We start from the raw sequence: 144179 nt of genomic DNA on the forward strand, positions 1-144179 counted from the left end.
TCTGGTAGGAGGGGCATAGAGGGAGGAGCCAGCCCACACTATTAAACTCTTAAAGTGCCTATGGCTCCTGGTGGACCCGTCTATACCCCATGGTACTAATATGGACCCCAGCATCCTCTAGGACGTAAGAGAAATGTGACTGAAAAACACAGAGAAAAATACAAAATACGTATATCCTGTGAAATACCTATATTATCTAATAAACCTGATGCACGGAGCCCCCTCAGGTTACAGAATATAGGGATAGCAGTAGGAGTGAGATACACGGAGTGGAGATCACACAGCAGCTATATGCACACACACACACACACACACACACACACACACACACACACACACACACACACACACACACACAGTCACATGTACAATGCAGGAATTATGACAAACAATAAAACTGCACTGGACTAGCAATACTATTACTGAGTAAAGCTATGTATATAAACAGATATATCAATGCACAGTAAAAACTGGATGAATATCACAGGGTACTTGTACTAAATAACCCTGAAGTATGCACTTGTTCTTAACTAATACTGTCTAAACAACATGTAGAATACTTAAGTGTCCTGTAAATCAAGCTTGCCTACCCTCCCGCATTCAGCGGGAGGCTCACGATTTTTAGGTGAGCCTCCCGCTGCCCCGGAATCCTTGACAGCCCTCCCGGTTTTTAAAGACTCTGAATAAAGATGTGGATTGCGCATGCGCGAGTACGGAGCAGCCGGGGGGCGGGGCCAGCACAGGAGACTTCATACCTAGCTGGCCACCGCAGGGTTGTGTGTAGCAGCAGCCGTCATAAACACTGCAGCAGGCCTCTGCTTCTCTGTGCCCTGCCCCTCCCACCACTCTCAGGGCTGCAGCGTCTGTGTGAGGATCAGCCCAGCAGCAGCAGCAGCTTCCTCTTCCTGCTCCTCACCTCTCACTGGGGGTCTCTGCACTGTGCTGCCTCCCACACTGTCCCGGGTCAGCCTTAACAGGAAGGATCACGGGTGCTGGGGTTATCCTGGGGGAATGGAGGCTGTGTAATATAATCTGATGTACTCTGTAATCTAGTAATGGGTCCAATTGGGGGGAGGAGAGGAGGGAGACCTGTGTATAATTCACATTAGTGTGGTACTAGCTGTAATATGAGGGGGGGGTCTATGTGCTGTATACTATAAATAATGTGATGTGGGGGAGGGTATCCGTGTCTGCTGTGTTTAATGTAATGTACTGGGTGTAATATGGGGGTGGGGGGCTGCGTACTGTATGCCAGTGGAGGAGGAGGAGGGGGTGGAGGAGGGAGCCGCAGCAGCGCTATGTAATTGGTGGAGATGCTGCTGCTGCGTTCCCTCTCCTTTACCATAGGCTGTCTTCCGCCGTTGTGAATGCTGGGATGCGCTTCCCAACATTCACAGCGGCGGAGGGCAGCCTATGGTAAAGGAGAGGGAACGCAGCAGCAGCACCTCCACCAATTACATAGTGCTGCTGCGGCTCCTGAGTCCCCCTCCCTCCTCCTCCTTCCCCCCTGCCAGAAGCTGCACGAGGAGCCTGAGCCAGCAGAAACAGTAAGTATATCTATTCTATTTATCTATCTATCTATCTATCTATCTATCTATCTATCTATCTATCTATCTATCTATCTATCTATCTATCCTGTCTGCCGTAATGTGTAAAAAAGGGGACGCTGTCTGCCGTAATGTGTAAAAAGGGGGACTGTCTGCTGTAATGTGTAAAAGGGGCTCTACCTGGTGTAGTGGCACTACTGTGCAGCGTAATTTGAATAATGGAGACTACTGTGCACCGTAGTAGGCGCACTGCCCCTATCTTGCATGTGGAAGGGGGGGGCACCAATGCCATTTCTTGCACACAGCGCTAAAATGCCTAGTTACGGCACTACAATCCTGTACCAGTGTATACAGATTTTCTATTTCTCGTCTCTTCTCACAAATGTACACGGTATATAGTGTTCACTCTAGGAGTGAAAAGGGGCAGGGCGCCGGACTCCGGGGGCACATGTGCGCGCGCGCCCGAAACGGGGGGGGCGGCCACGCAAATTAGGGGCGTGACCACGCCTACATCATTTTAGGGGCGGGGTGGCCCACAGACGCTACTATAGAGAGCGTCTGTGGCCAGCGACATCACTGTTGGGGGCGGGCCCAGCACCTCCGTCGGTGCTGGGCTTCCCCCAGCCCTCTCCCAATGCGTGAATCGATGCCGCGCGCATGCGCACGGCATCTATACACGCCGGGAGGGCAGGAAGCGGGCGGCTGTTCTAGCAGGGCGCCGCAAAAGGGGCAGGGCGGGTTTTGCCTGCTAAAAAATGGGCAGGGCGCGGCGCCCTGCTAAAACAGCCTAGAGTGAACACTAGTATATAGTGTACCTATATTAGTGGTCTTTTTTTCTTTTTTCTTTTTTATTGCTGCTTTTAGTACTACTGTATAATTTTCATTTGCTATTGCAGGACACTCCCCTGAGTGGCAATAAATATGCCCATAGGTAGAGCTAGACACGCCTTTTGGGCGGAGCATGACACACCCCTCAACGTCACAATCTGCTCCCACTTGGAATCTCCCTGAAACTAGTTTTCAAAAGTAGGCAAGTGTCCTGTAAATGCGCAGCACTGATGATGCAGGCGGCTTTACAGAGGAGGCATCACCCAGCAGTCCCAGAATCAGTGCAGCTGTGTGTAATGGCGCCCAAACGCTGACAGGGAGTGAGGGAGACAGAGAGATGCAGCTCCAGGGCGGGAACATTTACTCTAAATGGCGCCCAGGTGCTGGGGGAGGGGCTATAGGCCAGAGCCTTATCCCCTTGCTGGACTTCACCACCGGGTGCTGCTGGCCTTAATAAAATGGATTATAGCCTAATCCGACCTGTGCCCTTGCCCTGGTGATTTCTAGCGGGTCCCGCCTAGGGGACCCTCTTACCTCCTCCCTGAGTGCGGCCACGCGATCCCGGAGAACGTCGGTTAGTGTGTGTGCCCTGGGTGAAGAACCGGAGCCTCCGCTGTAAGTACCTGTCAACCAGGGACGCGGGAGTATACAGCGCTGCTGGGGGAGGTGATGGAGCTGCAGCAGAAGATATCTGTTATGATTCCCGTACTCCAGACCAGAAGAGATCTTATGGCAGAGGTCTGAGTACTGGGAAGATATGCTGGTTGTGGGAGCAGGAGAGCCTAGTAACCCCTGGCGCCCTAACTCCGTTGTCTCGCCCGTGTTATCAGAAATCCCTTGCGAGACTATGGTTGCTTGAGCCCATGGCAGCCGCGTTCGAAGGGCGGATTATGTCTGCCCAACCCCGATGCCCCCGCAGGTCTTAATGGGAGACAAAGGGAAATCCGAGACAGGGTGATAACAAGGGGCCCTCTGACTAAGCAACCAGGCCAGGGGTTACAAGCTAACTAACTTTAACTAAAGGTATGTGCGGACTAGCCGCCAGGGAAAAGGACAACCAAAGAACCACTGATCCGTTACTCCTATCCAGCACCGCTGGATACCAGAGTGGATCTGTGGGAGCGGAATCCTCCGCAAAAGCTCCAGAACACAAATTAACTAAATAATAAACAGTAAGCGGACAAGCCGCAACACACGGCTGAGCCGCGACTCACGAACACCACAGGATGTTAAAGGTGCTCGGTCAGACTCCAGGAATAGATGGCAAACTTCCGAGTACAGGATCTCTGAGGACAGGAACAACCGGATTGAGCAGGACTGGAAACTCTCTGTAGCAGACACAGGCAAACAGGAAGCTATCACCGGCGTCTGTAAGAAGTCCTGAGGGTGCCTTTATTCAGGAACCCTCCAATCAAGATCCAGACAGGGTAATCAATGGAAATGCCGTGCAGCTTGCATGCTGCACGGCCAGCACATAATCAGGTAATTTAGGACAGACCCAGCAACGGGGAACGCGGCTGAACGTGGCGTCCCCGTTGCTAAGGTCAGAGCGGCTCTGTGCGCCCGGCGTCTAGCGTTGCCAGGGAGCCGGCGGCTGAACGCGCACGGCGTCCCTGGTTGCTAGGCGCCGGGCCGCACCGACGAGCGGACCCCGGCGCCTAACAGTACCCCCCCCCTTGAGGAGGGGTCAAGGAACCCCTAAAGCCAGGTTTCTGAGGAAATTCTCGAAAAAATGCCCTTTTGAGCCTTGGGGCATGAAGGTCCTCATCCAGGACCCAAGACCTTTCCTCTGGCCCATAACCTCTCCAATGTACCAAAAAATAAAGCCGACCCCGGGACAACTTGGAATCGAGAACCTTCTCCACCAAGAACTCCTGCTGACCCTGTACATTTACTGGAGATCTCCCCTGAGATATTCTACGAGGAAATCTACTGGACGAAACATAAGGTTTAAGCAATGAGCAATGGAAGGTATTTCCGATCCGTAAAGTTTTTGGTAAGCGTAACCGGAAAGCAACTGGATTGACTTTTTTGATAATGAGAAATGGTCCAATAAATCTAGGACCCAATCTGGCTGAGGTTTGTCGGAGTTTAATGTTGCGAGTCGACAACCACACCCTGTCTCCTACTTTAAAAGTGCACGGCCGCCGGAGTCTGTCAGAAAATCTTTTTTCCCGGAATGCTGCTTTTCTGAGAGCCAGGTGCACTTTTTTCCAAATAAGTTTAAGATGAGAGGTCAGGGCCAGAGAGGAGACAGAGGAATGTTGAAAAAATGAATTAGCTCTGGGGTGAAAACCAAAAACTGCAAAAAATGGAGACACATTGGTGGAGGAATGACAGGCATTATTATAAGCAAACTCCGCCAATGGAAGAAACTCAGACCAGTCATTTTGGAGTTTGGCCGAGTACAAACGCAAATATTGTTTAAGAGATTGGTTAACTCGCTCAGTCTGTCCATTGGATTGGGGATGATAGCCGGAGGTTAATGATAATTTCATCTTCAACGAAGCACAAAAGGACTTCCAAAATTGTGCAATGAATTGTGGACCCCTGTCAGAGACAATATCAGTGGGTAAGCCATGGAGTCTGAAAACATGGCGGAGGAACAAGACTGCCAATCCCTGGGCAGATGGCAATCGGGGAAGAGCAATGAAATGGGCCATTTTGCTAAAACGGTCCACTACCACCCATATGACTCGGCATCCGGCTGACAGAGGGAGGTCCACCACAAAATCCATGGAGATATGCGACCATGGCCTAAGGGGAACATTCAAGGGCATAAGTTGACCTATAGGCAAAGAACGGGGAACTTTATGCTGTGCACAGACCTGACAAGAAAAAACAAACTCTTTAATGTCTTTGGAAAGACCAGGCCACCATACTGAGCGGGAGACTAATTCCAAAGTCTTAGCGATTCCCGGATGCCCGGCAACCTTGCTATCATGAAACTCCGCCAAAACAGTAGCTCTCAAAAACTCAGGGACAAAAAGACGACCAGCAGGAGTATTTCCAGGAGCTTGATGTTGAAGCAGCTTTAACTGGGTAAATACATCCTGTGTGAGGCCTGCCCGAATGACTGAAGACGGAAGTATGGGAGTAACAGGACTGTTGTCTTGAACTGGAAGAAAACTGCGTGACAGGGCATCTGCCTTAGTATTCTTGGAACCTGGCCTGAAGGTGATAATGAATTTGAAACGAGTAAAAAATAAAGCCCAACGAGCCTGCCGGGCATTCAGTCGTTTGGCAGATTCAATGTATTGAAGATTTTTGTGATCAGTCAAAACTGAAATGGTATGGGTCGCTCCTTCAAGCCAATGCCTCCACTCCTCGAAAGCCCATTTAATAGCCAGCAATTCCCGGTTACCAACATCGTAGTTGGATTCTGCAGATGAGAATTTCCTGGACATAAAGGCACAAGGATGTAATTCAAGGGAATCTGGATCCTTCTGAGAAAGGATAGCCCCTACTCCAACCTCCGAGGCATCAACCTCAACAATGAAAGGCAATTCTGGGTTGGGATGTCTAAGGACAGGGGCTGAGACAAAGGCTTGTTTCAAGGCCTGAAAAGATAACTCAGCTTCACATGACCAATTGGTAGGATCTGCTCCCTTCTTAGTAAGTGCCACAATGGGAGCAACTAGGTCAGAGAAAGAGTGAATAAATCTTCTATAGTAGTTTGCAAACCCTAAAAAGCGCTGAATTGCTTTTAAATTGGTGGGTTGCGCCCAACTAAGGATGGCTTGGAGCTTCTTCGGTTCCATACGGAATCCCCGAGGGGAAATAATGTACCCTAAAAAGGATACCTCCGTGACATGAAATTCACACTTCTCCAGTTTGGCATATAGGTGATTTTCACGTAATTTCTTTAGCACCTGACGCACCTGGGTAACATGTTGTTCTTGAGAGTCAGAATATATCAAAATATCGTCTAAGTAGACTACAACGAATCTTCCAAGAAATTCACGGAGCACATCATTAATGAGATCCTGGAAAACTGCCGGAGCGTTTGACAGGCCGAATGGCATAACCAGATACTCATAGTGGCCTGATTGAGTACTGAATGCCGTTTTCCACTCATCCCCTGACTTGATTCTGATGAGGTTATATGCTCCTCTAAGGTCAATTTTGGAAAAAATCACAGCCGAACGTAGCTGATCAAAGAGGACAGAGATCAGCGGCAGAGGGTAAGTATTCTTTACTGAGATTTTATTCAAAGCTCTAAAGTCAATGCAGGGTCTGAGTGAACCATCCTTCTTCTCTACGAAGAAGAAACCTGCACTTAATGGGGATTTAGATGGCCTGATAAAACCTTTCCCAAGGCTTTCTTTCACATACTCATTCATGGCCACAGTTTCAGGACCAGACAATGCATATAACCTTCCTTTAGGCAACGTGGCACCAGGAATTAGCTCAATGGCACAATCGTAAGGCCTATGGGGAGGCAGAATATCCGCATTGCCCTTGGAAAACACGTCGACAAAATCCTGATATTCCTCAGGAATGGGTGCAGGAACGGCGGCAGCTACTCGGATAGGAAGCGTAATACATTCTTTCCTACAGATGGTACCCCATTGTAAGATCTCCCCCGACTGCCAATCAATGATGGGATTATGAAAGGCCAGCCAAGGGTGACCCAGAACCACAGGAACTGCTGGACAATGAGTAAGGAAAAACTCAATCTTTTCAGAATGCAGGGCACCCACCGAGAGTAAAACAGGAGGTGTACCTAGAGAAATAACCCCATTGGACAAGGGACTCCCATCTAAACCATGCATGGTGACACACCTACCCAAGGTTAACTGAGGAATACCTAAGGCCTTGGCCCATGTTAAATCCATAAAGTTCCCTGCAGCTCCACTGTCCACAAAAGCAGAGACCGAGGAACAGAGGCTGCCAAAGGAAACTTTAGCAGGAACTAACAGTGAATTATTTGAGGAGATGAGCTGCAGACCAAAGTGAACCCCCTCACAACTCACTTGGTCAGGAAGTTTCCCGATTTGTTCGGACAACTACGGGCAAAATGTCCCTTACCTCCACAGTATAAACAAAGACCAGAATTTTGCCTCCTGGTTCTTTCTTCAGGAGACAATTTGGAGAGACCTATCTGCATAGGCTCCTCCATGTCTACAGGAATGGAAAGCACACAAGGAGAAGACCCGACAGATGCCCCTTTTTCAGCCCTCCGCTCTCTGAGCCGACGATCTATCTTAATAGAGAGCTCCATGAGTTTATCGAGAGTCTCAGGAGCGGGATACTGAAGGAGACTGTCTTTTATAGATTCAGATAAGCCGAGGCGAAACTGACTGCACAGGGCTGGGTCATTCCATCCACAGTCGTTCGACCAACGGCGAAACTCCGTACAATAATTCTCTGCGGGATTCCTACCCTGTCTAAGAGCACGCAACTGACTCTCAGCGGACGCCTCTCTATCAGGGTCGTCATACAATAGCCCTAAAGATTTTAAAAAGGCGTCTACAGACGATAAGGCCGGATCGTCTGTCTTTAAACCAAAAGCCCAGGTCTGAGGATCCCCCTGAAGCAGAGAAATAATAATTCCAACCCGCTGAGCCTCCGTACCTGAGGAGACTGGTCTTAAACGAAAATAAAGTTTACAAGACTCTTTAAAATTAAAAAACTGTTTTCTATCCCCAGAAAAACGGTCAGGCAGATGCATTTTTGGTTCAGGGATGACCCTCGGGGAAGTCCGTAACAGATCTTCCTGTGACCTCACCCGGAGGGACAGATCCTGAACCATCTGAGTAAGTTCTTGAATCTGACTAACTAGAAGCTGGCCAGGATTTGGCCCAATACCGGCGGGATTCATGAGGCCGACAAAATCTCCCAACTGAATAAGTGAAAAAATTAACTCCTGTTAATTTAAATTTTTTCTTTTGTCTGGCCGGTGATAATGTTATGATTCCCGTACTCCAGACCAGAAGAGATCTTATGGCAGAGGTCTGAGTACTGGGAAGATATGCTGGTTGTGGGAGCAGGAGAGCCTAGTAACCCCTGGCGCCCTAACTCCGTTGTCTCGCCCGTGTTATCAGAAATCCCTTGCGAGACTATGGTTGCTTGAGCCCATGGCAGCCGCGTTCGAAGGGCGGATTATGTCTGCCCAACCCCGATGCCCCCGCAGGTCTTAATGGGAGACAAAGGGAAATCCGAGACAGGGTGATAACAAGGGGCCCTCTGACTAAGCAACCAGGCCAGGGGTTACAAGCTAACTAACTTTAACCAAAGGTATGTGCGGACTAGCCGCCAGGGAAAAGGACAACCAAAGAACCACTGATCCGTTACTCCTATCCAGCACCGCTGGATACCAGAGTGGATCTGTGGGAGCGGAATCCTCCGCAAAAGCTCCAGAACACAAATTAACTAAATAATAAACAGTAAGCGGACAAGCCGCAACACACGGCTGAGCCGCGACTCACGAACACCACAGGATGTTAAAGGTGCTCGGTCAGACTCCAGGAATAGATGGCAAACTTCCGAGTACAGGATCTCTGAGGACAGGAACAACCGGATTGAGCAGGACTGGAAACTCTCTGTAGCAGACACAGGCAAACAGGAAGCTATCACCGGCGTCTGTAAGAAGTCCTGAGGGTGCCTTTATTCAGGAACCCTCCAATCAAGATCCAGACAGGGTAATCAATGGAAATGCCGTGCAGCTTGCATGCTGCACGGCCAGCACATAATCAGGTAATTTAGGACAGACCCAGCAACGGGGAACGCGGCTGAACGTGGCGTCCCCGTTGCTAAGGTCAGAGCGGCTCTGTGCGCCCGGCGTCTAGCGTTGCCAGGGAGCCGGCGGCTGAACGCGCATGGCGTCCCTGGTTGCTAGGCGCCGGGCCGCACCGACGAGCGGACCCCGGCGCCTAACAATATCAGAATGACATCTAGCATTAGAGTGCCTCTGCTGCAGCCCTTGAAGTCTTCTATCTTCTTTAAAATAGCTCTTTTTAGGGCTGCTGGAGCAGCCCTGCCTATTAGCTGCCTGCACTGCAGGCACTAACCTACAAACTGAGCTCCTGTGCATGGAGGCGGGGTTATAGAGGAGGCGGCGCTGAGCATCTTGGGAACAGTCAAAGCTTTTAGCCTGTTGGTGCCTCGGATCAAGATCCTACTCTACACCCCCAATGTTATTCCCTGTGGAATACCAGTGTACCCCGCTGCAGAAATATATGTTATATGTTGTGAACAGGTGGTTTTATATATATATATATATATATATATACTGTATATATATATATATATACATATATATGTGTGTGTATATAATTTTATAGTAAGGAATAGATTTGAATGTATTAGGTAAATGTATAGATGATTTAGGAAATAATGATATGAATATGTATATGTATATATATATATATATATATATCATATGTATTTGTGTCTTACCACAAGACTGAGTCATTGTGGTTGTGGCCGGAGAGGCTCCCGCCACGAGGAAAATGGCCGCCGCGGCACTGAAGAGGTTAACCCCTAGTGCCCGGCGCCATTTTAAAAGACAATGGGCGCTTGGCGCCAGGTTTAAACTGAATTGGGCGCTAGGCGCCGTGTTTATAAACATGTATTTGTGTGATTGCCGTGGTCCCGGATCTCTCCGGAGACCACGGCAATGAGGACAGCCCCCCAGCGCGCTGAGCAGTGTGTGCGCGCCGGGGGAGATGGCAGCCGCTGACCACCGGAGTCCGGGAGCTCCGCTCCCGGCAGCGGTCAGTGCAGCCCCGGGCGCACTAACTGTGTGCGCGCCGGGGAGAAGGGAGAGCCGCCGCTGGGGGCCGGGAGCTCTGCTCCCGGCGCCTCAGCCCGTCGGAGGTGGCCAGCCGCTGCAGCCGGGACGAACGTCCCGGGCTGCTGGCCGGCAAGGGGGGTGCACCGCAGCCCGGCTCCCCACCGGACGCTGCGGCGAGACACCGATCTCAGCGCCGCATACAGGGGACCGGGCTAGCCGGCCCCCTGCGCGGCGAGGCCACCACAGTGCGCCGCTCATGGGGGACCGGGCTAGCCGGCTCCCTAGCGGCGGGGGGTGAGCAGGATGGTGATCGCTGGGGTCCGGGAGCTATGCTCCCGGCACCTCAGCGCTGCAAAGGAGCCAGAGCCACAGCGGCCGGGACAAGTGTCCCGGGCCGCTGGGCTTCGGAACAGGGGGGTGTGCCGCTGCGTGCGGCGAGGCCACAACGTGAGTGCCCCACTGGGGGGACAGGGAGCGCCAGCTCCCTGGACCCCAGAGGCAGGCAGGCTGGAGGATGGGGGAAGCCAGCCCCATACCTCCAGCACAGAGAGACAGAGTCCTAGCAGCCAGGCTGCAGGACTAGGGGACAGGGTGAAAAAAGGAAAAAAAACAAAGACATTGTTTTAAATGTATAACATGTACACTGTGATTTAAATGTGATGTATTTAATGGTAAATTGCACTTACTTGGTTGTATGTCCCAGGAGGGGGGAATCCATGGCTGTGCAGGCTGATGGATTCTCCCAGACCTTTTCCCCAAAAACGAAATGCTTTCCCATCCAGCCTCACACTTCAAAGGGGCACTGGGAGAAAGAGAAGCAGCTCAGCTATGAAACAAGCTGAGTGGCTTCTTGGAGCTCCATGGAGATCACCCGTAGTGGCCTAGAAACCTGGACCGGGGAGCCAGGCTGCCCAGCTCTGGAGCCCAAATCCAGGCTGCAGGCAGTGGGCTGGGTCCCGGGCAGGTTTCTGGAAGTCAGTTTTAGGAGGGAAACCTTCCCCCAGCCTAGACTGAACGGCACCGGGGCGTATCCTGATCCTCCAAGATGGGATAGTCAAAGGAGACCGACCACTCCCCACTGTCCATAGGGACCAAGGCATGCACAGCTCATGGGTAAACATTGATTGGTTGTACACCACAGGGCGGGCTTACCCCCTGTGGTAATGGGTCTTGGAGAGGGATAAAAGGAGGGAAGTTGGCCCATAGGAGTGTGTATTGTACAATCTTATTCTGCTGAAACATCTGATTGTATGCTGTTGCCCCTAGCAATAGGGAGGAGCCTTTTTAAAGGTTATTATCATTGAGCAAATAAACATCATTGCCTCAAGAAGACTGCTTCATCTTGTGACCAACAGGGTTAGGCCAAACCTAGCCCCGTCCTCCGGCTGTCCAGGGAAGCACCGAACGTCTCCAAGCTCCGCCTTCCGCCAGCTACCGGTAGAGGCCTAGCAAGTGGCTAGTGGGGATTCGTCAGCAGCACACAGCTGTGGTAAAGCAGTGTGTTGGCACATACAGAGCAGAACCGTGGTTCCAAACGCCATGGCAGGTTAGGAGTTTGGTGGTGGCAGCATAAACCCGCCCACAATGCAGTGGGTGGAGTCAGTAACAGGCAGTTACTGACGGTAAGCGGGAATCCCCTATGTGGTCAGGCCTCGTGTGACTTGACCTTCCATTCTGTGCGCAGCCAACGGGACGCGAAAGCGGCAAGTGCTTTCGTACGAGACCGTCCTGTCACAGTGGTCTCTGAACGGGTTTTAGGCCATAGATGAGAATAGTTTATGTGACTGAGAACTCTTTTGGTCACTTGGACACTGGAAGTCACAGGTGTGCATACAGTTAGATTGGAATCAAGCTTCAGAACACCTTTGGCAATCATAAAACTGCTTTGTCTATTGTCCAGTATAGGCCAAGCTAGGGATCATAAATTACCTATTACAAAAAGAGATCTCATCTATTGATAAAATGAGGTTTGGGGCACCCCAGGCAAAACAGACCCTGATGGGACAGAACAAGCCAAGTTGGGCACGACACGTTTTATGACACCCTGGAATGTAAATGGCAAAGCTATAATTACAGTACCTCCCTCCCACCTTCTCCGCTTTCTCTTTTCTACTGCCTCTTTCCATCTTGCCCATCTACTTAATCTCTCACTCTCATCGGGCACTGTCCCCTCTGCCTTCAAGCATGCACTCGTCTCCCCTATTTTTAAAAACCCTACCCTTGATCCAACCACCATCTCCAACTACCAACCCATCTCTCTCATCCCTTTTGCCTCCAAACTCCTTGAGCGTATTGGCTACAACCGCCTTACTGTCTTTCACTCACTGCTTGACCCTTTCCAGTCTGGTTTCCATCCTCTGCAGTGCAGTGAAACTGCTCTCACAAAAGTCAGCAATGACCTCCATGCTGCCAAATCCAAGGGTCACTACGCTCTGCTTATTCTCCTTCAGCTCTCTGGTGTTTTTGACACTGTGGACCACCCTCTCCTCCTGCAAATACTTTACTTACTTGGTCTGCTTGATACTGCTCTCTCCTGGAAGTTCTCCTATCTTTCTGACCGTTCCTTCTCTGTCTCCTCTCATGACTCCACCTCCCCCCCACTTCGTCTACCAGTATGTGTCCCCCAAGGTTCTGTTCCTGGTCCTCTCCTTTTCTCTCTCTACACATCCTCATTAGGTGATCTCATTAGCTCTTTTGATTTACAATATGATCTCTACGCTGATGATACTCAAATCTACCTGTCCTCCCTGACCTCTCCCCTGCTCTCCTCACTCGTATCTCCAACTGTCTCTCTGCTATCTCTTCCTGGATGTCTCAGCGCTTTCTTAAACTTAACATGTCTAAGACCGAGCTGATCATCTTCCCTCCCTCCCGCACAACCTCACCTCACACAATTTCATTATCCATTGATGGCACTACTATCTCCTCTAGCCCCCAAGTGCAATGTCTTGGTGTAATTCTTGACTCCTCTCCTTCAAACCACACATTCAGCACCTCTCACAAACCTCCCCTATGGGCCTAATTCAGACCTGATTGCTCGCTAGCTATTTTTTGCAGCGCTGCGATCAGATAGTCGCCGCACATAGGGGAGTGTATTTTCGCTTTGCAAGTGTGCAAACGACTGTGCAGCCGAGTGGTACAAAAAAGTTTTGTGCAGTTTCTGAGTTGCCCAGAACTTACTCAGCCGCTGCGATCACTACAGCCTGTCCGGGCCCAGAATTTACGTCAGACACCCGCCCTGCAAATGCTCAGATACCCGCCCTGCAAACGCTTGGACACGCCTGCGTTTTTCCAACCACTCCCAGAAAACGGTCTGTTGCCACCCACAAACGCCTTCTTCCTGTCAATCTCCTTGCGATCGGCTGTGCGAATGGATTCTTCGTTAAATCCATCGCTCAGCAACGATCCGCTTTGTACCCGCGCGACGCGCCTGCGCATTGCGATGCATACGCATGCGCAGTCCTGACCTGATGGGAGCGCAACGAAAAAACTTAGCATGCGATCAGGTCTGAATGATCCCCTATAGGCGGCGACTATCTGATCGCAGCGATGCAAAAAATAGCTAGTGAGTGATCAGGTCTGAATTAGGCCCTATGTGTGTATAAGTCTGGCTCTAATACTAGCCAGTGCCTCCCCAGCCATTTGCCTCATTTACCTCAGGCATCTCCCTGCTAAAAACATTCTGACACCCCTGTCCGTAGCAGCTTGAATGATGAATCTACATGTGTGCTTCTGAATAGGTGCAACTGGCTGGGAATGGGATGTTTGCACATAAGTTAAAGTCACTTCCCAGTCCACCTCCATTGCAGTCATCACTCCCAATTCTTCTCATCGCTGTGGTGGACGAGTTGGACTTGTCCTCAGCAGTCTTAAAGTGTATGCGAAGAATGTGCCCCACTCTTCTTTCACAGCAAAAGGGGTTAATAACTCACTTCCACGCTAAAGCCTTTATCAACCTTTATGCAAACCAATTTGCCCAAAAAGATTGCGTAGGTCATAAATGTGGCCGAGACAACATAAACTCACCGCTGGGCATGCGGCACGCCTCTTAATGCATCACTCTGGCACGGAAGGGGTTACAGTTTTTGTGGGAGGAACGTAAGGGAAACTGCCTGGATTGTGATTGGCTGGATTCTGTATAGGGGCCGGTCTGACATACATATAGTCTTCAGATCTAGGAAATCCTGCCTCTTTCAAGTTTTTCGTGGAACTGTTGAGTACAACTTATATACAGTGTTTTATTGCTGCATATTAATTCTTTTATCCTTTCATCTTTCCCTCTGCTCTCCTTATCTATACTTCTCTCTGTATCTTCTACTAAACTCTACTCCTGTTCTACCTCCTTCTCCCCTACTTTCCCGCTTCTCCTTTCTCATTCCCTGTTCTATTTGTGCTTATGGCGCCAGACCCAGGGCAGCGCTGTCCTGCCTGCTCGGCTGCTGGGCTTCTCCGGGGTCCGGCCGAGCGGAGCGGGCTGGCAGCGCCTAAAGCATGGGATCCCCTTGGCGCCGCGGCTGTACTGCCCGCCCGCGCTGTGGTCCGGCCGGCTCAGGGCAGGCATGCCGTGCCTGCAGTGCAGGAGACCCGTGGCGTGCGCGGCCGTGCTCGGCCGCACGCCCGTGGTCTCTAACTGCCGCTCTCTCCGTCTCCGTCCCCACCGCTGGCTGCGGCCGGGAACGGAGCGCTGGGGGTCCGGGGGTGGCTTAGGCGGCCTGCAGGGGACAGGGTTGTGCCGTCCCTGCACCCGCACTGTGAGGCTATGACGTCGGGCGGCTGGCGGGCGCGCTGGTCTCTCCCTCTCCACTAGCCTGCTCTGATGGATCGGCGCTCCCGCCGGCTGCCCAGCGCCCCCCCCCCCCCTCCGTCCCTCCCTTTCCAATAACCAGCTTTCAACGGGCGGGCGAGGGGTCGCGCTGCTGCCGGACGCGGTAGGTCCGGGCAGCGCGCGCGTGTGGCATAAGATTCACGCTCCCTCTCCACTGGGTGGACGGGGGGTCGTGCGGCTGCCGGACGCAGTGTGTCCGGCCAGCGTGCGCGTGCTGCATTTTAGCTAATCCACCACAGTGGGGGCGGCCTCCATGACCCACGCCCCCTCTCCTCTGGATGGGCGGAGGTCGCGCGGCTGCCGGACGCGGTGGGTCCGTGCAGCGCGCGCGTACTGCAATATCTCGGGCCCGCACCTGGGAACCCCCAGGGAGAAATCCTCTTGCCGGGCCCGGTGGTGATGCAATGTCCCTGCTCAGGGACGGGTTGGGCGCGGCCGGGCGGCGCAACGCGCCCGCTCTGCCGTTGTTTGATGGGGCGGTGCCGCCGGTGGAACTTTCAGGGGCTGTCGCGCAGGAACGCTCCGCGTCCGCCCGCAGTGGGAGAGGTCACCTGCCCCCTCCTGCCCTGGTTGGACCTGTGGCTCCGCCTCCATCTGGGGTTACACGCGCGTCGTACTGTGACGCCACCAGCCGCGGCCGTGCGGTCCCGGCCGGTCCTAGGCTAAGGTGCCCGGCCGCAGCGTTCACTGGCGCGTACAGGGTTGTCTGTCCCTCACCGCGTCCCTACTGAGAACTCGTACGCTGCTGCGGACAGCCCTCTGTCGGACTATGCGCTGCATCTTTCTAGTAGTTACGCGCTCGGGTATTTTTATCGTGAGTCCAATGATCGAGATAGGAAGGGGTCGCAGCGCAGGCGGTCAGGCAGAGCTCATTGCAGCAGGACTGCGAAGACGTTATACCCAACAGCGAGGGTTCGTCCGGGTCCTGGCTCCCTACGGGTGGTTTGAGCTTAAAGCGACGGTGTCCGCACCTTTGGTGGACGTCACCGTCTTGTCCGCCATTCTGGCCGCAGTCGTGTCGGCGGTGCCCCCCTTGCATCCTCCGTACCCGGGGGTCAAGGGCCGGCCATCGCTTCTTTGGCTGATAGCATTGTGCAGACACTTCTGAAGCTCCTGTCCTCTGGCATAACGCTCGCGGCAGCTGCGGGACCGATGGGGGTCCCAGGAACAATGTCTCTTTTGTTTCCCCAGTCTTGGACGTCGGGACTGGAATGGAGTCGGCCGGTGCCTCAGCAAGTCATCCGGTGGGTGCAGGGACGGACGGAGTTGCTTCTCGTGCAGGTGAGTCTTCATCGCACCCTGACTGGTCCCGGGGTAGTGCGGTTACCCCCCGTAGCGGGTTGGGATCTAGTCCTCAGCCCGCTCCTCTAGCATGGGTGACAGTATGCGTAAGGTTTTCTGCCAAGCGCCGTAGATACAGGCGTAGGCATCGGGGGCACAGACTCATCCCTTGACTCCACGTCCTCGGAGGGGGTGTCCTCCTCCGACGGCGGTTTACACAGGGTCAAACGGCGTGTGCGTCGGTGTTCAACCTCTTCCACCTTGCAAGTGTCGGTTGAGTCGAACACCGGTCATTGCGCTAACACGGCGGTGCAACGTGGTTTGAGGCCCCAGGTCTGGGGCAGGATCCGTAGGGCCAATACGTCCATATCTTCGCCCTTCCTGGCGATGCTCCTAAAGCTTTGCTTTCGCCTTAAAAAAAAGGACTGGGCAGCAAAGACGCTTTGCGATCCCCCCTACTTGAGTTAGGTGCATGTTAATCTTCATGGCGTGTTCTTTAGAGACGCGTCCGGACAAGCACAGGACCCTAGTGCGCTACCAATTCCTTATACACGTACTGTACCATGAGTATAAGGGGTCGGCTTAGCGACGTTACGGTAAGGGCTTCCGGCGCAAACAGCATGGCCGGGAGATCTACTAAAGGATATCGAATTAGGCTCGGAGCTCACACACGGTTCCGAGGCACCGAGGACGGCGGGATGGCGAGACGAGGGCCAAATCGGCCTGGCTCTCGTTCTGCTGTTCTTCGAGCGGGTCCATCGCGCACGGGGCATGGTGAATGCTTCTATTTCCGTAATGCCCACTGTGAGTTGGGTGGTCAATGTCGTTTTTGTCACTCCTGCATCGGATGTGGCGGAGCCCATGGAATCAAGGACTGCACCAGTCCTGGGACAATGGGTAATTCGGGCCCGCAGGCCCGGCAGAGTCGCGTTCCCGCGGCCCCAGGTGCTGGCCTTGGCCCCCACCCCAATTCAGATTACTGGCGCTCATACCCTGGCTGCGTGGGTACCCGCGGTGGGTGGCCGCCCAATTTTTGGTCTCGGGTTTTCACCTCCGGTTTCCCATTACCGATTTCTGGGCTAGTAGGTCCCGGGGCTGGTATGAACCTGCGTTCAGCTAGGGAGTTTCCGGACATGCGCCACTGAACCTTCCGGGTGAGCTGTCGTTGGGCTGGATGATAACCCCCCCGCCCCCCTTTTACAGACCCCCCCCTCCCTTACCGGGTTTGATCTTGTTCCCCATCGGGATAGTGCCCCAGAAGTCCGCGGGCACATTTAGGCTCCTACAACATCTTCCTGTCCCCTGGGGTCATCAGTACACCGATGATCGGTGTAGGGTCATTTACCTGTCCTTTGATTCGGCCATAGCCACCATTAGGTCCTTTGGAACGGGGGGTCGTGATGTGTAACTTGGACATCCAGTCAGCATTTCGTCTTCTCCCTCTGCACCCTTCCGCCTTTCGGTTTATGGGTTCGTTATATTTGACGATGGCTATTAATTAGATCGGTGCCTCCCTATGGGTTGTTCTCTCTCTTGCGCATACTTCGAGGGATTCAGTTCTTTCCTCCCTTGGTGGGGGGAGCATAGGACAAGCAACGGCAAATTTCGCATGGCTGGGATGATTTCCTTTTTATCGTGCCACAGGACTCGGACCGATGCACTAGCTTCTTGCGGAGGGCACTCGCCCTCTTCGCACACTTCGGTGTTCCGGTGGCGCCTGAGCGGCTTTATGGCCCTCTGCATCCGTAGTTTATCTCGGAATTCAGATTTATTCGGTCGCCGGGCTCTGTAGGCTCCCAGTGGACACGGTGTTACGTCTTCACGATGGCATCCTTTACGCACTTGCTGCGGCCAAGCTTATTTTCATGCGGGCTCAATCCCTATTGGGCCTGTTTAATTTTGCTTGCAGGATTGGAGCGGGCGACAGTGGGGATTCGACGCCCGCATCACTTTTCTCAGATTGTCCCTCGAAATTCGGCGAATTACGTACAAGGGATGAATTTCTGGTTCGTTTCAGCGGCGTCTGTGTTGGGTGGAGGCGGTCGTGTCTGGCGCCTCCCTGGAGCTTTTCACGGACACCTCTGGTGCTTGCGATTAGCGAGCGCTTCCTGACACACTTGCTATCGCTGTATATTTTTCCCGTACTGGGCGCATCGGAGCTCTGGCGCTATGCCCTGCGTAACACACAGGGGGTCTTCTGGTGCGACCAGTTCGGCCGTGGCTTTTACCATCATTATGCAGGAGTCCACATCCTTGCCGGTACTGCTGGTCTTCGCACAGATAGTCTTGCTATGCTGGGTGAACAACATTACGTTGCGAGCCGCGCATGTCCCGGCCGAGTGCAACGACATTGATGATACTTTTTCTCGCGTCGACTGGCAGCGGTTTAGGCAGTTGGCTCCTGCAGCTTTAATCCAAAGGGACTTCTGCGGATTGGAGGACTTAGCCCACAGGTCTTTGGCTCCTGCAACTTTCGCGGCTTGTCTGGCCGCTGGGGAGCGGTGGAGTCGCTACCTTCTGGAGCGGGGCCTTAGTAAGACCCCTCACGAGGCAGATGGCCCATAGTTGCATTGGATTCGGGATGTCAGGGATGGTGGCAGCAGGCCGATCCCTGAACATCTGGGCAGCCGGCCTTCAGGGATGGTGGCAGAAGGCCAATCCCGGAACATCGGGGCAGCAGGCCCTACAACATTTAGGATATTATTTCACTTCTAATTTTGAGATATTTTATTTTCATGTGCTGTATGCTTTCTGCTATGTGTGATCAATATTTTAACCGTCCCTCCGTTAGTGAGAGTTTTTCATCCAAGTTTGGATTTAAGAGGCCTTCCTTTCCGTCAATAACAGCCGTCGACATACGCCTCGACGGTTTGCGGTGTAGGATTCCGCGCTCACGAAACGGGGATACGATGCGGGGATACGAGGTTCGCCTCTTCATGGCGGCCTTTACGATGGCCTTTCAGGGTGGGTGAGTGGGTGTCCGTAACGCGGACGTCTGCCTCGCCCATGCTGGCGGCCCACGTCGTCGTACGCCCCGACGGTTTGTGGTGTGGGATTGAGCGCTCCAAGACCGACGTAGTGGGCAGGGGGCTGTGGGTTCGAGTGGGGTCGGGCTCGTGTGCGGGGCATTTGTCCAGTTCTTGCGGCCCGGTCTTATTCGTCTGTACGGCCTCCAGCGCCCTCCCGGGTGGCTCGTCCATTGTGGCGGTACCCCGTTGACTAGGTATCAATTCCTGTTGGTTTTGGGACGTTGTATTTTATACCTGGGTCTATCTCTGGCCGGCTATGGGGCTCACTCTTTCCGCATCAGCGCTGCTTCGGCAGCCGCTGCGGCGGGTTGGTCCAAAGTCGATGTCCGGGCACTGGGTAGGTGGAGGTCTGGTGCAGTCAGACGCTATATCAGGCCTTTTCCTCCCAGTGCGCCCCTTTTGAGGATTAGCCGCTCGTCGCAGTTGCACTTTGCGATTGCGGGGGCCTTGAGGAATTTTTGTTTTATCGTTGGTTTAATTACGGCTTTTGCCGGCTGACGAAGTTTTGCGTTTTTGCCTCAAGTCAAATTGGGCGACCCGCCTCCCCCCCCCCCCCCTTCCCTTCCTGTTAGGGATGCAGGTTAGGTTACCCAATTTCTCCTTATATTTCGTTTCTTAACCTCAGTGGTGGGCCTAACACCCTTCTTTTGCAGGCAGGCGGCTGGATCCGAGCTTATATGGCTTGTCGGCCGGGGGTGGCAATTTCTCTGGTGCGCCGGGTCTTGAGGTCTTTTTTAGTTTCGTATTCTGTTTTCTTTAGTTTGAGTTGAGTGAGTTTTCTTCGTATTCTGTTTTGTTTAGTTGAGTTGAGTTCGGTTCAGGTGGCGGTGGCAGGTTGGTAACCTGGCAGTTGGCCGGTTTCTGAACGGTTATTTTAGTTCAACTTAAGGAGTTTATTGTTAGTAAGTTCGGGTGAACTTTTAGGTAATTTTACAGTCCTATTATTAATTTATGGGCACCACCGTACCTGGTGGGCCCATACGATAGATCATAAACATGTTCGGATATCGGGGCCAGTGGCCCTATTTTTTAACCCGTAAGGGCGGAGCGTACCTCCGTCCCTACAACTGTTGGTGGACAGGGGTAGTGGCAGAAGGTCGACCCCTGGCCTTGGATTTACAATGTCTGGGATGGAGGCAGGAGGCCGATCCCGGAACATCTGGGGCAGAAGGCCCCCTCACACTTATGTTTTTTATTGTTCGGGAAGGAGGCAGGAGGCCGATCCCGGAACATCTGGGGCAGAAGGCCCCCTCACACACACATGTTTATTGCTCTATTTCGTCATATAATTTTGGATTACCCTTATTAAGTTGTTTATCATGCTTAACCGTTCTTCTCCCCGCCACCTTAGTTAGAGAGGGAAGTCTGCATTTTTAGTTTTAGTATTAATAGGCCTCCCTCTCAGTCAAAATAAAAAGCTGACCCCTTTCACGCCAATTACGGTTGTTGTGTCTTTATTTACTAAGATAAGTGTGCTTGAGTGGCGTGCGTATGCATCTGACGTGTGAAGTTTAATGATTCCATTCCAGGGGATGGGTAATGATTAGTTTAGTTTGTGCTGTGTTATCACAATAAATATCATTACACAGGAACATAAGGGTCACTGTGCTTCAGGGTCAGGCTGACCCACTATCGCAATCATTCACCACTTATTACCACATCCATATTGTCTGGTTCATCAGTGGGATACATATGTTATATATGTTTTATGTGTATTCTCTGATAGTAAGTTAATATGCATTTTAATACTATATTATTTTTGCAAACCAAGTATACATTTATGTGCGGCAGTATCAGGCCCCTATCTCATACAGTTGCCGTGTCTTGGCAAAGTCTGTCTATAACCTATCATTAGGCCCGGCTGTATGTGAAAGTTTATTGCTGGTGGCTTTATAAGTACAGGATCCCAAGCAGCTACAGCCATGGGTCTGCTGAGGCCACTTCTGCCCTCCCCTTCGCATCCTCTTACCCACTAAGCAAAGGTCTGGTTAGAAAGTACACTAATTATTTGCCGTAGGGAAGGGAGGAGGGGTAACTAACTGCAGGGTGATTCAAAAGTCGCAGTACACCCTTCTGTTTCAAAAACTGTGCAGAAAATGGGAAAACTGAATACTCCAGTAAGGTATGGGTGAGGTGGGCTATCTTTTAGGGTATGTACCGAACATTGGCGCCATCTTAAAATCAGCCATCTTGAATCTAAGTTAGTTTTTTCAAATGGAAAGGGGGTCGTGTAACAAGCAACATCAGAATTTGCGAAATAGCAGCTATGGTTCAAAAGTTACAACACTTTTTTAGTTGCAGGTAACTGAAGACGGCTTTGACAAAAGAGGAGAGAATTGAGGTCTGGAGAACAAAGTTTCCGTGTCATAGCTGCAGATTTTAACAACCGGCACCCAGAAAGATCTCCAATTTCACATAACACTGTCAGGTACCTAATTTCCAAACTTCAAGAAACTGGGACTGTGGCTGACAAGTCACAGAGTGGTCGTCCACAAAGTGCTACTGACGAGACAACCCCAACAATGCAAAATCTGCAGCTATGACACGGAAACTTCATTCTCCAGACATCAAAATGACCTCAATTCTCTCCTCTTTTGTCAAAGCCATCTTCAGTTACCTGCAACTAAAAAAGTGTTGTAACTTTTGAACCATAGCTGCTATTTCAAATCTGTTTGCAGCGATACACTTATCAGCAAATTCTGATGCTGTCTGACATGTTACACGACCCCCTTTCCATTGGAAAAAACTGACTTAGTTTCAAGATGGCCGATTTCAAGATGGCGCCCATGTTCGGTACATACCCGAAAAGATAGCCCGCCTCACCCATACCTTACTGGAGTATTCAGTTTTCCCATTTTCTGCACAGTTTTTGAAACAAAATGGTGTACTGCGACTTTTGAATCACACTGTACATACAGAGGGGTGGGATGGGAATTTTAGTGCATACTTATGTGCTAAGGCCGCAGCCAATAGAATACCTACAGAGGGATTTACTGTCAGTCGGGATCCCAACATTGATATTCTGAAATGGTCAGGAGACCGACACCAAAATCCCAACTATCGGCATCCTGACCATATACCGCCTGGGTTAGGTTCAGGACCGGGGGTGGGGTCACTTTAGCTGCCCCCAGGGGTGGTTAGGGTAAGGCTGTGGTGCGGGGAGGTTAGGGTTAGGCTGCTTTTAGGCACCCACAGTGAGGTTTAGACTGCAGGGGGAGGGAGGGTAAGGTTTAGGCTGTGGGGGAAGAGGGGGTTAGATTTAGGCCCAATCACTAAGAGGTTAGGGTTAGGCTGCGAGAAGGGAGGGTTATGGTTAGGTGGTAGGGTGGAGGGGAGATCAACCCCAACTCACCCATGTTGGTATTTCATCCTTCGGGATCCCGGCGCCAGGATCCAAAGCTCCAGCATATCGATTCCCCAACAGAAACGCCCACCAGCTATGGAGCTAACCCCCAAACTGCCTCAGCCTGTCAATCCTGCTGCGACTCAGGGCGCACTGCCAGCGATCACACAGCGCCAATTCTGCACATGCGCAGTTCCCCCATCATTGGGTTTACGTACATCTCTGAATCGGGCCCAATAGTGTGAAACAGAAGATAATTGTAGCCCTGCCCAAACAAGCTTCCAATGTTAGAGATGCGGGGAACACTTAGCACATAGGGTAGGGGAATGACTGACGTTACTGGTGGTGGACAGTCGCTACTAGTCAGAAGCATTATCAGCCACCAATATTAAATAGATATTTGCCGACCCCAGTGTTTTGGTTTTGGCAAACCACCCTCAAGTGTTTTGGTTCGGTTTTGGCGGTGTTTGTTTTGGATTCCTTTGTAAAACTGATTTTTAAAAATATCCAAGCTACAATTTGGACCTGTGGTTGTTCCTACAGCAGAATCATCATCATCAATAACATTCATTTCCAGTAATCTCCAGTGTGAAATGCCAGCTGCAATCACCAGAGAGGGACTTAGAGACCATCAAAAGCACGTAAGATTGTTTTTTTAGATCCGAGATCCAACCTTGCAGATGACCTGAGCCAAGACTCAGTTCAACTCAGGACCCCAAAAGTGATCCAATATGGGACTTGGTTCGACTCAGGACCCCAAGGTTGCTGAAAACCAAACAGCTGTTCTCTAATCAGGGGTGTATTAAGGGGTCAGAGTGTCCCTGGCAAAGTAAGGGGCTGGTGCCCCCTACACACATTTGAAATAAGGTGTGTATATTGGAAATGGGGCATGGTCTTGTAGGGGAAGGGTGTGGACACAAAAGTACTTCCAGTTCAATTTATACCACACAGTAGTGTCCATCATTCACATTACACCGCACAGTAGTGTCTCGTATTCACGTTATACCATCCCTCCCCCCTAACCCACCTTTCCCACAGCCTGACCTTTACCCGCACTCCCCATCCCAGCGTCTTCAGTGGTGCCTAACCCTAACCCACCCTTCCTAATCTCCCTCCCTGCAGCCTACTTACATCTAACATGCATGAAAATCGTGTAGATTTCCAGGTCCCTTCTATCAAACACTGCCACTTTTTTATTATCTTCAAAAAAATTGATCTATAGCACTGTGCTATGTAACAATTGCTGTGTACCTGGTGAGAGTCTGTTACTGCCGGCGCGGCGCCGGTGTCCGTCAGCACCGTACTGCACTAGTGATCAGACTAGTGTCCGGCAGCACCGCACTTGTAATCAGACTCAAAATAAACTACAGTTCACAGCAGCCCTTGCTGCCGGGAGCTCCCAGCAACAAGTGCTGCTGGGAGCTGTAGTTTATTTTGAGTCTGATTACAAGTGCGGTGCTGCCGGATACCAGCGCCGCTCCAGCAGTAACAGATTCTCACCAGGTACAGTCTGACAGTACTACTTCTCTACCCTTTGGCCGCGGGTAGCACTGCCAGGCGGCGCCCCCTCCTTGCCTGGCGCCCCTGGTGAGTGCCACCCTGGCCAATGGGTAGATATGCCCCTGTCTCTAATACGAAAGCAGCCTTTGGCCATTGACAGAGCCTGCCCTGGGCATAGCCATATAAGTAAATGTATAAAAAAAATAGCCCATTGCTTGGGTACCAATTAGAGTGCAAAATGACTGAAAGATGCCCTATCTGGGGCATTTCATTTGAGGAGTAGACCCATGTTCAGTCTCTGTGTGTGCCCCCTCATGCCAGTGCATGCAGTGAAGACCCTAACCACTATGCATATCTCCCAGAAAACTACGTAGACACCATTTTCCTGCTGCATGCTACTTACCGTTCTGCAGCCGCAAGGTAAGTACAGTCATTGAGTACAGGGTATGCAGTGTGGACCCCCCTGACTGAGGGGCCCTATTATTAAAGATAATCATGTACCTTCTTGGTACATAGTAGTTACTCTGCCGCTGCAGTACCCTCACATGACACCCGGTGCCAGCTGATGTATAGTCCTAGTGGACAAGGAACACCAGTAAGCGCTCAATAATGGTAGGTCAATGACAGCAAGAAGAACCTCAAGACGAATCAGTAAAACCACTTTCCCAGCAGCCAAGTTGGCAGAGAAAGCGTGACCATGTTTATTCTGGGCTGCAGCCCAGACAGATGGTCCATAAATAGCTGCCTTGCCGTTCTCTTCCTGGCGATCTCCATTCCAGGTCACCATGGCGCACATCACTACAGCACTCACTCTCCTATCTCTGTGCTCCATTGTGTTTGGCCAATGGGCTGAATATTATATCACCACTCAGAATGGGGGCATATGGGGATCCTGGGGACCTATTGAGTGGTGTCCACATGGTTCTAAAGCCAAAGGATTCGCTATAAAGGTAAGCCAACGGATGATGACCACATTACTGGGAAGATGATGGTACAGTGTGGTGGGAATGGGGCAGAAAGCAGAAGTAACTCGTATAGCCACTTATAGAGGGGACTTACTTGTGCAGTAATAAGAGCAATTGTCATAAAACACTCTGGTACATATTATAATAAGAACATATAACAGACAGAAGCTTCTAAGGGGGTTACAGAGCTTAAACCTTTCAAAGGACCAAACATTTATGTCTAACTTACTATTTAGTGTTAACGATCACAAATGTATATAATATACAGTTGTATATATATATTTACTAGTGGCCTGATTCAGAGTTTAAACTAAAAAAAACAAGTAACCAGGTGCTTAGCCACAAACAAGAAGGGTGGAATTACTCTCACAAAGGGGTGGCAGCTGATTTACCGATGGACACATTACTGACGGCCATAATCCCCACAGCCATTCATTAGGCCGACATGTTCAAAATGCCGACATAGTCAGAATACCAACATTTCAAATGCTGACAAGTCAAAATGCCGACATGCATTTTTAAGGAATTTCCCCCCCAAAACAGACTTATTCATACTTTACCATCCCGGTGGACCTGGAGGGGGAATATAATAGTGTGCCCGAAGCATGGTGAGCGAATCAAGCCATGCTAGGGGACGTGGAAAACTTATACGGTATCCTTGTCGACCTATGTCCACATTGACACAAAAAACAAAACAACTCATATCAGTATTTTGACATTTCGGCATTTCAAATGTTGGTATTATGTCTATGGGGTGTATTCAATTAGAGTCGGAAACTGGTCTCTTGTCTGAAAGATGGCAGTTTCTGACTGGAATAGGATGGAAGGGGTTCTGACCTATTCAATCCGGGCTCAGTTTTTCCGACTTGTCGGAATGCTGTCGGAATACATGCGGATCGGCGGCTTAAGCCGCCGAGCTGCGTGTATTGTCGGAAGCGGGGCCAAACCCGACAGGTTTTAGCCCCGTTTCCGACAATGTCAATCCGACTTTTTAAAAAGTTGGATTAACACTGGGCCTAATTCAAACCAGGTCGCACGCAGGCTATTGTTTGCACTGCTGCGACCAGGTAATCGCCGCCTACAGGGGAGGGGGGAATCGCTGTGCAGGGCTGCAAACGCTTGAGCAGACAGCTGCACAAACAAAAAGTTCCCTGCACAGCTCAGGACTTACTCATCCGCTGCGAAGATCCAGCCAGGAGCTGACGTCAGGATCCCTGCCTGGAAACTTCCGGGCACGCCTGCGTTTTCCTCAACACTCCCAGAAAACGGTGAGTTGACACCCCCGGACGGCCTCTTCCTGTCAATCTTTTTGCGTTCGCCGCTGTAAACGCTTTCTTCGCTGTTTTCGATGTTGCCCGGCTGGATAGCGATGCACCTGCGCTTTGCACCCAATCGCACGGCTGCAGAAAAACGGCAGCGTGCGATCGAGTCTGAATGACCCCCACTGTCGGCATTTAATAGAATGCTGTCGGGTCCTTTCCATCGTAAAGGACCCGGCAGCTATTGAATACGGCTCTATGTCAGCATTATGAACATGTCGGCATAATACATGTCGGTATTTTGACTGTGTCGGTAATTTTGACTGTAGGTCAATGGCTGTCGGGATTATGACCGTCTGTAAATCACACTGAACCCTCACAGTGCTGTTTCATCTTTGTTAGACTACAGCTCCAAAGAAAAAGGGGCGACTGAAACGCCTCAAATTAGCATCTAACCAATAAAAAACGTCAAGCGCTATTTATCCAAGACTTTCTAAAACATTTATTCACACATAGAAATATCATAAAAAAATTAATTGTTAAAATATTGAGCAGTATACGCAGTGTATATATATATATATATATATATATATATATATTAGTGATGAGCGGATTCGGTTTTACTCGGTTTTACTCGGTTTTACTCGGTTCTCAAAACGGCATCTTATTGGCTCACGGATGTCACGTGTTTTGGATAGCCAATAAGATGCCGTTTTGAGAACCGAGTAAAACCGAGTAAAACCGAGTAAAACCGAATCCGCTCATCACTAATATATATATATATATATTAGCGCCCAGGGCGGCACTGCAATATGCAATCGCATTGCCTGGATGTAGAAATAAGCACAGGTAGGGACAGGCACAGTGGCCACTTGTGGGTAGGGTCCTTCTGACGGCTGAGATTGGGGTGACAGTGGCAAACGCAGGATTTCTAGAGGGGGGTGTCCAAATGAAGTCTACAATCTCCCACTCTGTGGAACATTAGAGCAAGTGCAGGAATCATGGGGAGCAGCAGAAGAACCTAGTAACGACCCTGGACATTAATGTACACATTGGTCTTCTTATACACTGGATACTGTATGGAATACAGTATTAATATTGTACACTATAGATGGTCTCTGGTATAGGCTGAATCAAACATTTAAATAATATAAATAAGTGGTCAGGAAAAGGTTAAATATACCATAATAAATGAATATAAAAACATAATAGAACCAGTACTGCACTTTCTAAGCACACATTCTCCCACCTCATGGTAAGGCTCCTGTCTCTTCTTCCTGCTAGCTACTCTCTGCTCCAGTGCACTGATTGAGGACTCAGATCCACACACATAGCAAACTTGGTAGAAAAAGCTTCTGCCACTGGGCATGTGCAGCAGCTCCGCTCTGTCCCTTCAACTGCAAAATGTGGCTGCAGCTCTTGTAAACATATTATATACCATTGCTCTGAGGCACTTGCCAAGAGAAGGGGGGTTTCCGGGGCAACCGGAAACCCCCCCTGCGTTTGCCTATGGGTGAGTAGTCAGTAGACTACAATGGAATATCACCATTTTCAGATGGCGGTAGCTGCGGAAGCCAATGCCTTGCATCCCATATATTGGTAAATCTGTCAGCTTCGCTTCCCCCGTAGAAACGTATGGAGGATGTAGCTGCCTGCCGGAACAGAGGGATCGCATTGGTTATCAGAGGGATAATTAATATTTGCAGCTGACCCCTAAAAACAGGTGTTTTGGGGGAAAAAGACACAAACAGTGGGCTTAATTCAGACCTGATAACAGCAGCAAATTTGTTATCAGCTGGGCAAAACCATGTGCACTGCGGGGGGGGGGAGATATAACGTGCAGTGCAGGTGGGACAGATACTGTATAACGTGCACTGCAGGTGGGGCAGATGTAACATGTGCAGAGAGAGTTAGGTTTGGGTGGTGTGTGTTCACACTGAAATCTAACTTGCAGTGTAACAATAAAGCAGCCAGTATTTACCCTGCACAGAAACAATATAAGTGTGGCTGGAGACCCTGGCGGCCACATGGTTAATCTTGGCAGCGGCACTTAAGGGGTTAACCCTTAGGTGCCTGCTGCCATTTAAAGGACAATAGGTGCTTGGAGCCACTTTTAAATATGACCTGGCACTAGGCGCCATCTTTAAAAATGTATTGTAGGCGCTAGGCGCCGTGTATTTAAATAAAAAAAATTCCTTGATGTTGCTCTGCCGTGGCCCGAACACTCTCCGGTGGCCGGGGCAGGGAAATGTTAACCCCTGGTGTGCTGGTGAGTGTGTGCGTGCCGGGGGAGAGGGGAGAAGAGGGTGCCGCTGCAGCCGGGAGACCTGCTCCCGCTGCTGCCAGGCTGTGTGTGTGTGCTGCTGCTGGGGGCCGGGAGCTCCGGCACCCGGTGTGCGGCGCCGGAGAAGGGAGCCACGGCCGGCCAGAATGCGCTGCACATGGGGGACCAGGCTAGCTGGCTCCCTGTGCAGTGGGAAGAGACACAGTGCACTGGCCGCTGGGGTCCAGGAGCTATGCTACTGGCGCCTCAGCGCTACAAAGACAGAGAGCCGGGCACAATGCTTTTAAATGTAATAATATAATGTATATTGAGGCACTGCAGTGCCTGGGTATGCACTTACTGGTTGTTGTGACCCAGGAGGGGGGAATCTATGGATGTGCAGGTTGTTGGATTCTTCCAGACCTTTTTGACCCAAAAACAGAATGCCTTCCCCTCTAGCCTCCCACATGGAAGTACCATGAGGAGAGGGGGGAACAGCTCAGCTTCCCAACAAGCTGAGTGGTTTTCTGGAGCTCCATAGGAAACACCCTCGGTGAGCAGGAAACCCTGAGGCTGCCCATCTCTGGAGCCCGAATTCAGGCTGCAGATAGTGAGCTAGGTCCCGGGAAGATTTCTGGAAGTAAGTTTAGGCGGGAAAACTTCCCCCAGCCTGGACTGAACATCACCGGGGCGGATCCCAATCCTCCAGGATGAGATGGTCAAAAGAGAGTGACCACTCCCCACTGTCCATAGAGGACAATGGTAGCTGTGCATGTGGCCAAGGCATGCACAGCACATGAGTAAATAATGATTTGTTGAGAACAACAGGGCAGGCTTATCCTCTGAGATATTGTGTATTGGCTGTGCATTTCTGGCCTGTCAATCAGGTGGAGCGCATAGGCTATAATGGAGGATCACCGTCCTAAATTATAGTCAATGGTGGGAAAATTGCGGTCTGCGGTTAACCGCGAGGTTAATTGAGGTCACCCACAAGAGTGGGTCTTTGCATTTATTTTATTTTTAATAAATTTGCAAAAATCACAAAAAAAAAACTGTCTCCACGTCATTATGGGGTATTGTGTGTAGAATTCTGAGGGAAAACATTTTTTTTATTCCATTTTGGAATAAAGATGTAACATAACAAAATGTGGAAAAAGTGAAGCGCTGTGAATACTTTCCAGATGCACTGTACATGTGATTGCTTAGTTTTTAACTTTTATTACATTTGCAAAAATCTCAAAAAATCTTTTTCACGTTATCATTATGGGGTATTGTGTGTAGAATTTTGAGAGAAAAAAAATAATTTATTCCAGTACGGATGAACTGTAGATAGATAGATAGATAGATAGATAGATAGATAGATAGATAGATAGATAGATAGATAGATAGATAGATAGATAGATAGAACTTGATGCAACATAATTGCACGCGCCTCTTGATAGTTCAACTTTAAAGTAGGGATGAGCGGGTTCGGTTCCTCGGAATCCGAACCCGCCCGAACTTCATGTTTTTTTACACGGGTCCGAGCGACTCGGATCTTCCCGCCTTGCTCGGTTAACCCGAGCGCGCCCGAACGTCATCATCCCGCTGTCGGATTCTCGTGAGGCTCGGATTCTATCGCGAGACTCGGATTCTATATAAGGAGCCGCGCGTCGCCGCCATTTTCACACGTGCATTGAGATTCATAGGGAGAGGACGTGGCTGGCGTCCTCTCCGTTTATAGAGAAGAGAGTGAGACAGTAGAGAGAGACACAGTAGTAATTTTGGGGAGCATTAGGAGGAGTACTAGTTACTTGCTGAAGTGATAGATAGTGTGACTGTATATTATCTGACTTGTGGGGGAGACACTGACAGTGGGGAGCAGTTAGAGTCTGAGAGCAGGACTCAGGAGTACATATAACGTACAGTGCACACTTTTGCTGCCAGAGTGCCACACTGCCATTGTGACCACACTGACCACCAGTATAATATATATTGTGATTGTCTGCTTAGGAGTACTACTTGCAAGTTGCTGATAGTGTGACCAGTGACCTGACCACCAGTCACCACCAGTTTAATATATATATATATATATAATTGTATATAATATATATATATAATATTGTATACCACCTACCCGTGGTTTTTTTTTTCTTTCTTCTTTATACATACTACTATAGTAGCTTACTGTAGCAGTCTGCGGTGCTGCTGAGCTGACTGTGTCCAGCAGGTCCGTCATCAGTCATTACATAATAAATATATATACCTGTCCGGCTGCAGTACTAGTGATATTATATATATATATATTGATTTCATCTCATTATCATCCAGTCTATATTAGCAGCAGACACAGTACGGTAGTCCACGGCTGTAGCTACCTCTGTGTCGGCAGTCGCTCGTCCATCCATAATTGTATACCACCTACCCGTGTTTTTTTTTTTTTCTTTCTTCTTTATACATACTACTATGGTAGCTTACTGTAGCAGTCTGCGGTGCTGCTGAGCTGACAGTGTCCAGCAGGTCCGTCATCAGTCATTACATAATAAATATATATACCTGTCCGGCTGCAGTACTAGTGATATTATATATATATATATTGATTTCATCTCATTATCATCCAGTCTATATTAACAGCAGACACAGTACGGTAGTCCACGGCTGTAGCTACCTCTGTGTCGGCAGTCGCTCGTCCATCCATAATTGTATACCACCTACCCGTGGTTTTTTTTTTTTCTTTCTTCTTTATACATACTACTATAGTAGCTTACTGTAGCAGTCTGCGGTGCTGCTGAGCTGACAGTGTCCAGCAGGTCCGTCATCAGTCATTACATAATAAATATATATACCTGTCCGGCTGCAGTACTAGTGATATTATATATATATATTGATTTCATCTCATTATCATCCAGTCTATATTAGCAGCAGACACAGTACGGTAGTCCACGGCTGTAGCTACCTCTGTGTCGGCAGTCGCTCGTCCATCCATAATTGTATACCACCTACCCGTGGTTTTTTTTTTTCTTTCTTCTTTATACATACTACTATAGTAGCTTACTGTAGCAGTCTGCGGTGCTGCTGAGCTGACAGTGTCCAGCAGGTCCGTCATCAGTCATTACATAATAAATATATCTACCTGTCCGGCTGCAGTACTAGTGTGATATAATATATATTGATTTCATCTCATTATCATCCAGTCTATATTAGCAGCAGACACAGTACGGTAGTCCACGGCTGTAGCTACCTCTGTGTCGGCAGTCGCTCGTCCATCCATAATTGTATACCACCTACCCGTGGTTTTTTTTTTCTTTCTTCTTTATACATACTACTATAGTAGCTTACTGTAGCAGTCTGCGGTGCTGCTGAGCAGACAGTGTCCAGCAGGTCCGTCATCAGTCATTACATAATAAATATATCTACCTGTCCGGCTGCAGTACTAGTGTGATATAATATATATTGATTTCATCTCATTATCATCCAGTCTATATTAGCAGCAGACACAGTACGGTAGTCCACGGCTGTAGCTACCTCTGTGTCGGCAGTCGCTCGTCCATCCATAAGTATACTAGTATCCATCCATCTCCATTGTTTACCTGAGGTGCCTTTTAGTTGTGCCTATTAAAATATGGAGAACAAAAATGTTGAGGTTCCAAAATTAGGGAAAGATCAAGATCCACTTCCACCTCGTGCTGAAGCTGCTGCCACTAGTCATGGCCGAGACGATGAAATGCCAGCAACGTCGTCTGCCAAGGCCGATGCCCAATGTCATAGTACAGAGCATGTAAAATCCAAAACACCAAATATCAGTAAAAAAAGGACTCCAAAATCTAAAATAAAATTGTCGGAGGAGAAGCGTAAACTTGCCAATATGCCATTTACCACACGGAGTGGCAAGGAACGGCTGAGGCCCTGGCCTATGTTCATGGCTAGTGGTTCAGCTTCACATGAGGATGGAAGCACTCAGCCTCTCGCTAGAAAAATGAAAAGACTCAAGCTGGCAAAAGCACCGCAAAGAACTGTGCGTTCTTCGAAATCCCAAATCCACAAGGAGAGTCCAATTGTGTCGGTTGCGATGCCTGACCTTCTCAACACTGGACGTGAAGAGAATGCGCCTTCCACCATTTGCACGCCCCCTGCAAGTGCTGGAAGGAGCACCCGCAGTCCTGTTCCTGATAGTCAGATTGAAGATGTCAGTGTTGTAGTACACCAGGATGAGGAGGATATGGGTGTTGCTGGTGCTGGGGAGGAAATTGACAAGGAGGATTCTGATGGTGAGGTGGTTTGTTTAAGTCAGGCACCCGGGGAGACACCTGTTGTCCGTGGGAGGAATATGTCCGTTGACATGCCTGGTGAAAATACCAAAAAAATCAGCTCTTCGGTGTGGAAGTATTTCAACAGAAATGCGGACAACATTTGTCAAGCCGTGTGTTGCCTTTGTCAAGCTGTAATAAGTAGGGGTAAGGACGTTAACCACCTCGGAACATCCTCCCTTATACGTCACCTGCAGCGCATTCATAATAAGTCAGTGACAAGTTCAAAAACTTTGGGCGACAGCGGAAGCAGTCCACTGACCAGTAAATCCCTTCCTCTTGTAACCAAGCTCACGCAAACCACCCCACCAACTCCCTCAGTGTCAATTTCCTCCTTCCCCAGGAATGCCAATAGTCCTGCAGGCCATGTCACTGGCAATTCTGACGATTCCTCTCCTGCCTGGGATTCCTCTGATGCATCCTTGCGTGTAACGCCTACTGCTGCTGGCGCTGCTGTTGTTGCTGCTGGGAGTCGATGGTCATCCCAGAGGGGAAATCGTAAGACCACTTTTACTACTTCCACCAAGCAATTGACTGTCCAACAGTCCTTTGCGAGGAAGATGAAATATCACAGCAGTCATCCTGCTGCAAAGCGGATAACTGAGGCCTTGGCATCCTGGGTGGTGAGAAACGTGGTTCCGGTATCCATCATTACTGCAGAGCCAACTAGAGACTTGTTGGAGGTACTGTGTCCCCGGTACCAAATACCATCTAGGTTCCATTTCTCTAGGCAGGCGATACCGAAAATGTACACAGACCTCAGAAAAAGAGTCACCAGTGTCCTAAAAAATGCAGCTGTACCCAATGTCCACTTAACCACGGACATGTGGACAAGTGGAGCAGGGCAGGGTCAGGACTATATGACTGTGACAGCCCACTGGGTAGATGTATGGACTCCCGCCGCAAGAACAGCAGCGGCGGCACCAGTAGCAGCATCTCGCAAACGCCAACTCTTTCCTAGGCAGGCTACGCTTTGTATCACCGGTTTCCAGAATACGCACACAGCTGAAAACCTCTTACGGCAACTGAGGAAGATCATCGCGGAATGGCTTACCCCAATTGGACTCTCCTGTGGATTTGTGGCATCGGACAACGCCAGCAATATTGTGTGTGCATTAAATCTGGGCAAATTCCAGCACGTCCTATGTTTTGCACATACCTTGAATTTGGTGGTGCAGAATTTTTTAAAAAACGACAGGGGCGTGCAAGAGATGCTGTCGGTGGCCAGAAGAATTGCGGGACACTTTCGGCGTACAGGCACCACGTACAGAAGACTGGAGCAACACCAAAAACGCCTGAACCTGCCCTGCCATCATCTGAAGCAAGAAGTGGTAACGAGGTGGAATTCAACCCTATATATGCTTCAGAGGTTGGAGGAGCAGCAAAAGGCCATTCAAGCCTATACAATTCAGCACGATATAGGAGGTGGAATGCACCTGTCTCAAGCGCAGTGGAGAATGATTTCAACGTTGTGCAAGGTTCTGCTGCCCTTTGAACTTGCCACACGTGAAGTCAGTTCAGACACTGCCAGCCTGAGTCAGGTCATTCCCCTCATCAGGCTTTTGCAGAAGAAGCTGGAGACATTGAAGGAGGAGCTAACACGGAGCGATTCCGCTAGGCATGTGGGACTTGTGGATGGAGCCCTTAATTCGCTTAACAAGGATTCACGGGTGGTCAATCTGTTGAAATCAGAGCACTACATTTTGGCCACCGTGCTCGATCCTAGATTTAAAGCCTACCTTGGATCTCTCTTTCCGGCAGACACAAGTCTGCTGGGGTTCAAAGACCTGCTGGTGACAAAATTGTCAAGTCAAGCGGAACGCGACCTGTCAACATCTCCTCCTTCACATTCTCCCGCAACTGGGGGTGCGAGGAAAAGGCTCAGAATTCCGAGCCCACCCGCTGGCGGTGATGCAGGGCAGTCTGGAGCGACTGCTGATGCTGACATCTGGTCCGGACTGAAGGACCTGTCAACGATTACGGACATGTCGTCTACTGTCACTGCATATGATTCTCTCCCCATTGAAAGAATGGTGGAGGATTATATGAGTGACCGCATCCAAGTAGGCACGTCACACAGTCCGTACTTATACTGGCAGGAAAAAGAGGCAATTTGGAGGCCCTTGCACAAACTGGCTTTATTCTACCTAAGTTGCCCTCCCACAAGTGTGTACTCCGAAAGAGTGTTTAGTGCCGCCGCTCACCTTGTCAGCAATCGGCGTACGAGGTTACTTCCAGAAAATGTGGAGAAGATGATGTTCATTAAAATGAATTATAATCAATTCCTCCGTGGAGACATTGACCAGCAGCAATTGCCTCCACAAAGTACACAGGGAGCTGAGATGGTGGATTCCAGTGGGGACGAATTGATAATCTGTGAGGAGGGGGATGTACACGGTGATATATCGGAGGATGATGATGAGGTGGACATCTTGCCTCTGTAGAGCCAGTTTGTGCAAGGAGAGATTAATTGCTTCTTTTTCGGTGGGGGTCCAAACCAACCTGTCATTTCAGTCACAGTCGTGTGGCAGACCCTGTCACTGAAATGATGGGTTGGTTAAAGTGTGCATGTCCTGTTTATACAACATAAGGGTGGGTGGGAGGGCCCAAGTACAATTCCATCTTACACCTCTTTTTTCTTTAATTTTTCTTTGCGTCATGTGCAGTTTGGGGAGTGTTTTTTGGAAGGGCCATCCTGCGTGACACTGCAGTGCCACTCCTAGATGGGCCCGGTGTTTGTGTCGGCCACTAGGGTCGCTTATCTTACTCACACAGCTACCTCATTGCGCCTCTTTTTTTCTTTGCGTCATGTGCTGTTTGGGGAGTGTTTTTTGGAAGGGCCATCCTGCGTGACACTGCAGTGACACTCCTAGATGGGCCCGGTGTTTGTGTCGGCCACTAGGGTCGCTTATCTTACTCACACAGCTACCTCATTGTGCCTCTTTTTTTCTTTGCGTCATGTGCTGTTTGGGGAGTGTTTTTTGGAAGGGCCATCCTGCGTGACACTGCAGTGCCACTCCTAGATGGGCCCGGTGTTTGTGTCGGCCACTAGGGTCGCTTATCTTACTCACACAGCTACCTCATTGCGCCTCTTTTTTTCTTTGCGTCATGTGCTGTTTGGGGAGTGTTTTTTGGAAGGGCCATCCTGCGTGACACTGCAGTGCCACTCCTAGATGGGCCCGGTGTTTGTGTCGGCCACTAGGGTCGCTTATCTTACTCACACAGCTACCTCATTGCGCCTCTTTTTTTCTTTGCGTCATGTGCTGTTTGGGGAGTGTTTTTTGGAAGGGCCATCCTGCGTGACACTGCAGTGCCACTCCTAGATGGGCCAGGTGTTTGTGTCGGCCACTAGGGTTGCTTATCTTACTCACACAGCTACCTCATTGCGCCTCTTTTTTTCTTTGCGTCATGTGCTGTTTGGGGAGTGTTTTTTGGAAGGGCCATCCTGCGTGACACTGCAGTGCCACTCCTAGATGGGCCCGGTGTTTGTGTCGGCCACTAGGGTCGCTTATCTTACTCACACAGCTACCTCGGTGCAAATTTTAGGACTAAAAATAATATTGTGAGGTGTGAGGTATTCAGAATAGACTGAAAATGAGTGGAAATTATGGTTTTTGAGGTTAATAATACTTTGGGATCAAAATAACCCCCAAATTCTATAATTTAAGCTGTTTTTTAGGGTTTTTTGAAAAAAACACCCGAATCCAAAACACACCCGAATCCGACAAAAAAAATTCGGTGAGGTTTTGCCAAAACGCGGTCGAACCCAAAACACGGCCGCGGAACCGAACCCAAAACCAAAACACAAAACCCGAAAAATTTCAAGTGCACATCTCTACTTTAAAGGTGCCTCCTTAATTGCCAGAGTAATTCTCTTGTAAAGGCAGAATAATGAATATATATATATATATATATATATATATATATATACCTGTATATAGTCAATTATGTTCGGCAGCTACAGCTTCCTTGCACAAAGTTCAGCCTGCCGGGTGCCCTCCGTTACGGTTTAACATATATTGCAGATGTTCGGTGGCACTCACGGTCAAATAAAAAGTCGAAGATCAAAAGATGCTTTCTACGTTTCGATTTTAGTGCAAAATTGTCATCAGGAGCATCATGTTCCTGATGACGATTTTGCACTAAAATCGAAACATAGAAAACATCTTTTGATCTTTGACTATTTATTTGACCGTGAGTGCCACCGACCATCTGCAATATATATATATATATATATATATATAACAACAATGGTGTTCGGCACTCCATTAACCATAGAAAACTGTTGCGGGTGCCCTCACAAGTGCAATCTGAATCCTCACACTTACATTTGTAGACCAGGGTGCGGCACTCCGTCAAATAATTCAATGCAGTCAGTTTGATAGAAAATCAACGTTTCAATGTTAATACATTTTCGTCAGGATTACAAATAGAATAAGAAAATACATACCTTAAATAGTAACACCCGTGCTCATAACGCGGCTGTCGGCGGGCTCTCCGCCCCGGACCGCCGCTTTGAAGTGACGTCATTACGCGATTAGCGTGTGGCGTCAGTGCGTACCCATCACCATAGCAACCAGTTAAACAGGAACTGCCAAAGAAAGCAACATATTCCAAATGTCGTCTTATAGCAATGTATAACGATTGCCTCAAAAAGTGTGTATCCAACCTTAAAAATAAATCACTTATTTCTAACAGACTAATATCCAGTCTAGTAGTTTGCACCCTTATTACCTCATGGATCAATAAAAGATTATTTCATTTCGCAGTGTGGTCCCAATGATAAATATGGGTAACAACTGTCATACTAGTACAATCAAATCTAAACAGGGTATAGAGGGTGGTATAAGTAACATATCTTAGTCCCCAAGGATATCTTTATGGCTAATTAGCCAAAACATGAAAAAGATAGATGTTCATTAAGACCCTTAGGGCTGATAACATCTAATCGATGTATCCAACGAGTCTCACACCTCAGTAGTTGTAAATTACGATCTCCACCCCTTCTTGACTGTGGGATGTGATCGATCATTCTATATTTAAGATTTGGCAGCCCATGACCCTTCTCAGCAAAATGGCGTGCCACGGGTTGTTCACTAGTGCCACTAGAAATAGCAAGCCTTATGGAGTGGCGGTGAGCTGCCATCCTCTCCTTAAATTTACATTGGGTCTTTCCTATGTAGGAGAGGCCACAGGGGCAGATAATTTGGTAAACCACGTGTGTGCTGTTACAATCTAAATGGTGTCTAATCTGATATATCTTTCCTGAATGTGGGTGATTAAATTTATCCCCCTGTATTAAATAATTACAGGTGGTGCACCCACATTTAAAACATCCCCATCTTCTATTAGACAAAAAATGTTGTTGTCTTACTGGTCCTAAATCAGATATATCAGTGCGGACTAATAGATCCCTGAGGTTTTGTCCCCTGGTATAACAGGGCATAATTCTGCTTTCAGTTAAATTTAAAGTCTCGTCACTTTTAATCATTGGCCATAATTTCTTAACTGTTGTAGTGATCTCATCAGATAAGCAGTTAAATCGATTAACAAATGGTAATGTATGCGTTAGGGACTTACGTGGCTTCTTTCTCAGTAAGTCCGCCCTGTTTAAGGACATCACTTTATGTTTTGAGGACATTAATAATTTATAATCATATCCTCTATTCATAAACTTATTGATGAGTTTATCAATTTGTATATCCGCTACATCAATATTGTCATTAATACGGCGTAATCTGATCATTTGTGAAAAGGGGAGGCCCATTTTCAATTTCCTAGGATGACCACTATTCATGTGTAATAATGTGTTACGATCAGTTTCTTTAGTGTATACTCAGTAGTACCAATACCGTGTGAACTAATTGAAATAGTCACATCCAAAAAATTAAGCTGTTTCTGACTCATATTGACCGCTAGTTTTACTGGATTATCAGATGTATTATGTGTCTGAATTAACTGTAAAAACTCATCTTTGGTGCCTTGCCATATGATGAACACATCATCTATAAATCGGGTATACATCAGGATTTTTGACTTAATGTAATCATCTGTAAAGAAAATATCCTCCTCCACCTCAAACATAAAACAATTAGTATATGCCGGGGCCATAGAAGACCCCATCGCACACCCAGTGCACTGTAAATAATATGAACCGTCAAATAAAAAATAATTTTTTGTCAAAACAAATTCCAATAACTGCAGCAAAAATTGTATATATGAGGCTGAAAGGTGGTTTTCTTTCATTAATAGATTTCTAACTGCTGTGATACCAAGACTATGTGGAATCACCGTATAAAGGCTGGCTACATCAATGCTAATGAGCCAGACTCCTGTCGGTAATGTACCCACGGTTGATAATTTATTGAGAAACATGGTAGTGTCCAAAAGAAAGTTCTTGTGTTTCTGTACTAAAGGTTGCAGTATAGAGTCCAGAAAAACTGCCGATGGTTGTGAAAGTGATCCCCTAGCCGATATTATGGGCCGGCCCGGAGGGGGGTTAATCCCTTTATGCACTTTAGGTACCGTATATAGGACTGGGATCAGTGGATGTTCTGGTATTAACAGATCGTAAATGTCCTCTTGCAGAATATGCATGTCCTTAGCCATAAGTATGCAATCACGTAATTCTCTTTTAAAAGTCTCCGTGGGGTCACCTCTGAGTTTGATGTAGGTGTTGTTATCACTCAATTGGCGCATAATTTCTGCTTTATAGTCAGAAAGGTCCTGGAGGACAATCCCTCCTCCTTTATCCGCCGGTCTTATAATCAGGTTTTTATTAGAAGATAAAGATTTTATGGCTTCCCTTTCCAAAGGGGAAAGATTAGGATGTATCCGATTGTGATTTTTATTAATAATTTTGACTTCATGTTCCAAAGATCTGATGAATGTCTTAATGGAGGCATTATTGGATATGGGGTCAAATGTTGATTTGCTTTTAAATTGCTTCATCTGATTTGGAATGTGTTGTTCCTTAGGTGGTATAGAGTCTTTCCTTCCAAAAAATTCTTTTAATTTAAGTTGTCGCTGGAAGCGGTGTTTATCCACCTGCCATTGCAAATCATCAAAGCCCACTGTTGGTATAAACGTTAAGCCTTTTTGAAGGAGACTATTTTCAGCATTGGTGAGCTCATATGAAGATAAATTAAAAATTATCATCTCCTCGCTGTCGTTGGTACCTTGTTGCCCCGTCCTTTTCCTCCTGTTTTGTCCGCCCCTTCTTGATGGTCTTGGTCTCCTGTAGTATTCTTGCCTCTTCTGGTCGTAACTCCTAAAGGGGGTAAAGGTGCTTTTCTACGTCTGCGTGAACGTCCTTCGGATTCACTCGCTGTGCTACCCTGGTCTTGTGAGAATTCAGTATCAAATCGTGTTTGAGGGTGTTTTCTTCTGAAAAATGGTGTCCTGTTGTCATTTGATCTTCCCCCATGTAACCATTGGTATACTTTATGATGTTCATAATCAGCTTCGACTTTGATCAATTTTTCTCTCTTGAATTTGATCAATTCACGTTTGTGAGTCGCTATCTGATTATTTAATTTATTGATCCAGTCATTATCCTTATCTGTTACCAGAATCGGTAAATGAATTTGTTCAAAGGCTTCAATTTTGGTCTTTATTGCCGCCATTTCTTTATTAGACTGGTCAATTACCAACAGTAATAAATCATATGAGCATTTGTTAAGTATTCCGATCCACTTTTTACAAAAGCTCGGATCGTTTCTGCCAATTGTCGGGCAGTTTTTAATTCTAAACCCTCTCGGGATTTTCTTAGATCTAAAGTAATCGCTCAGTGAGACAGAATGGCAATAATAATCAACCTCCTTTTTCTTTAACCTGAGTAGGTCACGGAACACAAGGTCAGGGGCTGATGCCTCAGGTGCATCACGCAGGCAATCAGAGTTCAATATGGTTTCAGCTTCTAGGTCAGAGAAACCAAATGTATCTCCCACTGGATACAATAAAGGGTTAAACGGTAATTCATCTATCAGTGGTTCCGCCATATCAAAAAATAAGTGAAAAAAAGGTTAGGTTCAGACACTTAAGCAGGCAAATATGCTTTTGACACTGTATATAATAGAATGACCAATTATGGTCAACGTGCAGTTCCTGAATAAATTGGTTTCAACAGTGTGTCATTAGTATTGAAACCAAAACAGAGCCTGATGTATTACGTTTTCAAGATAAATCTTTTAAGACGTTGGAATTGAGGGTGCCAGAACAGGGAATATCGTTCAGATAACCAGTCCTCCGTATTCCTCATACAACAACAATGGTGTTCGGCACTCCATTAACCATAGAAAACTGTTGCGGGTGCCCTCACACGTGCAATCTGAATCCTCACACTTACATTTGTAGACCAGGGTGCGGCACTCCGTCAAATAATTCAATGCAGTCAGTTTGATAGAAAATCAACGTTTCAATGTTAATACATTTTCGTCAGGATTACAAATAGAATAAGAAAATACATACCTTAAATAGTAACACCCGTGCTCATAACGCGGCTGTCGGCGGGCTCTCCGCCCCGGACCGCCGCTTTGAAGTGACGTCATTACGCGATTAGCGTGTGGCGTCAGTGCGTACCCATCACCATAGCATACATTGCTATAAGACGACATTTGGAATATGTTGCTTTCTTTGGCAGTTCCTGTTTAACTGGTTGCTATGGTGATGGGTACGCACTGACGCCACACGCTAATCGCGTAATGACGTCACTTCAAAGCGGCGGTCCGGGGCGGAGAGCCCGCCGACAGCCGCGTTATGAGCACGGGTGTTACTATTTAAGGTATGTATTTTCTTATTCTATTTGTAATCCTGACGAAAATGTATTAACATTGAAACGTTGATTTTCTATCAAACTGACTGCATTGAATTATTTGACGGAGTGCCGCACCCTGGTCTACAAATGTAAGTGTGAGGATTCAGATTGCACTTGTGAGGGCACCCGCAACAGTTTTCTATGGTTAATGGAGTGCCGAACACCATTGTTGTTGTATGAGGAATACGGAGGACTGGTTATCTGAACGATATTCCCTGTTCTGGCACCCTCAATTCCAACGTCTTAAAAGATTTATCTTGAAAACGTAATACATCAGGCTCTGTTTTGGTTTCAATACTAATGACACACTGTTGAAACCAATTTATTCAGGAACTGCACGTTGACCATAATTGGTCATTCTATTATATACAGTGTCAAAAGCATATTTGCCTGCTTAAGTGTCTGAACCTAACCTTTTTTTCACTTATTTTTTGATATGGCGGAACCACTGATAGATGAATTACCGTTTAACCCTTTATTGTATCCAGTGGGAGATACATTTGGTTTCTCTGACCTAGAAGCTGAAACCATATTGAACTCTGATTGCCTGCGTGATGCACCTGAGGCATCAGCCCCTGACCTTGTGTTCCGTGACCTACTCAGGTTAAAGAAAAAGGAGGTTGATTATTATTGCCATTCTGTCTCACTGAGCGATTACTTTAGATCTAAGAAAATCCCGAGAGGGTTTAGAATTAAAAACTGCCCGACAATTGGCAGAAACGATCCGAGCTTTTGTAAAAAGTGGATCGGAATACTTAACAAATGCTCATATGATTTATTACTGTTGGTAATTGACCAGTCTAATAAAGAAATGGCGGCAATAAAGACCAAAATTGAAGCCTTTGAACAAATTCATTTACCGATTCTGGTAACAGATAAGGATAATGACTGGATCAATAAATTAAATAATCAGATAGCGACTCACAAACGTGAATTGATCAAATTCAAGAGAGAAAAATTGATCAAAGTCGAAGCTGATTATGAACATCATAAAGTATACCAATGGTTACATGGGGGAAGATCAAATGACAACAGGACACCATTTTTCAGAAGAAAACACCCTCAAACACGATTTGATACTGAATCCTCACAAGACCAGGGTAGCACAGCGAGTGAATCCGAAGGACGTTCACGCAGACGTAGAAAAGCACCTTTACCCCCTTTAGGAGTTACGACCAGAAGAGGCAAGAATACTACAGGAGACCAAGACCATCAAGAAGGGGCGGACAAAACAGGAGGAAAAGGACGGGGCAACAAGGTACCAACGACAGCGAGGAGATGATAATTTTTAATTTATCTTCATATGAGCTCACCAATGCTGAAAATAGTCTCCTTCAAAAAGGCTTAACGTTTATACCAACAGTGGGCTTTGATGATTTGCAATGGCAGGTGGATAAACACCGCTTCCAGCGACAACTTAAATTAAAAGAATTTTTTGGAAGGAAAGACTCTATACCACCTAAGGAACAACACATTCCAAATCAGATGAAGCAATTTAAAAGCAAATCAACATTTGACCCCATATCCAATAATGCCTCCATTAAGACATTCATCAGATCTTTGGGACATGAAGTCAAAATTATTAATAAAAATCACAATCGGATACATCCTAATCTTTCCCCTTTGGAAAGGGAAGCCATAAAATCTTTATCTTCTAATAAAAACCTGATTATAAGACCGGCGGATAAAGGAGGAGGGATTGTCCTCCAGGACCTTTCTGACTATAAAGCAGAAATTATGCGCCAATTGAGTGATAACAACACCTACATCAAACTCAGAGGTGACCCCACGGAGACTTTTAAAAGAGAATTACGTGATTGCATACTTATGGCTAAGGACATGCATATTCTGCAAGAGGACATTTACGATCTGTTAATACCAGAACATCCACTGATCCCAGTCCTATATACGGTACCTAAAGTGCATAAAGGGATTAACCCCCCTCCGGGCCGGCCCATAATATCGGCTAGGGGATCACTTTCACAACCATCGGCAGTTTTTCTGGACTCTATACTGCAACCTTTAGTACAGAAACACAAGAACTTTCTTTTGGACACTACCATGTTTCTCAATAAATTATCAACCGTGGGTACATTACCGACAGGAGTCTGGCTCATTAGCATTGATGTAGCCAGCCTTTATACGGTGATTCCACATAGTCTTGGTATCACAGCAGTTAGAAATCTATTAATGAAAGAAAACCACCTTTCAGCCTCATATATACAATTTTTGCTGCAGTTATTGGAATTTGTTTTGACAAAAAATTATTTTTTATTTGACGGTTCATATTATTTACAGTGCACTGGGTGTGCGATGGGGTCTTCTATGGCCCCGGCATATGCTAATTGTTTTATGTTTGAGGTGGAGGAGGATATTTTCTTTACAGATGATTACATTAAGTCAAAAATCCTGATGTATACCCGATTTATAGATGATGTGTTCATCATATGGCAAGGCACCAAAGATGAGTTTTTACAGTTAATTCAGACACATAATACATCTGATAATCCAGTAAAACTAGCGGTCAATATGAGTCAGAAACAGCTTAATTTTTTGGATGTGACTATTTCAATTAGTTCACACGGTATTGGTACTACTGAGTATACACTAAAGAAACTGATCGTAACACATTATTACACATGAATAGTGGTCATCCTAGGAAATTGAAAATGGGCCTCCCCTTTTCACAAATGATCAGATTACGCCGTATTAATGACAATATTGATGTAGCGGATATACAAATTGATAAACTCATCAATAAGTTTATGAATAGAGGATATGATTATAAATTATTAATGTCCTCAAAACATAAAGTGATGTCCTTAAACAGGGCGGACTTACTGAGAAAGAAGCCACGTAAGTCCCTAACGCATACATTACCATTTGTTAATCGATTTAACTGCTTATCTGATGAGATCACTACAACAGTTAAGAAATTATGGCCAATGATTAAAAGTGACGAGACTTTAAATTTAACTGAAAGCAGAATTATGCCCTGTTATACCAGGGGACAAAACCTCAGGGATCTATTAGTCCGCACTGATATATCTGATTTAGGACCAGTAAGACAACAACATTTTTTGTCTAATAGAAGATGGGGATGTTTTAAATGTGGGTGCACCACCTGTAATTATTTAATACAGGGGGATAAATTTAATCACCCACATTCAGGAAAGATATATCAGATTAGACACCATTTAGATTGTAACAGCACACACGTGGTTTACCAAATTATCTGCCCCTGTGGCCTCTCCTACATAGGAAAGACCCAATGTAAATTTAAGGAGAGGATGGCAGCTCACCGCCACTCCATAAGGCTTGCTATTTCTAGTGGCACTAGTGAACAACCCGTGGCACGCCATTTTGCTGAGAAGGGTCATGGGCTGCCAAATCTTAAATATAGAATGATCGATCACATCCCACAGTCAAGAAGGGGTGGAGATCGTAATTTACAACTACTGAGGTGTGAGACTCGTTGGATACATCGATTAGATGTTATCAGCCCTAAGGGTCTTAATGAACATCTATCTTTTTCATGTTTTGGCTAATTAGCCATAAAGATATCCTTGGGGACTAAGATATGTTACTTATACCACCCTCTATACCCTGTTTAGATTTGATTGTACTAGTATGACAGTTGTTACCCATATTTATCATTGGGACCACACTGCGAAATGAAATAATCTTTTATTGATCCATGAGGTAATAAGGGTGCAAACTACTAGACTGGATATTAGTCTGTTAGAAATAAGTGATTTATTTTTAAGGTTGGATACACACTTTTTGAGGCAATCGTTATACATTGCTATAAGACGACATTTGGAATATGTTGCTTTCTTTGGCAGTTCCTGTTTAACTGGTTGCTATGGTGATGGGTACGCACTGACGCCACACGCTAATCGCGTAATGACGTCACTTCAAAGCGGCGGTCCGGGGCGGAGAGCCCGCCGACAGCCGCGTTATGAGCACGGGTGTTACTATTTAAGGTATGTATTTTCTTATTCTATTTGTAATCCTGACGAAAATGTATTAACATTGAAACGTTGATTTTCTATCAAACTGACTGCATTGAATTATTTGACGGAGTGCCGCACCCTGGTCTACAAATGTAAGTGTGAGGATTCAGATTGCACTTGTGAGGGCACCCGCAACAGTTTTCTATGGTTAATGGAGTGCCGAACACCATTGTTGTTGTATGAGGAATACGGAGGACTGGTTATCTGAACGATATTCCCTGTTCTGGCACCCTCAATTCCAACGTCTTAAAAGATTTATCTTGAAAACGTAATACATCAGGCTCTGTTTTGGTTTCAATACTAATGACACACTGTTGAAACCAATTTATTCAGGAACTGCACGTTGACCATAATTGGTCATTCTATTATATACAGTGTCAAAAGCATATTTGCCTGCTTAAGTGTCTGAACCTAACCTTTTTTTCACTTATTTTTTGATATGGCGGAACCACTGATAGATGAATTACCGTTTAACCCTTTATTGTATCCAGTGGGAGATACATTTGGTTTCTCTGACCTAGAAGCTGAAACCATATTGAACTCTGATTGCCTGCGTGATGCACCTGAGGCATCAGCCCCTGACCTTGTGTTCCGTGACCTACTCAGGTTAAAGAAAAAGGAGGTTGATTATTATTGCCATTCTGTCTCACTGAGCGATTACTTTAGATCTAAGAAAATCCCGAGAGGGTTTAGAATTAAAAACTGCCCGACAATTGGCAGAAACGATCCGAGCTTTTGTAAAAAGTGGATCGGAATACTTAACAAATGCTCATATGATTTATTACTGTTGGTAATTGACCAGTCTAATAAAGAAATGGCGGCAATAAAGACCAAAATTGAAGCCTTTGAACAAATTCATTTACCGATTCTGGTAACAGATAAGGATAATGACTGGATCAATAAATTAAATAATCAGATAGCGACTCACAAACGTGAATTGATCAAATTCAAGAGAGAAAAATTGATCAAAGTCGAAGCTGATTATGAACATCATAAAGTATACCAATGGTTACATGGGGGAAGATCAAATGACAACAGGACACCATTTTTCAGAAGAAAACACCCTCAAACACGATTTGATACTGAATCCTCACAAGACCAGGGTAGCACAGCGAGTGAATCCGAAGGACGTTCACGCAGACGTAGAAAAGCACCTTTACCCCCTTTAGGAGTTACGACCAGAAGAGGCAAGAATACTACAGGAGACCAAGACCATCAAGAAGGGGCGGACAAAACAGGAGGAAAAGGACGGGGCAACAAGGTACCAACGACAGCGAGGAGATGATAATTTTTAATTTATCTTCATATGAGCTCACCAATGCTGAAAATAGTCTCCTTCAAAAAGGCTTAACGTTTATACCAACAGTGGGCTTTGATGATTTGCAATGGCAGGTGGATAAACACCGCTTCCAGCGACAACTTAAATTAAAAGAATTTTTTGGAAGGAAAGACTCTATACCACCTAAGGAACAACACATTCCAAATCAGATGAAGCAATTTAAAAGCAAATCAACATTTGACCCCATATCCAATAATGCCTCCATTAAGACATTCATCAGATCTTTGGAACATGAAGTCAAAATTATTAATAAAAATCACAATCGGATACATCCTAATCTTTCCCCTTTGGAAAGGGAAGCCATAAAATCTTTATCTTCTAATAAAAACCTGATTATAAGACCGGCGGATAAAGGAGGAGGGATTGTCCTCCAGGACCTTTCTGACTATAAAGCAGAAATTATGCGCCAATTGAGTGATAACAACACCTACATCAAACTCAGAGGTGACCCCACGGAGACTTTTAAAAGAGAATTACGTGATTGCATACTTATGGCTAAGGACATGCATATTCTGCAAGAGGACATTTACGATCTGTTAATACCAGAACATCCACTGATCCCAGTCCTATATACGGTACCTAAAGTGCATAAAGGGATTAACCCCCCTCCGGGCCGGCCCATAATATCGGCTAGGGGATCACTTTCACAACCATCGGCAGTTTTTCTGGACTCTATACTGCAACCTTTAGTACAGAAACACAAGAACTTTCTTTTGGACACTACCATGTTTCTCAATAAATTATCAACCGTGGGTACATTACCGACAGGAGTCTGGCTCATTAGCATTGATGTAGCCAGCCTTTATACGGTGATTCCACATAGTCTTGGTATCACAGCAGTTAGAAATCTATTAATGAAAGAAAACCACCTTTCAGCCTCATATATACAATTTTTGCTGCAGTTATTGGAATTTGTTTTGACAAAAAATTATTTTTTATTTGACGGTTCATATTATTTACAGTGCACTGGGTGTGCGATGGGGTCTTCTATGGCCCCGGCATATGCTAATTGTTTTATGTTTGAGGTGGAGGAGGATATTTTCTTTACAGATGATTACATTAAGTCAAAAATCCTGATGTATACCCGATTTATAGATGATGTGTTCATCATATGGCAAGGCACCAAAGATGAGTTTTTACAGTTAATTCAGACACATAATACATCTGATAATCCAGTAAAACTAGCGGTCAATATGAGTCAGAAACAGCTTAATTTTTTGGATGTGACTATTTCAATTAGTTCACACGGTATTGGTACTACAGTATACACTAAAGAAACTGATCGTAACACATTATTACACATGAATAGTGGTCATCCTAGGAAATTGAAAATGGGCCTCCCCTTTTCACAAATGATCAGATTACGCCGTACTAATGACAATATTGATGTAGCGGATATACAAATTGATAAACTCATCAATAAGTTTATGAATAGAGGATATGATTATAAATTATTAATGTCCTCAAAACATAAAGTGATGTCCTTAAACAGGGCGGACTTACTGAGAAAGAAGCCACGTAAGTCCCTAACGCATACATTACCATTTGTTAATCGATTTAACTGCTTATCTGATGAGATCACTACAACAGTTAAGAAATTATGGCCAATGATTAAAAGTGACGAGACTTTAAATTTAACTGAAAGCAGAATTATGCCCTGTTATACCAGGGGACAAAACCTCAGGGATCTATTAGTCCGCACTGATATATCTGATTTAGGACCAGTAAGACAACAACATTTTTTGTCTAATAGAAGATGGGGATGTTTTAAATGTGGGTGCACCACCTGCAATTATTTAATACAGGGGGATAAATTTAATCACCCACATTCAGGAAAGATATATCAGATTAGACACCATTTAGATTGTAACAGCACACACGTGGTTTACCAAATTATCTGCCCCTGTGGCCTCTCCTACATAGGAAAGACCCAATGTAAATTTAAGGAGAGGATGGCAGCTCACCGCCACTCCATAAGGCTTGCTATTTCTAGTGGCACTAGTGAACAACCCGTGGCACGCCATTTTGCTGAGAAGGGTCATGGGCTGCCAAATCTTAAATATAGAATGATCGATCACATCCCACAGTCAAGAAGGGGTGGAGATCGTAATTTACAACTACTGAGGTGTGAGACTCGTTGGATACATCGATTAGATGTTATCAGCCCTAAGGGTCTTAATGAACATCTATCTTTTTCATGTTTTGGCTAATTAGCCATAAAGATATCCTTGGGGACTAAGATATGTTACTTATACCACCCTCTATACCCTGTTTAGATTTGATTGTACTAGTATGACAGTTGTTACCCATATTTATCATTGGGACCACACTGCGAAATGAAATAATCTTTTATTGATCCATGAGGTAATAAGGGTGCAAACTACTAGACTGGATATTAGTCTGTTAGAAATAAGTGATTTATTTTTAAGGTTGGATACACACTTTTTGAGGCAATCGTTATACATTGCTATAAGACGACATTTGGAATATGTTGCTTTCTTTGGCAGTTCCTGTTTAACTGGTTGCTATGGTGATGGGTACGCACTGACGCCACACGCTAATCGCGTAATGACGTCACTTCAAAGCGGCGGTCCGGGGCGGAGAGCCCGCCGACAGCCGCGTTATGAGCACGGGTGTTACTATTTAAGGTATGTATTTTCTTATTCTATTTGTAATCCTGACGAAAATGTATTAACATTGAAACGTTGATTTTCTATCAAACTGACTGCATTGAATTATTTGACGGAGTGCCGCACCCTGGTCTACATATATATATATATATATATATATATATATATCACAGCCATATAACACTAGCACTTTTGGTTACTCACTCCCTGCTGCCATATCTTCTGAAGCTTCTTCAAACTACTGGTCCTTCCTTTGAATCCTTCTGGGTAGCAGCTCTCCCCTGGTCATGTGACATGTGACAATATGCAGCTGTGGTGCCGAACTTCTTTGAGTTTTGTGCATGTACAAGTTTTTAGACTGTATTTTATATATTTTTTGTTTGTCGCTTACTAATGTATTTCATCGCTATTCTTATTAGGTGGAATCAAAGCAGGGAAATGGTGATGATACCGCGGCAAATGCAATCCGTTTATATTGCTATGACCGAAATGACAATTATAAAGGTTCCGTCCAGTCCACCGAGTCCGGGTGAGTGGAGAGAAGTCTTGAGTTCCAGCTAGGCAGAACTGTCCATTCCAGAGGCTTGTAGAATCCAGGGGCAGGATATATCAAAGTTGAAAAATGTGGTAAAACTGCAGAAAACTTCCATTTTCAAAAGCTTACATCAATACACATGGATCGTCATATATTTCATAAAAAGGGTCCAGACTCCACAGAAGATATCTAAGATGTTCACTGTGGACCGATGTGGACTGTGGTCCTTAAATAATTTTATTTGGCCGTGTGCCTATATGTAGCAAGCTCCAGAAAGTTAAACTTTCCAGAGCATATGGATGATAGACAATGCCATCTACAGATGACACTATAGATGACACCTATATGACACCTATGGAAGCCCATCTCACTGACTATTTAACATGCGCATGTTGAAGGTGGAGTTCGCTATTGTGCAGACTCCATATTGTCCCTCCAGGGAAGCTTCATTCACTGTAGCAAGATGGTTGCTGAGACTCCTACTCACCATGTGTAGGACTATCTTGTATTTTATGTGGAAGCACCACAGAGGGAGACAGTAGTCTTCCATTTAACTCTAGGGTGACCTGTGTTTACTTGTGAACCACAACGTTTTCCACCACTACCTTCTACCTACATACACTCACCGGCTGGTGAGATGTATAACACCCCCACTCCATTCTAGCTCCGTCCCATCAACCAGTGTGTATAACAGTGAGTACGACTGTACCTGCTTTAACGTAAATTAAACAACTCTACTGGTTAAGTACCTGGGCTGATAGTAGTTGTGAGGTATCTGTTAGTGTGTACTGAAACTCTGCCACATCATCAGACCTGCACACATATATTTCCAATAGGTTATGGGGCAAGCACTGAAGTGCAGAAAACACAAGTCCCAAGTTACTAGAATGTACAGAGCAGCACACAGACACCATCTTGAGCACATGTACGGCACAGACTGCCATAGAACACTGGGGGTCATTCCGAGTTGATCGCTCGCTAGCTACTTTTAGCAGCCGTGCAAACGCATAGTCGCCGCCCACGGGGGACTGAATTTCCGCTTTGCAAGTGTGCGAATGCCTTTGCAGCCGAACGCGGCAAAAACATTTTGTGCAGTTTCTGAGTAGCTCTGGACTTATTCAGCCCTTGCGATCACTTCAGTCTTTTTGGTGCCGGAATTGACGTCAGACACCCGCCCTGCAAATGCTTGGACACGCCTGCGTTTTTCCAACCACTCCCTGAAAACAGTCAATTGCCACCCATAAATGCCTTCTTCCTGTCAATCTCCTTGCGATCGGCTGTGCGAATGGATTCTTCGTTAAATCCATCACACAGCAATGATCAACTTCGTACCCATACGACACGTCTGCGCATTGCGGTGCATACGCATGTGCAGTTTTGCCATTTTTTTACCTGATCGCTGCGCTGCGAAAAAATCAGCAGCAAGCGATCAACTCAGAATGAAATTACTGAATGGACCCTGGACCCCCGTGGGCCCATGAGTGGACCCTGGACCCCCGTGGGCCCATGTGCACTGCACACACTGCACCCATTATAAATACTAGAGATGTGCACTTGAAATTTTTCGGGTTTTGTGTTTTGGTTTTGGGTTCGGTTCCGCGGCCGTGTTTTGGGTTCGACCGCGTTTTGGCAAAACCTCACCGAATTTTTTTTGTCGGATTCGGGTGTGTTTTGGATTCGGGTGTTTTTTTTTAAAAAACACTAAAAAACAGCTTAAATCATAGAATTTGGGGGTCATTTTAATCCCAAAGTATTATTAACCTCAAAAACCATAATTTCCACTCATTTCCAGTCTATTCTGAATACCTCACACCTCACAATATTATTTTTAGTCCTAAAATTTGCACCTAGGTCGCTGGATGACTAAGCTAAGCGACCCTAGTGGCCGACACAAACACCGTGCCCATCTAGGAGTGGCACTGCAGTGTCACGCAGGATGGCCCTTCCAAAAAACACTCCCCAAACAGCACATGACGCAAAGAAAAAAAGAGGCGCAATGAGGTAGCTGTGTGAGTAAGATAAGCGACCCTAGTGGCCGACACAAACACCGTGCCCATCTAGGAGTGGCACTGCAGTGTCACGCAGGATGGCCCTTCCAAAAAACACTCCCCAAACAGCACATGACGCAAAGAAAAAAAGAGGCGCAATGAGGTAGCTGTGTGAGTAAGATAAGCGACCCTAGTGGCCGACACAAACACCGGGCCCATCTAGGAGTGGCACTGCAGTGTCACGCAGGATGGCCCTTCCAAAAAACCCTCCCCAAACAGCACATGACGCAAAGAAAAAAAGAGGCGCAATGAGGTAGCTGTGTGAGTAAGATAAGCGACCCTAGTGGCCGACACAAACACCGGGCCCATCTAGGAGTGGCACTGCAGTGTCACGCAGGATGGCCCTTCCAAAAAACCCTCCCCAAACAGCACAGGACGCAAAGAAAAAAAGAGGCGCAATGAGGTAGCTGTGTGAGTAAGATAAGCGACCCTAGTGGCCGACACAAACACCGGGCCCATCTAGGAGTGGCACTGCAGTGTCACGCAGGATGGCCCTTCCAAAAAACCCTCCCCAAACAGCACATGACGCAAAGAAAAAAAGAGGCGCAATGAGGTAGCTGTGTGAGTAAGATAAGCGACCCTAGTGGCCAACACAAACACCGGGCCCATCTAGGAGTGGCACTGCAGTGTCACGCAGGATGGCCCTTCCAAAAAACCCTCCCCAAACAGCACATCACGCAAAGAAAAAAAGAGGCGCAATGAGGTAGCTGTGTGAGTAAGATAAGCGACCCTAGTGGCCGACACAAACACCGGGCCCATCTAGGAGTGGCACTGCAGTGTCACGCAGGATGGCCCTTCCAAAAAACCCTCCCCAAACAGCACATGACGCAAAGAAAAAAAGAGGCGCAATGAGGTAGCTGTGTGAGTAAGATAAGCGACCCTAGTGGCCGACACAAACACCGGGCCCATCTAGGAGTGGCACTGCAGTGTCACGCAGGATGGCCCTTCCAAAAAACCCTCCCCAAGCAGCACATGACGCAAAGAAAAAAAGAGGCGCAATGAGGTAGCTGTGTGAGTAAGATAAGCGACCCTAGTGGCCGACACAAACACCGGGCCCATCTAGGAGTGGCACTGCAGTGTCACGCAGGATGGCCCTTCCAAAAAACGCTCCCCAAACAGCACATGACGCAAAAAAAAAGAGGCGCAATGAGGTAGCTGTGTGAGTAAGATAAGCGACCCTAGTGGCCGACACAAACACCGGGCCCATCTAGGAGTGGCACTGCAGTGTCACGCAGGATGGCCCTTCCAAAAAACCCTCCCCAAACAGCACATGGCGCAAAGAAAAAAAGAGGCGCAATGAGGTAGCTGTGTGAGTAAGATAAGCGACCCTAGTGGCCGACACAAACACCGGGCCCATCTAGGAGTGGCACTGCAGTGTCACGCAGGATGGCCCTTCCAAAAAACCCTCCCCAAACAGCACATGACGCAAAGAAAAAAAGAGGCGCAATGAGGTAGCTGTGTGAGTAAGATAAGCGACCCTAGTGGCCGACACAAACACCGGGCCCATCTAGGAGTGGCACTGCAGTGTCACGCAGGATGGCCCTTCCAAAAAACCCTCCCCAAACAGCACATGACGCTAAGAAAAAAAGAGGCGCAATGAGGTAGCTGTGTGAGTAAGATAAGCGACCCTAGTGGCCGACACAAACACCGGGCCCATCTAGGAGTGGCACTGCAGTGTCACGCAGGATGGCCCTTCCAAAAAACCCTCCCCAAACAGCACATGACGCAAAGAAAAAAAGAGGCGCAATGAGGTAGCTGTGTGAGTAAGATAAGCGACCCTAGTGGCCGACAAAAACACCGGGCCCATCTAGGAGTGGCACTGCAGTGTCACGCAGGATGGCCCTTCCAAAAAACCCTCCCCAAACAGCACATGACGCAAAGAAAAAAAGAGGCGCAATGAGGTAGCTGTGTGAGTAAGATAAGCGACCCTAGTGGCCGACACAAACACCGGGCCCATCTAGGAGTGGCACTGCAGTGTCACGCAGGATGGCCCTTCCAAAAAACCCTCCCCAAACAGCACATGACGCAAAGAAAAAAAGAGGCGCAATGAGGTAGCTGTGTGAGTAAGATAAGCGACCCTAGTGGCCGACACAAACACCGGGCCCATCTAGGAGTGGCACTGCAGTGTCACGCAGGATGGCCCTTCCAAAAAACCCTCCCCAAACAGCACATGACGCAAAGAAAAAAAGAGGCGCAATGAGGTAGCTGTGTGAGTAAGATAAGCGACCCTAGTGGCCGACACAAATACCGGGCCCATCTAGGAGTGGCACTGCAGTGTCACTCAGGATGGCCCTTCCAAAAAACCCTCCCCAAACAGCACATGACGCAAAGAAAAAAAGAGGCGCAATGAGGTAGCTGTGTGAGTAAGATAAGCGACCCTAGTGGCCGACACAAACACCGGGCCCATCTAGGAGTGGCACTGCAGTGTCACTCAGGATGGCCCTTCCAAAAAACCCTCCCCAAACAGCACATGACGCAAAGAAAAAAAGAGGCGCAATGAGGTAGCTGTGTGAGTAAGATAAGCGACCCTAGTGGCCGACACAAACACCGGGCCCATCTAGGAGTGGCACTGCAGTGTCACGCAGGATGGCCCTTCCAAAAAACCCTCCCCAAACAGCACATGACGCAAAGAAAAAAAGAGGCGCAATGAGGTAGCTGTGTGAGTAAGATAAGCGACCCTAGTGGCCGACACAAACACCGGGCCCATCTAGGAGTGGCACTGCAGTGTCACGCAGGATGGCCCTTCCAAAAAACCCTCCCCAAACAGCACATGACGCAAAGAAAAAAAGAGGCGCAATGAGGTAGCTGTGTGAGTAAGATAAGCGACCCTAGTGGCCGACACAAACACCGGGCCCATCTAGGAGTGGCACTGCAGTGTCACGCAGGATGGCCCTTCCAAAAAACCCTCCCCAAACAGCACATGATGCAAAGAAAAAAAGAGGCGCAATGAGGTAGCTGTGTGAGTAAGATAAGCGACCCTAGTGGCCGACACAAACACTGGGCCCATCTAGGAGTGGCACTGCAGTGTCACGCAGGATGGCCCTTCCAAAAAACCATCCCCAAACAGCACATGACGCAAAGAAAAAAAGAGGCGCAATGAGGTAGCTGTGTGAGTAAGATAAGCGACCCTAGTGGCCGACACAAACACCGGGCCCATCTAGGAGTGGCACTGCAGTGTCACGCAGGATGGCCCTTCCAAAAAACCCTCCCCAAACAGCACATGACGCAAAGAAAAAAAGAGGCGCAATGAGGTAGCTGTGTGAGTAAGATAAGCGACCCTAGTGGCCGACACAAACACCGGGCCCATCTAGGAGTGGCACTGCAGTGTCACGCAGGATGGCCCTTCCAAAAAACCTTCCCCAAACAGCACATGACGCAAAGAAAAAAAGAGGCGCAATGAGGTAGCTGTGTGAGTAAGATAAGCGACCCTAGTGGCCGACACAAATACCGGGCCCATCTAGGAGTGGCACTGCAGTGTCACGCAGGATGGCCCTTCCAAAAAACACTCCCCAAACAGCACATGACGCAAAGAAAAAAAGAGGCGCAATGAGGTAGCTGTGTGAGTAAGATAAGCGACCCTAGTGGCCGACACAAACACCGGGCCCATCTAGGAGTGGCACTGCAGTGTCACGCAGGATGGCCCTTCCAAAAAACCCTCCCCAAACAGCACATGATGCAAAGAAAAAAAGAGGCGCAATGAGGTAGCTGTGTGAGTAAGATAAGCGGCCCTAGTGGCCGACACAAACACCGGGCCCATCTAGGAGTGGCACTGCAGTGTCACGCAGGATGGCCCTTCCAAAAAACATTCCACAAACAGCACATGACGCAAAGAAAAATGAAAGAAAAAAGAGGTGCAAGATGGAATTGTCCTTGGGCCCTCCCACCCACCCTTATGTTGTATAAACAGGACATGCACACTTTAACCAACCCATCATTTCAGTGACAGGGTCTGCCACACGACTGTGACTGAAATGACGGGTTGGTTTGGACCCCCACCAAAAAAGAAGCAATTAATCTCTCCTTGCACAAACTGGCTCTACAGAGGCAAGATGTCCACCTCATCATCATCCTCCGATATATCACCATGTACATCCCCCTCCTCACAGATTATCAATTCGTCCCCACTGGAATCCACCATCTCAGCTCCCTGTGTACTTTGTGGAGGCAATTGCTGCTGGTCAATGTCTCCACGGAGTAATTGATTATAATTCATTTTAATGAACATCATCTTCTCCACATTTTCTGGATGTAACCTCGTACGCCGATTGCTGACAAGGTGAGCGGCGGCACTAAACACTCTTTCGGAGTACACACTTGTGGGAGGGCAACTTAGGTAGAATAAAGCCAGTTTGTGCAAGGGCCTCCAAATTGCCTCTTTTTCCTGCCAGTATAAGTACGGACTGTGTGACGTGCCTACTTGGATGCGGTCACTCATATAATCCTCCACCATTCTTTCAATGGTGAGAGAATCATATGCAGTGACAGTAGACGACATGTCCGTAATCATTGTCAGGTCCTTCAGTCCGGACCAGATGTCAGCATCAGCAGTCGCTCCAGACTGCCCTGCATCACCGCCAGCGGGTGGGCTCGGAATTCTGAGCCTTTTCCTCGCACCCCCAGTTGCGGGAGAATGTGAAGGAGGAGATGTTGACAGGTCGCGTTCCGCTTGACTTGACAATTTTGTCACCAGCAGGTCTTTGAACCCCAGCAGACTTGTGTCTGCCGGAAAGAGAGATCCAAGGTAGGCTTTAAATCTAGGATCGAGCACGGTGGCCAAAATGTAGTGCTCTGATTTCAACAGATTGACCACCCGTGAATCCTTGTTAAGCGAATTAAGGGCTCCATCCACAAGTCCCACATGCCTAGCGGAATCGCTCCGTGTTAGCTCCTCCTTCAATGTCTCCAGCTTCTTCTGCAAAAGCCTGATGAGGGGAATGACCTGACTCAGGCTGGCAGTGTCTGAACTGACTTCACGTGTGGCAAGTTCAAAGGGCATCAGAACCTTGCACAACGTTGAAATCATTCTCCACTGCGCTTGAGACAGGTGCATTCCACCTCCTATATCGTACTCAATTGTATAGGCTTGAATGGCCTTTTGCTGCTCCTCCAACCTCTGAAGCATATAGAGGGTTGAATTCCACCTCGTTACCACTTCTTGCTTCAGATGATGGCAGGGCAGGTTCAGTAGTTTTTGGTGGTGCTCCAGTCTTCTGTACGTGGTGCCTGTACGCCGAAAGTGGCCCGCAATTCTTCTGGCCACCGACAGCATCTCTTGCACGCCCCTGTCGTTTTTTTAAAAAATTCTGCACCACCAAATTCAAGGTATGTGCAAAACATGGGACGTGCTGGAATTTGCCCATATTTAATGCACACACAATATTGCTGGCGTTGTCCGATGCCACAAATCCACAGGAGAGTCCAATTGGGGTAAGCCATTCCGCGATGATCTTCCTCAGTTGCCGTAAGAGGTTTTCAGCTGTGTGCGTATTCTGGAAAGCGGTGATACAAAGCGTAGCCTGCCTAGGAAAGAGTTGGCGTTTGCGAGATGCTGCTACTGGTGCCGCCGCTGCTGTTCTTGCGGCGGGAGTCCATACATCTACCCAGTGGGCTGTCACAGTCATATAGTCCTGACCCTGCCCTGCTCCACTTGTCCACATGTCCGTGGTTAAGTGGACATTGGGTACAACTGCATTTTTTAGGACACTGGTGAGTCTTTTTCTGACGTCCGTGTACATTCTCGGTATCGCCAGCCTAGAGAAGTGGAACCTAGATGGTATTTGGTAACGGGGGCACACTGCCTCAATAAATTGTCTAGTTCCCTGTGAACTAACGGCGGATACCGGACGCACGTCTAACACCAACATAGTTGTCAAGGCCTCAGTTATCCGCTTTGCAGCAGGATGACTGCTGTGATATTTCATCTTCCTCGCAAAGGACTGTTGGACAGTCAATTGCTTGGTGGAAGTAGTAAAAGTGGGCTTACGACTTCCCCTCTGGGATGACCATCGACTCCCAGCAGCAACAACAGCAGCGCCAGCAGCAGTAGGCGTTACACGCAAGGATGCATCGGAGGAATCCCAGGCAGGAGAGGACTCGTCAGAATTGCCAGTGACATGGCCTGCAGGACTATTGGCATTCCTGGGGAAGGAGGAAATTGACACTGAGGGAGTTGGTGGGGTGGTTTGCGTGAGCTTGGTTACAAGAGGAAGGGATTTACTGGTCAGTGGACTGCTTCCGCTGTCACCCAAAGTTTTTGAACTTGTCACTGACTTATTATGAATGCGCTGCAGGTGACGTATAAGGGAGGATGTTCCGAGGTGGTTAACGTCCTTACCCCTACTTATTACAGCTTGACAAAGGCAACACACGGCTTGACAAATGTTGTCCGCATTTCTGGTGAAATACTTCCACACCGAAGAGCTGATTTTTTTTGTATTTTGACCAGGCATGTCAATGGCCCTATTCCTCCCACGGACAACAGGTGTCTCCCCGGGTGCCTGACTTAAACAAACCACCTCACCATCAGAATCCTCCTGGTCAATTTCCTCCCCAGCGCCAGCAACACCCATATCCTCCTCATCCTGGTGTACTTCAACACTGACATCTTCAATCTGACTATCAGGAACTGGACTGCGGATGCTCCTTCCAGCACTTGCAGGGGGCGTGCAAATGGTGGAAGGCGCATGCTCTTCACGTCCAGTGTTGGGAAGGTCAGGCATCGCAACCAACACAATTGGACTCTCCTTGTGGATTTGGGATTTCGAAGAACGCACAGTTCTTTGCGATGCTTTTGCCAGCTTAAGTCTTTTCAGTTTTCTAGCGAGAGGCTGAGTGCTTCCATCCTCATGTGAAGCTGAACCACTAGCCATGAACATAGGCCAGGGCCTCAGCCGTTCCTTGCCACTCCGTGTGGTAAATGGCATATTGGCAAGTTTACGCTTCTCCTCCGACAATTTTATTTTAGGTTTTGGAGTCCGTTTTTTACTGATATTTGGTGTTTTGGATTTGACATGCTCTGTACTATGACATTGGGCATCGGCCTTGGCAGACGACGTTGCTGGCATTTCATCGTCTCGGCCATGACTAGTGGCAGCAGCTTCAGCACGAGGTGGAAGTGGATCTTGATCTTTCCCTAATTTTGGAACCTCAACATTTTTGTTCTCCATATTTTAATAGGCACAACTAAAAGGCACCTCAGGTAAACAATGGAGATGGATGGATACTAGTATACTTATGGATGGACTACCGAGTGCCGACACAGAGGTAGCTACAGCCGTGGACTACCGTACTGTGTCTGCTGCTAATATAGACTGGATGATAATGAGATGAAATCAATATATATATATATATATATATATGTATGTATATATAATATCACTAGTACTGCAGCCGGACAGGTAGATAATATATTTATTAGGTAATGATGACTGATGACGGACCTGCTGGACACTGTCAGCTCAGCAGCACCGCAGACTGCTACAGTAAGCTACTATACTATAGTAGTATGTACAAAGAAGAAAGAAAAAAAAAAACCACGGGTAGGTGGTATACAATTATGGATGGACTGCCGAGTGCCGACACAGAGGTAGCTACAGCCGTGGACTACCGTACTGTGTCTGCTGCTAATATAGACTGGATGATTGATAATGAGATGAAATCAATATATATATATGTATGTATATATAATATCACTAGTACTGCAGCCGGACAGGTAGATAATATATTTATTAGGTAATGATGACTGATGACGGACCTGCTGGACACTGTCAGCTCAGCAGCACCGCAGACTGCTACAGTAAGCTACTATACTATAGTAGTATGTACAAAGAAGAAAGAAAAAAAAAAAACCACGGGTAGGTGGTATACAATTATGGATGGACTGCCGAGTGCTGACACAGAGGTAGCTACAGCCGTGGACTAACGTACTGTGTCTGCTGCTAATATAGACTGGATGATTGATAATGAGATGAAATCAATATATATATGTATGTATATATAATATCACTAGTACTGCAGCCAGACAGGTAGATAATATATTTATTAGGTAATGATGACTGATGACGGACCTGCTGGACACTGTCAGCTCAGCAGCACCGCAGACTGCTACAGTAAGCTACTATACTCTATAGTAGTATGTACAAAGAAGAAAGAAAAAAAAAAAACCACGGGTAGGTGGTATACAATTATGGATGGACTGCCGAAAGCCGACACAGAGGTAGCTACAGCCGTGGACTAACGTACTGTGTCTGCTGCTAATATAGAGTCTAGACTGGGTGATAAATTATTGATAATGAGATGAAATCAATATAATATCACTAGTACTGCAGCCGGACAGGTACTATATATATTTATTATGTAATGACTGATGACGGACCTGCTGGACACTGTCAGGTCAGCACAGCACCGCAGACTGCTACAGTAAGCTACTATAGTAGTATGTATAAAGAAGAATGAAAAAAAAAAAAAAACACGGGTAGGTGGTATACAATATTATATATATATATATATATATATATATATATTATATACAATTATATATATATATATATATTAAACTGGTGGTGATTGATTATTAAACTGGTGGTCACTTCAGGTCACGTTGCAACTTGCAACTAGTACTCCGAGGCCTAAGCAGACAATCACAAAATATATTATTATACTGGTGGTCAGTGTGGTCACAACAATGGCAGTGTGGCACTGACTCTGGCAGCAAAAGTGTGCACTGTACGTTATATGTACTCCTGAGTCCTGCTCTCAGACTCTAACTGCTCCCCACTGTCAGTGTCTCCCCCACAAGTCAGATAATACACTTACAGTCACACTATCTATTATCTAATCTATAAATATCACTTCAGCAAGTAGTATAGTAGTATACAGTATAGTAGTACTCCTCCTAATAATGCTCCCCAAAATACTGTGTCTCTCTCTTCTCTAAACGGAGAGGACGCCAGCCACGTCCTCTCCCTATGACTCTCAATGCACGTGTGAAAATGGCGGCGACGCGCGGCTCCTTATATAGAATCCGAGTCTCGCGATAGAATCCGAGCCTCGCGAGAATCCGACAGCGTGATGATGACGTTCGGGCGCGCTCGGGTTAGCCGAGCAAGGCGGGAAGATCCGAGCCTGCTCGGACCCGTGTAAAAAACCTGAAGTTCGGGCGGGTTCGGATTCAGAGGAACCGAACCCGCTCATCTCTAATAAATACGCCAGTAACCTGGCCCATCTAGGAATGGCACTGCAGTGTCAGACAGTATGGCACTTTTAAAAACTAGGCCCCAAAGAGCACATAATGCAACTCACAGTGTTGTCGCAGTTTTCAAAGCACATCAAGGTATCTTTCTCTTAGATGGTTTTAGTTTTTCATTTTGATTTTATTTTTCTAATCCATTTTTTCACCTGTATTTTTAATATATATTAGTGATGTGCACCGGAAATTTTTCGGGTTTTGTGTTTTGGTTTTGGGTTCGGTTCCGCGGCCGTGTTTTGGATTCGGACGTGTTTTGGCAAAACCTTACCAAAACATTTTTGTCGGATTCGGGTGTGTTTTGGATTCGGGTGTTTTTTTCAAAAAACCCTCAAAAACAGCTTAAATCTGGCCCATCTAGGAGTGGCACTGCAGTGTCAGACAGGATGGCACTTCAAAAAAATAGTCCCTAAACAGCACATGATGCAAAGAAAAAAAGAGGCGCACCAAGGTGGCTGTGTGACTAAGCTAAGCGACACAAGTGGCCGACACAAACACCTGGCCCATCTAGGAGTGGCACTGCAGTGTCAGGCAGGATGGCCCTTCAAAAAAATACTCCCCAAACAGCACATGATGCAAAGAAAAAAAGAGGCGCACCAAGGTCGCTGTGTGACTAAGCTAAGCGACACAAGTGGCCGACACAAACACCTGGCCCATCTAGGAGTGGCACTGCAGTGTCAATCAAGACAGGATGGCCCTTCAAAAAAATACTCCCCAAACAGCACATGATGCAAAGAAAAAAAGAGGCGCACCAAGATGGCGACACAAGATGGCGACACAAGTGGCCGACACAAACACCTGGCCCATCTAGGAGTGGCACTGCAGTGTCAATCAAGACAGGATGGCACTTCCAAAAAATTGTCCCCAAACAGCACATGATGCAAAGAAAAAAAGAGGCGCACCAAGGTGGCTGTTTGATTAAGCTAAGCGACACAAGTGGCTGACACAAACACCTGGCCCATCTAGGAGTGGCACTGCAGTGTCAATCAAGACAGGATGGCCCTTCCAAAAAATTGTCCCCAAACAGCACATGATGCAAAGAAAAAAAGAGGCGCACCAAGGTCGCTGTGTGACTAAGCTAAGCGACACAAGTGGCCGACACAAACACCTGGCCCATCTAGGAGTGGCACTGCAGTGTCAGGCAGGATGGCCCTTCAAAAAAATTGTCCCCAAACAGCACATGATGCAAAGAAAAATGAAAGAAAAAAGAGGTGCAAGATGGAATTGTCCTTGGGCCCTCCCACCCACCCTTATGTTGTATAAACAGGACATGCACACTTTAACGAACCCATCATTTCAGCGACAGGGTCTGCCACACGACTGTGACTGAAATGACTGGTTGGTTTGGGCCCCCACCAAAAAAGAAGCAATCAATCTCTCCTTTCACAAACTGGCTCTACAGAGGCAAGATGTCCACCTCATCATCATCCTCCAATTCCTCACCCCTTTCACTGTGTACATCCCCCTCCTCACAGATTATTAATTCGTCCCCACTGGAATCCACCATCTCAGGTCCCCGTGTACTTTCTTGAGGTAATTGCTGCTGGTGAATGTCTCCACGGAGGAATTGATTATAATTCATTTTAATGAACATCATCTTCTCCACATTTTCTGGAAGTAACCTCGTACGCCGATTGCTGACAAGGTGAGCGGCTGCACTAAACACTCTTTCGGAGTACACACTGGAGGGAGGGCAACTTAGGTAGAATAAAGCCAGTTTCTGCAAGGGCCTCCAAATTGCCTCTTTTTCCTGCCAGTATACGTACGGACTGTCTGACGTGCCTACTTGGATGCGGTCACTCATATAATCCTCCACCATTCTTTCAATGGTGAGAGAATCATATGCAGTGACAGTAGACGACATGTCAGTAATCGTTGCCAGGTCCTTCAGTCCGGACCAGATGTCAGCACTCGCCTCAGACTGCCCTGCATCACCGCCAGCGGGTGGGCTCGGAATTCTTAGCCTTTTCCTCGCACCCCCAGTTGCAGGAGAATGTGAAGGAGGAGATGGTGACGGATCACGTTCCGCTTGACTTGACAATTTTCTCACCAGCAGGTCTTTGAACCTCTGCAGACTTGTGTCTGCCGGAAAGAGAGATACAACGTAGGTTTTAAATCTAGGATCGAGCACGGTGGCCAAAATGTAGTGCTCTGATTTCAACAGATTGACCACCCGTGAATCCTGGTTAAGCGAATTAAGGGCTCCATCCACACGTCCCACATGCCTAGCGGAATCACTCTGTTTTAGCTCCTCCTTCAATGTCTCTAGCTTCTTCTGCAAAAGCCTGATGAGGGGAATGACCTGACTCAGGCTGGCAGTGTCTGAACTGACTTCACATGTGGCAAGTTCAAAGGGTTGCAGAACCTTGCACAACGTTGAAATCATTCTCCACTGCGCTTGTGTCAGGTGCATTCCACCTCCTTTGCCTATATCGTTGCCAGATGTATAGGCTTGAATGGCCTTTTGCTGCTCCTCCATCCTCTGAAGCATATAGAGGGTTGAATTCCACCTCGTTACCACCTCTTGCTTCAGATGATGGCAGGGCAGGTTCAGGAATGTTTGGTGGTGCTCCAGTCTTCTGTACGCGGTGCATGAATGCCGAAAGTGGCCCGCAATTCTTCGGGCCACCGACAGCATCTCTTGCACGCCCCTGCCGTTTTTTAAATAATTCTGCACCACCAAATTCAAGGTATGTGCAAAACATGGGACGTGATGGAATTTGCCCAGATGTAATGCACGCACAATATTGCTGGCGTTGTCCGATGTCACAAATCCCCAGGAGAGTCCAATTGGGGTAAGCCATTCTGCGATGATCTTCCTCAGTTGCCGTAAGAGGTTTTCAGCTGTGTGCCTATTCTGGAAAGCGGTGATACAAAGCGTAGCCTGCCTAGGAACGAGTTGGCGTTTGCGAGATGCTGCTACTGGTGCCGCCGCTGCTGTTCTTGCTGCGGTAGGCAATACATCTACCCAGTGGGCTGTCATAGTCATATAGTCCTGAGTCTGCCCTGCTCCACTTGTCCACATGTCCGTGGTTAAGTGGACATTGGGTACAACTGCATTTTTTAGGACACTGGTGAGTCTTTTTCTGAGGTCTGTGTACATTTTCGGTATCGCCTGCCTAGAGAAATGGAACCTAGATGGTATTTGGTACCGGGGACACAGTACCTCAATCAAGTCTCTAGTTGGCTCTGAATTAACGATGGATACCGGAACCACGTTTCTCACCGCCCAGGCTGCCAAGGCCTCAGTTATCCGCTTTGCAGCAGGATGACTGCTGTGATATTTCATCTTCCTCGCAAAGGACTGTTGGACAGTCAATTGCTTACTGGAAGTAGTAAAAGTGGTCTTCCGACTTCCCTTCTGGGATGACGATCGACTCCCAGCAGCAACAGCAGCGCCAGCAGCAGTAGGCGTTACACTCAAGGATGCATCGGAAGAATCCCAGGCAGGAGAGGACTCGTCAGACTTGCCAGTGACATGGCCTGCAGGACTATTGGCTTTCCTGGGTAAGGAGGAAATTGACACTGAGGGAGTTGGTGGTGTGGTTTGCAGGAGCTTGGTTACAAGAGGAAGGGATTTAGTGGTCAGTGGACTGCTTCCGCTGTCACCCAAAGTTTTTGAACTTGTCACTGACTTATGATGAATGCCCTGCAGGTGACGTATAAGGGAGGATGTTCCGAGGTGGTTAACGTCCTTACCCCTACTTATTACAGCTTGACAAAGGCAACACACGGCTTGACACCTGTTGTCCGCATTTGTGTTGAAATAATTCCACAACGAAGAGCTGATATTTTAGTATTTTGACCAGGCATGTCAATGGCCATATTCCTCCCACGGACAACAGGTGTCTCCCCGGGTGCCTGACTTAAACAAACCACCTCACCATCAGAATCCTCCTTGTCAATTTCCTCCCCAGCGCCAGCAACACCCATATCCTCATCCTGGTGTACTTCAACAGTAACATCTTCAATTTGACTATCAGGAACTGGACTGCGGGTGCTCCTTCCAGCACTTGCAGGGGGCGTGCAAATGGTGGAAGGCGCAAGCTCTTCCCGTCCAGTGTTGGGAAGGTCAGGCATCGCAACCGACACAATTGGACTCTCCTTGGGCATTTGTGATTTTGAAGAACGCACAGTTCTTTGCTGTGCTTTTGCCAGCTTAAGTCTTTTCTTTTTTCTAGCGAAAGGATGAGTGCTTCCATCCTCATTTGAAGCTGAACCACTAGCCATGAACATAGGCCAGGGCCTCAGCCGTTCCTTGCCACTCCGTGTCGTAAATGGCATATTGGCAAGTTTACGCTTCTCCTCAGACACTTTTAATTTTGATTTTTGGGTCATTTTACTGAACTTTTGTGTTTTGGATTTTACATGCTCTCTACTATGACATTGGGCATCGGCCTTGGCAGACGACGTTCATGGCATTTCATCATCTCGGCCATGACTAGTGGCAGCAGCTTCAGCATGAGGTGGAAGTGGATCTTGATCTTTCCCTTTAACCTCCACATTTTTGTTCTCCATTTTTTAATGTGTGGAATTATATGCCAGTATCAATAGCAATGGCCTACTACTATATTTACTGCGCACAACTAAAATGCACCACAGGTATAGAATGTAGATGGATAGTATACCTAATGGATGACGAGTGACGACACAGAGGTAGGTACACAGCAGTGGCCTACCGTACTGCTATATATAGTATACTGGTGGACACTGTCAGCAAACTGCTAAACTAGTCTAAAAAAATGCACCACAGGTATACAATGTAGATGGATAGTATACTTAATGGATGACGAGTGATGACACAGAGGTAGGTACAGCAGTGGCCTACCGTACTGCTATATATAGTATACTGGTGGACACTGTCAGCAAACTGCTAAACTAGTCTAAAAAAATGCACCACAGGTATACAATGTAGATGGATAGTATACTTAATGGATGACGAGTGACGACACAGAGGTAGGTACAGCAGTGGCCTACCGTACTGCTATATACAGTATACTGGACCTGGTGGACACTGTCAGCAAACTGCTAAACTAGTCTAAAAAAAAGGCACCACAGGTATACAATGTAGATGGATGGATAGTATACTTAATGGATGACGAGTGACGACACAGAGGTAGGTACAGCAGTGGCCTACCGTACTGCTATATACAGTATACTGGACCTGGTGGACACTGTCAGCAAACTGCTAAACTAGTCTAAAAAAAAGGCACCACAGGTATACAATGTAGATGGATGGATAGTATACTTAATGGATGATGAGTGACGACTCAGAGGTAGGTACAGCAGTGGCCTACCGTACTGCTATATACAGTATACTGGACCTGGTGGACACTGTCAGCAAACTGCTAAACTAGTCTAAAAAAAAGGCACCACAGGTATACAATGTAGATGGATGGATAGTATACTTAATGGATGACGAGTGACGACACAGAGGTAGGTACAGCAGTGGCCTACCGTACTGCTATATACAGTATACTGGACCTGGTGGACACTGTCAGCAAACTGCTAAACTAGTCTAAAAAAAAGGCACCACAGGTATACAATGTAGATGGATGGATAGTATACTTAATGGATGACGAGTGACGACACAGAGGTAGGTACAGCAGTGGCCTACCATACTGCTATATACAGTATACTGGACCTGGTGGACACTGTCAGCAAACTGCTAAACTAGTCTAAAAAAAAGGCACCACAGGTATACAATGTAGATGGATGGATAGTATACTTAATGGATGACGAGTGACGACACAGAGGTAGGTACAGCAGTGGCCTACCGTACTGCTATATACAGTATACTGGACCTGGTGGACACTGTCAGCAAACTGCTAAACTAGTCTAAAAAAAAGGCACTACAGGTATACAATGTAGATGGATGGATAGTATACTTAATGGATGACGAGTGACGACACAGAGGTAGGTACAGCAGTGGCCTACCGGTCTGCTATATACAGTATACTGGACCTGGTGGACACTGTCAGCAAACTGCTAAACTAGTCTAAAAAAAAGGCACCACAGGTATACAATGTAGATGGATGGATAGTATACTTAATGGATGACGAGTGACGACACAGAGGTAGGTACACAGCAGTGGCCTACCGTACTGCTATATATAGTATACTGGTGGACACTGTCAGCAAACTGCTAAACTAGTCTAAAAAAATGCACCACAGGTATACAATGTAGATGGATAGTATACTTAATGGATGACGAGTGACGACACAGAGGTAGGTACAGCAGTGGCCTACCGTACTGCTATATACAGTATACTGGACCTGGTGGACACTGTCAGCAAACTGCTAAACTAGTCTAAAAAAAAGGCACCACAGGTATACAATGTAGATGGATGGATAGTATACTTAATGGATGATGAGTGACGACTCAGAGGTAGGTACAGCAGTGGCCTACCGGTCTGCTATATACAGTATACTGGAACTGGTGGACACTGTCAGCAAACTGCTACACTAGTCTAAAAAAAAGGCACCACAGGTATACAATGTAGATGGATGGATAGTATACTTAATGGATGACGAGTGACGATACAGAGGTAGGTACAGCAGTGGCCTACCGTACTGCTATATACAGTATACTGGACCTTGTGGACACTGTCAGCAAACTGCTAAACTAGTCTAAAAAAAAGGCACCACATGTATACAATGTAGATGGATGGATAGTATACTTAATGGATGACGAGTGACGACACAGAGGTAGGTACAGCAGTGGCCTACCGTACTGCTATATACAGTATACTGGACCTGGTGGACACTGTCAGCAAACTGCTAAACTAGTCTAAAAAAAAGGCACCACAGGTATACAATGTAGATGGATGGATAGTATACTTAATGGATGACGAGTGACGACACAGAGGTAGGTACAGCAGTGGCCTACCATACTGCTATATACAGTATACTGGACCTGGTGGACACTGTCAGCAAACTGCTAAACTAGTCTAAAAAAAGGCACCACAGGTATACAATGTAGATGGATGGATAGTATACTTAATGGATGACGAGTGACGACACAGAGGTAGGTACAGCAGTGGCCTACCGTACTGCTATATACAGTATACTGGACCTGGTGGACACTGTCAGCAAACTGCTAAACTAGTCTAAAAAAAAGGCACCACAGGTATACAATGTAGATGGATGGATAGTATACTTAATGGATGACGAGTGACGATACAGAGGTAGGTACAGCAGTGGCCTACCGTACTGCTATATACAGTATACTGGACCTGGTGGACACTGTCAGCAAACTGCTAAACTAGTCTAAAAAAAAGGCACCACAGGTATACAATGTAGATGGATGGATAGTATACTTAATGGATGATGAGTGACGACACAGAGGTAGGTACAGCAGTGGCCTACCGGTCTGCTATATACAGTATACTGGACCTGGTGGACACTGTCAGCAAACTGCTAAACTAGTCTAAAAAAAAGGCACCACAGGTATACAATGTAGATGGATGGATAGTATACTTAATGGATGACGAGTGACGATACAGAGGTAGGTACAGCAGTGGCCTACCGTACTGCTATATACAGTATACTGGACCTGGTGGACACTGTCAGCAAACTGCTAAACTAGTCTAAAAAAAAGGCACCACATGTATACAATGTAGATGGATGGATAGTATACTTAATGGATGACGAGTGACGACACAGAGGTAGGTACAGCAGTGGCCTACCGTACTGCTATATACAGTATACTGGACCTGGTGGACACTGTCAGCAAACTGCTAAACTAGTCTAAAAAAAAGGCACCACAGGTATACAATGTAGATGGATGGATAGTATACTTAATGGATGACGAGTGACGACACAGAGGTAGGTACAGCAGTGGCCTACCATACTGCTATATACAGTATACTGGACCTGGTGGACACTGTCAGCAAACTGCTAAACTAGTCTAAAAAAAAGGCACCACAGGTATACAATGTAGATGGATGGATAGTATACTTAATGGATGACGAGTGACGACACAGAGGTAGGTACAGCAGTGGCCTACCGTACTGCTATATACAGTATACTGGACCTGGTGGACACTGTCAGCAAACTGCTAAACTAGTCTAAAAAAAAGGCACTACAGGTATACAATGTAGATGGATGGATAGTATACTTAATGGATGACGAGTGACGACACAGAGGTAGGTACAGCAGTGGCCTACCGGTCTGCTATATACAGTATACTGGACCTGGTGGACACTGTCAGCAAACTGCTAAACTAGTCTAAAAAAAAGGCACCACAGGTATACAATGTAGATGGATGGATAGTATACTTAATGGATGACGAGTGACGACACAGAGGTAGGTACAGCAGTGGCCTACCGGTCTGCTATATACAGTATACTGGACCTGGTGGACACTGTCAGCAAACTGCTAAACTAGTCTAAAAAAAAGGCACCACAGGTATACAATGTAGATGGATGGATAGTATACTTAATGGATGACGAGTGACGACACAGAGGTAGGTACAGCAGTGGCCTACCGTACTGCTCTATATAGTATACTGGACCTGGTGGACACTGTCAGCAAACTGCTAAACTAAAATGCACCACAGGTATAGGAATGTAGATGGATAGTATACTTAATGGAAGATGACACAGTAGGTACAGCAGTGCACTCTGCACTGTACTCCTCCTATATAAAATTAATTATACTGGTGGTCCCCAGTCCCCACAATAAAGCTGCACACTGTGAGCACAGATATGGAGTGTTTTTCAGGCAGACAAACGTATACTGGTGGTCACTGTCAGCAAAACTCTGCACTGTACTCCTGCTATAGCTGCTCCCCAGTCCCCACAATTAAGCAGTGTGAGCACTCAGCACAGATATATCATGCAGCACACTGAGCACAGATATGGTATGGAGCGTTTTTTTCAGGCAGAGAACGGATAAAAACTAAACTCTGCACTGTACTCCTCCTAACAGCTGCTCCCCAATCCTCCCCACAATTATAGTAATAAACAAGCAATCAAATCAACTGTCTTCTACTAAACGGAGAGGACGCCAGCCACGTCCTCTCCCTATCATCTCCAATGCACGTGTGAAAATGGCGGCGACGCGCGGCTGCTTATATAGAATCCGAATCTCGCGAGAATCCGACAGCGGGATGATGACGTTCGGGCGCGCTCGCGTTAACCGAGCCATATGGGAGAATCCGAGTATGGCTCGGACCCGTGTTAAAAAAGGTGAAGCTCGGGGGGGTTCGGTTTCTCGGAAACCGAACCCACTCATCACTAATATATATATTTTTTTTTTCTGAATTTGTAACCTCAAACTTTGTGTTTTTAATTGGTGCATTGGACTTTTTGCCCCTCCTGTTTGGGGTTTTTGTACAATAAAAATCTTTTACGGTCCTTTTAAACACTTGGTGTGGGACGTGACATTATTGCGGAGTATTAGAGGTTATATACTGTATAGGAAGTAATTTTGGTGATTGTCCTCACGGAGGCTGGTAAGAGAAAGATACCTTGATGTGCTTTGAAAACTTCGACAACACTGTGAGTTGGGGTACGCAAATCATGATTACAATTTAGGAATATTTAAAGATACCTTGATGTGTTTACAATTTACCGATTTCTAGTAAGTCGGGTACGTTTATACTATACCCACCATATCTTGGATTATAACTTCTAAGCATTCACGATCAATTATACTACACATTGGATATATCTTGTTCTTTCCTTCCGGTTACATATGAGTTTGATGTTGTGATTCGATCAGCTTGGAGAATTCTATGGGAAACATGTTAAAGATACCTTTATGTGCTTCAAAACCTTCAGCATCACTGTGAGTGGGGTGCGCCTACCTTTTTCCGGCTAAAGATACCTTTATAAGCTTGCTTCATAATTGGCCTATAGTGAGTGTGGTACGTGCCTCATTGCCTATGCATTACTTTCCATCAATTGAATAAGCCACTGTCAATAGTTTCACATTCACATGATTATTGTGTATAACAAAACTGTATTACACTATTTTCTTGTTTTCACATTTTTTGTGGAGTGGACATCAAGCACTGTATGGATCAAGAGAGGGACATTGAAGAGTCCACTTGAGAGGAATGTATTGCACATATAAGAACTTTATACCAAATTGAAGCGCCTAGGGTTATATACCCCCCCATCTTTTGTTGTGTATTTAGAATTGCTTTAGATGTTTGGTGACATCTTAAGATGGTTAATAATCTAGGGCAGCTACATATAGCGCCGGTGTAGTGGAATTCTCCACCTTTCTCCTTGTTTTATAAGTACAGGAACAAGGTGTCTGCAATTGTACATTCTTGATACACAGCACTGTTATGCAATGATGACAGCGGAGTAACAGTCAATGGAACTCTGGCACAGAAGATTTGGTCACCTTGCATATGACAGTGTTCAAAAGCTACTGAGCAAGATGGTCACAGGAAATTCATAGAAACATAGAATTTGACGGCAGATAAAAACCTCTTAGCCCATATAGTCACTTTTTTTTTTTTTTACTTTTGGTACATCAACCCTCTTTGTTCCTTAGTTCTTTCTAAGGATAATATAGTGCCTATCTCAATCATGATTAAATTGGGTAACAGTCTTAGCCTCTACCACCTCTGATGGGAGGCTATTCCACTTATCCAATACCCTTTCTCTGACATAATCATTCCTCAAATGTAATTTCTACCTACCTCCCTCCAGTTTCAGCACTTTCTCATGTTCTAATTCTTCTCTACTTTGAAGAATATTTCCCTCCTGTACCTTGGTAAAACCTCTGATATATTTGAAAGTTGTCCCCCCTTTCCCTTCTCTGCTCCATAGTCATGTTTACATATTAAGATATTCTAGTATCTTCTGGTAAGTTTTGTGATGTAGGCCCTGCACCAGTTTAGTTGCCCCTCTTTGTACAGTCTCTAATGTATTAATATCCTTCTGAAGATATGTCCTCCAGAACTGAATACAGTATTCTAGATGAGGCCGTACCAATGACCTATACAGTGGCATTATTACTTCTTTCTTTCTGCTGCTGATTCCTCTCCCAATGCAGCCAAGAATCTCACTAGCCTTCCTCATTGCCTTGTTACATTGCTTACCTGCCTTTATGTCACCTGAAATAGTGACTCCTAAATCCCTTTCCTCCTCAGTAGTTTCCAGTATACCTATAATACTATATTTAGCCTTTGTGTTTCTGAGACCTATAGGTAGGGTTGTAATGAAATCTGAGTTTGGTGGACGTGCGGGATGCCAGCCGAACTTTTTTTTAAAGGTGATAAAAGACAATGGGGCAGAGGTATTAACCTGGAGAAGGCATAAGGAAGTGATAAACCAGGGATAAATGCACCAGCCAATCAGCTCCAATATGTAAATTAACAGTTAGGAGTTGATTGGCTGGTGCGTTTATCACCTTGCATTTATCACTGGTTTATCATTTTATTATGCCTTCTCCAGGTTAATACATCTGCCCCAATATGTGAAAAAGTGCTCATAGAACATGATGCAGCCTTCAAAGAAGAAAAGAGAAGATCACCGTCCTCTATTAGAAATAGTTTCAGATAATAATTATTTTATATACGGCGCGTCTTTACTGTTCAAATATTCCTTGAGGGAAACAGAAATAACTCATAGTGTAAAATGTTTTGTAACAAGGACACCCCCCTCAGGTGAACCACTCTTTTATAGAATTTGTGAGAATAACCCAGGATATTAGATGGAAAGCACACCTTATTCTCCCATCTGGTATTTAGTTTACCTTTAGATTATCCTCAACACAGAGGATTGAATCGCCCAGTACTATGTACTAAACTCCCTGTTGTTTGTAAAGTGGCAATGGACTAGCCTTGTAAATGATTACCCCTTTCAAAAAAAGTCCAAGTTCGGCTTGCATCCCGCACTTCTTTACTTTCTACCCGTATTATTTCCTTGTAACCTTTCCCTCCTGTGAATGCACTCCATTTACTATAACTCTCTCTTTCCTATCTAGCAACCAAGTTCTTATCCATTCAACCGTCTTGGAATCCAATTCCAAACTTTTCAGTTTAATTAGTAGGTTGTGGTATGGTTCTTTGTCAAAAGCCTTACTAAAGTCTAGATAAGCTACATATATATCCCCTCTTGATCTATTTCTTTAGTCACATAATCAAAAAAGTAAATAATATTTGTTTGATATATTCTTCACCCAGTGAATCCATGCTGTTTGGGATCCTGTAAATTGATGGATATGAGAGAGTCCACAAATCTTTCTTTTAAGAGTGTTTCCATCAATTACCCTACTACTAATGTAAGGCTCACTGGTCAGTAGTTACTTATAGAGATGAGCGGGTTCGGTTTTACTCAGATTTACTCGGTTCTCAAAACGGCATCTTATTGGCTCACGGACGTCACGTGTTTTGGATAGCCATTAAGAAACATCCGGATTAAACCAAACTGGCGTTAATTCTGGCGTTACATCTGAATCCGCTCATCTCTAGTTACTTACTTCTTCCTTGCTAACACTTTTGTGCAGTGGGACTACATTCACTCTTTTTCAGTCCTCTGGAAAAGCTGCTGTAGCTAATGATTAGTTAAATAATTCTGTTAATGGTGCTACCAGCACACCTTTAAGCTCTTTCAGTAAACTTGTATGTATCCCATCTGGCCTCATTTTCCATGTTCAGTTTTGAAAGTTCTGTTAGGACCTTCTCCTCTGTAAATGTACTTTAATCTACCTTATTTTCCTGAATGTCCATGCAAATTAACTGTGCCTCATTCCCCTCTTCTACGGTAGTGAATACTGATAAAAAATAGTTATTATTTGATCTGCTATTATCTTGTCTTCCTTGACCAGACTCTCGCTCTCTATCTTAAGTATTATTATTCCTCCATTTGATCTTCTCCTTTAACTTATGTACTTAAAAAAAAGTTTTGCTCCTGTACCTACTGACTGGGACATTTTTTCAGTGACTGACACATTGCAACCCAGATGTGAGAGATATATAGTAAAAAACAAAGTAATCCGCTATTTTCCAAGTCAACAAGCAGAGCAATCTAGGACATCTTAGTCGCGATGGTGCACACCTTGGTCACTTACGGATATATACACAATTTTACTGCCAATATGAAGGATATCAAAGGAGTCCTTATTTTCGCTGCACACGTGTTAATATTTCCCACTTAATTACACATAGATATTTAGCATGAGCCTCACAGGCTCACAAGTACAATAAAAATCACGGAGAATAAGCCAAAATTTAATCCAAAAAATATCTTTAAGTCTTGGGTCACAAAATTATATTACATATATTGTCATTATAAGGGTATATTCAATACCTGTTAGATCCTTTCCAACAGAAAGGATCCAACAGGTCAGTATTCAATGCCTGTCAGGTTTGGCCCGTTCCCAACAATGGTACTCTGACTTTCTTTAAAGTCAGATTGACACTGTCAGAAATGGGGCTAAAACCTGTCAGGTTTGGCCACGCTTCCGACAGCCAACATGGATTCTGACAATCCACATGGTTTCCGGCAAGTTGGGGATTCCCAACTTGTCGGAAAAAATCAGCCGACATTGAATAGATTGGAAACCCTTTGTAACCTAAACCTGTCAGAAGCTGCCGTTAATGAATACACCCTATAATTGCAAAACACTTTCAGAAATTAAATAAAATAAAAATAAGTGTCAGAAATCCAAATCTTATGACAGTGACCTAAGAAACTTCTGTGTATGTGTGTGTGTGGATGGGGGGGGGGGGGGTTTCACAAAAATAAGAGGTAAGACTCATTCCCAGCTTGTAGCTGCTTCCCCAAAGAGTGAACAACTTTCTTAATTTCAACAGACATTTTATCTTTACAGGAGGCTGCTCCTTGTCCCCCACCTTTGGAATTAACTCTCAGTACCAAAATTGATTGGTGCAGCCTCCCTTAGATGGGTGCATAACCCCTTTATTTTTTCAACACAGGGTAAGTTTGTCAAACTAGCAGGGTTTCTTATCACTTCTTTGGACATTTTCGTCCCCTTTTAGCCACATGGTCTGTAGCCCAGGCAATATGTGATCTTTCTCTAGTTCACGCATGACCCCCTGCTGTATAGTAAACACACATTATTTTACACCCATGGCAAATATCTTGGCTCAGATCAAATATACCCCTTTCAAATCAAAATCCCACGTACAGTACAACTCATGATTTTGATCATGAATCAATCCCAAGTGCAACCCGGCTCAGAACCCTTTTAACACAGGCAGCTAAACCTGGGTTATTCCTGGGTCCAGCTGTTCGCAGATGATGTCATCTCCATGTACTACTGCAAGCAGCCAATCCAGAGAACAGGTCTCAGTGGCATTTGTTCTCAGATAGGGGCTGCCATTGATCTGTGTTCTGCATGCACAGTGCAGAGTTGCTCCTGAGTCTCCTCATCAGAGTCACAAGACTCAACATGTCCATGATGCAGATGAGGAAACACAGGAGCTGCTCTGCACTATATGCAGAGGTGAGTACAGAGGGGGAGGGGGGCATTTATTTGTAACATACAGTATAGGGAACATTGTGGAGCATATTAGGGGGCATTTTGTGGCACTGTAGTGCAATGTAAAAGGTATTGTGGCAGTGGAATGTCAATTTTATTGGAGGTGGCCCCAGAATTTAGTTGCACTAGGACCCCCACAAGCTTTAATCCATCCCTGTTTTGGGCAGCAGACCTGCCTGCCCTGGGATACTAGATGGTGACCACTGTGGAAGAGAATAGTTCCATGTTCATTTTTGGAGATACACCCTTATGTAAAACCAGTGTAACCTCTGAAATATCCTTCTCAGGTAATTGTTTAGTAACTTTGGTTTCTTTGATTTTCTAATCCTACAGCTGTTTTTATACCTTTATGGTTATGTATCCACTTAAAAAATGTTCAAAATCAAAAAGAGAATTTGCTAAGTAGTTGTACTGTTCCAAGTCTTTGCACAAACCAGAAACTGGTCTGACCATCTATATCATCTTTTCTCCACAGATGGGGAACATGGGGTAATTCTGTAAAATGTAGCAATGGCCACATTCAGTCATACAAAGCCAAAGTGGAGGAGAATCAGGGCAAGGGAGATGACACGGCTCTCAACAACATCATCGTGCAGTGCTCCAACGGCCAACAACTGGAGGCGCACGGAGGCCCTTGGGGGTCATATGGAGTTTGGAGCAAGGGTTGCAAGTTCGGCGTCTGTGGGATTAAAACCAGGGTGGGCCTGATCAGGGAAATGGAGATGACACCGCCCTTAATGACTTGCAGATGCATTGCTGTTGTGAATGATGATGTACCATTCCAAAGTGTCTATCTCATACTTCTCAATTCGTCCCATCATGGATAAGGCTAAACTCACACCAGTGATGGTGGGTTGATGTTCTGGGTTGTCCAACATGTTTAAATCTAAATAAAATACTTAAAAAATAATAAAAGTAAATTTCAGAACACATTGTTGAATGAAAAAGTATTTTAAGCCTTGTTCTCTCCAGTATGATGACATAACTATAGGAGCGGACAGGGCAAAAAAAAACAGTAAAGAACAAAATGCTGCAACTTTTTACTCAACTGGGTGGCTCAAAAAATATATATATATTAAGCAACTAAAAGAACGGATTAGTCTTCATGGATCTGATTCCGAGATGGAATGCAAGTTTTAATGCAGGTTTAACATTCCGCACATTCACCAAAGAATGTCTGTGAATGCATCGAGTCAGGTATATGCACACAGAGTTCACTAGTCAATATGGAAAGATCCGTCCGTCAGTGGAGCACATAGGGGGTCATTCCGAGTTGATCGCTCGCTAGCAATTTTTAGCAGTCATGCAAACGCATTGTCGCCACCCACTGGGGAGTGTATTTTCGCTTTGCAGAAGTACGAACGCCTGTGCAGCAGAGCTCCTGCAAAAACATTTTGTGCAAAACAAGACCAGCCCTGGACTTACTCTTCGTGTGCATTGATTCTAGCGTTGGAGGGTTGGCTTTTGATGTCACACACCCGCCCAGCGTTCGCCTAGCCACGCCTGCGTTTGCCCTGGCACGCCTGCGTTTTTCCAAACACTCCCAGAAAACGGTCAGTTGACACCCAGAAACACCCCCTTCCTGTCAATCTTCCTGCGTTGTGCCGTGCAACTAAAAGCTTCGCTAGAATCTGTGCAAAACCACAAAGGACTTTGAACCCGTACGTCACGTGTGCGCATTGAGGTGCATACGCATGCGCAGGAATGCAGATTTTTAGCCTGATCGATGCGCTGCGAACAACGGCAGCTAGCGATCAACTGAATGACCCCCATGGAAAGATCCATCTGTCAGTGGAGCACATTATCCATAACAAAGGTGTTTCATAACTGGGCAGCAATCATCAGTGCCGTAACTAGACATTTTAGCGCTTTGTGCAAGAAACAGCATTGGCACCCACCACCATATTTATAATAGGGCCAGTGCGCGCTGCAAAATAACAGGGGTGTGGCTTCATGGGGAAGGGGATGTGGCCACAAAATATTACCAATTCATATTACGCTGTACAGTACTCTCCATTATTCAAATTACGAAGCACAGTAGTGCCATTTACACACATTATACCAGGTAGAGCCCTATTTTACACATTACTCCAGGTAAAGCCCGTCACATATTACGCCAGGTAGAGCCCCTTTTACACATTACAGCAGCTAGAGCCCCCATTTACACATTACAGCAGCTAGAGCCCCCTTTTACACATTACAGCAGCTAGAACCCCCATTTACACATTACAGCAGCTAGAGCCCCCTTTTACACATTACGGAAGGTAGAGTCCCCTTTTGTACATTACGGAAGGTGGAGTACCCTTTTACACATTACGGAAGGTAGAGTCCCCTTTTACACATTCCGGAAGGTAGAGTCCCCTTTTACACATTCCGGAAGGTAGAGTCCCCTTTTACACATTCCGGAAGGTAGAGTCCCCTTTTAGACATTACGGCAGTTAGAGTGCTGGCTGGAGGGTGCCAGGAGGGCCATTGACTTGGCAGATTGCAGCAATTTAGTGTTCGGCAGCAGAAGACCTGAAGGTAAGCCCATTTACACCAACCACCAGTCTTTATTAGCTGGCCTTTCAAGATACTGCAATACTGGCATCAGGGAGCATTATCTCACTGCACCAGCAGTACTCTGAAGGCAAGCTAGACTGTAAAACCCACATCAGGAGCCTTGCCTCACTTCATCAGCATCTCTGAGGGCTTCAATGTATTGATGTTCTTAGTCCTTGTAGCCCATCAATTGTCAGGTGGTGGAGACAGAGGCTGAATTGAGCAAGAGAGGCATAATCGCCAGTACACTAGGTTGCATTGAAGGGACATTATGCAGGTGGTACTGTGTCTGACCTCACATTATTTAGTCAGTATATACACCTGCACCACGAGCAGGAACCTCTCTCTCCACCAGTGTGCTGCAGCTTTCACCTCCCAAATAGAGCAAGAGGGATCAGTACCGCACAGGGACTAACTTTTAGATTGAGAGTGAGAATGCATATACTACTCCAGATTACCATCTGCAAACTTTCTAGCCACCACCTTGTGACAACCCCCCCCCACACACACTCAGCCTGTCCCTTACACACACAGTCTATTCCCCTAATGCACACACACACTCAGCCTGCCCCCCCCCACACACACACACTCACACACTCAGCCTGTCCCCCCAAACACAGTCTGTTCCCTCAATGCACACACACACTCAGCCTGCCCCCCCCCCACACACAGTCTGTTCCCCCAATGCACAATCACACACACAGCCTGTCCCCCCTACACACGCACACACAGCCTGTCCCATACACACACACCCTGTGTGTGTCTCACACACACACACACACTCAGATTGTCCCATACACACACAGCCTACCCCCCCCCCACACACACACACACACACACATTTATACTGTCCCATACACACACAGCCTGTCCCCCCCCCACACACACACACACACACACACACACACTCCGACTGTCCCATACACACACAGCCTGCCCCCCCCCCCACACACACACACACACACACACTCAGACTGTCCCATACACACACGGCCTGCCCCCCCCCCCCACACACACTCAGACAGTCCCATACACACAGAGCCTGTCCACAACACACACGCACACACTGCCTGTCCCATACACACAAAGCCTGTCCCCCCCACACACGCACACACAGCCTGTCCCCTACACACTCAGCCTGTCCCCCCCACACACACGCACACACAGCCTGTCCCATACACACTCAGCCTTTCCACCCCACACACGAACACACAGTTTGTCCCATAGACACACAGCCAGTCCGCCCCACACACGCACACACAGCCTGTCACCTACACACACAGTCTGTTGCCCCAATGCACACATACACAGCCTGTCCCCCCTCACACACAGTCTGTCTCCCTCTCACGCACACACTCAGACTGTCCCGTACACACACAGCCTGTACCCTCCCACACACACACACACACACACACACACACACACACACACACACTCAGACTGTCCCATATACACAGCCTGTCCCCACACACACACTCAGACTGTCCCATACACTCACAGCCTGTCCCCCCACACACACAGTCAGACTGTCCCATACACACACAGCCTGTCCTCCCCCCCACACACACACGCACACTCAGACTGTCCCCTACACACACAGCCTGCCCCCACACACGCACACTCAGACTGTTCCATACACACACAGCCTGCCCCCACACATGCACACTCAGACTGTCCCCTACACACACAGCCTGTCCCCCCCACACACACACACGCACACTCAGACTGTCCCCTACACACACAGCCTGCCCCCATACACGCACACTCAGACTGTTCCATACACACACAGCCTGCCCCCACACATGCACACTCAGACTGTCCCATACACATACAGCCTGTCCCCCCACACACACACACACACACACACACACACACACACACACACACACACACTGTCCCATACACACACAGCCTGTCCCCCACTTACACACACACACACACACACACACACACAGACTATCCCATACACACACAGCCTGTCCCCCACACACACACACATTCAGGGGGATATTCAATTTGGCATGAAGCTGGCAGGTGATAAGTATCGCTGCCGGGGGCTATTTAATTGCCCCCGATAAGCCGGCCCGTGGCGTGTGCCGCAGCTTATTGGGGATTTTGCTTCACCTGCCTCCGGTAGGCAAAGCAAAATGCCCGATAACATCCCCGTTTTCATCCGAAAACTGTGCTATTTCACCCGAAAACACAAAGGTTTCACTGAACCTGTGTGTTTACGGGTGTAAAAGGACTTGTTACCGGTCGAGCTAATTAAATAGCCTGACCGCAGCACCCGAAGAAACATCGGGGGTTTTTACTCCCGATGTCTCTTCGGGCCAAATTGAATATGCCAGTCAGACTGTCTCATACACACACACACACACACACACACACACACACAGACTGTCCCATACATACACAGCCTGTCCCCACCCACACACACTCACATACACACACTCAGACTGTCCCATACACACACGGCCTGTCCACTCCACACACGCACACAGCCAGTCCTATACACACACAGCCTGTCCCCCCCACACACGCACACACAGCCTGTCCCCTACACACTCAGTCTGTCTCCCCACACTCGCACACACAGACTGTCCCCTACACACTCAGCCTTTACCCCCCACACACGCACACACAGACTGTCCCCTACACACTCAGCCTTTACCCCCCACACACGCACACACAGACTGTCCCCTACACACTCAGCCTTTACCCCCCACACACGCACACACAGACTGTCCCCTACACACTCAGCCTTTACCCCCCACACACGCACACACAGACTGTCCCCTACACTCTCAGCCTTTACCCCCCACACACGCACACACAGACTGTCCCCTACACACTCAGCCTTTACCCCCCACACACGCACACACAGACTGTCCCCTACACACTCAGCCTTTACCCCCCACACACGCACACACAGACTGTCCCATACACACACAGCCTGTCCCCCCCACACGCACACACAGTCTGTCCCATAGACACACAGCCTGTCCCCCCCAAACACGCACACACATCCTGTCCCCTACACACACAGTCTGTTCCCCTAATGCACAGACACACACAGCCTGTCCCCCCCTCTCACACAGTCTGTCTCCCCCTCACACACACACAAACTCAGACTGTCCCATACACACACACAGCCTGTCCCCCCACACACACACTCAGACTGTCCCATATACACAAAGCCTGCCCCACACACAACACAGACACACACACTCAGACTGTCCCAAACACACACAGCCTGTCCCCCCCACACACACACACACACACACACACACACACACACACTCACACTTTCCAATACACACACACACACATGCACAAACACCCAGACTGTCCCATACACACACAGCCTATCCCCCACTCACACACACACACACACACACACACACACACACACACACACACACTGTTCCATACACACACAGCCTGTCCTCTCTAAATGTTGATTTACTTACAGGACTAATAGCAACACTTTAAAAATACATTCAATCCACTTTAAAATAGAGCCGCTGCGGCCGCTGTATGCAATCCTTAACCTACGTACTTAATACTCAGTTTGCATACAAAGTCCCGTACCGTGTACGCACTTTGCGTACTAACGCCGCGACAGACTACAGAGTACACGCGGTGCATACACACACAACGATACGCCGTGAGCACTATGCAGCTTCACGTGTGTCTGGAATACACTTACAAATCTAGCAGGGAAAAGAGACATGACACCAATTGTATTTAGGAAGTTAGGATCCAACCCGCCAACATACAATTAATAAAAAGGGAGTTACAACAAAGATAGAATTACAATAACAGAAAAGAGTCTACAATACAATGGTACATATGTTTGGTTTTGCCAGTGCCACGTGGTCCCGGTGCTCAGGTCTATTAGGCACGATGACCCTTCAGAGAGAGAGATTACCGACTGGCTAGGCAGCTTGGCTTTTTATACAGTTGATCAAAACATAATACAATAGACACTGTGTGCTCTTCTTCCATTGGTTCGGGGGTGGGACATATCCTGTGCACTGGGGATCATTGGTCAGCTCAAGAGGTGGGCGATGGCTAAGACTTGAGATTTGATTTCTGTTGTTTGCATCTGAGTTCCCGCCCCATGACCAGTTAAACCCATCACATTAATCATACATAAATCTGGTATTATTAATAACTTATTGTTGCAATATGTGACAATATTCTTATTCCCACCAGATTAATGTTTACGTGACTCTGAACAATATGATCCCACACATGATATGATTATCTATTTCCATCCTCAAGATATATATATATATATATATATATATATATATATATATATATATAGTTAGCTCTTATTAACCGTGGCCACTAGCTTTCTCATGCACCCCTGTGTGGACTTTATTATCCTGAACCTGTCTCAGCTGTTTCTTAGCAATCATCTTTGAGCCAGTGCAATAGGTGACTAGTGTGCCTTTAAAAGCCATAAAGTCTGTGGCAGGTACACATTAAATCTAGCAGGCAGATGAGTTGTGTAACAGCAGTGAAGTAGTCAGGTTTTAAGACTCTGTGATAGTGTAGGACCTGCATGAAGGTGGGGTACCTTGAAAATCGGTATGCAGGCTTCCGTGCATTGGCCAATCCACCAACTAAACCCCCATCATTTATTTATTGAATTGTTGAGGATAAGTGAGTTTACTTTGGTGAGTGCTGGGTTCTTTGTTTGTATTTATTAGAGCGATGTGGTCATGGGCTACATGCACCCCGCCCTGTGAGTGGTAAGTACAGCTGTGTACCCCGCTTTTGTGGTGGAGAGTGCTGTGTTACATGCACCCCACCCTGTGAGTGGTAAGTGCATAGCTGTGCCCCGCTTCTGGTGTGGTGAGTGCTGTGGTTTTTTCTCTGTGTGTATATATATATATATATACATACATTCCTGTTATTACAATTTGTTAGGGAACATATATATATACATACATACATACACATATATATATATATATATAAACACACACATTTCAAAGAGTTCAGACCATGAATTACCTTAGCTATCTAAATGTCTGGTTTGTAATTTGTCAGCTATTGCAAATTGAGTTTCTCTTCAAACTAGCTTCCTGGGTATTGTCTTTTTGTTTGTCCTGTCTTCAGATAAGACAATGGCAATCCAGTATTTATTGTCTTCGACAGATACTGGACAACTCTAGGACAATGGGAGTAACCAAAGTTATTTGCCTTCTTCATATGATTTCAAAGCTTTGCATAAACAAGGCCGTCTGGTACATTGTATTAGAGTTTCTAGGAGGATAATTTATGTGTGAACCATCTTCATGCTATTAGAAGTAAGAGCAGACAGTGGGTGATTTATGCATTATATGGATAAAATATGTGATATGTCTCTGTGTCTTTTCTATGCGAGTACAAATGCCTCCGTAATTACTCATACCACATGCTAAAACGCATGACCGTGTGAGCGATCATACACAATTTGCGAATATGTGCATGCACGGCAAAATAAGTATGTGCACGGAGGCCATCTGTGTGATGTTTGTATGTGATGTGTGTACTGTAATATTTTCCGACTTCGACAGTCCACCCTTTGGCAGTCATCAATAACTGCCACTAACTGATCAATAAACAGAAAAAAAATATGACCTATACAATATATACAAAAGCTTGGATGATTGGGGGAGAGCGGTAGGTGGGAAATGTGTAACCTAGTGGGATAGTAAAAAGCATGTATGTATGAATCAATGTCTGCGGGGCATGTATCATTGTGCCGTTTATGTTCTAAATAAGCTTCGAGGTATTGCGAAGTATACATTAAATCCTTCTCATCACGTATTAAGGGTCTGTAAATGGGCAAACAAACACTACCGAGCTCTTTTCGGCTTCTTGTTCCAACAAATGGGGTGCTCATTTAGTTGATGATACATGGAGGGGGAACGTATGTAAGTGCTAGTATATGTGGATATCACCTGTCGACTATGTGTGCCATTAACTGGAGGTTGCAGAGATGAAGAGAAGACACATATATAAAAATACATTCACATAAACATTGGGTAGGGCTGACGTCTTTTCCGGTTGGATGTATCTGGGCAGAGGGGGAGACAGAGAAAAACGGGTGAAAGAAACAGGCCATGAAATTCATTTTTACAATCCTTATCATTTCACAGTTTCTATTGATGGATCATAAATCAAATCTGCTGCTGTAAAAGCGCTCTAGCTCCTTAGACTCATCAAATTTGTTCTGTGCTTGCGCTGCGTTAGAATTTGAAGACACTTGAATATGAGGCCAATAATTATGATGACTCCCAGGATACAAAGGAGAAACTTCCCCACACTCATTAATGACATTTTGAGCCCACTCTCCTAAACCTGAGAACCATTTGCGTGGGTTCAACCATGAGACCCAGCCAGTCAGTTCATTACCCACAGTCGCTAAGGTAAGATTGTGCTTCCTCCTGAACTCCCACTTCAACTGCAAGGTCTCGTCCATCTTCTGATCGATGATCTCCGTGGGGTCATCAGTGCTGTTTGTAATATATGTACAGCACTTCACACCATATTGAGTTGCCAGAGTAACACAGTACCCACCTGTCACGGCTTTAACATAATTAAGGACCATTCTGTGCTGGACCAGCTCCTTCTTGTAGGCTTGTAACTCCCTTCCTGTATACCTGAAGGTGTCATCATACATCTCGGTGCTATTATCTATAAAGTTTGCTAGCGTATTGATGTACCTATAATTTATAGTTCCTCTGGCAGTACGGGTGATATCTAATGTGAGAAGGAACCGAATCCCCGTGGATTCATGGATCAAATCAGAGGCTGCGTGCAATGCCCTATCTATGAGGTGTCTCTTGATGATGTGTTCATAGTGAGTATGAGTATAAGGAGTCTGAGCGCTGCGGTGAACGTCTTTCATTTTGTCGTGGGTTATGGTCATGACCTCTGGTAGTACTCTCCCAATATAACACAATCCCTCAGAGCTCGGAGTAAGCCACTTGTACGCTTTCCTCCCACATATGAAATAGGCATTTTCTGGGAGAACATAGGGGACAAAATGTAACATAACCATATTGCAAACTTTCCATGCAAAGAAACCAATCCCTAGTTCTCTCATTTGTTCAGTACAAGTATCGGGCTGGATGATGTGGGCACAATACCCCTGCGATACCTTTCCAACCCACATGGTTTTACTTCCAAGTGTATACCGGTACCAAAATACTTTCCACTGTTGGCTATCTTGCGTACAAGTTCAGAGTCAATAGGAATCCTATCAGCTCTGTGTGAAAAGGTCATTATCTGGTTATTCCACGTCACTTCCCAATTTCCTGGTTTTTGGAAATTGGAAACATTAAAACACAACAGGGACCTAACTACATGATACTGGTGGAGCTTCAAACTAGGGGGCCTAGATATATTGAATTTTTTGTCCACCGGTCTCCCACCCCGTAATTCGAGTACCTCATCTATTGCTAAAGGGTATGGTACTAATCTTGACTTACTCTGTCCTTGACGTACTTGTGAGCACACCCAACATTCTGTCTGGTTTAAGACCTTACCCACTAATGAGTGGTAATCACTCAATGGATGGCGGTCCATGTCGATATTAATGTTGGACTGACATCTCTGGATGTACCCATCTTCGACTATGGGGTATATTTACTAAGGTCCCGATTTTGACCGAGATGGTGTTTTTTCTTCAAAGTGTCATCTCTGGAATTTACTAAACTCAAATTACGGCAGTGATGAGGTCATTCGTATTTTTTTAGAAGTCCAAGAAAAAAAATACGAATGAATACACCATCGGTCAAATGCGGCTGTTTAGGTATGGAACACGGTCATTTACTAAACATTCGTATTTGAAATCTCTACCGTGAAAAAGCATTTGCGGCCGTGAAAAAATACAAATCGTAAAAAAGTCCTAAAAAAAAGTAGACCTGCTTTTGAGAAGCGTGTTTACATGTGTTTTCAATTATACATTAGTCACACCTGAATTTTTTGCCCTTTAAAAGGGACCCAAGCACATTTTGAGCAACTCTCACTCTGAAATGGCTGCTGCGGTGTGTACTACAGATTTCTTGTTTGCTGGGGGATACCTGAGACTGCTCCATGAGGCTACAATAAACCAGGGCCAGGTAAGTGAACATGGTCAGCAGGTTGTACAGGTGCCGCGGAGGCTGCGCAGGCCTCGTTTTTTTAGGGGGCGATTAAACTTGAACGTATTGGCCGATGATATGGTCATACAGATGTTCCGGCTAAATAGAACCAACATTTTCCGTCTGTATGACCTTGTCAAACTGGACCTAGACCCTGAGACAGCACGCTCTCGCTCTATCTCAGGCCTGCGCAAACTCCTGGCTGTGTTTCACTTTATGGCTACTGGGAGCTTCCAGGCTGTGACTGGCGATGTTATTGGTATCTCCCAGCCCACCTTTTCAAAATATTTAAATCAGGTGAGTTTAAACATACATACACGTCTATGTCTAAGTGGTGCTTCTGTTATGTAATATAACACAGTATTGTATTGATTACAGATCATGACACTCACCTTATATTTTGTAATGTCCACTCAGGTTTTGGATGTCTTGGAACCCCACATAGATGCCTCTATCTGCTTCCCTACCCAGGAGTCACAGTGGCATGCAGTCAGGGTAGCTTTCTATGAGCTTGCTGGCATGCCCAATGTGCTGGGTGCCATAGATTGCACACACGTTGAGCTGAGATCACCTAGGGGCAGGCAATATATATACACAAATAGACATATGGGCCAATCCACTAATGTCCAGGTGGTTTGTGATGCAAATCTAAAAATTATGAGTGTGGTTGCAGGTTACCCTGGCGGCTGCCGGCACTCCTTCATCCTCAGTCAGTCATCCCTCTTCGATAAGTTTGAGGACGGACAAATGCCTGATGGCTGGCTGCTGGGTATGTTCCAAGTGTGTTGTGTGTATGTGTGGTAACTTCAACCTCCTGATTTTTGTATGTTATTTACCATAATCCACATGTCCTAATGTTGCCTATATCTGTCTTTCAGGTGATGGTGGTTATGGCTGCTACTCTTGGCTCCTTACTCCATTGTCCCAACCTCATTCTCCTGCTGAACACAATTATAATAATGCACATAAGTCTACGCGGAATGTGATAGAAAGATGTGTGGGGTGCTGAAATCTAGGTTTCGGTGTCTTGATAAGTCTGTTGGGCTTTTGTTGTATAGTCCCTCAAAGGTGACTAGGATTGTGTTCTGCTGCTGTTTTCTTCATAACATGTGTTTGCGCCAACATCTGCCACATGTTGGTGATGAAGAAAACAGCCAGCAAGTAGGTGAGTTAGATACATCTGGTGACAGTGTCAGTACAGATGTAGGGAGGCAGGTAAGGCAAGAAGTGATTCGGCGTTATTTTAACGGTAAGTATTATTTAGTTATAAATAACCTTGCCTAACCACTTTTCTAAAATGTAATGTAGGTGTGAATGTTGTTTGTGTTGCGTTAGTGTTTGTTATTTATACTCTTCTTTACAGTTATACTATAATTTGAATAACTTACACTGTCACTCATTAGCACATTAAACCATACACATATTGCATGTTTAAAAATAATTTGCTTGAACACCGGCATTTTTGGTGTAACAATTGCCAAAACTTTATTGGTAACCAACGATTTGCTGCAGCCTTAATTTTTTTTGTGTGTGTGCTGGGTGCAGAGGATTGGCCTGGTTCGTTGGTCCGTGTTCTGCTGGAGCGTCTAACAGGGGAGGTAACTGGGGTCTGGCTTGGTGTGGTTGTTCCCGAGCTTGAGCTTATTTGTTGGGATGCCAACACATTAATGCTTTGGCTCAGGTTGTGTATGCTTGCAGTCAGTTGTGTATTTGCGGCAGTGTTGTTGGCAATAATTCGGGAGAGGTTTTCGTTTATGAGTTGGTTGTGTTGGATAATTTGTATGAGGGCTTGTTGCTGCCGCTGTTGTTCATCCATGATTCGGAGTAAATTGGCGAGCATTTGACTGTTGTCTGCCCTCATTTGTTCCATTGAATTTGCAATTCTGCCAACCTGAACTATCAGTCTGCCTGAGTTCCGACTGAGGCGAGGCAGATGATGGGGCAGACTGGCAAGGTATTGGGTGTGGGTGTTCAGGCAGGCATAGTGTTGCGCCTGTTGTGTGGCCCAACTGCTCCAAAACTCTTGGGCCATTTGTTGCTGGGGTGGTGCTGGCCTCAATTGGGGGCTGTGGGATGTTTGGGGTGATTGGGTTATGTCCTGCGGCGTGGTTGGCTGGGTAGGATCGATGGGCTGCAGGTGTAGTGCGTAGGTATCCTGCTGGTCACTTTCCTGCTGGGCGTCCTCGTCCATGATGGGTGGTTCTGTATGGGGTTGAATACAGCCACTATTTAGTCAATATTTTGCATTGTTTTTTTTTTTTTTCTTTACGTCAACATGCCTTACTTAATAATATTCATGTTGTAAATGATACAGAGATTGTGGCCTAAAATGAACTATGTATCTCACCTTTTTGTAGACATATGTGGCTTCTAACGTTCCATACTCAGTTGAAAAATGATTTAGGGAATTGTCGGACTCTGAGCCATAATTAATGTGCGAACACAAAGAACTCTAACAATTTTAAATGACTGCATTTACAGATTGTGTATGAACCTTCCTTTTGTTAAACACACACAATACATTAAATGTGTTTAGCAAAACACTCATACATTGTTCAAGGCAGTCAGTGTTGTGTGCAAAAATTTTACAAATAAAGTAAAACACAAATTATTCGTAAAAAATGCATGTAAATGTCTTAAGGTGGCCTATGTTTAGAACTGGTGATGTTGGCCATGCAAAACAATTGGATTATAGATTACATTTATGTTGCTGTTTCTTGCAAATTAAACATAATTCTAAATTGGTTGCTATGGGCAACATCACATCTGAAAATGTAACCACAAAAATAACGTAAAGCCCATGTGCTTGTTGTTTGTGATTATTACCAGGTTTTTTTTTTTTTTTTTCAAATACATTATTTTTGGCTGTACACAAACATTGGTGCAGATGAATTAACCTGGAGAAGGCATAAGGAAGTGATAAACCAGTGATATGTGCAAGGTGATAAAGGCACAAGCCAAACAGCTCCAATCTGTAATTTAACTGTTAGGATCTGTTTTGCTTCTGCCTTGATCACCTTGCACATATCAGTGGTTTATCACTTCATTATGCCTTATCCAGGTTAATTCATCGACCACACTGTTTTTTAATTTTGTTACAATTAACTTTTATGTTTACTCACCAGACAGCTGAGGTGATTGTGGATCCTCGCTTTGTGGACTGGCGAAAATTGCCTGTGGTGGCTGGGACAACACTGCGGTAAGGCGCCGTTGGGGTGGTGATGATGGTGCTGCAGATTCAGCCTCAAGACGGCGTCTCTTGGTTGGCCTCCTAGGCACAGTCACCGAGCCCTGTGATGGGCGCCTTAGTGGAGGGGGGTTTGCAGAAGAAGAACCTATGTGATAAGATAAACATTAAAATTTTGTGCTTCTATGTGTTTGCTGAATATGTGTTTACAGTTAAATCTTACCTGCATTCCCACCATCTGCATCACTTGGCAGTGTTGGATGTGGCCTGGCTGTGCTGCTTCTCTGGCGTACTGTAGAAATATGAAGAATGACCTTATGAACATACTTTTTTATAACAATGTTTTTGCAAAATCCTTATTGTGATGTAAACATATGTGGAACCTGATGATAAGTAAACTAAACGATGATTATGCTTTTCTGCCTGACTTCATTGGGTGTGTATACTTTAAATAAGAAACAATTTCACCAAATAATCCATACACAAAGGCTAAAAATGCACAATATTATAATGGTTAAAATCCAAACGACATAGCTTGACCCAACCACAATATTGCACGCCAAGGTACCAATTTAAAAACAAACAAGAAAACACTAGCCACAAATATCTGCACAAAAATGTAAACTGCAAAAACAAATATGCATGAAAAACACATCAAACACACAAAGGACAACCCACAACAACACACAATAAACATAAATCCTATGAAATCTTTATAAAAAAACACTTTGCATAAAACATATTCATCACACTTCTTTAAAATACACCTACAAAGATTTACTACTGATATCAAACACCAGGAAAAGGCCAAGGCAACCAGAGAAAAAAAACTATACAAAGGAAAAAAAAAAACTTAATTGATATTAACACTACATCAGTCCTGGCCAACCTGTGGCTCTCAAGATGTATTAACACTACACATACCAGCATGCCCTGCCACAGTTTTAGCATTCACTAATAGCAAAACTGAGGCAAGGCATGATGGGACTTGTAGTTTCGCAACACCTGGAGAGCCACAGGCCTGCACTACATCACCAACACATTAGAAGAATTAACAAACTGACAATCACAATTAGCTTGAAGAAATTTCAGACAACAAAGGACAAAACACAGATGTTTACATTTTTAATTTAAAAAATAAAACTCACCATCCTGCCTTGGCCGGTCAGAATCCCGGACATGAGTCGCACCAACCACTTCTGGCGGAATGAGTGCACGCACAGGCTCTTCCCAATCACGGTAAGATGCACGGAAGGGGTGTCCACCCTGGTTTGGCGGGCTGATTTAGCCTCCTTGGCCATCTTCGCCTTGACACGGCGCTTTATGTCGTAAAAACGCTTACGACACGTGTCCTCGGTCCGCCTCACCACACCCTCACTATTCACAGCCGCAATGACCTTCCCCCACAGAACAGACTTCCTGCGTGATGACACCTTTGCAGCATCATGGCCAAACAACTGCCGATGATGCCTCATCAGCTCCCGCACCAAAGCCATATTTTCAGCGTAGCTGAATTTTACATTGCGTCCAGTCTTTGTAGCGGTGCGTGGCTGCGGAGCCACAACACCATCACTATCACTGGAGGCCGCAGCAGCAGCCACCCCCTCCTCCTCACTAACCTCCTCCACCTCACTCACCTCCTCCCTCTCACTCACCTCCTCCACCTCACTCACCTCCTCCACCTCACTCACCTCCTCCACCTCACTCACCTCCTCCCTCTCACTCACCTCCTCCACCTCACTCACCTCCTCCCTCTCACTCACCTCCTCCACCAAACTCACCTCTGATTGGGACATAATCAGGACAAACAACAAATAACACTGAGAAAAAAAAACAGAAAACACACTCCTCCACTACCACTACACACCACACACCAAACACTCACTCACTCACTCACTCACTCACTCACAAACAATGACAATAGACGTGAAATAAAAAACAATGACAAAAAAGTAGACAAACTTTTAAATAACTACACAACAAATATGACAAGACTACTTACACACACAGTACAGCACACAACAATCGCAAATAACCTCCTCAAATCCTCCTCAAACGCCAAAAAACTCTCCAACTCCTAACACACCTTCCTCTCTCCTCTCCACTAGCTAAACCCACGAGGTGCTGACGGTTTGGGGCGTTTTTATAGTAATGTGCACAGACACTCCTCCATCACGAATCAAACCAATCACGGACGAGTGACAAAAACGAAACTTAAAAAAAAAAACGCGGACGTGAACGGACAAACACTGCCGTGACTAAAATGTGACGCAGTCGTAAAAAAACCTCATAACACGGCCGCAAAACCACTAAATCGGCCGCATTCTACCTTACAAAACTACGAATGACATCGACACGGGAAAACACGAAATTGAAAAATACGACAGCTTAGTAAATTAGTCGTAATAAATTCAAAAAGTTGCAAATTTACACTTTCGATGTCATTCATGTTTGAGCTTTAACCTCATTCTAAAAAATACGAATTTTAGTAAATATACCCCTATGTTCTCACAATTTCTACAAATACAATATTCATCAGACAATAACCCTTCACATTGCCTCCGAGCTCCATGACTACCAGAGCGCTTACTGATACCAGCCTTTACTCGAGTGATGTGCTGCTCCTGAGATCCTACAAATTCGTACTCGCCATCAGAACCCATTCCAGATCCTTGCTCGACCTCTCTGGGACCCTCACCAAGACAGATTGTCCTGATTAAAAACAGAATTACTAGCAGAACCGGAAATGCAGTCTCTTGGGGTAGATCCATTTTGTTAGGGGGAGAGGAGGGAGATAAGAAGGAGGAGAAAAGGAGAAATGCAGTGGGAGGTGAAAAAAGAAAACTGGTTCAACAACCGCCTTTGATCTTGTTGTTCTCCATGCTCAGGTGCCGTCTCAACAGTCCTGCCTCTTAGCTTTCCCGGAACAAACACTCTAGTGATACGAGGTTCTCTTCACCTTGTTCTTTCACACACAGTTCTCTCCGGGTCAGCGACCTTCTTGCAGTGGGACGAGTGGACCCAAGTTTCTCTTTAACAAGACTTGATATGGTCCTTCCCACCTGTCTAAGAGGCAACCTGAGCGTAAGAAATTTCGAATCATCACATAATCCCCAGGCTCAATGTCATGACAATTACTGTTCGGTAGGTCAGGAATCAGCAGCTTTAGATTTCTTTGTTGATTTCTCAGCTGCCGGTTCATCCTAACCAAATATTTCACAGTCACTTCGTTATTACATTTCAAATCATCCTTGGGGTCTATCATTACATGAGGTTGTCGACCAAAAAAGAATTTCAAAGGGTGATAGGTTAAGCGGTGACCTGGGAGCGGTTCTGATGCTGTACAACACTAGTGGCAAAGCTTCTGGCCACAGCAATCCAGTTTCAGCCATCACTTTGCTCAGCTTATTCTTAATAGTGCTGTTCACTCTCTCCACCTTTGCACTCGCCTGTGGTCGGTACGGAGTATGCAGCTTGCTATTAATTCCCATCAGTTTGCACATGACCTGAAAGACTTCACCTGTAAAATGGGTACCCCTGTCACTTTCAATCATTCTAGGGATACCATATCTACACACAAATTCCTGCACAATTTTCTTTGCAGTGAATGTAGCAGTATTTGTGGCAGCAGGGAACGCTTCTACCCAATTTGAAAATACATCAATACGAACTAACACATATTTAAAATTCCTACAGGGTGGTAACTGTATGAAGTCGATTTGTATTACCTGAAAAGGTCCGTCTGTAGGAGGGATATGGGATGGCTCTGTTGGTATTGTCTTTCCAATATTCTTCCTCAAGCAAGTAAAACATGTCATTGCTCTCTTACCCGCATGAGAAGAGAATCCTGGCGCACTCCAGTAGGCTCTTACCAGCTTGCACATACCCTCTTTACCCAGATGAGTCAGACCATGTGCCGCCTCAGCTAAGCTTGGAAGATATGCTCTGGGGGCTACTGGCTTACCGTGTCCACCTGTCCAAAGTCCTGAGGACTCCTGACCATACCCCTTCGACTTCCAGACCGCCTTTTCCTGTAGGGAACACAAATTTTGCATTTCAATTTTACTGTTGTGTGTTATCAGTTGTGTGAAGTAAACCATCTCTGGATGAGAGAAGAGAGGGGAATAATAGTAAAAAAAAAAAGAAAATGTCAGGTTTGGAAATGTCAGGTTTGGAAATGTCAGGTTTGGCATTCACCAACAGGCTGTCACACCATCATGCATATCGGTGTCTGTACACGGTCCCCCTTCACCAGTATTCTCATTCTCCACCCTTTGTGCATGACCAGGCACACTGCAGTAATACTGGTGTCCTTGTGCTGGTGAGATATACTGGATTTGGGCAGAACTCTGACGGACCGAGTAGGCATGCGGCGTTTGAACTGTAATCGGGTCCATGTATTGTACCCTCCTGTCGGTGAACGTAAGATGAAAAGGAAACTTGTGAAGAAAGAAAAATCACATAGAGGTTAGTAACAGATAAGTTTATAGAGGCAAAGAGGATTTTATAAAATTTGACAACTGGATTGGGCACTATGGGGAATGACTTTTCTACTAGGTCTACTCCCCTAAAAAAAAATTCTATGTGTGTTGTATCTCTACTGGGACTATCCGAGCCATCAATCCAGTGTCTTGTCCATCCTAAGTTCATAGGGAACCCGGTATCTGTGAGATAATTTCCTCTACCTGTGATGGACATGAATCTAGAACAGTGAAATGCAACATTAGTCTTTGTCGGATACTAACATACTTTGCAATTCCTGATCGGGAGCACATTATGAGGGTGATTCAGAGTTGTTCGCTCGCTAGATGCTTTTAGCAGCATTGCACACGCTAAGCCGCCGCCCTCTGGGAGTGAATCTTAGCTTAGCAGAATTGCGAACGAAAGATTAGCAGAATTGCGAATAGAAAATTCTTAGCAGTTTCTGAGTAGCTCGAGACTTACTCTGCCACTGCGGTCAGTTCAGTCAGTTTCGTTCCTGGTTTGACATCACACACACGCCCAGCGTTCGCCCAGCCACTCCCCCGTTTCTTCGGACACTCCCGCGTTTTTCCGCACACTCCCAGAAAACGGCCAGTTTCCGCCCAGAAACACCCACTTCCTGTCAATCACACTCCGATCACCAGAACGATGAAAAAACTGTGTTACGCCGTGAGTAAAATTCCAAACTTTTGTGCTAATTTAATTGGTGCAGGCGCGCTGCGTACATTGCGCATGCGCAGTTTGCGACTAATCGCTCCATAGCAAAAAAAAATAACGAGCAAACAACTCGGAATGACCCCCTATATGTATTTCATATCTAACAAAGCTCCTGTTTAGTTAATCAGGGGCCATTTCTGCTAGAGAAAGAAGCAAAAGTTTAGAGGCCTCATCTTAACCCCAGCAAGTTCTGTCAAAAGGGTAAAGTTGCATTTATTCCTGTTCTTCCCATTAGCCGAATCTGTGTTTTCTATGTGTCTCGTGATTCCTTACTATATGTCCCTTGATCCCGTCTATGTGTTTAATAATGTGGCTTGTTTTTTCTGTCTATGACTATGTGTCCTACTACTCCTACAATCTCTGGCAAAATGTCCTTTATTTCTACAAATGTAACATATTCCTGTTCGTGATGTACCACCAGGGGTCTGGGGTTTTGGCTGATGGAGCTTTCCTTTCAGAGCCTGTAGACTTACTGTCATCAGCTTCTCCTCCTGTTGTTCTCTGTGCCTAGCAATATTCTTGTGGTGTTCAATTGCGCACTCTCTAAGGCAAGCTACTGTGACCCCTCTCCAATCAGGCAAAGATGTTTGCACCCTGTCCTTTAATGTCTTATAGAGCCCGTCCATTAGCACAGAGACAGCCACCTCCCTGTAATTCGCATTGTTCCCTATATCCGATACCCCAATGTATTTATACATTATTTGTAGAGCCCGATGGAAATATTCAGATGCCATTTAATTTTCTCTCTGTTTTATGGAGAAAATTTTTCTCCACTTAACAGTAGTGGGGAACTACAACTCTAGTTGCATGTTAATTCGCTCCACGTTCTGATTGTGTTCGTCAGTCATAGGACCATCCGACTCTAATCTACAATCAGTGATACATTTTTGGGTGTCAATATTAGGGGGTAGGCACGCTTTCAAAAGTATCCGCCAATCTTTGTTTGCCGGTTCATATGCATTACACAAATCCTTTACATACTTCTGACATCTGGCTAAATGCTTCTGGGGATCGGGGAATTCAAAAATGATTGACCGAAGTTCTGATCTGGACCATGGGCAATACATTGCATTATTCCTGGTGAGGATTACTCCATGACTATCGGTTCCCCCATTGGGAGTTACTCTTTCCAAGACAGGATGTAATCCTACCGTTCCATTCCTAATCTGCTCACTGTGAGGTGTTAATGTCTCTGTGTAATGAACAGTCTCACACTTACCGATGTCTGTTATCTCACCAGTCCGTTCAGTGGGGGATACTGTTACTGCTCTTACTGGTTGGACAGGCCCCACCTGAGTTTCCTGCAAGGTGACTGCCTGAATGAGAGCTGCGATTTGGCTGGGTCCTTCATCTTCCTGTGACATATAACCTTGGAGAGACTTCAAAACAGGATACAACTTGCAATAGTTAGGGTTAATACATTGCTCTTGCATTCTTCCATCATTTACAGATATACCATTGACTGTAGCCATCTTTTACCCTTCGACCTGTGTCGGTAATGGTGTGTCCGTGCCCTTATTCCTGCTGGGTTTGGAACTTGCTTTGTGAGTTTGTTCCCTTTGCACCTCCCCCTCTTGTTGCCACAGGTTTAAACAATCGTTATGTCTGATCCTTTGTTTTCTGGATTTAATCAGACATATTTTACTACCTACATTCTGCAGTACCTCTGGTTCAAAGCTGCCCACCCTAGGGAATGATACCCTATCTTTATCAGTCATACGTACCCACTCATTGCAAAAAGCCTCCATGTGTGAACCATATTTTTCACACATAATAAACATTGCGGACCCTCTCGGCCGCAATCCTTCAGCCTGAACCCTAGCTACCATACGTCTCTCACTTGAGCAACTGGCTCCCATAATTGTGGGCCTTTTCCCACAAACACCAAAATACTCAATGCAAGCAGACGGTGAAAGTTCTCCGAGCGCTCTTTACCCGCTCTCGCCCACGTTGGCCAGTACTACGATACACTGTCAATAGTGGATCGCGATGTACCCAACCTAGGGCCCCTAACTGGCTTCTATTTACTGGAAGTTTTTTTTAGGAGTGACTTACCCTTTCCAGTAAATATCTACCGTTGGAGATTTTCCTGAGAGAGACCAGCGAAAACTCCCTATGCACTTGTACACAAATCACGCTTGCGTATACTCTACACAGTGCTGATGATACCGCGATTTTACGCAAAAGCTCGTAAAGGGGTATCAAGTTGCGCTATGTATAACACCCAATCGCACAGCGTATAGGTACTTGTTACCTATCCGCTGTACGACCACTGGAATCGAATCACAAGCTGCGAAACCTCAGCCGGAGCGTATCAAAAAAACTATATGGGTCACAATTCACAATTCCCTACCACACTCCTGTGCAAGTCTCCTCACGACTTGCATACTATTCTATCTATATTAACGTGAGTCAGCCGCCTCACGCCGCCAAGCCTCCACTCACTTGGTGTACCAACGACGGGATCCCGAATTCCCGGGTTCAAATCCTCTCACTCCACTTTCAGCTCACACAAATACACAGTGTTTTTCTGTACAGAAAATTTCCACTCTTTCTGATTGTGTGAAGCTTTGCTCCGTGTCCCAACACCTCATTAAAAAAAATAAAAAAAATATTTGGTTATACATTTCCATCGATGGAGGGAAACCATCTGGTTCTCCACCATCGATGGCAGAAGTATTCTACATCGGCTGTAAACCATCAATGATTTTGAATCATCGATGGTCAATGGCCATTCCTATGGCTGAGATGGCTGAGCTGATCTCTATAAGCCAGGAGACCAGGCCCACAGACTCCACTGCTCCTGGTAAGCTACGCAGTGTCCTCTCACTCATTAAACATGGCTCCTCTTCCCTTCAACTGTCACTTCTCAATGGCTCTCCTCTTTACTCTCTCCAGCATTGGAGGACCTGTGACCCCTCACCTCGCGTGCCATTCGCTGTCCACACACCTTTGTCCGGGTGTTGCCTGAGGGCCATTATTAACCCCGCAGTGGCTTGGAATAGTCTTCAGCTGCACACAGTTCTAACTGAGCGGACTGTCACACTCTCCTCGGTGAGGAGCAACATACAGTTCTCACACCTCTCTTCTGTGAGGAGCATAGTCTGTGTATATTTATGAATTTTATTTCATCTACCTTACTTATATTAATAGAACTAATCAATTATATACAGTATTAAAGCAGATTGACAGGCTGGGGTGCTACAGATTCATCTTGGGGTTCTTCTTCCTGTCATTAAGCTGCCATTACTGAGTGCTCTTACCGGTGTTCCTTGGCCACAAGGACTATGCATCAACTGTAGGAGGGAAGTCATTTTTCACCACCACCTCCACCACTGGTCCCGTTTGTCATGGGCGTCTGCTGCAGCAGCAGAGTAACAACTACAGGTAAATATACAAGATGAGCGGTCTCCAAGCGCTGCTTTTGAAATCCTTCTGTCCTGATGATCCTCAAAGAGATAACAACAATATGGCAACAAATGCTGTACTCTTCAATATTTCTATTGCTGTAGCCTGTTGTTTTGCTAGAACTGACCTTTCTTCAAAACAATGCATTCACATAAAGGTTTCTTTCATCACCTCTTCTATGTACCGTAGTAAATATATAAAATATCCGAAAATTGGAACCCAGCTTACCTTATGGATAAGCCCTATGTGCCTCAAAAGGTATCTTTATCCACAAGGATCTCCTCCACGTTCCCAAGAATAAGTTCCACGTCCACTTTATGTTAAAAAATTTATTCTAACCACAAGCATGTGGCAAAAAACAGTTTCAAAAAGTTTAAAAATGAACGAACATCAAGGTACCCACTATAGACAGGCAAGGCCACTTCCACTTACATCCCTTAGATGGATTTAGAGATAAAGTATGATGCCACCAAAATGGTGGGTATCCACATAAGCGGTAGGGTTCAAGCCTGGGGTCCTTACACAATGCACCAACGCGTTTCAGATGTAAATCCTTCCTCAGGGTGTAATTGTAGAAGTGACCCTCTCGGTCCTTTATACACACTAAACATTATTACATGATCATGCCATCCAATGGGGATACAGTACATCTAAATTCATCTTTATATACAGTAAATATACCCCAAATAATACATATAAACAGATCTCCAAACGATGATCATTAGTGTATACATAAATCCATATTCTTAGTAAAAATCATTAAAAAATTCATAACTTCATGGTAATTGGTAATAAATAAAGTCCGGTTGATAATCCAGATGATCAAAAATATCACATATTGATATCATGGCTCCCGGATTATCACGTCCATGTATTAACAAAGTCCAGGTTTACTAATCCTCCCCTTCCTTTATGATGTCATCACTCATTCACCGATGTTTCAGTTTGTTAACTTGGTTACTATGGAGACCGCACGTACTGCACGTATCTCCCATGTTCCAGAGAGCTCCTTCCTGTGTTTGGAGCGCATACGTCACTTCCTGTACGGCAATTCAGGCCGGGAAGTGTTCGTCATTCATTACTTCCGGACTTTGAAACGCATTCACGGAAGTAAGTTCCTAGCTGTCGTGGAACGCATCTAGTATCACTCGTAACGCATACAGCATCAGGGGGGAGAAATAAACAGGAGATTAATGGGATATTCTGATCACTACAATCATTAGAAATAACCATACATATTATCAATATAGCTGCATTATAATATTAAGATCGTTGCACATTAGAACTTTAAAACTCTAATACATAATGCTAAGCTTGCAAAGCAATACATATCAATTTAAACCATATAATAAACATTTTTTTAAAGGAACCATTTAGTCTCAAAATCCATATTGAGACCTTTTGGATGCAAAGTTTTTAACTCAAAATTTTTTCTCATCTCAGCTCTAGCAAGTCTCGCCTCATCATCATTCCTACGCCAATTTGAATTGACGCATAGAATGGCACAAAAACTAGTGAGATGGGAAATGTCACTATTATGAACCTCTTTAAAATGAAGGAAGACATTATGCGTGTCTAGACCATTTTTAATATTACGAGTATGCTCCGCCATGCGGACCTTAAGCATCCTGGTCGTCCGTCCCACATATTGCGACCCACAAGAACATTCTAATAGATACACAACGTTCTTGGTGGAGCACGTCAAGAATTCCCTAATAGGATATACCTGTTTAGTATATGATGATATATACAACCTCATTCTTCAAATTTTTAGCCCTTCTATAAACAAATCTGGGAATGAAGGGCTAAAAATTTGAAGAATGAGGTTGTCAGTAGTGTCATATCGGTCCCTAGGATGCAAACTAGGATCAAGTCCAAGGGGTTTTACCGTTGTGGCTCATGTAAGATGTGTCGCTCTTGTGGGGACAAAAGAAATAAAATTACAGAGTATATATCATCATATACTAAACAGGTATATCCTATTAGGGAATTCTTGACGTGCTCCACCAAGAACGTTGTGTATCTATTAGAATGTTCTTGTGGGTCGCAATATGTGGGACGGACGACCAGGATGCTTAAGGTCCGCATGGCGGAGCATACTCGTAATATTAAAAATGGTCTAGACACGCATAATGTCTCAAGAAAAGAAAAAGAGGCGCCCGTGACTTACAACCTAGATGAACTTCCTGATGCCGCACAATATGGAAAGATGGGGAAGCTGTCAACCCCCAAAAAATAGCAATAACAAGAAAAAAGAACCAAAACGTGCGCAAAAGGAAGAGCCAATCAAAAATTATTTAGATTAATTATTATTTTTATTTTTATTAAATATTATTTATTTGCAATTATTACCAAATAAATTAATTATAAATGTATTCCTTAGAGTGACCACAATAGGATATTGAAAATAATATTAAAATTAATAAAATAACACAATCATGAAATATATAACCATCTAGTTAATTAATTTCTCGTATATGGTTTAGTATTCCAGGAAACCAATAATGGATACAAATATATAGAACCCTGAAAAACACTGGCTGGCCAGCCTTAATTAATATTTAATAAATTGTGCACAAAAATGTATCAAAAATCAATGAAATATACAAATGGAAGATGTATTGCCTGTAGGATATCATAAAATTGCATATAAAATAAAAATAAAAAATAAAAACTCAGAGTTCTTCCAATAACGATCTAAACTGGTAGTGGTTAGCCGTTATATATGTATCCAAAAGTCTCGTATGGCTCATTAGCTCTTAACCTCGTACGGCTGCTGATGTGAATAATAAATGTTTGAGCAAATGAATAGAAAACAGTCCCGTCCTTTTAACCAATATTATTGAAAAGTCTCGATAAAGGCACCTATCCTTAAGCAGCCGTTAGTGTGGGCAGCCAATGCCGTAGAATTATAGTCCCATATTTAAGATGATTAATATATATAAAAAAATATATAAAATGAGATACTAAAACAAAGTCCCAAATCGCTCAAATAGCCCCTAGCCTAGTGAGGCCATAGGTGTAGGTGGCTAAAATGACGGGATAGTGTATAAATAAATGAGACCCCGTCTCACTCGTAGCAATCTCACCCGTGCCAGTGAATGCAGAAGCCGTCTCACTTGTAGCAATCTCACCCGTGCCAGTGAATGCTGTAGCCGTCCGACCGACCGGATATTCACCGGACCTCCGCCGTTTCCAATCCACAAGCCGTTCTGTGCTGCGCTGCCTGGATGCTCCTCCGACAGCGCAGCTGGGTAATCCTTGGGCTGGGATGTAGTAGATGGAAATATCTGTGGCGGTTTAGGGCGGATTAGGGCTGTCGGTGATCTCCGTTCGTCTCCAAATGACAGAGAGATGGTATGTAACAGTGGATCACTCCAAAGCCGTTCAACCTAACGCGTTTCTCGACCGTAGGCACTGGTCGTTTCATCAGAGGAAGTGTAATCGCATAATGTCTCCCTTCATTTTAAAAAGGTTCATAATAGTGACATTTCCCATCTCACTAGTTTTTGTGCCATTCTATGCGTCAATTCAAATTGGCGTAGGAATGATGATGAGGCGAGACTTGCTAGAGCTGAGATGAGAAAAATTTTTGAGTTAAAAACTTTGCATCCAAAAGGTCTCAATATGGATTTTGAGACTAAATGGTTCCTTTAAAAAAATGTTTATTATATGGTTTAAATTGATATGTATTGCTTTGCAAGCTTAGCATTATGTATTAGAGTTTTAAAGTTCTAATGTGCAACGATCTTAATATTATAATGCAGCTATATTGATAATATGTATGGTTATTTCTAATGATTGTAGTGATCAGAATATCCCATTAATCTCCTGTTTATTTCTCCCCCCTGATGCTGTATGCGTTACGAGTGATACTAGATGCGTTCCACGACAGCTAGGAACTTACTTCCGTGAATGCGTTTCAAAGTCCGGAAGTAATGAATGACGAACACTTCCCGGCCTGAATTGCCGTACAGGAAGTGACGTATGCGCTCCAAACACAGGAAGGAGCTCTCTGGAACATGGGAGATACGTGCAGTACGTGCGGTCTCCATAGTAACCAAGTTAACAAACTGAAACATCGGTGAATGAGTGATGACATCATAAAGGAAGGGGAGGATTAGTAAACCTGGACTTTGTTAATACATGGACGTGATAATCCGGGAGCCATGATATCAATATGTGATATTTTTGATCATCTGGATTATCAACCGGACTTTATTTATTACCAATTACCATGAAGTTATGAATTTTTTAATGATTTTTAGTAAGAATATGGATTTATGTATATACTAATGATCATCGTTTGGAGATCTGTTTACATGTATTATTTGGGGTATATTTACTGTATATAAAGATGAATTTAGATGTACTGTAACCTTATTGGATGGCATGATTATGTAATAATGTTTAGTGTGTATAAAGGACCGAGAGGGTCACTTCTACAATTACACCCTGAGGAAGGATTTACATCCGAAACGCGTTGGTGCATTGTGTAAGGACCCCAGGCTTGAACCATACCGCTTATGTGGATACCCACCGTTTTGGTGGCATCATACTTTATCTCTAAATCCATCTAAGGGATGTAAGTGGAAGTGGCCTTGCCTGTCTATAGTGGGTACCTTGATGTTCGTTCATTTTTAAACTTTTTGAAACTGTTTTTTGCCACATGCTTGTGGTTAGAATATATTTTTTAACATAAAGTGGACGTGGAACTTATTCTTGGGAACGTGGAGGAGATCCTTGTGGATAAAGATACCTTTTGAGGCACATAGGGCTTATCCATAAGGTAAGCTGGGTTCCAATTTTCGGATATTTTATATATTTACTACGGTACATAGAAGAGGTGATGAAAGAAACCTTTACGTGAATGCATTGTTTTGAAGAAAGGTCAGTTCTAGCAAAACAACAGGCTACAGCAATAGAAATATTGAAGAGTACAGCATTTGTTGCCATATTGTTGTTATCTCTTTGAGGATCATCAGGACAGAAGGATTTCAAAAGCAGCGCTTGGAGACCGCTCATCTTGTATATTTGTGTGTTTAAAGAAGTGGTGTTCTTTTGGACGGGTGCCAAGCTGCAGCTAGAGCGCAAGTCATTGTTTTCACTTTTTTTCTGTATAACAACTACAGGTATGTACAATGAAGGTACATAATTATCATCTTCCTCAATAGGGCCCCTGAGACAAAGGGGGGCCCACACTGCACACAGTGCACCCACCGACGGTACTTACCTTGCAGCTGCAGAAAGGTAAGTAGCATTCTGCAGGAAAATGGAGTCTGTATAATTTGCTGGGAGTCCCTTTTTCAGATCACTTTTGGGGTCCCGGGCCAAACCAAGTCCCAGCTTGGGGTCATCCTCAAGGTCGGATCTCTGAGTGAAAAAAAACAAATCTTGCGTGTTTTTTATTTTACCAGGGCTGGATTAAGGCTTGTGCGGGCCCCAGGACAACTAAATTGTGGAAGCCACCCTCCTATGTGGACCACATAAAAGTACCCCTAATATGACCACAGTGCATCAACTCCTCCTGTGCTTTCTTTGACTGCTCTGATTGCATACAGCACAGGACAAAGCAGCTCCCGAGTCCTTTCATTAGTAGCATGGATGTAATGTATCATGTCCCACTGATGAGGGGAATCGGGAACCTCTGTGCGCTGTGCTTCATGCAATATGAGCAGCGGCAACCCATCACAATTGCAGGGTCAGATTACCCTGTGTGGGGGCCCCCTTTGTGTAGGGGCCCTAGGACGACCGCCCCTGTCGCCCCTCCCTTAATCCGGCCCTGCATTTCACACTGGGAATGACTGGAAATTAATGTTATTGATGATAATAATGGTGCAGGAACAACATATCCAAATTGCAAGATTTTTACCTGTTTTTTTAATGAACTTTAAAAATAAATCCAAAACCGAAAACCGACCCAAAACAATGAGGGTGGTTTTGCCATAACCAAACTATGAGGGTCTGCATACATCTCTGATTAATATTGGTGGCTGATAATGCTTCTGCCTAGCACGAACATCAGCAATGCGTGCAATCATGTATTAAGCCCACAGCGTCCAATAACATTTTTGATGATAGTCAGAAAGCTGTGCCTAAATGCACCTTGGGCAGGACCGGGCTGGCCATCTGGTACTACTGGCAAATGCCAAAAGGGCCAATGGCCTGATGAACGAGTCCAGCCACACAGAGTGTGAGGCTGGTGAAGCAGTGCAGCCTTACGACCCTCTACTCTGCTGCCCATCTTTGTCCTGCATGCAGATAGATGGGGCATTCTGCAAGGCCATCCTCCCTGACTAATTGTACCCACTTTTGAGCCATGGATGCACCCCCCACTTGTCATCTTCAGTCGTGGCCATTCCCCCTCGGTCATGGCCATACCTCCTTATCACACGCATGCGTGCCTGTGGTTTGCATGCACAGTGACATTCCAGAACTGTTTCACGGCACCAATCAATCCCTGTCTGGGTAGTTTTAGGCAGGGCTGTAACTAGGATGGTTCAGCCAGTGCCATCTCACAGAGCGTAGATGCACTGTAGGAATAATCTGATGCCATGGTGGTGTTGCTGTAGTATGGGGTCGGAGTTGGGGGTGGTGGTGTTGCTGTAGTGCGGAAGTGTTCCTGTAGTGTGGGGCTTGGGGTGGTGATGTTGCTGTAGTGTGGGGCTTGGGGTAGTGGTGTGTTGCTGTAGTGTAGGTCTGGGGGTGATGGTGTTGCTGTAATGTGGGTCTGGGGGTGGTGATGTTGCTGTAGTGTGGGGCTTGGGGTAGTGGTGTGTTGCTGTAGTGTGGGGCTGGGGGTGGTGGTGTTGCTGTAGTGTGGGGTTGGGGATGGTGGTGTTGCTGTAGTGTGGGGTTGGGGTGGTGGTGTTGCTGTAGTGTGGGGCTTGGGGTTGTGGTATTGCTGTAGTGTGGGGTTTGCAGTGGTGGTGTTACTGTACTGTGTCTGGGGTTGGTGGTATTGCTGTAATGTGGGGTTTGGGGTGGTGGTATTGCTGTAGTATGGGGCTGGGGCGTTGGTGTTGCTATAGTATGGGGCTGGGGGGTGGTTTTACTGTAGTGTGGGGCTGGGGGTGGTGGTGTTGATGTAGTGTGGGGCTTGGGGTGGTGGTGTTGCTGTAGTGTGGGGCTTGGGGTGGTGGTGTTGCTGTAGTGTGGGGCTTGGGGTGGTGGTGTTGCTGTAGTGTGGGGTTTGCAGTGGTGGTGTTACTGTACTGTGTCTGGGGTTGGTGGTATTGCTGTAGTGTGGGTCTGGGGGTGGTTTTAGTGTAGTGTGGGGCTGGGGGTGGTGGTGTTTATGTAGTGTGGGGCTTGGGGTGGTGGCGTTGCTGTCAAGTCAAGAGATGTAATTGTGAGGATACGGATTCTCAGATCACTCAGGTAAACAGTTTAGTAAAGTGGCAAATGCCCTTTATTGTAAATATACACACACAGTACACTAAAACAGTAACTATTACATGCCAGGATGGTATCTCACTTACTAGGTCCCCACAATAGTATAGGATAACAGATGTATGAGGGAGTATCTATATAGCAGAGCCACCAAGTCTGCACTCCCAGGAAAAGCTTGTCATCCAGTGTCCACAATGCGTCCATAGACGATCCTCACTCAGCACACTGGCAGCCTCATCCTCAGTGCACGTCCAGTAGCCTTTTTGGAATGAAAGGATAACAACAATGCTTCTAGACAAGCTTGGACTGGCCCACAGGGGTACAGGGGAAACCACTGGTGGGCCCCACTGCCTGGGGGCCCTCCTCCTGCTCTAAGGATCAGGTTCTAGACTGTGCACTTGAATTATACATTATACATATGTTACCTTATACTGGACAATAGTGTATTTTCTACAGTGCATTGTGTTATTAATCTGTTATTAATCTGGTACATTATCATGCATGCAGCAGCTGAATTTACTGTATATATGGTTAGTCAAACCAATGAGGTGGCAGGTCATACCACCTCAGCAGACTGGCCATACCCCTAAACATGGGCCCCTACCACAGCATTCCCCCGGTGGGCCCTACATGCCCCAGTCTGACACTGCTTCTAGGCCTCAGCACACTGGAAGCGCTATCCTACCAGTAGCTTTCAGAAGCAGTACACCTCATTCCTCTCAGGTCAGGAACTCCACACTCTCTGACCTTCTGTGTAGATTTCTCCTCACCAGAAGAGCCCACTCCTCTTGTTATACCCTCCCCTGTCTTTTCATCACACAAGCTGGTCAGTCAGGAGGTCACATAGGACTGGAGGCGAGGTGTCTGGGCTCCTGTACACAATGGGGTGTATAGGATCAGATTACCTGCAGCTCCATACAGAAACTGTTTACCACTGAACCTACTCCTCCGAATCACATCTGATTGTACAGCTAGGGGACTTACATTACCCCATTAACTGAATTAACTATGTTACTAACACTCTGGCATACAATCACACACATTGAACACAGTATAACCAAATAAACTGCATATTCTTAATATAACAGATAAAACATAACTGTACAATATAATAACAACACAATACAATACAATATTGCCTAGCATATAACTAATAACATATCGGCAATTAGTGGAGTCCATGGTTAGGACCAGGGCTAGGAAAGTAACCGCATGTATTTCACCACTGTGCGACACGACGCGCCAGCTGTGTCGTCACAGTCATATTCAAAGAAAAGCTGGAAGTTGATACACAGAACAAGTATATGTCCCTAGACATGTCAGCAGCTGGAGCTGTATCTGAACCAGAGTCTACCAGCATGGAAGTTCAGCCACAGAAAAGATCTTCTGCAAGATCACATATCAGCAAGCTAACCAAGAGGTATAATTAGGAATTCACAAATATAGCATTCAGTGAGTCTCAGGACATCCAGAAGCTAAAGTAAAGATCTGACCTGTGTGAGTGGAAGTCCAAGATAGGCAAATTGACTTTGCAAGATTTGAAAGTCATAGATGAGGAAAACATCAAAAATCTGCACAGACTCCATATTGCCCCTCCAGGGTAGCTTCGTTCCCTGTATCAAGATGGACACTGAGGCTTCATTCCCTGTACCAAGATGGCTACCGAGGCTGCTACTGAGCATGTGTGGGACTATCTTGTATTCTGTGTGATAGTGCCACAGTGGTAGACAGTAGTCTACCACTTAACTCCAGAGAGACCTGTGTTGATGAGATGTATGACACCCCACTCCGTTCTAGCTCTGCTCCATCTAGTAATTGGGCTGTGCATAGTAGTACTGAAACTCTGCCACATCATTAAACCTGTACACACATAGATCGAACTGTCACACCTATGGGTTGGGTTTTGCTTGGGCAGGCATTTGTAGGTGGAGCTGACACAGAGAGAGTATAAATGAAGTGAGGAGGCTTTAACCAGGTATGGTGCATGGATGTTGATACATGCACTTAGAAGAATCTTTGGTGTTCTAGCAGTGATAAGCCCAGAGGCAGATATAATAAGAATATAATAAGTCTGTGGATCACTGTAGATTCAGTATGATGAATAACGAAACCAGGTTACCAACTGGAACGGTGACTGAATGGAACCAAAATGATGACTGGAGTGCTGACCGGGCTAGATCCGGAATCTTGACACTGGTAGACCTTAGACATATTGCAAAGTACTTTTAGAATTTACCAGACTGGGACTGGAACAGAGCAATGCAGAGTTCTTGGAAGTTATCAGACTGGAACTGGATTATAACAAAGTCACTGGGATGAAGGAGCTCAGCACAGACCTGTTGCTTCCTAAAGGGGGGTACTCACGGAGCGATATTCTAAGCAATCTGACTAGATTGCTTAGAATATCGCCATGATCGCTCCGTGTGTAGCCCCCTCGGCGATAGCGATGCGCGTCCCCGCACATCGCTATCGCTGCTGCTAGATTGGCCTGCATGCAGGCCAATCTAGCGGGTCGCTCACTTCACACGCTGGGTGAAATGAGCGGCCCCCCCGTCTCCCCCCGCACGCTCAGCACAGATCGCGCTGTGCTGAGCGGCAGGAGAGATGTGTGCTGAGCGGTTCGCTCAGCACACATCTCTCCAGCATCGGCCCGTGGGTACTGGGCTTTAGTAGAGACTGTTGTACTGAACAATTTGTTAATCCCAGGAAGTTCCCTTTATATCCTTAAGTGTGGATTCATTGGAATCTGCAGTCAACTGATGAAAGGAGCTCCAGGATTGGGCAATGGAGGATCAGCTGATGGAATCCAAGATGGCAGTGCCCATGTCTAGACTTGGAGGGAAACTCTGACTAGGCCTAAACACCAGGAAGTAAGCCTAATGGAGAATGAACACTGAAATAATAAAAGACAGCGCTGTGAAGCGCTATGCACAGAGACAGCGGCCGCTTCAGGAGACCTCATGCGGGATTAGCGCCGGTGGACCTATGGGAGCGATGTGTGGACACAGCACGCACGGGCCTCTGCGCCAGCCAGGACAGACACCACACAGGTAAGAAAATGTTTTTAAAAGTCCGGAGTGTGACACGAACAGGCTGATGGCTGCACATATGTAATAGGACTTCTGGATCATAAACCCATAAGTCTTCTCTTCACTGGGACAGCTCTTCTGATAAGAGTGCAGAGCCACTACTGAGTCTTCTCATCATGAGACACAACATGTCCATGATACAGATGAGGGGACTCAGGAGCTGCTCTGCACTGTATGTACTGTGATTGCAGAACACAGAATTAGAAGCATTCTCCACGGGAGGCGAGTACACAGAGGGAGGGGGTTTTACTTTGTAGCATATTGGGAGCACTGTGGAGGGCCGTCTTAACAGCAGTGTAGGCCCCTGGGCAAAGCACTGGGGCCCCTACCCATCCTCCAGCAGTAGAAGTGGCGGGTGCTATCAAAGGCAGCTTTGATGTTCCGCAGACGGTAGAGGGTGTTCTATCTTCCGCTCAGCATGAAGGACCTGGAGCAGTAATTTCTGCTAATTACTCCTTTGCTGCACAGATGGGGCGGGAGGGAGAACACTAAACTGTAGAAGGGGCATTGGACTGAATGAAGGGGCCCTGGTACATGACTTCAAGGGTGGTAAGGGGTGTTTAATACGTAGGGGAGGGGTGGATAGTGGAGTGCGCTTAATATTCATCATTTTCTGGTGGGAGGTCAGCTTGCCTGACTCCAGATATCTCCACCTCCTGGAAATAGATTTCCTTGCATTTAATGGGGTAAAACACTAGGGAGTCCCACCTTTTAGGAGGTACTGGTGACTTGGGGATCAGAGTTCAGGAGCCAGAGAAATCCACCAATTAAAATATGAAACTGCATACTAGAAGTGTAGAGCTGGAGCAGGGACCAGCTGCTGGAAGGCTGATATCTCTGGTTCTGGGCATAGTAGAGACAAGCTGTCAGTGTCCACTGACACGGGAGAGTCTCAGCTTTTGGAATACACTTTCAGAAAAACTCTAGATCAGAACCCAAGATTTCTGGCTGAGAAGATAAATCAACAGGCTCGGATGGGGACCACTGCTTTGAAATCAGGTATCTCTGGTTCCCCAGGGCCAATTTTCAAAAACCTGGTACCTCTGGAAAGAGGAGACCCTCAGCTATCAGCCAAGGGCCTTTATACTCCTGGGGCTCTTATGAAAGAGCCCATTGAGCCCACACGAAAAAACGGCCGTGGCACTGTGGGTCATATGGGGTGAAATACGGGATGTGGGCACCGTAGGGCAAGATAAGGAGCATAGTGGTGGTGGAAGGTCAATTTTATTGGAGGTAGCCCCCAGAATTTAGTTGCCCTGGGACCCCACAAGACTTGATCCATCCTTGTTTTGGGCAGGGGCCCTGGGATACTAGGTGGTGACCAATGTGAAAGGGCATACTGTATTTCCATGTTAATTTTTGGAGATACACCCATAGTTTGCAAAACCACTGTAACCTCTGTAATGCCCTTCCCAGGCAATTGTTTAGTAACTTCGGTTTCTTTAACTCTAATTCTACATTTTTTTTTATACTTCATAGTTATACAGTATATCTGCTTAATAAAATATTTAAAATAAAAAAGAGAATTTGCTAAGTAGTTGTACTGTTCCATATCTTTGCACAAAAAAGAAACTGGTATGACCATCTTTGTCATCTTCTCTCCACAGATGGGGAACTTGGGGTAATACTTTAAAATGTAGCAATGGCCACATTGAGTCATACAAAGCCAAAGTGGAGGAGAGTCAGGGCAAATGGAGATGACACGGCTCTCAACAACATCATGGTGCAGTGCTCCAATTGCCAACGAATGGAGGTGCACGGAGGCCCTTGGGGGACATATGGAGCTTGGAGCAATACTTGCTGGTTCGGCGTCTGTGGGATTAAAACCAGGGTGGAGCCACCTCAGGGAAATGGAGATGACACCGCTCTTAATGACTTGGAGATGTATTGCTGTTCTGAGTGATGATGTACCACTCCCAACTGTCTATCTCATACTTCTCAATTCGTCCCATCATGGATAAGTCTAAGCTCATACCAATTGTGGTGGGTTGATGTTCTGAGATGTCCCAGATAACCAAAACTAAATAAAAGCCTTAACAAATAATATAAGTACATTTCAGAATACATTGTTGAATGAAAAAGTATTTTAAACAATTGTTCTCTCTAGTGTGATGACATAACTAGTGGAGCGAACAGGGCAAAAAAAATAAGTAAAGAACAAACTTTTTGCTTAACTGGGAGACTCAAAAAATGTATATATTGAGCAACTAAAAGAATGGATTAGTCTTCACGGTTCTGATTCCGAGACGGAATGCAAGTGGAAATGGTGGTTTAACATTCCGCACATTCACCAAAGAGTATCTGTGAATGCATCGAGTCAGGTATATGCACGCAGACAGAGTCCATTAGTGCATGCGGAAAGATCCGTCTATCAGCAATGATCCGCTTTGTACCCTTATTATGCGCGTGCGCGTTGCGGTGCATAAGCATGCGCAGTAGATACCTGATCGCTGCGCTGTAAAAATTGGCAGTGATCGATCAATAACCCCCAATATGTCTAGTTCTGCACTATAGCAACACCACCACCCCAAACCCCACACTACAGCAACACCACCACCCCCAGCCCCACACTACAGCAACACTACCACCCCCAGCCCCACACTACAGCAACACCACCACCCCCCCAACCCCGCACTACAGCAACACCACCACCCCAGACCCACACTACAGTAACACCACCATCCCCAACCCCACACTACAGCAACAACACCACCCCCATCTGCACACTACAGTAACACCACAACCCCAACCCCACACTACAGCAACACCACCACTCCCAAACCCACACTACAGCAACACCACCACCCCCAACCCCACACTACAGCAACACCACCACCAGAACCCCACACTACAGCAACACCACCACCCCCACACTACAGCAACACCACCATACCCCAACCCCACACTACAGCAACACCACCACCCCCAACCCCACTACAGCAACACCACCACCCCAATCCATCACTACAGCAACACCACCACCCCCAGCCCCACACTACAGCAACACCCCCCCCTTAACTCCACACTACAGCAACACCACCATCCCCAACCCCACACTACAGCAACACCACCACCCCCAGCCCTACACTACAGCAACACCACCATCCCCAACCCCACGCTACAGCAACACCACCACCCCAACCCCAGTGTGCAGCATTGCGCTCACCACCACCGCGGCCCGCCGGAGCTCCGCCAATCCTGCACAGCCCTTCACCCGGCTGCTGTCCTCCTGCTGCAGGGAGCGTGACCGCGGTGTGTCACGCTCCCTGTTTGATCAGCCCGCTGCTCCCGCCAGCTCCCTGCTCCCTGCCGCCTCACGTGCCAGAGCTGCTGCCGGCTGAATGTAGGAGGGAAGCTGCGGGGCGGGTGAGGCTGACTCTGAAGGTGTGTGCCTTGTATTTCAGGGGGTGCCGGCTGCGGCAGTGGGTGGCTGTCTTTTATAAATTATGCTGGCTGCACTCACTGATGTCCTGGAAGCCGCTGTAGGGGGGGGAAGAGGCGGTTTCATTGTTAATATTATTATGGTGGCTTATTTACTCTAATGATGGTGTTGTGTGTAAACGCACTGGTGTTTTTATTAGTATGCTGTATGTGTGTGGATATGCCCTGTGTTTGTAACTATGCTGTGTGTATGTATGCTATCCAGGCTCGAACTGGTCCTCCGGGGAGCCGGTGAAACCACGGGTATGCCCCACTGATTTTTGGCCTCGCCCTCTTTTGTGTGAGGGCGGGCCTACTGTAATAGTGTGGAGCCTGAGGAGCCGCCTAATTATAGTAACATGCTACCATACCGTCAGTGGACCCAGGAGGGAGGGAGGCAGCACACACCAGCTGAGGAGCAGGAGAGGCGCACGCTGCGCTCTCCTCCCTGGCCCTTACACAGGAGCAGCAGCAAAGAGCCCGGGCAGCGGCGGTGATTGGATCCCAGATCCCACGTGGATTCAGACTGAGGGGCAGGAGAGGCTCAGCGCAGCATTCGTCTCTCCTGCCCCTCAGCTGGTGTGTGCTGCCCCCCTTGCACCTGGGTCCACTGACGGTATGGTAGCATGTTACTATAATTAGGCGCCTCCTCGCACCACAGCGCTGCTACCCAGGCACGTACACACATACAGCATTCTAATAAAAACACCAGTGCATTTACACACAACACCATCATTAGAGCAAATAAGCCACCATAATGTAATGTTAACAATGAAACCGCCTCTTCCCCCTCTACAGCGGCTTCCAGGACATCAGTGAGTGCAGTCAGCATAATTTATAAAAGACAGCCACCCAGCGCTGAGGCCGGCACCCCCTGAAATACAAGGCACACACCTTAAGAGTCAGCCTCACCTGGCCAGCACAGCTCCTCAAAGCCCCAAGGAAGCGGAAATGCATGAGATGAGCTGTGCGCCACAGCTCCCCTCCTGCATTCAGCCGGCAGAAACTCCAGCAGGTGAGGCGGCAGGGAGCCGGGAGCTGGGGGGGACAGCGGGCTGATCAAACAGGGATCGTGACACACCGCGGTCATGCTTCCTGCAGCAGGAGGACAGCAGCCAGGTGGAGGGCGGCGCAGGACTAGCGGAGCTCCGGCAGGCCATGGCGGTGGTGAGTGGTGTACACTGGTGCGAGCAGGCCATGCAGGTGCCGGTGGTACCCCCCTCTGTGGGGGCTGCCGTGGCACCTAGGGCACGTGCCCTGCTCGTCCCGTGCTAGTTACACTTCTGGCTGGGGGTTGGGGTGTTGCTGTAGTGTGGGCTGGGGGTGGTGGTGTTATTGTAGTTTGGGTCTTGTGGTGGTGGTTTTTCTGTGGTGTGGGGTTGGGGGTGTTGCGATAGTGTGGGATTGGTGGTGGTGGTGGTGGTGTTGATGTAGTGTGGGGTTGGGGTGTTGCCGTAGTGTTGAGTTGGGGGTGGGGGTGTTGCTGTAGTGTAGGGTTGGGAGTGGTGGTGTTGCTGTAGTGTGGGGTTGGGGGTGGTAGTGTTGATGTAGTGTGAGGTTGGGGGTGGTGGTGTTGCTGTAGTTTATGGTTGGGGTGTTAGTGTTGCTGTAGTGTGGGACTGGGGTGGTGGCATTGCTGTAGTGTGGGGATGGGGTGGTGGTGTTGCTGTAGTGTGGGGTAGGGGGTGGTGATGTTGCTGTAGTGTGGGGTTGGGGTGGTGGTGGTGTTGCTGTATTGTGGGGTTGGGGTTTGGTGGTGTTGCTGTTGTGTGGGTGGGGGGTGGGAGTATTGCTGTAGTGTGGGGTTGGGGTTTGGTGGTGTTGCTGTAGTGAGGGGGCAGTGGTGGTGGTGTTGTTGTAGTGTGGGGTTCTGGTGGTGGTGTTGCTGTAGTTTATGGTTGGGGTGTTAGTGTTGCTGTAGTGTGGGACTGGGGTGGTGGCATTGCTGTAGTGTGGGGATGGGGTGGTGGTGTTGCTGTAGTGTGGGGTAGGGGGTGGTGGTGTTGCTGTAGTGTGGGGTTGGGGTGGTGGTGGTGTTGCTGTATTGTGGGGTTGGGGTTTGGTGGTGTTGCTGTTGTGTGGGTGGGGGGTGGGAGTATTGCTGTAGTGTGGGGTTGGGGTTTGGTGGTGTTGCTGTAGTGTGGGGTTCTGGTGGTGGTGTTGCTGTAGTTTATGGTTGGGGTGTTAGTGTTGCTGTAGTGTGGGACTGGGGTGTTAGTGTTGCTGTAGTGTGGGACTGGGGTGGTGTTGCTGTAGTGTGGGGATGGGGTGGTGGTGTTGCTGTAGTGTGGGGTAGGGGGTGGTGGTGTTGCTGTAGTGTGGGGTTGGGGTGGTGGTGGTGTTGCTGTATTGTGGGGTTGGGGTTTGGTGGTGTTGCTGTTGTGTGGGTGGGGGGTGGGAGTATTGCTGTAGTGTGGGGTTGGGGTTTGGTGGTGTTGCTGTAGTGTGGGGTTCTGGTGGTGGTGTTGCTGTAGTTTATGGTTGGGGTGTTAGTGTTGCTGTAGTGTGGGACTGGGGTGTTAGTGTTGCTGTAGTGTGGGACTGGGGTGGTGTTGCTGTAGTGTGGGGATGGGGTGGTGGTGTTGCTGTAGTGTGGGGTAGGGGGTGGTGGTGTTGCTGTAGTGTGGGGTTGGGGTGGTGGTGGTGTTGCTGTATTGTGGGGTTGGGGTTTGGTGGTGTTGCTGTTGTGTGGGTGGGGGGTGGGAGTATTGCTGTAGTGTGGGGTTGGGGTTTGGTGGTGTTGCTGTAGTGTGGGTGGGGGGTGGGAGTATTGCTGTAGTGTGGGGTTGGGGTTTGGTGGTGTTGCTGTAGTGTGGGTGGGGGGTGGGAGTATTGCTGTAGTGTGGGGTTGGGGTTTGGTGGTGTTGCTGTAGTGTGGGTGGGGGGTGGGAGTATTGCTGTAGTGTGGGGTTGGGGTTTGGTGGTGTTGCTGTAGTGTGGGTGGGGGGTGGGAGTATTGCTGTAGTGTGGGGTTGGGGTTTGGTGGTGTTGCTGTAGTGTGGGTGGGGGGTGGGAGTATTGCTGTAGTGTGGGGTTGGGGTTTGGTGGTGTTGCTGTAGTGTGGGTGGGGGGTGGGAGTATTGCTGTAGTGTGGGGTTGGGGTTTGGTGGTGTTGCTGTAGTGTGGGTGGGGGGTGGGAGTATTGCTGTAGTGTGGGGTTGGGGTTTGGTGGTGTTGCTGTAGTGTGGGTGGGGGGTGGGAGTATTGCTGTAGTGTGGGGTTGGGGTTTGGTGGTGTTGCTGTAGTGTGGGTGGGGGGTGGGAGTATTGCTGTAGTGTGGGGTTGGGGTTTGGTGGTGTTGCTGTAGTGTGGGTGGGGGGTGGGAGTATTGCTGTAGTGTGGGGTTGGGGTTTGGTGGTGTTGCTGTAGTGTGGGTGGGGGGTGGGAGTATTGCTGTAGTGTGGGGTTGGGGTTTGGTGGTGTTGCTGTAGTGTGGGTGGGGGGTGGGAGTATTGCTGTAGTGTGGGGTTGGGGTTTGGTGGTGTTGCTGTAGTGTGGGTGGGGGGTGGGAGTATTGCTGTAGTGTGGGGTTGGGGTTTGGTGGTGTTGCTGTAGTGTGGGTGGGGGGTGGGAGTATTGCTGTAGTGTGGGGTTGGGGTTTGGTGGTGTTGCTGTAGTGTGGGTGGGGGGTGGGAGTATTGCTGTAGTGTGGGGTTGGGGTTTGGTGGTGTTGCTGTAGTGTGGGTGGGGGGTGGGAGTATTGCTGTAGTGTGGGGTTGGGGTTTGGTGGTGTTGCTGTAGTGTGGGTGGGGGGTGGGAGTATTGCTGTAGTGTGGGGTTGGGGTTTGGTGGTGTTGCTGTAGTGTGGGTGGGGGGTGGGAGTATTGCTGTAGTGTGGGGTTGGGGTTTGGTGGTGTTGCTGTAGTGTGGGTGGGGGGTGGGAGTATTGCTGTAGTGTGGGGTTGGGGTTTGGTGGTGTTGCTGTAGTGTGGGTGGGGGGTGGGAGTATTGCTGTAGTGTGGGGTTGGGGTTTGGTGGTGTTGCTGTAGTGTGGGTGGGGGGTGGGAGTATTGCTGTAGTGTGGGGTTGGGGTTTGGTGGTGTTGCTGTAGTGTGGGTGGGGGGTGGGAGTATTGCTGTAGTGTGGGGTTGGGGTTTGGTGGTGTTGCTGTAGTGTGGGTGGGGGGTGGGAGTATTGCTGTAGTGTGGGGTTGGGGTTTGGTGGTGTTGCTGTAGTGTGGGTGGGGGGTGGGAGTATTGCTGTAGTGTGGGGTTGGGGTTTGGTGGTGTTGCTGTAGTGTGGGGTTGGGGTGGTGGTGGTGTTGCTGTATTGTGGGGTTGGGGTTTGGTGGTGTTGCTGTAGTGTGGGTGGGGGGTGGGAGTATTGCTGTAGTGTGGGGTTGGGGTTTGGTGGTGTTGCTGTAGTGTGGGTGGGGGGTGGGAGTATTGCTGTAGTGTGGGGTTGGGGTTTGGTGGTGTTGCTGTAGTGTGGGTGGGGGGTGGGAGTATTGCTGTAGTGTGGGGTTGGGGTTTGGTGGTGTTGCTGTAGTGTGGGGTTCTGGTGGTGGTGTTGCCAGGGCCGGTGCAAGGTTTCTAGGCGCCCTAGGCAAAGCTGCACAATAGTGCCCCTGCCTTCACCTATACCCTCCCCCCAGCTGCTCACATACTGTACACACTTGACTTTTTAAATTAGTATTAGATTTATTTTTAGATTTACAACATAAATTATAACAACAATAAATAACTCTGTAACAGTAACAGCAATATCCTTGGAACAATTTATACATTTTTTAAAGTAAAAAAACCCTTCAGCATATGTCAGTTAAACAGCTTGAATTACCCCAAAGGCAAGCTTGCACTTACCTTTGAAATAATTATACACGGTGGAGTCACATTATTATGACCCCCTCCTACATGTGATGTTGGCAGCATGTAGACCATGAAGTATGCCACGTGTTGTGCGCTGGCTTGGTGGGTATATAAGGTGTGCCGTTTGCACACATATCACTCGTTGCTGTCATTGGTAAAAGAGGCGGTTCATCAGAGTTGCAAAAAGGGATGATTATTAGCTTTTGGGCCAAGGGCGGCAGTATTTCTGAAACAGCGGAGTGTGTGAACTGTCCATGTGCTGCTGCAGGTGTACTGTGACTGGACAAATGGCAACATTGCAAATAATTGACGTGGAAACTGGAAACTGCGGAGCACTACGTGCCACTGGTGTGAGAGGTGAATGTTGGGTGCGAAGATGCACGAGGGCCGACCGACACACTACAGTGGAGCAGCTCACCGACACAGTGAATCTGGGGCTAAAACAACAGCTCAGCTCCATCTAGCTGCTGTCCATGATGCTGCGCACAGCAGTTACTCTGGCTATTACTCATAATACTGTGACTTGGCCGTGTGTGTGTGTGTGTGTGTATATATATATATATATATATATATATATACACACAGATAGATAGATAGATAGATAGATAGATAGATAGATAGATAGATAGATAGATAGATAGATAGATAGATAGATAGATAGATAGATAGATAGATAGACACACTAGTCAACAGTTGCTCATAATTGAGCATGCATTATTTCTCAACAACCTGACCATTTGTTAACATTCGCTGAATTTATTGCAAATCTACATAACACACTATCAAACAACACACAAACCATCAAAATCAGGGTTGTCATGCAGGAGACAGGCGGTGATGGTACATTTATTAACACTACAGTATAAAAGCCGCCGGAGTATGTATTAAAATACACTTAAGTGCAAGGTCAATTAAAAGGACAAATATTCAGTGCGGGCTCCGAGCTGATCCACGTATGTCTGGTGTATCAGTGGTTTAAGGTGTGCGGCTGGCAGATTATCTACATTATAGGGGTAACTGCAGCCACAACCTGTAACACAGCACAATTATTAATGAGAAATTATATTATACTCATGTGTGTGTAAATAATACTAGTATCATTATAAGTTATATAAAAAAAAGTAAAAAATAAATACTAGACATGGTATATATCTCTTGAAAGTTTCATTAACAATGACGATGTATTAAGATGTGTGCCCACGCATGATCAAGATATAATATAATATGGTGGTCACGATAAGACATTGATTTCTGTAATTTATACTACATATTATAACTGATTGTGTCAGTCCCTAGCCTGTTTGTACAATATTTAACCCAGTAGGATCCACTGGGGTTATTAACATAGGTGATAGTGGAGACTGATCAAAATATAGCTTATTATACCTATTAACACACATTGTATCATCCGGTATTACTACGTCTATTGGGGGTAATTCCAAGTTGATCGCAGCAGGATTTTTTTTTAGCAATTGGGAAAAACCATATGCACTGCAGGGGGGGGGGGGCAGATATAACATGTGCAGAGAGAGTTAGATTTGGGTGTGGAGAGTTCAATCTGCAATCTAAATTGCAGTGTAAAAATAAAGCAGCCAGTATTTACCTTACACAGAAACAAAATAACCCACCCAAATCTAACTCTCTCTGCACATGTTATATCTGCCTCCCCTGCAGTGCACATGGGCCCTCATTCCGAGTTGATCGGTCGCAAGGCGAATTTAGCAGAGTTACACACGCTAAGCCGCCGCCTACTGGGAGTGAATCTTAGCTTCTTAAAATTGCGACCGATGTATTCGCAATAATGCGATTACTAACTACTTAGCAGTTTCAGAGTAGCTCCAGACTTACTCTGCCTGTGCGATCATTTCAGTGCTTGTCGTTCCTGGTTGACGTCACAAACACACCCAGCGTTCGCCCAGGCACTCCCACCGTTTCCCCGGCCACTCCTGCGTTTTTTCCGGAAACGGTAGCGTTTTCAGCCACACGCCCCTGAAACGCTGTGTTTCCGCCCAGTAACACCCATTTCCTGTCAATCACATTACGATCGCCGGAGCGAAGAAAAAGCCGTGAGTAAAAATACTTTCATCATAGTAAAGTTACTTGGCGCAGTCGCAGTGCAAACATTGCGCATGCGTACTAAGCGGATTTTCACTGCGATGCGATGAAAAATACCGAGCGAACAACTCGGAATGAGGGCCATGGTTTTGCCCAATTGCTAAAAAAAAATCCTGCTGCGATCAACTTGGAATTACCCCCATTGTTTAGATAGTGACATTGTATGAATAAATACACTGCTGTTTCAAGCTTCCCTATATAAGAGAGGGAACACACGACATATAGACGTATATGAGGAACATGGTATATATTTTACATTAGAAGTGTAGTGTTCACATCAATAGGGATAGTACATGTTATTTAAAACCAGCATTAATAATTAAACAGCATCAGGGTAATTAGGCAGGGGCTATAACGCCCTTACATGGAATTTAAGTCCTGGATCTTATCATAACAGCCTCCGTAACATAAGATTTAATACTTATTTTAAAACAATTTTTTCATATTTCTTTTTCACATTAGTTATATTAATTAATCATATTGGGGGTCATTCCGAGTTGTTCGCTCGCAAGCTGCTTTTAGCAGCTTTGCACATGCTAAGCCGCCGCCTACTGGGAGTGAATCTTAGCTTATCAAAATTGTGAACGAAAGATTCACAATATTGCGAAAAGTCTTCTCTGTGCAGTTTCTGAGTAGCTCGAGACTTACTCTTCCAGTGCGATCAGTTCAGTGCTTGTCGTTCCTGGTTTGACGTCACAAACACACCCAGCGTTCGCCCAGACACTCCTCCGTTTCTCCAGCCACTCCCGCGTTTTTCCCAGAAACGGTAGCGTTTTTTCACACACTCCCATAAAACGGCCAGTTTCCGCCCAGAAACACCCACTTCCTGTCAATCACATTACGATCACCAGAACGAAGAAAAAACCTCGTAATGCCGTGAGTAAAATTCCTAACTGCATAGCAAATTTACTTGGCGCAGTCGCACTGCGGACATTGTGCATGCGCATTCGCGACTAATCGCTCCGTTGCGATAAAAAAATAACGAGCGAACAACTCGGAATGATCCCCATTGGCTGAATTTAGGATGTTGTATTTTAAACAACTAGAATAAAAGTTATATTTTACATTTATCTTGTGGAGGTCTTAGTGTACCCAGACAGCAGCTTCTGTTTTCTGTGTGTTTATGTTATAATCATTAGGCTATGGGTAGCACTCCCGACCAGTTATGAGAATTTGGTGTATTAATATACACATTATTACGGTAATAACATTAGGTAAAGGGAATGAGAGCGATACATTAAGAGAGGATAAACGACCGCTGAAATGAATGTTATTGATGATGATGATTCTGCTGCAGGAACAACCACAGGTCCAAATTTTAGCTTGGATTTTTTTTAAACAATTTTAAAAAGGAATCCAAAACCAACACTACCAAAACCAAACCAAAACACTTGAGGGTGGTTTGCCAAAACCAAAGACACGGGGGTCGGCAATTATCTATTTAATATTGGTGGCTGATAATGCTTCTGACTAGTAGCGACTGTCCACCACTAGTAGTAACGTCAGTCATTCCCCTACCCTATGTGCTAAGTGTTCCCCGCATCTCTAACATTGGAAGCTTGTTTGGGCAGGTCTACATTTATCTTCTGTTTCACACTATTGGGCCTGATTCAGATATGTACGTAAACCCAATAATGGGGGAACTGCGCATGTGCAGAATTGGCGCTGTGTGATCGCTGGCAGTGCGCCCTGAATCGCAGCAGGATTGACAGGCTGAGGCAGTTTGCGGGTTAGCTCCATAGCTGGTGGGCGTTTCTGTTGGGGAATCAGTGCCATACGCTGGAGCTTTGGTTGAAATACCAACATGGGTGAGTTGGGGTTGTTCTCCCCTTTACCCTGCCCCCTAACCCTCCCTTCCTGCAGCCTAACCTTAATCTCCCTTTTGGTGGGGCCTAAACCTAACCCCCCTCCTCGCAGCCTAACCCTAACCCCCCCCTCCCTGCAGCCTATACCTAACCCCCCCTCCCCGCAGCCTAACCCTAACCACCCCTGGGGGGCAGCTAAAGTAACCCCACCCCCGGTCCGGAACCTAAACCAGGCGGTATACGTACTGTGATCAGGATGCTGACAGTCAGGATTTTGATGTCGGTCTCCTGACCATTTCGGAATTTCAATGCCAGGATCTCCACTGACGGTAAATTAACCACATCCCTCTGTAGGTATTCTATTGGCTGCGGCATTAGCAAATAAGTAATCACTAAAATTCCGATCCCACCCCTCTGTATATACAGGGTGAATCAAAAGTCGCATTACACCCTTTTGTTTTAAAAACTGTGCAGGAAATGGGAAAACTGAATACTCCAGTAAGGTATGGGTGAGGTGGGCTATCTTTTAGGGTATGTACCGAACATGGGCGCCATCTTAAAATCAGCCATCTTAAATCTAAGTCATTTTTTTCAAATGGAAAGGGGGTCGTGTAACATGTCAAACAACATTAGAATTTGCTGAAAAGTTTATTGCTGCAAACAGATGTGAAATAGCAGCTATGGTTCAAAAGTTACAACACTTTTTGTTGTTGCAGGTAACAAAGTTTCCGTGTCATAGCTGCAGATTTTGCATTGTTGGGGTTGTCTCGTCAGTAGCACTTTTTGGACGACCACTCCGTGACTTGTCAGCCACAGTCCCAGTTTCTGGAAATTTGGAAATTAGGCATCTGACAGTGTTATGTGAAATCGGAGGTCTTTCTGGGTGCCGGTTGTTAAAATCTGCAGCTATGACACGGAAACTTTGTTCTCCAGACATCAAAATGACCTCAGTTCTTTCCTCTTTTGTCAAAGCCATCTTCAGTTACCTGCAACAAAAAAAGTGTTGTAACTTTTGAACCATGGCCCTCATTCCGAGTTGTTCGCTCGTTCTTTTTCATCGCATCGCAGTGAAAATCCGCTTAGTACGCATGCGCAAAGTTCGCACTGCGACTGCGCCAAGTAACTTTACTATGAAGAAAGTATTTTTACTCACGGCTTTTTCTTCGCTCCGGCGATCGTAATGTGATTGACAGGAAATGGGTGTTACTGGGCGGAAACACGGCGTTTTAGGGGCGTGTGGCTGAAAACGCTACCGTTTCCGAAAAAAACGCAGGAGTGGCTGGAGAAACGGTGGGAGTGCCTGGGCGAACGCTGGGTGTGTTTGTGACGTCAACCAGGAACGACAAGCACTGAACTGATTGCACAGGCAGAGTAAGTCTGGAGCTACTCTGAAACTGCGAAGTAGTTTGTAATAGCAATATTGCGAATACATCGGTCGCAATTTTAAGAAGCTAAGATTCACTCCCAGTAGGCGGCGGCTTAGCGTGAGCAACTCTGCTAAATTCGCCTTGCGACCGACCAACTCGGAATGAGGGCCCATAGCTGCTATTTCACATCTGTTTGCAACAATAAATTGTTCAGCAAATTCTGATGTTGTTTGACTTGTTACACGACCCCCTTTCCATTTGAAAAAACGGATTTTGATTCAAGATGGCCGATCACAAGATGGCGTCCATGTTCGGTACATACCCTAAAAGATAGCCCACCTCACCCACACCTTACTTAAGTATTCAGTTTTCCCATTTCCTGTACAGTTTTTTAAACAGAAGGGTGTACTGAGACTTTTGAATCACCCTGCAGTTAGTTACCCCTCCTCCCTTCCCTGCGGCAAATAATTAGTGTAGTTTCTAACCAGACCTTTGCTTAGTGGGTAGGAGGATGCGAGTGGTAGTGCAGAAGTGGCCTCAGCAGACTCATGGCTGTAGCTGCTTGGGATCCTGTACTTATAAAGCCACTAGAAATAAACTTTTACATGCACACGGGCCTAATGATAGATTATAGACAGACTTTGCCAAGACAGTGCAGCTGTAGGGAATAGGGGCCTGATACTGCCGCACATAAATGTATACATTGTTTGCAAAAATAATACAGTATTAAAATGCATAATAATTTACTATCAGAGAATAAAACATATATAACATATGTATCCCACTGATGAACCAGACAATACGGATCTGGTAATAAGTGGTCAATGATTGTGATAGTGGGTCAGCCTGACCCTGAAGCACAGTGACCCTTATGTTCCTGTGTAATTATATTTATTGTGATAACACAGCACAAACTAAACTAATCATTACCCGTCCCCTGGAATGGATCTTTTTGGGCAAATATGTTTGCATAAATGTTGATAAAGGCTTTAGCGTGGAAGTGAGTTATTAAACCCTTTTGCTGTGAGGGAAGAGTGGGGCTCATTCTTCAAATACACCTTAAGACTGCTGAGGACAAGCCCAACTCGTCCTCTACAGTGATGAGAAGAATTGGGAGTGAGGGCAGCAGCGGAGGTGGACTGGGAAGTGATTTTAGATTATGTGCAGACCAGAGTGACGTACGGTGGGGTGAGGCAGGTGAGGCAGAGCCTTTTCTGTTATACTAACGTATATGCAAGAGTTTTGACTGTATAATGTATATGAAAAATACATTATTAAAAATGTTAGAAATATCTTTGTATTATTCTAATAATTTTTATAGTCAAAACTCTGGAGCAAAACGTCTATAGCAGGTGAAGCAGTGCCTCCCCTGCCAATCTTCTCCGCTCATCTCTACTCAAAACTCACCAAATTTCCAGCAGTATATACTGCTGCACCTGTGTATAATACCCACATGTATATACTGCTTCACCTATGTATAATGCCCACATGTATATACTGCTGCACCTGTGTATAATGCCCACATGTATATACTGCTGCACCTGTGTTTAATGCCCACATGTATATACTGCTGCACCTGTGTATAATGCCCACATGTATATACCGCTGCACCTGTGTATAATGCCCACATGTATATACTGCTGCACCTGTGTATAATTCCCACATGTATATATTGCTGCACCTGTGTATAATGCCCACATGTATATGCTGCTGCACCTGTGTATAATGCCCACATGTATATACTGCTGCACCTGTGTATAATGCCCACATGTATATACTGCTGCACCTGTGTATAATGCCCACATGTATATACTGCTGCACCTGTGTATAATGCCCACATGTATGTACTGCTGCACCTGTGTATAATGCCCACATGTATATACTGCTGCACCAGTGTATAATGCCCACATGTATATACTGCTGCACCTGTGTATAATGCCCACATGTATATACTGCTGCACCTGTGTATAATGCCCACATGTATATACCGCTGCACCTGTGTATAATGCCCACATGTATATACTGCTGCACCTGTGTATAATTCCCACATGTATATATTGCTGCACCTGTGTATAATGCCCACATGTATATGCTGCTGCACCTGTGTATAATGCCCACATGTATATACTGCTGCACCTGTGTATAATGCCCACATGTATATACTGCTGCACCTGTGTATAATGCCCACATGTATATACTGCCGCTCCTGTGTATAATGCCCACATGTATATACCGCTGCACCTGTGTATAAAGCCCACATGTATATACTGCTGCACCTGTGTATAATGCCCACATGAACCATTGGGCACATACAGTATACTGTGTGTAAATCTGGCTTTGGTAGTAGCCAGTGCCTCCTGAGCCATTTACCTCACCGCATGTCCCTGGTGCAAACATCTCATTCCCAGCCAGTTGCGCCTATTCTGAAGCACACATGTAGATTCCTGCAATCTGCTGTGGACAGGGGCATTGGAATGTTTTTTAGCAGGGAGGTGCAGTGAGGTAAATGGCTCAGGCTAGTATGTGAGACAGATTTATACACACATACACAGTAATCGCAGTGGGGCGGTATGCTATGGTATGACATACCGCCACTTCAAGCACTAAGCAGGGCCGACGCAAAGGAGCTCAGCTCCCGATCCCCGGCATTTAGACATCAGCCCAGCAGACAAGCTCCAGCACCTCAGCATTGCTAAAAGAGCCGGCTACCCCTGCCCCCCTGTGTGCGGCACACTCTGGCCGCAGCGGTTCCATCCTCCCCCCCGCTGCCGCCCTGGACTCCCAGCTGCAGCGAGGTGCAGCTCCCTCCGCCCCTGGCGTACCGGGCGTTAACACACTCTCCATCCACTTTGTGTGGCTGGGGTACCGGGAGCGGAGTTCCTGGTCCCCTGCGCTTGGCAAAGAGCACTGCAGCCGGGGACAGCTCTCCTGGCTGCAGCGGCTTCTCACCCCCCAGTTCCCCCAGCACAGCGCACCGCACCAGGGGTTAACACTTTGTAGTGCCGCCTTGTGCTTCTGGGCAGCAGTCAGCACTGAGCGCTGCTGCCCTGGACAGGTCTCCCTGCTGCAGCGGCTCCTTTACATCCCCGCTCCCCCGGTGCAGCATGCCAGGGGTTAACCCATCACTGCCACGGCCGCCAGAGCGGGTCCGGCCGTGGCAGAGCACACATTTAAAAAAAAAAACCGTTGTTTTTACACTTGGTGCCTAGCGCCAGTATTACATTTTGAAATTGGCGACAAGCGCCTTTTGTCCCTTTAAAAATGGTCCCCTGACAATGAGCATGAAACAGCTGGCAACGAGCAGGGAACACAGGGCATAAAGCCATTGGCAACGAGCATGAGACCCCTGGCAATGGGCATGAAACCGCTGGCAACCAGCATGGAACCAAGGGCATGGAACCATTGGCAACGAACATGAGATCCCTGGCAATGAGCATGAGACCCCTGGCAACGAACGTGACGCCCCTGGCAATGAGCATGAGACCCCTTGCAATGAGCATGAGACCCCTGGCAATGAGCATGAGACCCCTGGCAATGAGCATGAGACCCCTGGCAACGAACTTGACGCCCCTGGCAATGAGCATGAGACCCCTGTCAACGAACATGACACCCCTGGCAATGAGCATGAGACCCCTGGCAATGAGCATGAAACCGCTGGCAATGAGCATGAGACCCCTGGCAATGAGCATGAGACCCCTGGCAATGAGCATGAGACCCCTGGCAACGAACATGACACCCCTGGCAATGAGCATGAGACCCCTGGCAATGAGCATGAGACCCCTGGCAACGAACATGATGCCCCTGGCAATGAGCATGAAACCGCTGGCAATGAGCATGAGACCCCTGGCAACGAACATGACACCCCAGGCAATGAGCATGAGACCCCTGGCAATGAGCATGAGACCCCTGGCAATGAGCATGAGACCCCTGGCAACGAACATGATGCCCCTGGCAATGAGCATGAAACCACTGGCAATGAGCATGAGACCCATGGCAACGAACATGACACCCCAGGCAATGAGCATGAGACCCCTGGCAATGAGCATGAGACCCCTGGCAATGAGCATGAGACCCCTGGCAACAAACATGACACCCATGGCAATGAGCATGAGACCCCTGGCAACGAACATGACACCCCTGGCAATGAGCATGAGACCCCTGGCAATGAGCATGAGACCCCTGGCAATGAGCATGAGACCCCTGGCAACGAACATGACACCCCAGGCAATGAGCATGAGACCCCTGGCAATGAGCATGAGACCCCTGGCAATGAGCATGAGACCCCTGGCAACAAACATGACACCCCTGGCAATGAGCATGAGACCCCTGGCAACGAACATGACACCCCTGGCAATGAGCATGAGACACCTGGCATTGAGCATGAGACCCCTGGCAATGAGCATGAGACCCCTGGCAACAAACATGACGCCCCTGGCAATGAGCATGAAACCGCTGGCAATGAGCATGAGACCCCTGGCAACGAACATGACGCCCCTGGCAATGAGCATGAGACCCCTGGCAATGAGCATGAGACCGCTGGAAATGAGTATGAGACCCCTGGCAATGAGCATGAGACCCCTGGCAACGAACATGACGTCCCTGGCAATGAGCATGAGACCCCTGTCATCGAACATGACACCCCTGGAAATGAGCACGAGACCCCTGGCAATGAGCATGAGACCCCTGGCAACGAACATGATGCCCCTGGCAATGAGCATGAAACCGCTGGCAATGAGCATGAGACCCCTGGCAACGAACATGACACCCCAGGCAATGAGCATGAGACCCCTGGCAATGAGCATGAGACCCCTGGCAATGAGCATGAGACCCCTGGCAACGAACATGAGACCCCTGGCAATGAGCATGAGACCCCTGGCAATGAGCATGAGACCCCTGGCAATGAGCATGAGACCCCTGGCAACGAACATGATGCCCCTGGCAATGAGCATGAAACCGCTGGCAATGAGCATGAGACCCCTGGCAACGAACATGACACCCCAGGCAATGAGCATGAGACCCCTGGCAATGAGCATGAGACCCCTGGCAATGAGCATGAGACCCCTGGCAACGAACATGATGCCCCTGGCAATGAGCATGAAACCACTGGCAATGAGCATGAGACCCATGGCAACGAACATGACACCCCAGGCAATGAGCATGAGACCCCTGGCAATGAGCATGAGACCCCTGGCAATGAGCATGAGACCCCTGGCAACAAACATGACACCCATGGCAATGAGCATGAGACCCCTGGCAACGAACATGACACCCCTGGCAATGAGCATGAGACCCCTGGCAATGAGCATGAGACCCCTGGCAATGAGCATGAGACCCCTGGCAACGAACATGACACCCCAGGCAATGAGCATGAGACCCCTGGCAATGAGCATGAGACCCCTGGCAATGAGCATGAGACCCCTGGCAACAAACATGACACCCCTGGCAATGAGCATGAGACCCCTGGCAACGAACATGACACCCCTGGCAATGAGCATGAGACACCTGGCATTGAGCATGAGACCCCTGGCAATGAGCATGAGACCCCTGGCAACAAACATGACGCCCCTGGCAATGAGCATGAAACCGCTGGCAATGAGCATGAGACCCCTGGCAACGAACATGACGCCCCTGGCAATGAGCATGAGACCCCTGGCAATGAGCATGAGACCGCTGGAAATGAGTATGAGACCCCTGGCAATGAGCATGAGACCCCTGGCAACGAACATGACGTCCCTGGCAATGAGCATGAGACCCCTGTCATCGAACATGACACCCCTGGAAATGAGCACGAGACCCCTGGCAATGAGCATGAAACCGCTGGCAATGAGCATGAGACCCCTGGCAATGAGCATGAGACCCCTGGCAACGAACATGACACCCCTGGCAATGAGCATGAGACCCCTGGCAATGAGCATGAGACCCCTGGAAATGAGCATGAGACCCCTGGCAACGAACATGACGCCCCTGGCAATGAGCATGAGACCCCTGGCAACGAACATGACACCCCAGGCAATGAGCATGAGAACCCTGGCAATGAACATGACACCCCTGGCAATGAGACCCCTGGCAACGAGCAGTTAATTTAAAAATAATTAGGAGCCTTAATGTGGGCATAATTTGTAAGGGACATTATTGTGTGTGGAGCATAAAATGGTGTCAGAAGTATGTGTGGCACCCCACCAAAAGAACCCTCTCCCCCAGTATATTTACTGGGGAGTGTCTTATTTATATCCACACTGTATATACAGTATGCACCTGATTTATTGTAACAAGATATCTATGTAATGATATATATATATATATATATATATATATATATATATATATATATATATATTATAAGGGCACGGTCGTGCCCTTATATTAAGGCTGAATCGAACAAACGGAATTCTCCCATAGGGAACTTCTGAGATGGGGGCATGGTGTTTGAGGGGCTACACCTCAAAACTGATTGGACGTACTGAGCTCAAATTTGGCATGGGAGCGTAGAATCGTCACCTGCTGCTGCATACCAAATTTCAGGGCAAAATAATAAAAAATGAGGAATTGGGAGTAACCTAAAGTTCCAACTGTCAGTTTTTTTCTGCCACTCCCTCAGTGGCTTTTTGACATGGTTTTCCTATAGAGTGAATGAGGAGATTTTTGGGAAGGCATAACTCAGGATAGAGGACGAATTAAGACTTGGGGTTTGTTTTATTAGATAGAGTATGTCCCAGTGTAGTGCCTTTTGGGGTTGTGGTTTTTGAGAAAGTTATAGGTTTTTTTTAATTAAGTAAAATATGCCCCATTATAAAGATAGGGCTTTTCAATTTGTTGCGGCTGCGCAGTGGCCGCCAGCAGGGGGTGTACAAACAGTAGCTTCAAATGGGTGTACAAATATGGCTGACATCTGCACAGAAGCGGACATCGGATCTGCGATCCTCCTCGCAGCCAGAACACTCTGCCGGTCCCCTCCTTAAATTGACGCTTGGCCAGCAATAAGGTATCCGGGGGGAGGGGGGAAAGGGGCAGTAAGTGAGCGGCGCGGGTGGCTCATTTATACACCGGGCGCCCTGTGCGGCGGTGTAATATTGCCCCCCGCCCCCGCCGCCGCGTGTGCTGACCTGGGAGGGGAATGCTGGCACAGGAGTGCAGACTACCTCTCTGGCTAATGGGTGATGAGAGGTATCTGCAGTGCATGAGCGGCTCCCCGGCCCTGCTGCTAGTACGGTGTGAGTGCGGCCAGGCAGAGGTGTCAGTGTGGAATCGCCAGCGAGTCACCCAGCGACCCGTCAGAGCAGCGGAGGAGGGATGCGGCGTCATACACCCAGCAGCAGCATCTCCGTCCTCACAGCCGCTGCCCGGACACCGCACACACAGCTGCTGCCCGCTCCTTGCTGCTGGACACTATTGGGGAGGGCCTGGCATGTGCCAGCGGCGGCTGCCCGGGGATATATACTGTGCACCGGTCCCTGGGCTGGGAGTCTCTGTGCTGCACTTGCACAGTGTGAGGAGGACACAGAGGGAAGGGGGTTTTATATCCACACACACAGGAGACACGCTGAACCGCACCATCAGGAGGATCCCACCACCACAGTCCAGAGAAGCCTGTGTGTGTGTGTGTCCGTGTCCGTGTCCCCTCCCCCTTCACCTCCCCCTTCATCTCCTCCCCCCCCTCCTCTCCCCCTCCCTGCTGTTTGTCCGGCCTCCCTCCCCTCCCCTCCCCTGCTGTGTGTCCGGCCACCCGCCCGCCCGCCCCTGCTGTGTGTCCGCCGCCCCCCCCCCGCCCGCCCCTGCTGTGTGTCCGGCCACCCCCCCCCCCTCCTCCCCTGCTGTGTGTCCGGTCACCCTCCCCTCCCCTGCTGTGTGTCCGGCCACCCCCCCCCCCCGCCCCTGCTGTGTGTCCGGCCACCCCCCACTTCTCCCCTGCTGTGTGTCCGTCCACCCCCCCCTCCTCCCGCTGTGTCCGGCCACCCCCTACCACCTTCCCTCCCTGCCGTGTGTCCGGTCACCCTCCCCTCCCTGCCGTGTGTCCGGCCGCCCTCCCCTCCACTGCTGTGTGTCCGGCCACCCTCCCCTGCTGTGTGTCCGGCCACCCCCCCCTCCTCCCCTGCTGTGTGTCCGGCCACCCCCCCCTCCTCCCCTGCTGTGTGTCCGGCCACCCACCCTCCTCCCCTGCTGTGTGTCCGGCCACCCCCCCCTCCTCCCCTGCTGTGTGTCCGGCCACCCCCCCCTCCTCCCCTGCTGTGTGTCCGGCCACCCCCCCCCCTCCTCCCCTGCTGTGTGTCCGGCCACCCCCCACTCCTCCCCTGCTGTGTGTCCGGCCACCCTCCCCCGCCCCTGCTGTGCGTCCGGCCACCCCCCCCTCCTCCCCTGCTGTGTGTCCGGCCACACCCCCCCCCTCCTCCCGCTGTGTCCGACCACCCCCTACCACCTTCCCTCCCTGCCGTGTGTCCGGTCACCCTCCCCTCCCTGCCGTGTGTCCGGTCGCCCTCCCCTCCCTGCTGTGTGTCCGGCCGCCCTCCCCTCCACTGCTGTGTGTCCGGCCACCCCCCCTCCTCCCGCTGTGTCCGGCCACCCCCTACCACCTTCCCTCCCTGCCGTGTGTCCGGTCACCCTCCCCTCCCTGCTGTGTGTCCGGCCGCCCTCCCCTCCCCTGCTGTGTGTCCAGCCACCCCCCCCCCTCCTCCTCCTCTCTGCTGTGTGTCCGGCCGCCCCCCCCCCTTCCCTCCCTGCTGTGTCCGGCCACCCCCCCCTCCCTGCTGTGTGTCCTGCCACCCCCCCCCCAGACACGCCTGACGCACACGCATATGCAGCGCCTGACACACACGCAGCACCTGACACACACACACACACAGACGCAGCACCTGACACTCACACGGACCTGACACACACGCACACACACGCAGCGCCTGACACACACACACAGACACGCAGCGCATTTGACACACACAGACACGCAGCGCATTTGACACACACAGACACGCAGCGCATTTGACACACACAGACACGCAGCGCATTTGACACACACAGACACACAGCGCATTTGACACACACACACACGCAGCACCTGACACACGCACACCTGACAGACGCACTCACACGCTGCACCTGACATACACACACGCAGCACCTGACACACACGCAGACACGCAGCACCTGACACGCACACACACAGCACCTGACACGCACACACGCAGCACCTGACACACATGCAGCACCTGGCACACGCAGCACCTGACACGCAGCGCCTGACACGCGCAGACACGCAGCGCCTGACACGCGCAGACACGCAGCGCCTGACACGCGCAGACACGCAGCGCCTGACACGCGCAGACACGCAGCGCCTGACACGCGCAGACACGCAGCGCCTGACACGCGCAGACACGCAGCGCCTGACACGCGCAGACACGCAGCGCCTGACACGCGCAGACACGCAGCACCTGACACACACACACAGACATGCAGCACCTGACACACACATGCAGCACCTGACAGACACACACACACACAGACATGCAGCACCTGACACACCCACACACAGACATGCAGCACCTGACACACCCACACACATACAGACATGCAGCACCTGACACACCCACACACATACAGACATGCAGCAACTGACACACACACACACACACACATACAGACATGCAGCACCTGACACACCCACACACATACAGACATGCAGCACCTGACACACCCACACACATACAGACATGCAGCAACTGACACACCCACACACATACAGACATGCAGCAACTGACACACCCACACACATACAGACATGCAGCAACTGACACACCCACACACATACAGACATGCAGCACCTGACACACACACACACACACACACACACACACACAGGCAGCACCTGTCACACAAATATACATGTGGCATTTAACGCACACACGCACAGCACCTGACACACAATCATATACACTCAGAGCATCTAACACACACATACACACGCAGCACCTGCCACTCACACATATATACACATGCAGCACCTGCCACTCCCACATACATGAACAGCACCTAACACACACACATATACATGCAGCACCTGACACACACATACACGCGCAGCACCTGACAGTCACACACATACAGATGCGACACCTGACACAAACACATACACGCTCAACACCTGACACCCACGTGGCAGCTGACGCATACAAATGCAGCACCTGAGATACACACATATACACGTGCAGCACCTGAGACACACACATACACGTACAGCACCTGACATACACACACACATGTATGTACAGGCGCGGCTCCAGGCACACACATACATACATACGTACGTACGTACACACACGGCACTTGACACACACACACACACGTACACGCGCGGCACCTGACACACACACGTACGTACACGTGTGGCACCTGACACACACACACACGTATGCACACGTGTGGCTCCTGACACACACACACACGCATGGCTCCTGACACACACACATGTACTTACACGCGCGGCTCCTGACAACCACACGCATGTACACGCGCGGCACCTGACACATACACGCGTGTACGTACACACATGCACAGCACCTGACATACACACATGTAGGTACGTGCCACCTGACACACACACGTATACGCACGACACTTGACACACACGTACGTGCACGGCACCTGACACACACGTACATACTAGTGATGAGTGGGTTCGGTTCATCGGAATCCGAACTCCCCGAACTTCACCCATTTTACACGGGTCCGAGGCAGGTTCGAACCTTCCCGCCTTGCTCGGCTAGCCCGAGCGCGCACGAACGTCCTCATCCCGCTGTCGGATTCTCGCGAGATTCGGATGTCTGCATTCGTGGAAAGGGGTCCTATGTGTAAACATGGGACCCCTTTCAGTCCGTCTGGTCCGGGTGTTCGGTTTGTTGTTTTGCCAAGTACGTGGATTTAATCTGGAACCTGGATCAGGTGAGTATAATTATCTTTTATTTTCAGGTACCCGTGGATTCTACTTGGAGAAGAGGACCGACTGCTTCATGTCAACATAGGTAAGTATGTGTGTGTCGGCAGGTGTAAAATAAAGTTATACTTTCACGGTGTCTGTGTCCTGTTTTTATTTGGGTATTTTTTCCCCAGTAGAACTACAGGTACCAGCGGGCCCGTTTTTCTCCTGCATGCTGGTACTTGTGGTTCTCCAAGTACCAGCTTGCGGGGGAGGCTTGCTGGGACTTGTAGTACTACTGGAAAAAACAATATTCTTTCAATTTTCTCAAGGCTATCAGCCTCCCATCGCAGCCCTTGGATGGGGGGGACAGCCTCGGGCTTCACCCCTGGCCCTTGGGTGGCTGGGGGGGGGGACCCCTTGATTGAAGGGGTCCCCACTCCCCCAGGGTACCCCGGCCAGGGGTGACTAGTTGGATATTTAATGCCACGGCAGCAGGGCACTGTATAAAAGTGACCCCCGGCTGTGGCATTATCTGTCCAGCTAGTGGAGCCCGATGCTGGTGTAAAAAATACGGGGGACCCCTACTCTTTTTGTCCCCCGTATTTTTTTGCACCAGCACCAGGCGCAGAGCCCGGTGCTGGTTTTAAAAATACGGGGGATCCCCTGTCCGTTTTTCCCCCGGATTTTTAGAACCAGGAGCGGCTCGAAGAGCCCGAGGCTGGTTATGCTTTGGAGGGGGGACACCACGCAATTTTTTTCCCGTTTTTTTCACATTCCATTTAAAAAAAAGAAAAAAATAATAATCTTTTAAAAAATATATAAATAATACTTGTGCCTCCAAAAAAGACAAACCAAGTACCTAATCCAGGCATTCCCAACCGCGGTCCTCAAGGCACACCAACAGTGCAGGTTTTAGTGATATCCAGGCTGCAGCACAGATGGTTAAATCAAAATAACTGAGCTACTAATTAAGTCACCTGTGCTGAAGCCTGGATATCACTAAAACCTGCACTGTTAGTGTGCCTTGAGGGCCGCGGTTGGGAATGCCTGACCTAATCCCTTCTAATATAAATAGATATGCTATTACCAAAAAAAAAAAAACAGCAAAAAAACAACATGTTTTTAAATTTTTTTAATAGATTCCGCCAGCAAAGTGTGGTGGATTGAAAATGACGAATTTACTGTTTAAAAGCACTGTTGTCGAATTTACAAACTTCAATTGAATATACTTTTGTCGAATTGCCGCATTTGTACCATTGCAGAAAAGTAGAATTTGTCAAATGTCGAATTTTAAAAAAAATAGAATTTTGAAAGCCTGTAAGAATAGGCCCCGCCCCCTTCTTCACATCAGCCGTCCCCTTCTACCCCTGTACCTTGCTCTCTCCCGTCTGTAGGACTAGGCCCCGCCCCCTTCTTACCCTCCAGTGACTGCTCTCTCCTGACAAGTGGACCAGGCCTGCCCCCTACACGCTGCTGGTGTCTTCATTGTTACTTGGTCTGGAGCTCCGCTGGGGAGAGAACTCACGTGAGCTCATTAAGAATGAGGAACTGGGATGTTTTAATTTTATTGTGAGTAGTGTAGTGTGGTGATGTAGTATGTTGTATGGGGGGTATAGTGTAATTATGAAGTGCAGCATATGGGAGGGCTATAGCATAGTGATGTAGTGTGGCATATGGGGGGTGGTAGCGCATAGGCGTGCGCACAGGCACTCCCTAATGTCCAGCACCGCTGCACGCCACGCTTGCTGTAGCACAGTGATCGCTGAGTGTGTGATCGGTGGAGCCTAGCCTGCAGCTCATTTCCGTACCTCCCACCACCGCTGCGCCCGCCCCCCCCCCCTGCCTGCTGCTAATACTATGCTGAGTGCATTCGTCGGCGGCCTCACTGGGGGGACTGGCGTCACCTTGCAATGTGACGTGGTGATGTCCGCCCATGCTCTCCTCCCGCCCACCTGTGCTTTCCTCCCGCTGCGGTCTCTCAGTCCTAGTGTGCAGCGGCCGCCACACCACTGGCAGTGTTCCTCTAGGAGGGACTGGGAGCCGCCAGCAGACACATTCTGCTGAGACTTACTTGTCAGTGCGGGTTCCGGATGGCAGGCGGCGGGTGGGAGGGAGGGCAGACGGGGAGCAGGTGTCACAAGGAGTGTGTGGGTAACTAATTCACAATACTTCCGCTTAACGTGGCACTGCTGGTCCTTCATCTCCCATGTCTCTTCACCAGGTGGCGGGCGGCCTGGAAATGAAGTGATGTGTTGTGCAGCAGTCAGTGTGAAGTGACTGTGAGTAACACTGGTGGTGCTGATGATGCTGCTGCAGAATCGGGAAGCAATTAATTCATAAATATAATGTACTCTATCAGTGTATTATACATACATAAACATGTACATACGTGTATTTGTGTATACATGTTTATACATGAGTGTGTGTGTGTGTGTGTGTGTGTGTGTGTGTGTGTGTGTGTGTGTGTGTGTGTATATATATATATATATATATATATATATATATATATATGACTTGGGGTTTGTTTTATTAGATAGAGCATGTCCCAGTGAAGTGCCTTTTGGGGTTGTGGTTTTTCAGAAAGTTACAGGGTTTTTTTAATTAAGAGAAATATGCCCCATTACAGAGATGGGGCATTTCAATTTTTTGCGCCTGCGCAGTGGCCGCCAGCAGGGGGTGTACTACAGGGCCTTCACTTGAGAGCCGCAATATGGCCTCCTTCTCCCCGGTTATTCTGTAAATAGGAAAATAACCTCACAGGTTCACATAGGGCAGAGTTGCCACTACTAGTGCAGGGCTGTAACATACAGTACTAAGGAAAAGCCATATTCTAAAGAGGCACGGTGACCTCACCCCTCTCAGAGACACCAGGGCGCAGCACACTGTATGGGGTACACTTGGTACTGTCAAAGTCAGAAAAATGTCTCAATGCACGTTGCCATATTTGCACCGCACACTGGTCCGCGCTGCGCGTGCGTACGCTCTCCCGTGGAGTCGCATACCCGCAATAGCGTGCACTCGCAGGCGCGGTATGCGTATTTACGGTAGAGTTTATGTAGTCGTAGCGTGCGACTCATTCGTTACAACTGTTCACAATTAATGTAGTTTATAGATCATGGTCCCTTTGATAGATTCTGAAAGTTTGGTTAAAATACAATGTCCCAGAGCTGAGGAATCCCTCTTTATATCGTACGAAGGGTCTAACAGGAATCATACAGCAGTGTTTGGTACCCATCGGAAGAGTATTTAATTAGCAATATTCCGGTGTTGGTTTGGAGCGTATTAATCGCTCGTGCGAATAGTTATGGACATAAGAAGTTTATGTCCATTTCTATTATTTACACATACTCAGGTATGCGGCGGGAAACCCAGTTTCCCACCCACCTGAGCTGTTGGAAATCGTCACAGCCCACCTGTATGAATCACCCTATGACCTTTTGTTATGATGCAGGGCCGAATTCCTTCGGCCAATGGACAATGGGATTGTAGGACCAGGAGATTGCATTGTGTGTGGGGCATAAATAGGCAGGCCGACCACATCCAGCTCTCACTCTCTCATCAACGGTTATCTGCTGATAGCCGGGAGCTGGATATCGAGGCGCAGGCGATCATACCCTTTGTGCGTAAGTTTCTCTCCGTAATCATTGTCTTTCTGTGAGCCAATTTCTCTCTCTCTCTCTCTATCTCTCTCTCTCCTCTTTTCTCTTATATCTCTCATAGTATTATAGTATTGTATTGTATTGCATTTAGGTCAGTGTAGTATTGTCTTTTTGTATTCATTGTTTAGTTCTGTGGTTAGGAAGTCTCTGTTATATTGTAGTGTATCATTTGTACTGCTATCCCCTTTTACAAGTATATTAGATATAATACAGTTAATAGGCTTTGGAACCTAAACCAGTATCTGTGTATTTTCTATAGTGTTAAGTGTTCACTTGAGCGTCGGTGACGCTCAAGCAGCTTTGTAGTTAGTCAGGTTACACAAGGTTGCACTTACACCCTGTACTCACATTAAGGTATTCAGTGTATTTCATTGGTATAAGGTTTAAAACATTAAGGTATAGCGTTGTGAGCGTCTGCACCGCTGGTGATCTCCTCGTGGTCTCGAGCGTCCGCTACGCCATAGCGAATCATTACTCTAGTCATAACCAATAACGTGTCCTGTGATCACTGGGCCGTGAGCGAACGTGACGCTTGAGCGTCTCGCCTACGGCTGAGCGATCGCTACGCTAATAGCGTACCATTACGGTACTTCTTAAGCAAACAGCGTACAGTGTTCTTAGCTTCATAAAGGGTTGTTATACGACAAAGGAATTTAGCATAGTCAATTGGGGACTCGTCCTATCCTTCTCATATCTGCACTAGGTAGATCAGCAGACATTATCCCTCCAGCAAAGGGTGGGAGGTTGTCTCACAGTGCTGACGGGATAAGCGTCTGCTTCGCTTAGATAAAGAGTGCTGAAGGAATCCGGGAACCGGAAGTAAGAACAAAACGCTTGTGTCTTTTAAAACTGTTTTATTTCTCTTCTGTCTTGCGTATACACGCACGCATACATATATCTGCATTTTCTGTTTCATTTTCGTATATCACTATTCCTGTTTGCCAAATTTTATAGTTGATAGAAAGTGCTAAAAAGAGATTTGCTGTTATTTCATAGTAGAGGTAATAGTTAAAGTATAGAACAACACACGGTTTGTCTGAGATACAAGGCAGTCAGTGTGGATTGCGGTAGATGATCAGAGATCATTTACATTGATAAAAATATATTGTGTTACGGTGGATCCTTTGCATTGCGTACACGTGTCGCTAACAAAGACTAGCGTACGCAATCCAAAAGGCAGACGCACGCAGTGTACATTACGCAACGTAGCGTCCGGTTACGCCCACGTAGCTCAAGTTGTGATAAAGTGAAGTAACGCAAAGGCGATAATTAACGCACAGCGGTAGATAACGCGAAGCGGTAAATAACGCAAATCTATTTTTGGAAAATCTGAAATTTAGTTTAACAGATCCTGCTCCTAATTGGTAACACTTTTGGCCTAAAGACAATTTCTGCGCAGAAATAGATATAGAAACAAAAGTGTACATGTGTTGAGTGAGTGTGTTTTGTATACAAAAGTTTATATAACTTTAAGGTGGAACCAAAAGGAAAGCCGGGTACTCGTCAAGGGACATACGTGTAAGTGACATATACGGTGGCTAGGGAGGCATCCCTGGTTAAATAATATTTGAGCATTAGAGTATAGCGGACCATAAGGTAACAAGACCAGGAGGTCATAAGGTAACAGACCAGGAGGTCATAAGGTAACAGACCAGGAGGTCATAAGGTAACAGGTAAAATAGACAAAGAGGTCCGCTATAAAAGTCCAGTGGCACAACGCCTGGGGTGTTGGTGCAGAACCCATATAGGCCATACAAGCTCTTGCTGAAGGAATCGCGGCCGGAAACATCGATTCCATTGATCTTTCAGTACATGACAAGTAGTGCTCGTGTACTGAACGATTGGACCGCACGTAATTGTGTGCAGTAGTTAGTAATCTGACCTAATACCATTAGAGTAAAGTGGTCACAAACGCTATTTGTACATTCTGACGTGATTTGTGTAATTTTTTATTTTTGGAAGGGAAGTTCGCTGGTCACTCAGGAACTATCCAACAACCGATACTTGCTGGGGAACGCGCCCCAGTAAATAAAGGTTCACAGGGGCCCTGGGTTGGGTACAGCAGCTCTGGTTACAGTGATTGCAGTACTGGCCAACGTGGGCGAGAAGTAAGTGGGGTACTTGATAAACCACCACCGCCGGCCTGCCCAAGGACATCTTGGTTTGTTTGTAAGGGTTCGCTGAAAACCTTGAGATAAAGATCCAAGGAGGAATAAGCAACGCCTGCAGATTATGGGGGCCATTTGTTCAGGTAGGGGGCGATCAACCTCGGTTCGGGTTGATTCAGAGAACCGACCAATTGGGTCGGCACGATATGTAATGTGTGAAAAATACGGTAGTCACACAGAGGTTTTATGTGATGAATGGGAGAGAATGACTGTACAAGACAGGGACAAATTCCCAAGAATAGGTAGCTTCAGTCCAGAAGTGTTACAAAATTTAAGGAGGAGGATATGTCTCGTAAAATCAACAAAGAGACGAATTCAACATCATGATTATTTACAGTTATGGCACCAGGAAGGTGAGATACAGAGAGGTTTGGCTCTGGCGGCAGGATCTGGGGCAGTCAGGAAGCTGATAGCCACAGCTCCTCCTCCACCATACATAGCAGGAGAGAAGTTGATTGCGGAGAGAAACGCACTGGGTTGTAAAACACAAACTCTTAGTAACACTGTAAATGTTAATGATGTTAACCAAATAACTCATGCAAGTATTAACCCGTGCAAGTTGTACCCTGTTTTGAACCTTCCTCAGGAGTGTGATCAAGAAGACGATTCAGCAACAATTTCAGCTCTCTCTCTTGCAGCCACCATAGCAGAGACCACAGTAGGCACAGCGACACCCACGAGATTAGTGAAAGCCCCTAGCGGAGGGATAGGTGAGGTCGTGTCAACGGGTAAGTACGGCACCATGCACTACACTGAAACAATTGTACCACAACAAGCAGTAGAATCTACACAGGAAGAGGCTGTTAGAATTGCTCCTGTAAGGGTAATAGCAGTTCCCAATGGAAAAACAGATGTGTCTGGAGCCACTCCCATAAGGAACATTGCCATGTACACTCCATTTTCCCGAATGGAATTAAGAACAATAGTGTCCGAATTTCCTGACCCCAGGAAGGATTTAGTTGCTAGCCAAAAATACATCAGGGATTTAGGTAACACTGTAGAACCCAACAACAAGGATTGGCAGATACTGCTAAGAGCTTGTTTACCTTCCAATGTTGATGCAACTCAGTTTTTAGCTGATTGTGCATTGGATAAAGATGTACCGCTTACAGACGTGTACAACAAGGATAATGTAAAAAGGATAAATTTACAGCTAAAAGAGTATTTCCCAGCCGTTGTTAAATGGAATAAAATATTTTCCATTAAGCAAAAGGAGTCCGAAACGGCAATAGAATATTTTCACCGGGCACTATTAGAAATGGCAAAGTACACTGGTATAGAAGACATTAAGACCAACCCAAACCATCGAGAAGTAGCAGTATCTGTACTGATGGATGGTTTAAAGGAAACATTAAAGACTAGGGTTCAGACCACGCAACCATGCTGGCGAGGTCTGTCAGTGTCCGGCTTGAGAGAGGCTGCTATTGATCACGACAGAAACATCACTAGGCACAGAGAGTCGCAAAGTGATAAGTTGATGTCCGTAAGTATACAGGCGCTGACCACAAGGCAGCCTGCGTATGTACCACCGAATCCTGTGGGTAAGGCAAGTGTAATAACATGTTTTTCTTGTAACAGACCGGGACACTTTGCACGAGAATGTAGAACAAAGAATGTACAAAGATCTTTTCAACCCCCTAGACAACAACACAACACACGACATTGGGAGCAGGGTCCACAGAGGCGGAGTTTTGAGCCACATACAGGGGAAACAAAAAGATATCCCCCGAACAGAGATTGGCATGCCTCTGGTAGTTCCCAGCTAACTCCCCCACAAGTAGTTGCTGCCAATGGGATTCAGGGAGGTCAGCATACCCAATAGGGGTGTGGCCATACCTGTAATCTGCAGCCAGTTAAGTTGATTGCCAGTCTTGGAAGCGAACCAGAGATTGCAATCAATGTGGCTGGTAAAACTTTAAACTTTCTTGTAGACACAGGGGCGGCCAAGTCAGTGATAAATTCGACAGTGGGCATGAGAACCACTGGTAGGACAATTCCAGCCATGGGAGTAACAGGAGTAGTCCAGCACTACCCTGTTAGCAAACCAGCCGAGATTACAATAGGGCCTTTGCATACCAAGCATTCCTTTTTGCTGGCTGCATCGGCACCAACCAATCTCCTGGGAAGAGACTTACTATGTAAAATGGGTTGCGTCATTTATTGTACCCCTGAAGGTGTATTCTTGGACATTCCAGAGAATCACGCTCAGGAAGTACGAGACATGCTAGACTCCCCATCAAAATTAATGTCACATTCCATTATGACAAATAGGAACCCATCCCAAGTAGAAGAAATGACATCTCAGATACCAGAGTCACTTTGGACAAAAGATGGACAGGACACTGGATTAATGGCAAACGTAGCTCCAGTAGTTGTGCAAGTAAAAGATGGTAGGATAGCTCCAAAAATCCCACAGTATCCTCTGAAGCCAGAGGTGGAGCTAGGAGTTTTTCCCGTAATAGAGCGCTTGCTACAACAGGGCATTCTAGTAAGAACGTCCAGCACCGCAAATAGTCCCATCTTCCCTGTTAAAAAGAGTGGGGGGAGGGGTTACAGGCTAGTGCAGGATCTAAGGGGGATTAACAAAATAGTTGAGAGTCAGTTCCCCGTAGTGCCTAATCCAGCTGTCATCCTAATGCAAATTCCTCCCACTGCCAAATTTTTCACTGTTATTGACCTCTGCTCCGCTTTCTTTTCGGTACCTCTGCACCCTGACAGCCAATATTTGTTTGCATTCACATACAGAGGAGTCCAATACACGTGGACTCGGTTACCCCAAGGTTTCATAGATAGTCCAAGTATATTTTCTCAGGCTTTGCATGATTGTTTACAGTCTTTCCAACCAGACAGTGGATCAGTATTGATACAGTATGTGGACGATTTATTACTGTGTTCAGATTCACTGGAAGCATCTCTGAAGGATACGAAACAGCTCCTGTTTCATCTTTCAGACACAGGTCACAAGGTTTCCAAAGACAAGTTACAATTATGCCAAACTAAGGTAAAATATTTGGGACACTGTCTAACACAAGGACTGAGACACCTGACCGCTGATAGAATCCAAGCCATTAGAGACATGACACTGCCACAAACCCAGCAACAGATCAGGACGTTTTTAGGAATGTGTGGGTATTGCCGTAATTGGATCCCAGGGTTTTCCATATTGGCGCTACCTTTGCAGGAAATGGTCTCTTCAAACAAACCTGATCGGATTTCGCATACAGACGAATCTGAAACAGCATTTGAGAGACTCAAACAGTGCCTAACGCAGGCACCAGCACTAGGTATGCCAGACTATGGGAAACCCTTTGAACTATACGGAACAGAAAGTGCTGGGTGCGCAGCAGGTGTACTAACACAAAAACACGGTGACGCCAGCAGGCCAATTGCATACTACAGCGCTCAGCTAGACACGGTAGCGCGATCCCTCCCCACATGCTTGCGTAGCGTTGCGGCGATAGCATTGCTAGTGACGAAAAGCGAAGATGTCGTGCTAGGCCACAACCTCACAATCCATACGCCACATGCGGTATCTGCCTTATTGAATTCTGCCCAAACCAGACACGTCTCATCAGCAAGGTTTACAAGATGGGAATTGGCATTAATGGCCCCCGTAAACATCACCATAAGGAGATGCAGTGCATTAAATCCTGCAACTTTTCTCCCAGGTGTGCCTGGTCAGGCACAAAGGGTGGAAGGTGAGAGTGATGGGGAAGGAGGATTTAATGCAAAGGAAGATACACATGATTGTATGGAATATTTGACCCAAAATTTTACCGCAAGGCCTGACATCAGTGACAATCCACTGGGAGATGCAGAACTCACGTTCTACACGGACGGTAGTTGTCACAGACAGTCAGACTCGGGAGACTTGTGTACTGGATACGCAGTCGTAGATGACCAAGACACCATAGAAGCGGAACCGCTAGGCCCACCTCACTCAGCCCAGGTTGCTGAACTGGTCGCCCTAACCAGAGCATGTGAATTGGCTAAGGGTAAGTCAGCCAATATCTACACCGATTCTAGATACGCGTTCGGGGTAGTCCATGATTTCGGAGCCCTATGGCGGCTCAGAAATTTCATGACGGCAGCTGGTACACCGATAGCGCATGCAGCTCACATAAAAAGGCTTCTAACAGCGATACAGGAACCCGACAGAGTGGCTGTTATCAAATGTAAAGCACATACATATAGCCAAGACCCAGTATCACTTGGTAACAGCCGAGCAGACGAAGCTGCAAAGCTTGCAGCTGCTACCCCCACACGGACAGACACCACACAGTTGATGGTATTTAATACCATCAACACACAAAAGTTGTGTGAGATGCAGAATTTGTGTTCCACACAGGAAAGAGCAGTCTGGAAGGCAAAGGGATATGGCCAGGAGTCCTCAGGGCTCTGGACGGATGGACATGGTAAACCGGTGGCCCCCAGGGCATACCTTCCATGTCTGGCTGAAGCAGCTCACGGGCTGACTCATCTAGGCAAGGATGGGATGTGCAAATTGGTAAGAGCATACTGGTGCGCCCCAGGATTCTCCTCTCATGCGGGTAAAAGAGCAATGTCATGCCTTACCTGTCTGAGAAAGAATATTGGAAAAGCAATACCTACAGAACCATCCCATATCCCACCTGCCGGCGGCCCTTTCCAGGTAATACAGATTGACTTCATTCAATTACCCCCATGTCGAAATTTGAAATATGTACTTGTCTGTATAGATGTTTTCTCGAATTGGGTCGAAGCTTTTCCAGCAGCTACAAATACCACTATGTTTACAGCTAAGAAAATTGTGCAGGAATTTGTATGTAGATATGGTATCCCTAGAATCATTGAAAGTGATAGGGGTACCCATTTTACAGGTGATGTCTTTCAAGGAATGTGTAAGTTGATGGGTATTGATAGCAAGCTGCACACTCCGTACCGTCCACAGGCGAGTGCGAAGGTCGAAAGAGTGAACAGCACTATTAAAAATAAATTGAGTAAAGTAATGGCAGAGACAGGATTGACGT

General features: G+C 46.9%; 1 protein-coding gene across 1 annotated transcript; it reads left to right on the top strand.

The window, feature by feature from the left end:
• Window positions 1-24844: 24844 nt before the first annotated feature.
• On the top strand, window positions 24845-110984 carry LOC134934147 (uncharacterized). The gene is made up of 6 exons (XM_063929646.1): window positions 24845-25041; window positions 50084-50193; window positions 76435-76777; window positions 86504-86626; window positions 86738-86906; window positions 110563-110984. Exons 1-6 carry the CDS (start codon window positions 24877-24879, stop codon window positions 110823-110825), a joined length of 1173 nt encoding a protein of 390 aa, XP_063785716.1. The 5' UTR covers window positions 24845-24876; the 3' UTR covers window positions 110826-110984.
• The last annotated feature ends 33195 nt before the right edge of the window (window positions 110985-144179 follow it).

Source organism: Pseudophryne corroboree, chromosome 6 (assembly GCF_028390025.1).
Source record: "Pseudophryne corroboree isolate aPseCor3 chromosome 6, aPseCor3.hap2, whole genome shotgun sequence".
Lineage (NCBI taxonomy): Eukaryota > Metazoa > Chordata > Amphibia > Anura > Myobatrachidae > Pseudophryne > Pseudophryne corroboree.

Bases quoted from the DNA above. Each gene is read 5' to 3' on its own strand.
- LOC134934147 (XM_063929646.1), top strand. From the start codon at position 24,877: ATGGCGCACATCACTACAGCACTCACTCTCCTATCTCTGTGCTCCATT. The intron at 76,778-86,503 runs CATGGATAAGGC...GCCCTTTAAAAG, and splicing joins TACTTCTCAATTCGTCCCAT to GGACCCAAGCACATTTTGAG. The intron at 86,627-86,737 runs GTAAGTGAACAT...ATGGTCATACAG, and splicing joins CTACAATAAACCAGGGCCAG to ATGTTCCGGCTAAATAGAAC.